Raw genomic sequence first — 144,179 nt, 5'->3', positions numbered from 1 at the left:
CCTTCCTTCTTCACAAATCCTTCTCCACACAACCACACACCTTCCTTCTTCACAAATCCTTCAATTGAAATTGCATCACAAGAAAGCGTAAAGTGCTTAACCGAGCTTAGTGTAGGGCATTTCCCCGACAACGGCGCCAAAAATGTGCGCTCCTTGCCGCACTGTCGAAGCAAGGGACTTGCCGATACACCGTGTGCGAGCCACAAATGGCTCCAAGCACACAACAAGACTAATCTAGCAAGCTCAAGAGAGCAAAGGGTGTGTCACTCACCGCTCAACGCTCGCCTTCGTGGTGGATTCCTCGCCGCGATGAAGAAGAAGCTGCAGTCGAGCCGCGCTCAACCGCTTCGCCGCCGCCGTGCCTTCGTAGCAATGCTCGATCACACTCTCTCTCTCTCTCTCTCTCTCTCTCTCTCTCTCTCTCTCTCTCTCTCTCTCTCTCTCTCTCTCTCACATACACACGCACACAAGGAGGTGAAGAAGAAGAAGATGGAGATGGAGATGGAGCAAGAGCACTCTTCTATTGCACAAATGAGAGAATGAGTGAATTTTAGGTTTAGTTGGCTTTTATATGAGCTCACCCCATTCACACTTGGGCGCCCATGCTTAGCCAACTAATCCCTTGAATGTCCCAGTTAGAGTGCGCCTCTCATCGGCGATCACTCTTACCCTTTTCCTATTGGTCCGACAAGCCTGGTACCTGACTCTACCAAATACATAATACACGTCCGTCGTAGGTGATGGGGTGTCCGTGAGCCGTGAGGGTTAACATCACTCTTACCCTTTTCCTATTGGTCCGACAAGCCCGGTACCTGACTCTACCAAATACATAATACACGTCCGTCGTAGGTGATGGGATGTCCGTGAGCCGTGAGGATTAACAGCATTGTGTATACACCCATCATTCTAGGTATATCTATCTTTCCATTGCACACTAAGTAATACACTCTCTGTTGTGTGCCTTGAGCTTCCTTCGTCTTCTCCAAGTTGTGTGTGTTTTTTTGCAACCCTAATTCCAAAAACTCACAACTCTCCTTGCTCCTAAAGAGTAGAACTAGCCATCCCTGACCCCAGTCTCTACTACCAAGCACTAAACCCTTGTCTAGCTGCTTTGATGCCTAAGTGTTAATGGAATGGGTGTCAAAATATATGGAAAGGAGGCTTTTTCGTACGACTAGGTCACTCACCACCTAAGGATCAACAAAGCCCCGACAACGGTCCCAATGTTAGTGGATCGCCGCACGATGGACGTCTATAGCATAGTTGTCTGGCACTAACATATGTCAATACTCAAGGAAGTGACTCAGGATGGGACACGGGGACTCTTTGAGGTTGTCAATCTCAAGAACCGAACCTACAAAACTACGCAATCGACTACTATAGAGAATCTATCACTCTCTAGTTCGGAAATCTACCCATGTCCAGTCTCACCGCTCTAGGTCATCAAGCCTTTTCGACATCCAAACAGATTTGGAATGCAATGAAACTTAAGGAGGAGTATTATGACACCTAAGGACACAATCCTACCAAATTTTGTGGTCATCAAAGGGAGGTATCAAAATCACGATCCATCCCACAAAATGTATAGAAACTGTAATAGAACTATTCAAAAAGGTAGCTCTATGGCTTAGAAACACTCTTCTAAGGTCAAAACATTAAAAAAATAACCATTTTAGCACTCAAATCCATGCATTTAACTCACAAATAGGTTGTCACAAACCACAGCAAAACTGAGAATGATTACACTTAGTTTCAAGGGTAAGAGACAAGAAACACAATGCACTAATCGAAATCGTTTTCTGATTACCAGACAAAGAGAAAGATTGATTACAAGTTGTAGCGGAGTTGCAACTCACAGTCGACATCCAAAAGCTCCTTACAGATAATGATCATGTTACTTTAGAAACTAAGGGTTTTGACCCAAAGACTTGGGACCCTTTTCCACTACCATTGGCCACTTTACAAGGCTTGTAGGTTTTGAGCGGAAAATAGAGAATAATAGGCTAGATGAATACACTTCAAGAATCATTTCTTTCTAATTACAAAGCTTCTTTGAAAAAATGATAGAGTACTGTAACATTTAATGGCCTAAAATCTTATGTGTAGCGGAAATTAGCATGAACATAGTGGGCATTTCATTAGAATAGATTCCTAATGAGAATTACAAGAGTGCTTGCGTGGAGAGAGCAACAAAAAGCATAACACCTAGTTAGATAGCATCGACAATACTTTCAAAAGAGAGAGAAATTAAGCTATTGACAACAGTTGAGGACCGGATTTGCATGGAGCCGGTCCCCCCTCCAAAAGGCTTTGTATTATGGTTTCTCCCATCAAGAGAGACATTGTACAATACAATTCTTTGTGTTCCTTCAAGACTAGCTAGTACAATGAAGATGGAAGCTTCATACACCAAGCAAAACACTTAATCAAACACAACTTGAATTATCCCCGTTCTCAGACCCAAGACCTCACACACCTTCGAAGATGGTGAGAGCTAGCAGGGTATGAGAGTAGATTGAGAGGAAAAAGAAGTATCTTACAAGAAAGAAGTACATCTCCTCACATAATCACTCATATTAGCATAGCTTAGCTTAGTAATTAGCTTGGTAGAGAAGATGAGCATGCATTGAAGCTTGGCTCTTGGTTGGATTTGCATCCACATGCCAAGAGAGTGTTGATGTAGGCTTCTATCTCACAAGCTTGGAGTAGGTGATGAGCTCTCCATTAAAGCTTGGGAGGAGATAGAGTATTCTTCCTTCACACATGGTCAAGTGTGAGTGTGTGTGTGTCAATGCCAAGCAAAAATCAGCCCCCCCTCTCTCTTGGGCGAGCCCTAGCTGCTAAATAGGTCTGGCTTTTGCCTCATTGGACCTCCCCAGGTCAAGCCAATAGGAATTAAGCAGCATAAGTGATAGCCTTCTGACATGTGTCCCCCTTTCCCCTTTTGTGAGAGCTTTAGGTAATTAAATAATTAAACTAAACTCTCATTGGACCCCTTTGCCTCCTGGCCAATAGGAATCAGGCAAGCCATGGGGCTCCTGAATGCTCATTGGACCCCTTGGGAGACTGCCCAATAGTCTTCTAGGACACTTAATTCTTATTGGTTTCTTTTATTAAATGTTTTTAAATTAATTAAACTAGATTTACTCTAGCCTAATTCTCATTGGTCCACTTCAAGGGTCTTCCAATAGGAATTGGGCATACCTTGTGGGCATCTGGCCTAGGGAGCTGACATGTGTCCCTCATTCCCTTTGTGTAAAGGGAGCCTGTGTGTGTGTGTGTGGCTTTCTCTCTCATCCCCTAGCTTTGGGGCTCGTCCCCTCCCATGTAGGGATGTAGAAAGACTTTTTGGGCACACACTAAGCATCCAATTTTCACTAAGGTTGACCTTTGGACACAACCTTTGAATTTTGGAACCTTAGCATTTTGGAAGTCTTAATGGGCTGAACCTTAGGGTCTTTTTAGCCCGTTGTTTCACATGGCTCTTTTGCAGATGGCCCCCCCTTTGGATCCCTATTTTCCCTCCTTTGGATCCCTACTGTGGCCGGTCTGCTTAACTTTACCAATATTCTAGCTTTTTCTCCCTTGGCACTTCCCCACATTAAATGATCAGTTTAATATGAGAAAATCATTTAGGAGAATTAGATATTGATTATTATGACATTACCTCTCTCTTGAAATCATAGTCGTCCTCGACTATGGTGTAGAGAAGATAAAGCATATGCATGAGTCCTTTTCTTAGCGGGTAGAGGATCCCTATGTTACCCTACGACATCATTCCATAATGGATGACTAGTCCATTTGGCGCTTGAGAGCCTGAGGCTGCCGCAAGCATGTCTGCACATTAGTCCTATCAGTCTTCCATAGTAGAGTGACAAGCTCTACTTGGTGTTCGGGAGACGTCGTCTCCGCAAACTTGATCTAAGCATGCATACTACTTCATTTTTGTGCACAAATAAAGAAAAAGAGAGTCTTATAAGACAAAAATTTTTGTTCATTTTTAACATTTTGTACATTTGCTTACTCTTGGGAAGCATTGTAAGCATTGACAAGGTTTAGGTTATCCTTTAATTGTATGCCTTGCATCCATCTAGCATCTTCAAAAGGATAATTCTTAAACTTAATAAGATATCATCGGATAGTCTTACCGCCTCTTAATACCTTGTCTTCATGTCGGAGAATGGACTCGGGCTGCAGCACCTCCTCGTAGTCCTCGATCTCCGGTGGGTCTTCAATAGTTGGTTCTTGAGGTGGCTCTCCTTTGTAAGGCTTTAAGAGGCTCACATGAAAAGCATTGTGTATGAGCCAATGATTGGGCAACTTAAGTTGATAGGTCATCTCATTGATTGGCCTAAGAATCTGGAAGGGACCATAGTACCTTTTTGCTAGTTTAGCATAGTACTTTTGGTGGCCCGTAGGATTCTTGCCCGTTGTGTGCCTTAATCGAGCCTTGGGAAACTTTAACAAGACCCAATCGTTTTCTTTAAAGGCTTGGGCTCTTCTGTGCTTGTCAGCAGCAGCCTTTTGCCTTTGCTGTGAGATAGAGATAGCATCCTTAATCTTTTGGAAAGATTCTTGTAGGTCTCGGCTATACTCATCTGCAGCGAAGATCTTCCCATGTACCTTAAGTAGCAAGGGACTTTTTGATCTTCCCTCAATTACCTCGAAAGGTGCTTTTCCTGTAGAAGTATGTACAGTGTTATTGTAAGCATACTCTACTAAGGGTAAGTACTTCTCCCATTGGGATCTTTGATCTACTTCCGCTACATAGGCTTTTAGTAGATCAAGAATAGTTAGGTTAGCTATTTCACTTTGGCCATCAGTTTGTGGATGATAGGCCGAAGAGAAGTTTAGCCTTGTTCCTAAATTCTCAAAGAGACCCTTCCAGAAATTACTGGTCATTCTAGGATCTCTATCCGACACTATGGACATTGGCAAGCCATGGTACTTGAAAATTTGTGAAATGAAGAGGGTTGCCATTTGATGGGCTTTGATAGTCTTTTTGACAGGTATAAAATGAGCTTGTTTACTGAACCTGTCTACTATCGTCCATATTCCCGTATTCCCATGGATAGACTTAGGCAATCCAAAGATAAAATCCATGGATATGCTCTCCCATGGTGAATTAGGGATTGGCAAGGGTTGAAGCAATCCAAGTTGCTTCCCTCTATCAAATTTTGTCTTTTGACATACCACACATTTGGAAACATACTCATGTATGTTCACTTTCATGGTAGGCCAATAGAAATATGTTTCAATTCCCTTTAGGGTAGACTGAATCCCTCTATGCCCCGCATATGGGGGAGCATGAGATTCATACATTACTTTCTCACGTAGTGAGTTAGTAACGCATAGTCTATTGCCATAGAGAAGATAGCCATCTTGTAAAGTAAATGGTTCTTCTTTCTTCCCTAAGGCAAGGGCTGAAATCACATCTCTAAAATCGGGATCAATAGCATACTCATCTATCATTAAAGATAGATCATTGTGAGTTGCTATGGAAACCGCATTCACTCTCGGTCGTCTTGAGAGTGCATCGGCTACTTGATTATGCTTGCCAGCAATGTGAGCAATATGAAAATGAAATTGCGAAAGGAAATTTGCCCACCTCATTTGTTTGTCGGAGAGCTTGGTCTGCGTCATGAAGTACTTAAGACTTTGGTGATCCGTTCGCAGAATGAAAGGAGTCCCCAATAAATAGTGCTTCCATGAGTCTAAGGCATGTAGAACTGCAAGGAGTTCTTTTTCGTATATGCCTAGAGCTTGCTCAACAGGGTCGAGCCTTCGACTCTCATAGCCTATGGCGTGCCCTTCTTGGAGCAAAACAGCCCCAAGGCAATCACCACAAGCATCACATTGGACCTCAAATGGTTTTGAGAGATCCGGTAGTGTAAGCACAGGTTGAGAGATAAGCTTTTCTTTAAGCTTTTCGAAAGCATTGTTCTCCTTAGAAGACCACGTATACCTAACATTTTTCTTTGTTAGGTCATGTAATGGTCCCACAATTTGTGAGAACTTTTCTATGAAGCGTCTATAGTATGCACACATACCTATAAAGCTTCTTAGTTCATGAAGATTCCTTGGTTTAGGCCATCCTTTTATTACCTCTAACTTGGATGGATCCATTTGGATTCCATCTTGAGAGATAATGTGACCTAAATATTGAATCTCTTGCAAGAAAAATTCACTTTTCTTTCGATTAACATAAAGTTTATTCTTTCTTAAAACTTGAAATATTACCTGGAGGTGTTGCTTATGTTCCTCTAATGAATTAGAGTAGATAATAATATCATCAAAGAACACTCCAGTGAAGGTTCGATGAGGTCTGAACAGCTTCTCCATCAAGCGGTTAAATGTGGCTGGTGCATTAGTCAAGCCAAAAGGCATGACAATGTATTCGTAAAGACCAAATGTAGTACGAAATGCGGTCTTTACAATGTCTTGATCAACTATCCTTATTTGATGATAGCCACTTTTTAGGTCAATCCTACTGAAGTAGGTCAATCCTTGTAGCTTATCAAATAGGTCTTCTACCCGTGGAACGGGAAACCTATTCTTGATAGTGATCCTATTTAGTGCTCTATAGTCGACACACATACGATATGTGCCGTCTTTCTTTTGCACTAATAGCACAGGTGAGCAAAATGGAGATGAGCTAGGCCTAACCATGCCCTTCTCAACTAACTCATGCACTTGCCGCATAATCTCCTCTTGTTGAGCTTGAGAAACTCTATAAGGAGGTTTGTTAGGCGGTGAACTTCCTGGAAGAAGTTCAATTGCATGGTCATCATTACCTCGTTTAGGAGGTAGCTCACAAGGGATGTCGTCAATAAAGACATCTTGAAACCCCTTGAGAAAATTGGATAACTCTAATTCCTTTTGGTTGCTTTTATTTTCTTTTGCTAAAGCATTAGGTTCATTTTGAGAATCTTTAACAAAAATCATGTACACTGAAATAGAGCTCTTTATTGACTTGTTGAAAGCTGGTGTATGTACAATGGGGATGGTGTTACCCATCTCCTTAGCATCTATATACATGTCCTTTTCCCTGAACTTAAAGGAGATTCTCCTTTCAGGAAATTTAACATGGGCAGCCAGGCGGTCAAACCATGGTGCCCCTAGGATTACATCCTCATGCTTGAGAGGAGAGATAAAGAAGTCCTCTTTGTCCACATAGCCTTGGACATGAAGCCTCAATTTCCCGATTAAGGGAGTGACTGAAGCTTCTTGCCCCTTGAAGGCACTGTCTGCGGGTAGGATATCTCCCATCTCATAGGATTGTATGCCTAGCTTGGTGGCTAACTCCATAGATATGAAATTGTGAGTAGAACCAGGGTCAAAGAGAATAAAAGCATCATGTTCTCTTACCTTTCCCCAAGCATGGCATAGAGGAGATCCTTTGTGGTGAATTTGATGAACCTCCTCCTCTTGGATTTCAACCAAAGAAGCTCTAGGAGGATCTTGGCGGTTGTTCTTTTGGGGACAAGCGCGGTACGCATGCCCTTGTTCGTCGCACTTGAAACACCGGTTATCTTTACGATAACGCTCAAGCTCTTCAGGAGAGAGTTTATTCTTTCCTTTGTAAACTCCCTTCTCTTTAGCTTTGTTGGAATTGCCCTTAGGAGACTTTTGGACATTGTCCTTCCCCTTAGGCTCATTGGAACCTTTGTTTTCCGGGGGCTTATTATTTCTTTTACCCCCCGTTTGGAAATTGATTCGCGAGGCCACCATAGTATGGTGTATTACCGCCGATATGGTACGTGGCCTTTGGGAGTTGACATACTCCGCCATTTCTTCGGTTAAGCCCGCACAAAATTGCTGCTTTTGCTCTCCAAAATCCAACTTTTTGAAGACAGTGGCTTTGAGTTGTAGGTCCCAAAACTTGTCTACATATTTGTGGATGGATTCATTGGGAGAGAGCTTTAAGCTTCGCCATTCGGTGAGTACTTTGTCTTTGGCATCGGTGGCCAAAAACTGCTTCATAATGGAAGCTCTTAAAGCCTTCCATGTTCGTGGAGCTTCACCGTTGGCTCGTAGGCTAGACCACCATTGTCTGGCGGACTTTTGAAAGTGCATAGCTACATGGCGTAGCTTAGAGGACTCCGTGAAGCCCTCATCTCCAAACGCCGCATCGAATTGCTGGATAAAGGCCAAAACTTTGTCTGTAGCACCGAAGGTGCCATCATAGGTAAGGAAAGAGATGTTCTTCCCTCCCTCTTTGAATTTCTTCAGCTTGGACGACCTCTTCCATGCGGCATAGGATTTCCTATGGCCTCTTCTTTTTGATGGTTCAAAAGTTGCACCATCACTTTCTTCAGAAGATGAAGAATTTGAAGAAGGTGGAGAAGAGGGTGACCTCTTTCTCGCCTTTTTCTTGTCTTGATCTTTGTCGTCTTCACGATAGCTTTCATAAGAGGAAGAGGATGAAGAAGATGGAGAAGAGGGTGTCCTCTTTCTCGCCTTTTTCTTCTCTTGCTTTTTATCATCCCTCTTTGAATTATGGCGTGGAGAAGAGTGTGATGGTCTTCTCCGCTTTGGTGGTGATGGAGAGCGTTTAGCCCGCCGTCTTCGTGGAGCCATCTCCGTCGAGGTGGCGGGAGACTCGCTTCTTTCTCGTTCCTTCGGTGGAGGCTCTTGAGTTCTCCTTTGGGAAGGAGATGCATCATCAAGAAGTAAATTCTTGAGCCCTTCATATGGATTCTCTTCTTCTTCCCGAATCGGAGAGAGACCTCTTTTGGTAGTCTCACAAGGAGGCTTCTTAGGTGTTCTCTCGTCATGGTGATGAGCTTGGAGAATCCCGTGAGCACGGAGCTGCCGTTGCACTTCACTTTGGAGAGATGGATTGCCCATGGCTTGTTGAAGCCTAGAAACAAGATAGTTAACAAGCATCGAAGCATCATTAGTAGCTTGCTCATGAGCAAAATCAAAGTTATCAACATTAATTTCACTCTCTTTACTATTGTCAGCCATTCTAACAACTTTTAGGTGTAAACTTTTTAGGTGTACTTTGGCACTTCAAGCCCTAGTTGCTACTCCTCTTTACCCCTTTAGAAAAAGCACTCAAGCTACTGTACCCGCGGCTCGAATACCATTAATTGCAAGGAATAGAAGAGAGGGTCTTTCGACACCAAGACAGCACCGGCTCCTGTCAAGCTTCTAATAGCTCAATAGTGGTTAAGCCATAGGCAAGCCCCGTAGGACTCCACTATTAAGACCATAGCTCTCGACGGTGATGCCCCGTTTACTGCACAAAGGCAGGCGCACTGCAAGGCTGAAAAATCCCTATTCTACTTACTCACAGGCAATTAATAATACCAACCATTTGTAGCTAGCTTGAGGACCTCCCTTCTTGAGCAAGAAAAGAGAAACCTTGAGCTCTGATACCAATGTAACATTTAATGGCCTAAAATCTTATGTGTAGCGGAAATTAGCATGAACATAGTGGGCATTTCATTAGAATAGATTCCTAATGAGAATTACAAGAGTGCTTGGGTGGAGAGAGCAACAAAAAGCATAACACCTAGTTAGATAGCATCGACAATACTTTCAAAAGAGAGAGAAATTAAGCTATTGACAACAGTTGAGGACCGGATTTGCATGGAGCCGGTCCCCCCTCCAAAAGGCTTTGTATTATGGTTTCTCCCATCAAGAGAGACATTGTACAATACAATTCTTTGTGTTCCTTCAAGACTAGCTAGTGCAATGAAGATGGAAGCTTCATACACCAAGCAAAACACTTAATCAAACACAACTTGAATTATCCCCGTTCTCAGACCCAAGACCTCACACACCTTCGAAGATGGTGAGAGCTAGCAGGGTATGAGAGTAGATTGAGAGGAAAAAGAAGTATCTTACAAGAAAGAAGTACATCTCCTCACATAATCACTCATATTAGCATAGCTTAGCTTAGTAATTAGCTTGGTAGAGAAGATGAGCATGCATTGAAGCTTGGCTCTTGGTTGGATTTGCATCCACATGCCAAGAGAGTGTTGATGTAGGCTTCTATCTCACAAGCTTGGAGTAGGTGATGAGCTCTCCATTAAAGCTTGGGAGGAGATAGAGTATTCTTCCTTCACACATGGTCAAGTGTGAGTGTGTGTGTGTCAATGCCAAGCAAAAATCAGCCCCCCCTCTCTCTTGGGCGAGCCCTAGCTGCTAAATAGGTCTGGCTTTTGCCTCATTGGACCTCCCCAGGTCAAGCCAATAGGAATTAAGCAGCATAAGTGATAGCCTTCTGACATGTGTCCCCCTTTCCCCTTTTGTGAGAGCTTTAGGTAATTAAATAATTAAACTAAACTCTCATTGGACCCCTTTGCCTCCTGGCCAATAGGAATCAGGCAAGCCATGGGGCTCCTGAATGCTCATTGGACCCCTTGGGAGACTGCCCAATAGTCTTCTAGGACACTTAATTCTTATTGGTTTCTTTTATTAAATGTTTTTAAATTAATTAAACTAGATTTACTCTAGCCTAATTCTCATTGGTCCACTTCAAGGGTCTTCCAATAGGAATTGGGCATACCTTGTGGGCATCTGGCCTAGGGAGCTGACATGTGTCCCTCATTCCCTTTGTGTAAAGGGAGCCTGTGTGTGTGTGTGTGGCTTTCTCTCTCATCCCCTAGCTTTGGGGCTCGTCCCCTCCCATGTAGGGATGTAGAAAGACTTTTTGGGCACACACTAAGCATCCAATTTTCACTAAGGTTGACCTTTGGACACAACCTTTGAATTTTGGAACCTTAGCATTTTGGAAGTCTTAATGGGCTGAACCTTAGGGTCTTTTTAGCCCGTTGTTTCACATGGCTCTTTTGCAGATGGCCCCCCCTTTGGATCCCTATTTTCCCTCCTTTGGATCCCTACTGTGGCCGGTCTGCTTAACTTTACCAATATTCTAGCTTTTTCTCCCTTGGCACTTCCCCACATTAAATGATCAGTTTAATATGAGAAAATCATTTAGGAGAATTAGATATTGATTATTATGACAGTACAATGAAGTATGGCTTGTAGCCGGTCTTTAGGTGCCCGTCCGCTGCATCCTCCAAACATTTCTTTCCATGCTCTTTCATTCAAGTGTAAGCATCATTGGTTTTGTTGTGGTTCACCACTATGCGTCTGTGAGCCTTAATTGCAAATTTGAGTGCTTAAATCACTATTTTTTAAACGTTTTGACCATAAGAGAGTGTTCCTAGATCATAGGGCGACCTTTCTTGACTGATCTGTTGCAGTTTTTAGGACCTTTTTCATGATGGATTGTGATTTTAGTACCTTGTCAAATTGCGACCATACTTGGTAGGATAGTGCCCCTAGGTGTCTTAGACCTCCTCCTATAGTTTCATTGCATCTTGAGTTTGTTTGAGTGCCAAAATCGTGTGATGACCTAGAGTAGTGAGAAAGGACATAGGCAAATTTCCCTGATCATTGTGTGGTGGTTCGCTTGTTGAGTTGTTGCGTTAGCTTGTTAGGTTCAATTCTTGAGATTGTCAACCTCAAAGAGTCTTTGTGCCCCATCGAATCACTTTCCTGAGTATTGACATTATGTTAGTACTAGATAGCTATGCTACAGAGGTCCGTCGTGGTGACCCGCTAACATTGGCACCGCTGCTGGAGATTTGATCCTTAGGTGGTGAGTGACCTAGTCATACGAAAAAGCTTCATTTCCAAAGATTTTGACACCCATTCTATTTACACTAAGGCAGCAAAGCACCTAGACGAGGGTTTAGTGCTTGGTAGAGACTGGAGTCGGGGACTGGCCAATTATACTCTTTAGGAGCAAGGAAAGTTGTGAGTGAGATATAAAAGGAATTTCATTCTTTGGTTTATTCTATGCTTGGAAAGGACTGTTTCTCCGTCCATTACATTGTTATTTTTTCATTATTTAACTTGTTTTTGTTTGTAGATTCATTTAAGTTCATAGAGTAGGTTAAATAACAACTTCAACCATCAAATGGGGCTAAAGAAATTAGCGTAAAAACTATTCGAAACCATATTTTGGTAAAAAAGACCATAACTCTGAAAACTTGAAAATTTGATGGTCAGAGCATCAAACTTGATTCAAACTCAAAAATACCTTCAAAAAGGGTTAAACAAGCTTGTAGGAAACAATCTAAACAATTTTTTTCTAGTTTGGTTAGGAACATGGATTGTGATCCATGTACCTCTGTGACCAATTGACTAGAAATTATCACCCGTTGTTTAAGCTTGCTCCCAAATACCAGAATCCTGAGTGTGATCATAAATAGACTGCTAAAGTACATCCAAAATCAGAAAATTGGACAAATATGCAAAAAAACCTTGGAAATCTAGTAAAATTTAAGGGAATTGAACTTTTAGTGTTCCAAATTCAAAAAGGGGTGAGATTTGGCTTCTAGAGGGAATAGGGAACCAACAAGACAAAAATTCATAACAAAGGGCTTCCAAACATGGATAGTTATCCATGTACTTGGTTGACATTTGGGACTGATATTTGATCCGTACATCCCTGATAACTAGTGGAACTACTTTTCCAAAAGAGACCACAACAAAAAAGTGCAAAAAGTTGATCAAAATACCAAAATTTTTCCAGATAGCCAAAGACCGCAAAGCAGACACAAAATTTTGCTTTTGGTTGGGCAAGAGTGATTCAAATTCAAAAAGATTTGGAGAAGAGTGTCATCATAACATGGAGTATAAGTTGACCAAGTTTCATGTCAAAATGAGGTCAAACATGGATCGCGATCCATGTACCTCATCATGATCTTTGGCTAGAAATCGACAAGTAGATAGCTCATACCATTCGGAACAACTTTCCCAAAAGAACCATTGGTAAAAGAAAAAAGTGGTCAAAAGAGCCAAAAATAGAACATTCTTAAACCGCCACATCAGACTGTAGAATTCACTTTTGGTTGCAAAAAATTGATCCAAATTCAAAAATTTATGGATAATCAGGCTACAAAGATCATAATTTATCAGCATACCAAAGATCAAGTCCAAAAGTGGTGGAACATAGATTGCGATCCATGACCCCCTAAGAAATTTTCGGAAAGAAACTTTACCAACCTATAGCAGAGACATTGACCAAACGAACTCGAATTGCGATAAAACTTTAAGAAGAGCTAAAATAGCCCTAGAGGCACTACCCTACAAAGTCTAACGATCATACGACAAGGTACCAAAATACCAATCCATTCATCATGGTCCAGGTCCTAAAAATTGCAACAAAACTCTAGAAAGGTCTCCATATGGTGTAGGATCACTCTCTTATGGTCAAAATATCAAAAAATGACCATTTTTGCACTCCAAACTGCAGATTTAGCTCACAGATAGGTAGTCGCAAACCACAAAAAAACTGAGAATGATTATACTTGAGTGGAAGAATAAGAGACAAGAGACACAATGCACTTTCCTAAATGAATTCTCATTACCAGAGAAGAAGAAAATCTGGTTACAAGGTGCTGTTGATGAGTTGTCGCTCTCAGTCGTACGTACAAAGCTCTTCAAAAACTTTAAATAATGTTACAATGGTGTGTTCAAACTAGGGATTTCAAATATTATACCTAGGGTTTCTCATTTGTCCAATGGCCAACTTACAAGGATTTTGGGTTCAAAACAAAAGAATTACAACTCAGGGTGTACAAAATGCGGCTCAATAATCACGACTTCTCTTTTATACAAAGATTTTGATTATTTTTTTTAAATGATTACATCAAAATCATGGGCTCTGTGGTGGTGTAGCCAGTTAGGAAGATGCCCGTTCAGTGTTTCCACCAAACAACCACTCCATATATCAGCCACATATGTTGTGAGCAAACACCCGCTCTTTGCCAGGGAGTTTTTTTTCTTTCCTGATTGCGTATCACTTGTGCCGACATTTTGCTCCATTGATTGCATTAATAGCTAAAGTCATACGAACTACATATTCAGTTATAAATATAATTCTCTACTGTTCAATATATATTAAAACTAGAAACTTCATTAAGAAAGCAATCAAATTTACATATTGTGCGATTTGCAAACAATAAAACAGCTTTGTAAAACTTACATTTTTTAATTTGGTGGTGGTAATTTTTACTATTCACTCCATTTTTTTGCATGTAACAAAGAAAAATCAACTCTTGAGTCTTCAGACGTGGTAATGATGGTAATTAATTGCAAAAAACAAACAATAATATCAATACCAATGATTTCAATCTCATGCACCAACAATCTTTCGTACTATGCAATGCACTCTCTATTTGACAGTATGTATAAAACAAAACTATGAATTCTTCAATGCATGCACTCGTCTTTTCAAACCCGCTTCAGCCTCTTTACAAACCAATGGCTTCGTCGCAATGAGCATGAACCTTAAGAGATTCAATTTGTTTAGCATCATACCTTTGTCTTAGGTCAAGGCTTTCAACTTTTAAAGATGTGGTTATCATATTAAGAATCACGTTCATCCTAAAAATAGGACCCATGACTTTGTAACCTTAGGTCAGCTCACAAGGAGAAATAATTGTACTCAGTGCTAGGATACACTCCCTAGGGATCTGCCTAGTCAAAAAGCTAAAAGTGTCAGAGTTTTTACTTATACAGATTGGCCCGTTGGACTTTTTTATTTTCCAGCGGGCCCATTGGGAAATTAAAAAAGTCCTCGCGAGCTTATCGACTCATGTGGTTTTTATAGGTTACCAAGAGGGTTACATTAAGATTTAACGTAATTACGTGTTTTTGAAGTGTACTCATATAAATGAAACCCTTGCTTTCTGTAATAATTGCAGAGACCAATGAAAGAACGTAGCTCATGCAAGTTTTTGGGTCTAGTTCATGACTGGATAGCTTCAATTTTTGTAGGGTCTACATGAATTCCCTTTTTCGATATAAATTGTCCCAAATACTCAATTTCATATTGAAAAAATAAACTATTTTTGGGATTCAGATATAAGTGGTTTGTGAAAGAAGATCAAATACACATGTTAAATGTACTTTATGTTCTTGTTCAGATTCACTGGACACCAAAATATCAACAAAGAAGACAATGATAAAACTTGACGGTCAATAAAAATTATGTTCATTATATGTGTGAAAGTGGTTGGTGCATTTTTCATACCAAATGGCATGACAAGTATTTCATAGTGCCCCGTTTGTGTTCTAAATGTCGTTTTGTAAACATCTTCTTCAAACATTTTGATTAGGTGCTAGCCCAATTTAGGGTCAATTTTATTGAAGATATTTGCCCCTTTCATTTTGTCTAACAAAGCATCAACTCTAGAAGTAGGAGACCTATTCTTCATGGTGATTGTATTTAAAGCCCTGTAGTAAATACACATACAAAAGGTTCGATTTTTCTTCTTAACAAGAAGTAATGGAGCTCTGTATGGTGAACTACTAGGCCATATAAGTCCTCGATCAAGTAAATTGGTGACTTGGTTTTGTATCTCCCTGTACGTAGTTGGGTTTACATGATAGGGTGCTCTACAAGGAGGTTCACTAACTATGATAATATCAATTTTATGGTCTTCATGGTGTGAAGGTGGAATTCCACGAGGCAAATCATGCATGAAACAATCTTTTAACCGCAAAAGAAATCCATTGTGTGAAGAGTGGTGCGGAGTTTCAATTTTAGCAGAGAGTTGGTTTACAAGTACTAGGTATGTTTTCCCTTGCTTTCTAATGGCCCGTTTGGCCTGAGTACATGAAAAAAGAGGAAATTTTCTATATTCAAGGATTGCTTGGAAGGTTTTGTTTTCATGGGTGAGCGTCAAAGTTCATGTTTCGTAGTTGTTTGTAGAGAAGGTTTTGTTTTCATGGGTGAGAGTCAAAATTCATGTTTTGTAGTTGATTGATGGGTTAAACTCATGTCAAAAAGGCATCCCCAAAATCATAAATACCATACAATGGTGCGACTAAAAATATATATGTATGTTAAAATTCACCGATACAAACTTCAAAAGTGAAGTGAGTTTTACAGTTGAAACATTGATTATTAAAAATAGTCTTTACTTGTGGGGTGAAGAGAATTCAGAGAGAGAGAGAGAGAGAGAGAGAGAGAGAGAGAGAGAGAGAGAGAGAGCTATTGTGCCAATTGTGCAAAAATAAAATCGTGGCTACTATCGCCATCTAAGAGAATTGTGATATCTTCACCCTTAACTGTGTCTTTCACTTTAAGTAAAGTGAAAGGCAGAGTTTTGCCTTTAAATAATGTAATGGAAATGGCCTATGAACTTTGAGAGTAGAGAAATTAGGAAATTAGATCAAGCACTTTTGTGAGATTACTTTGTGAGCATAGCGGGTGAACTTAATTGATGGTAGCAACATAAACATGGTACTTAGTTAACTTGGCATGAACAATACTTTTGCAAGAGAGAGAGTTTAGAGAACATGACAACAGTTGAGAACCGGATTCATATGGAGCCGGTCCCCCCTCCATTTGGCATTTGTATTATAGTTTCTCCCATCAAGAGAGACTTGGTATAATACAATCTTTGTGTCCTTGTGACCTAGGTGATGCAATGAAGATGGAAATCTTCATGCATCACAAGCATAACATAAACTTTGTAGAAAGCATTAACTATCCCAAGCCTCAGTCCTAACGCCTCAAACACCTTCGAAGGTGGAGAGAGCTAGAGGAGTATGAGGATAGGGAAGAGGAAGAAGAAACATTCCATAGGAGAAAGAAATAGATCCTCACTTATCATCACTCTTCTTGCTAGCATACATAATAGCATAGTAATGAAGATGGAGAAGATGGCAAGCTTAAGCATTGAAGCATGGCTCTTGGTTGGATTTGCATTCCATAGCCAAGAATGTCGGTGTAGGCTCTCACTTCTCACAAGCTTGGAGAAGGAGGTGGAGTCCCTCGACTTTCACCAAGTGAGAATGGTCCACAAAATGAGTGTGTGTGTGTGGTGTATACCCCCCCATCACCCCCCTTGCTTGCTTGGGGCGAGTTCTAGCCCTTTCCACATGCTTCAAGCTCATTGGATCCCTCTCCCCCTAGCGAATCACATGCAGCATGCATTCAAGTACATGGGTAGTCTTTGAACAAGTGTCCTCCTTACCCCTTAGAGAGAGAGAGCTTGAAAATATCTAGATATTCGTTGGATGGAACTAGAAGCTCATTGGACCCCTCTTTAGCCCAACCAATAGCATTCAAACACACCATTTGGCTAAGCATAGGGAGAGTCTGACATGTGTCCCATGTGCCCCTTGAGAAAAGGGGTGCCCTTTGGGTGAGTGGGAGGTTAAGTCAAAGATTCCTCTAACTTTGGGAAATTCTCCCTCCTTTGTAGGGTCTCTTTTTGACTCAAGCACCTTACCTCCCATGCATGGGAAGGTTCTCAAGCACCTTCCTCATTAAGTTTGTAGGGTCTCTTTTTTGACTCAAGCACCTTACCCCCCATGCATGGAAGCTTCTCAAGCACCTTCCTCATTAAGTATGACAAGCACCTCAAGTACCTTAGTCATCAAGCACGACAAGCACCTCAAGCACCTTAGTCATAAAGCACGACAAGCACCTCAAGCATATGTCGGGTTCCCACCTCAAGCTCAGTCCTAGCTTGCCTAAGGTCAGAGGACTTTTAACACTAACCATTGGAGGTCTTTAATGAAGCTAACCCTAAGGTCTTTTAAGCTCCATTAGTTGCACGTTGCTCTTTGATAGACTACCTCCTTTTAGATCCGTATTGAGATGTACCCATCTCTCCTCTTGGTCCCCTGCTGAGATAAGTTTAGAAACACTTATTGCACATTGCTCTTTGGTAGACCATCTCCTTTTGGAGCCGTATTGAGATGCAACCATCTCTCCTTTTGGTCCCCTGTTGAGATAGGGCTAGAAGCACATGTCTCAATTCTAGCTCTTGTTCCCGTTTACTCTTCCACATTAAATGATCAGTTTAATATGAGAAAAACATTTGAGTAAGCTAGATATTAGATTTTATGGCAAACAAAGTGTGTGGAGATATAGGAATATATATGTGTGTCTCTGTGTGTGTGTGTGTGTGTGTGTGTGTGTGTAATGGAATTGGCCTATTTAACTTGAGAGTAGCGGAAATTAATGAGAGTAATTTTAAGAAATGACTTTGTGAGCATAGCGGGTGAACATGATTGAAGATAGCAACATAATCATAGCAATTAGTTAACTTGGCATGAACAATACTTTTGCAAGAGAGAGAATTTAGAGAACATGACAACAATTGAGGACCGGATTTATGTGGAGCCGGTCCCCCCTCCAATAGGCACTTGTATTATGATTTCTCCCATTAAGAGAGACTTGTTACAATACAATATTTGTGTTCCTTGTGACCTAAGTGACAACAATTGAGGACCGGATTTATGTGGAGCCGGTCCCCACTCCAATAGGCATTTGTATTATGATTTCTCCCATTAAGAGAGACTTGTTACACTACAATATTTGTGTTCCTTGTGACCTAGGTGATGCAATGAAGATGGAAAGCTTCATGCATCACAAACATAACATAAACTTGAATAAAGCTTTAACTATCCCAAGACCTCAAACACCTTCGAAGGTGGAGAGAGCTAGCAGGGAATGAGGGTAGGGAAGAGGAAGAAGAAACATTCATAGGAGAAAGAATTAGTTCCTCACTTATCATAACTCTTGTTGCTAGTATACATAATAGCATAGTAAGGAAGAAGAAGGAGATGGAAAGCTTAAGCTTTGAATCATGGCTCTTGGTTGGATTTGCACTCCATAGCCAAGAGTGTTGGTGTAGGCTCTCAACCTCTACTTGCTTGGAGAAGGAGACGGAGATCTTGCACTTTGCATAGCACACAATGAGAGTGTTTGTGAGTGTGTGTGGGTGTGTATACCCCCTAAGCAACCCGCTAGCTTTCTTGGGTCGACCCCCCCTTGTAGCTCATGCTTGAAGCTCATTGGACCCCTCCAAGCCTAGCCTATCACTAGCAAGAGGCATTACAAGCAACAAGGGTAGCCTTGCGACAAGTGTCCCCCTTTCCCCTTTGAGAGAGAGGACTTGATAAATACAAAATCAATTAATTAAATCTCCTAAATTATCATTCGACCCCTTGGGTGGCCAACCAATAGGCTTCAGGCACACCATAAGGGCAACATGAGGAGGAACTTGACAAGTGTCCCTTTTGCTTTCTTTGTACCATGCAAGCCTTTTGTGAGTGTGTGGGTGTTCTCTCTCATCCCCCCTCATGTAGGGCTCGCCCCCTCCTTGTAGCGATTGAATATTTGACTTTTTGACACCTCAAGCCCCTCATGCATAGGCCTAGTTCCCACCACAAGCTTGGCCCTTAAGCACTTTAAGCTTGGGCTAGGTTCTCCCCTCAAGTGCAACCCTAGCATCTCAAGCATGTCAAGCACCTCAAGCATCTCAATCATCGAGCACCTCAAGCACCTTAGTCATCAAGCATGACAAGCAAGACAAGCACCTCGAGCTGGGTCGGGTTCCCGAGCGCCTCAAGGTCAACCCTAGCTTACCTAATGTCAAAGGACTTTTACACACATTATTGGAGGTCTTCAATGAAGCTAACCCTAAGGTCTTATGCTCCATTGGTTAGCCTTGCTCTTTGATGGACCATCTCTCATTTGGGCCCCTTTACCATCGGCCCCGTGTTGAGATAGGTCTAAAAGCACATGTCTATATCTTAACCCTTGTTCTCGTTTATTCTCCCACATTAAGTGATCAGTTTAATATGGGAAAATCATTTGGGTTGGTTAGATATTAGATATTAGATTTTATGACATTACCTCTCTCTTGAAATCATAATCGTCCTCGACTATGAGGTAGAAGAGATAAAGCCTTAGTCATTAGTCAATTTTACTTAGCGGGTAGAGGATCCCTTTTTACCCTATGACATCTTTCCAAGATGGATGACTAATCCATTTGGTGCTTGGGAGACATAGCTGCCGCAAGCATGTCTGCTCTTTAGTCCATTCCATTCTCCCAAAGTAGAGTGACAAATTCTACTTGGTGTTTGAGAGACGTCATCATCAAAAACATGATTCTAAGCATGGATACTAGTTAAACTTGTGTGCAATTAAAAAGAGGACTAGTCTTATAAGACAAAAACATGAGTCATTTAAAAGAAATTTGTACATTTGCTTACTCTAATGTAGCATTGTAAGCATTGACAAGGTTCATACTATCCTTAAGCTATAGTCCTTGCATCCATCTAGCATCTTCAAAACGATAATTTTTGAACTTAATAAGACACCGTTAGATAATCTTACCATGTCGTAGTACCTTGTCTTCATGCCAAAGGACAGCTTCGGGTTGTAGCACCTCTTCTTGGTCTTCAACTTCGGGAAGGTCTTCAATAATTGGTTCTGTTGGTGGCTCTCCTTTGTAGGGCTTAAGTAGGCTTACATGAAAGGCATTGTGTATGAGCCAATGGTTGGGCAACTTGAGTTGATAAGCCGTCTCATTGATGGGATTCAAGATTTGGAAAGGACCATAGTATCTTTTTGCTAGTTTAGCATAATACTTTTGATGGCCCATAGGATTTTTGCCCATTGTTTGCCTTAATCGAGCCTTAGGAAACTTGAGTAAGACCCAATCATTTTCTTTGAACATTAAGGCTCTTCTGCGCTTATCAGCAACGGGGCTTTTTGCCTTTGTTGAGAGATGGATATAGCCTCCTTAATCTTTTGAAAAGATTCTTGTAGGTCACGGCTATACTCATCGGTGACGAAGATCTTCCCATGTACTTTGAGTAGCAAGGGACTTTTAGGTCTTCCCTCAATGATCTAAGAAGGTGCTTTTCCCGTAGAAGTATGTACAGTATTATTGTAGGCATACTCTACAAGTGGTAAGTACTTTTCCCATTGTGAGCGTTGATCTACTTCGGTAACATAAGTCTTTAGTAGATCGAGTATCGTAAGATTGGCTATCTCACTTTGGCCATCCGTTTGTGGGTGATAGGCCGAAGAGAAATTCAATCTTGTTCCTAGATTTTCAAAGAGACCTTTCCAGAAATTACTGGTCATTCTAGGATCTCTATCTGACACGATGGTGCTTGAAAATCTGAGATATGAAGAGAGTTTCCATTTGATGTGCCTTAATAGTCTTTTTGACAGGAATAAAATGTACTTGCTTGCTAAACCTGTCGACTATTTTGGGATAGGCAATGACTGGAGTAATCCAGGTTGCTTCCCTCTATCATACTTGGTCTTTTGGCATACTATACATTTTGAAACATACTCTTGTATGTCCATTTTCATGGTAGGCCAATACAAGTACGTATCTACTCCTCGGAGAGTAGGTTGAATACCTCTATGCCACGCATATGGAGGAGCATGGGATTCATACATAACTTTCTCACAAAGGGAATGGATAACACATAGCCTATTGCTGTGGAGAAGATAACCATCCTGTAAGGTGAATGGTTCCTCTTTCTTCCCCAAAGCAAGGGCTGACATTATGTCTCTAAAGTCAAGGTCAGTAGAATACTCATCTATCATAGAGGATATATCATTGTGAGTAGCTATAGACAACGCATTAACTTTTGGTCGTCGTGAAATTGCATCGGCCACTTGATTGTGCTTACCAGTAATGTGAGCAATAAGGAAATTAAATTGCGAAAGAAAATTTGCCCACCTCATTTGTTTGTCGAAAAGCTTGGTTTGCGTCATGAAATGCTTGAGACTTTGGTGGTCGGTTCGTAGGATAAATGGAGTCCCCAATAGGTAGTGCTTCCATGTGTATAGGGCATGTAGAACAGCCAAAAGCTCTTTCTCATAAATTCCCAAGACTCGTTCATTAGTATTGAGCCTTCGGCTCTCATATGCTATGCCATGCCCTTCTTGAAGCAAAACTGCTCCAAGGCAATCACCACAAGCATTACATTGGACCTCAAATGGCTTTGAGAGATCCGGAAGCACGAGGACTGGTTGGGAAATAAGCTTCTCTTTGAGCTTATCAAAAGCATTTTGCTCCTTAGTAGTCCATACATACTTAACGTTCATACATACTTAACGTTCTTCTTAGTTAAGTCGTGTAGTGGTCCTGCTACTTGAGAGAATTTTGCTATGAAGAGTCTATAGTATACGCACATACCAATAAAGCTTCTTAGCTCATATAGATTTCTTGGGTTAGGCCATGATTTTATTACCTCTAACTTTGATGGATCCATATGGATACCATTGTGAGAGATAATATGACCTAGGTATTGAATCTCTTGAAGGAAGAATTCGCTTTTCTTTTGGTTGAGAAAAAGCTTGTTCTCCCTCAATGCTTGAAAATCACTTGGAGATGTTGCCTATGTTACTCCAAAGACTTGGAGTAGATGATAATATCATCAAAGAACACTCTAGTGAATTTGCGATAAGGTCTAAAAAATTTCTCCATCAAACGATTGAACGTAGTTGGTGCATTAGTCAAGCCAAAACGCATGACTAGATATTCATAAAGACCAAATGTTGTGCAAAATGCGCTCTTTACGATTTCTTCATCCACTATCCTTATTTGATGATAGCCACTTTTAAGGTCCATCCTATTGAAGTAGGTAGAGCCTTGTAGCTTATCAAACAAATCTTCTACCCGAGGCACGAGAAATCTGTTTTTGATAGTGATATGGTTTAGTGCTCGATAGTCCACACACATACGGTATGTACCATCTTTCTTTTGCACTAAAAGGAATGGAGAACAAAAGTGAGAGGAACTAAGCCTCACCATCCCTTTGTCTACCAATTCCTGTACTTTGCCTCATGATCTCCTCTTGTTGAGCTTGTGAGATTCGATAAGGAGGTTTGCTAGGCGGTGAGCTACTTGGAAGGAGCTCAATGCGATGCTCGTCATCCCCTTGTGTTGGAGGTAAGTCCATAGGGATATCATCGATGGACACATCTTGGGATCCTTTTAGAAAATTAGACAAGTCTAACTCTTCTTGATTCCTACCATTTACATTTGATGAAACATTAGTATCTTTTAGAGACTCTTTGACAAAAATCATGTACGTAGAAACTGAGCTCTTCATTGACTTATCAAAAGCAAGAGGATTTACAAGTGGAATAGTGCGACCACGCTCACTAGCATCTATATACATGTTCTTTCCCTTATAGGTGAAGTGGATTCTCCTTTCAGGGAACTTCATGTTGGCAGCCATGCGATCAAACCATGGCGCCCCTAGGATAGCATCCTCATGTTGGAGAGGAGAGATGAAGAAGTCTTCTTTGTCGACATAGCTTTGGACATGAAGCCTCAACTTCCCAATCAAGGGAGTAATGGAGGCTTGCTGTCCATTGAAAGTTGTGTCAGCCATTACCATATCTCCCATCTCAAAAGCTTGAATGCCCTACTTGGTGGCCAACTCTATTGATATGAAGTTGTGAGTAGAGCCAGGGTCAAACAAGATGAAGGCATCATGCTCTCTTACCTTTCCCCAAGCATAGGAAAGTAATGATCCTTTGCAATGAGCATCCTCTTTTGGAGCTTCGATGGTGGAAGCCCTAGGAGTCTCATTGCGAGTATTCTTCTTGGGGCAAGAACGATAGCCATGTCCTTGCTCCCCACACTTAAAACACTTATGGTCCTTGCGAAAGCTTCAAGCTCTTAAGGAGAGAGTTTTTTTTTACCTTTGTAAACTCCCTTCTCCTTGGACCGATTGTTATTGTTGTTGGAAGTGACTTGGGAAGAATTTCGAACATTGGTTTTCCCCTTTGCATCATTTTTGTCTTTGTTTTCCATGGGCTTGACATTATGTCTAACCCCTTGATGGAAATTGATGCATGAAGCAACCATGGTGTGATAGATTACTTCGCTAATAGTACCAAGCCGTTGAGAGTTGATGTATTCGGCCATCTCTTCAGGTAATCCCACACAGAATTGCTACCTTTGCTTGGCAAAGTCTATCTTTTGAAAGACAGTAGCCTTGAGATGTAAATCCCAAAACTTGTCTACGTACTTGTGGATAGACTCATGAGAGAGAAGCTTCAAGCTGCACCAGTCGGTAAGCACTTTGTCCTTTGCATCGCTTGCAAGGAATTGCTTCATGATGGAAACTCGTAGAGTTTTCCATGTCTATGGGGCTTCACCATTGCCACGAAGTCTAGCCCACCATTGACGAACTGATTTTTGGAAGTGCATAGCTACATGGCGTAGCTTGGAGGACTCTATGAAGCCCTCATCTCCAAAGGCCGCATCAAATTGTTAGATGAAGGCCAACACTTTGTTGCTAGCACCAAAGGTGCCATCATAGGTGAGAAAAGAGATACTCTTTCCCCCCTCCTTGAACTTCTTTAGCTTTTGTGACCTTCCCCATGCAGGAAATGATTTGCAATGTCCTCCCCTCTTGTATTCTCTAGGAGAATAGCCATAGCTTTCGTCGGAAGAGGAGGAAGGTGAAGAAGAAGGAGAAGAGGGTGACCTCTTCCTAACCCTTTTCTTCCTTTGTTTCCTCTCTTCCCTTTCAGTGTGATGAGGAGAAGGACTATGTGTTGATCTTTTCCTCTTGGGAGGAGTGGGCGATTGTCTAAACCGCCGTCTTCGTGGAGCCACATCTTCAGAGGAACTTAAACTTTCATTGCTTTCTTGCGCTTTGGATTCCTCCTCTCGAATGGGAGAGAGTCTTCTTTTGGGGTTCTCTTCAAGAGGCCTCCTAAGCTCTCTCTCCTCTTGGAGAGGAAGGTAAATTCCATAAGCACGAAGTTGTTGAGTAACTTCGGCTTGCAAAGCAGGGTTGCCCATAGCTTGCTGCAACCTAGTGACGAGATAATTCACAAACATGGGAGCATCATCATTAACACCTTCATGTGCAAAATCAAAGTTATCAATGTTCATTCTACTCTCTTGATTATTGTCAACCATGTTAACAAAATTTATGTATGTACTTAGTGTATGCTTTGGCAATTCAAAACCTTAGTTGCCACTCCTCTTAGCCTTTAAAAATCGGCTCTTAAGTATCTAGACCCATGGCTTTAAGTGGTTCATTATAGAGAGTAGTGGAGTAGGTCTAACATAGCAGAGTTGCCAAGGGCTAGCTCCTTTCGGACTTCTTATGGCTCAATAATGGTAAAGCCGTAGGCAAGTCTAAAAAGACTCCATTATTAAGCCCAAAGCTCCCGAGGTGTGCACCATATCTCACATAGTGGGATCAACAAAACCAATAATAGATCCCAGCTCCACTTACCCTAATATAATTAACAACATCAACCATTTATAGGCTACTTAAGGACCTCTCTTCTTAAGCAAGAAAAGAGAAACCAAATGCTCTAATACCAATGTAATGGAATTGGCCTATTTAACTTGAGAGTAGCGGAAATTAATGAGAGTACTTTTAAGAAATGACTTTGTGAGCATAGCGGGTGAACATAATTGAAGATAGCAACTTAATCATAGCAATTAGTTAACTTGGCATGAACAATACTTCTTTGCAAGAGAGAGAATTTATAGAACATGACAACAATTGAGGACCGGATTTATGTGGAGCCGGTCATGCTACAACCGGAAGCATGGCTGCCCTGCAACATACTGGAAAATAGCACATAACAAGACATAAACGACTAAATCTACGTACCTGCCGACTCGCATAGCACATAACCACGACGTATGCAAGCAGAGAGAGAAAGAGAGCGTGATAGAACGAGAGAGCACGTGCATGCGCACCTCCTAGAGCGGAGTGCTATGCCGACACGACGAGAGAGAAGAGGGGAGAGGAGAGAAGAAGTACACAAACACTGGGTGCAATCTCCCCCCGTGCAAGAGTGACCATTTTCCTCTTGCACTTTTTTGTTTTATAGGTTTCTTGAATGGTCAAATTGGTTACAAACTGGCCGGCCGGTCATAATTGGCCAAAGCTCATAAAAGAGCACTTGAATAATAAAATGTACATGATATACAAATACATTTGCATAGGCCAAGTTGGGTCTAGTCTTTTCCACCTGTCAGCTGCAATAAGTAATAAAATGTCAATTCTATAACATACCTCTCCGTTGGAAAGCAACTTTTCTCAGTTGCGAGGAGAGAAATCTGCGAACAATACTTGTCAAAAACAGTGATTAGTATGTTGTGTCAAAAACATCACATAATAAAAGAAAATTTTATAAAACTAAACAACATTAGCTTATGCCTACCTTCATCCACATACTACCTATTCTAGTGTCCTATACCACTAGAATAAGCAGTATATGTCATACCCTTATGAATCAGAATATCATTGGTCACACTCATCATTCAATAATCATTTCCCATCAATCTCAAATCCAATTTCATAAATACTGTCATGACAGAAAAGCATCGACATATACCAATTCCCAATCCAAATCCAAATCCAAAATATCTTTCATTTTCTATACTCGGGTAACAAAATCATACTAGTTGTAGTGGTGGCCAGCCACTACAACATGATTTTGTGATCGGTGTTGCCTCAACCGGCGAGTCTACACCAATAAGACGTGCTGCCTAAATCGGTGAATCTGCTTAGGTATTGTTTAAAAATCATAAATCTGAAGTTTATCAATGTGCTGCCTAAATCGACGAATCTGCACCAGATGAGCATTGACACACTGCCTAAATCGGCGAATCTGTGTGCATGTGACCAATGGACTAGATAAGACATAAAGGAGAAAAATATTTACTATGTGTTTGACACCATTGTGCAATATATCAAAGTCCTTACAAATTGTTGTTGATTATCCCATAGAACCTTAGCTCGCATGAGTAGCTGCATACCTTATAGAAAAATCATCTCAATAAACAATCCTTTCAATATAATTAGCATTGGTGACGTTAGCAGTACTATTTGAGTATTCAGTGTAGAACACAATGCAGAGAAATGAAATATGAAAAGAGGAATGACGTATTTGATGTACATACCACAAGGGTATATTGTATTTGAAAATATATATCATTGTTGGGATATGGGGAGAGGTACAAGTGCTGCAACTAGCAAACTTATACCAAATTATAGCTAACAGATCCAAAATGTGGTAGTGTGGGGTTAATAATTAGTCATGAACTTGCAATTACAACTACAGAAGGGATTAGTATACAATTGAAACAAATGTGAGACAATTGAGCGGAAAGAAAATGTTTGCATTTCTAATTAAATAGCATAGATCAACTAGTGTCACTAACCAAAAAAATAAAAGAGAAAAGTGTGAGTTGTTTCTTTAGAGTCCTAATTTTGTTTGGTCGCTCGTACGTGCATGTTTCAAATTCATCTACACTAAATGTATGCATCACGACAGACCAGATAGTAGTATATTTTGGGTCTAATTATCCTACTCTATTTATTTATTTATTATTAATATGTTTTATGTCCTTGACAATCTAATTCAAGGATTCCTCCACACCAAAGAACTATGACATAATATACATTGAATTTGGTTCTAAAAAAAACTTTTGTTCTGGTCTTGATTAGCCTAGAGGCATCTACTGAGATAAGAAGGGGTTTGTATGTGCATTTGCAACTATTGAAATGCTTCAACATGTATTGTTAGAAGAGCTTTATTGCCCGGTGGCGTCATCCTATTGTCCTAAATATGTGTGTACCATTCAAATTAAGCACTACAAAAATATCAAACAAAGGTGTAGAGAGAAATTTGAACATTGGATTGGTAAAAGGGACTGAGTGGCTGAGAGATTACAAATTAATTCATTGGTGGCTAAGAAGATTGCCCCCGGTGTCGATGATAGTCCTTGCATCACCCTGTTCAGGTCGATGTCAAAGATTTGCGGTGGAATGTCGAGTAGCATGTGGCCTATGTGGACGCCAATGAGATTGACGTAGTAAAATAGTGACAAAAATTAGTGTCCTCATGGTCAATGCCCGAGGACACCCGGCAAGGGCATCGTGCAAGAAAGTATTGCATTGGTTGCCTAAGAGCCTTATCGATGTCCAATGCTTCCAAGACATCGAGTAGCGACCAAGGGGGAAAGGAGGAGAGGACGGAAAAAGAGAGAAGAAATGAAATGAAATGTTATATTAACAGTTGTCAAAAGGCTGAAAGCGCATATGAGGCCAACCTAATACAATCCGTGTGAATGTGATCCAATGCCTGGGTACAAAGTAAAAATGAAGTAACGTGAAAGATTGGAAAGACTAAAACGTTGTTCGAGAAATTATGGCACGGGTCACCAAAGAGCTTCCTCAATGTTTGCCGCTGTAAGGAGTCGTAGTGAGAGAGGGAAGAGCGAGAACAAAATGAAATGAAATGTTATATCACCCGGCTTGCAAAGGGCTATGGGACCAAATTGATACATTCCTTATGAATCTAATACAATGTTTGGGTGTAAAATTAAAATGAAGTATAGTGAAAAACTTAAATGAAAAAAGAAAAAAAACCTGAAAACATCACACTAAAATCGTCATCATCATTGTCGATGACTGAGGATAAATGGCATCGGGGTGTTGTGCGAGAAAGTAGTGCATTTCTCGTTGAAGAACGTCATCAATGTAAGTCGCTGTAAGTAGCGGTACTCATAGGGGAAAGAGGGAGAGACTGGGAGGCAACGTATCTCGGATACATGAGGAGCATGCCTTTGCAGAGAGATGACATGCGGATGTATGTGGCCATGCCAAATACGTAAAGCCCCAAATGATAAGACTTAGCCGGATGAAGCAATGCCTTCAACATCCACAATGCCTCTTGTACAAGGAATTCCAAATGTGTGCCAGTTAAGCCCGTGTGGCCCCATGTCCGCTGCAAGAGTGAAGTCCATCAAATCCACCTCGATGTGGACACCTGGTCAACCAATAGCTTCCTGTTGTAGTAAATACAATATAGCATCCAGGCGAAATGTTGTTGAAGTGAGCACATGATCGTGAGAGAAAGGAGAAAGTCTGCTTGGAGTAGATCTTGCTTCATGGTCACGACCACCTCACAGCGCATCCTACACGCGCTTATGATATTGAGCTTTAATGAGATCATGTACACACTCCATTCCAACGAGGAGAAAACCATAAATATTGTATCTGTTGGGTTTACATTTCACCCTCTAGTTACATGGAATAACAGATCGATGCAAGCAGAAGGCAATTGAATGAGGGAATCTGTTTCATCAACGATGATTGTGACAGGTGTCAGCAGTTTTCCTTCAGAGAGAGCTAGTTGAACTGTATTGCCCTTGCACTCTTCCTGTGGATCCCTAGCCGGCCTAAAGAGGTTGGGGCATGGGAGGTTCAAGGTATTCCAAAAGTAGGCCCAAAGAGTTTGGTCATCCCATTTGTCATTAACACCTTCCAAGCCAAAACCTAAGTACACGGAGGGGGGGTGACCGAGCGAGAGTTGTTGTGCGGGGGGGGGGGGTGGTTGTGCATGAGAATGCGGTAGAGGGAGAGCAGAAAGAGAAATAGATAGGCGTGTGTGGCTATGCTTCTACGGCTCCAAGCTTGCATGGTGGCTTGAGGGAGAGGGCATGCTTTGTGCAACTAATGAGCGCCGTATAAAATAGTATGTGGCTGGAAAACCGCAGGAGAAAGAAGCAATGATAGAGAAAGTAAGAGAGATAGAGAGTGTAAAAGAAAAAAGTGGGCTAAGTAGCCAATACAGTAAGAGTGCAGCTCATCTGCGACATGAGGTGGCGGGGGTGGTGGTTAATGCAGTACAACTGCATGGCGGTTGTGAGACATTGGTTGGGGTTGGTGGGGAAGGGGCCATGCGAAGGGTAGGGACACTATTTGATAATGACGGCCATGCTCTCAAGCCCCACCTTTTTATGAGGCTGCATGGCGGCTGGCCAAATAGGAGCCCTGAGAATGAGAGAAAGAGCGTGCGAACTTCGATTGGCTGAGAGAGAGTGTGAGAAACACTGGTTGACTGAGAGGAGGCAGAGAAAGATAGCAGTTGGGAGATAGCGGTTGGCTGAGAGTGATACCTGCGGCTGCATGGGGACCCCTGTTTGTGTCTTGCAACCCCTGTTTGTGTCTTGGTGGCTGCAGATGTCATTGAGGCATGTAGATCCTGTGGTATGCAAGCTAGCTGGCATGGTAGTTCAAAAGCGCCGCACAATCAATGCTGTGGGAGTCAGTGGATCTGCAATGGCATCGTTGCTGTCATTCTAAGTTGCTGCCGCCAATGACTGAGTTTCCAGGCTTGGCAAAGGCTGCCCGATTCCCAATACATCATCCCCTTCTTCTACATGCTAATTTCACCAATTGTTTTAGTGAACGATGCTATGCCTTCTCCAACTCCTGGGATGGTTCCTAGAGCACGAAAATTCATTGACAACGGCTCTTCTTCTCTGTTCCCGTCTTGTACTCCTTCAAACTCAGTCAATTTTTTTACAGATCTCTAGGGATTATTCGTACAACATTGAAAATTATATGATTCTTACACATATATGCTCCTATCTAAGTACCATATCTTCTACTCTAACAATAGCCTATGCCGACTAATCAAATAGTACACATAGGCTCTATTCAACCTCTATACAAGAACTACTCGATACTTGCATGAAGGCTTTCAATAACAGAAAAAAAAAGACCTCTTCATATCCCAGAGTAGAGAAGAATCATGAAATGTGATTAGAGATAATCATAAAAGAGAAAACTTATCTTCATGTTAATTGTGCATAGAGATCCTTGTTGCCATGATTCGTGTACACCAGGAGCGATGATCTATGCTCTGATACCACTGGTACAACCTGAAGCATGGCTGCCCTGCAACATACTGGAAAATAGCACATAACAAGACATAAACGACTAAATCTACGTACCTGCTGACTCGCATAGCACATAACCACGACAAGCAGAGAGAGAAAGAGAGCATGATAGAATGAGAGAGCACGTGCAGGCGCACTTCCTAGAGCGGAGTGCTACACCGACACGGCAAGAGAGAAGAGGGGAGAGGAGAGACGAAGTACACAGACACTGGGTGCAATCTCCCCCCATGCAAGAGTGACCATTTCCCTCTTGCACGTATTTGTTTTATAGGTTTCTTGAATGGTCAAATTGGTTACAAACTGGCCGGCCGGTCATAATTGGCCAAAGCTCATAAAAGAGCACTTGAATAATAAAATGTACATGATATACAAATACATTTGCATAGGCCAAGTTGGGTCTAGTCTTTCAACTGCAATAAGTAATAAAATGTCAATTCTATAACAAGTCCCCCCTCCAATAGGCATTTGTATTATGATTTCTCTCATTAAGAGAGACTTGTTACAATACAATATTTGTGTTCCTTGTGACCTAGGTGATGCAATGAAGATGGAAATCTTCATGCATCACAAACATAACATAAACTTTAAGAAAGATTTAACTATTCCAAGCCTCAATCCCAAGATCTCAAACACCTTCGAAGGTGGAGAGAGCTAGCAGGGAATGAGGGTAGGGAAGAGGAAGAAGAAACATTTCATAGGAGAAAGAACTAGTTCCTCACTTATCATAACTCTTGTTGCTAGCATACATAATAGCATAGTAATGAAGAAATAGGAGATGGCAAGCTTAAGCATTGAAGCATGGCTCTTGGTTGGATTTGCACTCCATAGCCAAGAGTGTCGGTGTAGGCTCTCAACCTCTACTTGCTTGGAGAAGGAGAGGGAGCTCTTGCACTTTGCATAGCACACAATGAGAGTGTTTGTGAGTGTGTGTGGGTGATTATACCCCCTAAGCAACCCCCTAGCTTGCTTGGGTCGACCCCCCCTTGTAGCTCATGCTTGAAGCTCATTGGACCCCTCCAGGCCTAGCCAATCACAAGCAAGAGGCATTACAAGCAACAAGGGTAGCCTTGGGACAAGTGTCCCTGCCATAAAATCTAATATCTAACCAACCCAAATGATTTTCTCATATTAAATTGATCACTTAATGTGGGAGAAAGAACGGGAACAAGTGTTAAGATATAGATATGTGCTTATAGATCTATCTCAACACGGGGCCAATGTTAAAGGGGCCCAAATGAGAGATGGTATATCAAAGAGCAAGGCTAACCAATGGAGCATAAGACCTTAGGGTTAGCTTCATTGAAGACCTCCAATAATGTGTGTAAAAGTCCTTTGATCTTAGGTAAGCTAGGTCTGAGCTTGAGGTGGGAACCCGGCCCAAGCTCGAGGTGCTTGTCGTGCTTGAGGTGCTTGATTAAGGTGCTTGAGGTACTTGACCTATTGCATGATTAAGGTGCTTGAGGTGCTTGACCTGTTGCATGATTAAGGTGCTTGAGGTGCTTTGACATGCTTGCCTGAGATGCTTGTGGGAACACCCCTAGTCCAAGTGCTTAGTCATGCTTGATGACTAAGGTGCTTGAGCACCAAAGGTCAAAAAGATCTCTACAAAGAGGGGGGCGAGCCCTTTTCTTAGGGACTAGAGAGAGAACACACACACACACACTCTCTCTCTCTCTCAAGGAAATCCCAAGCTTAAAGAGGGAACAGGGACACATGTCAAGCCCCTACCCATGTTACCTCCATGAGGTGCTTGAACTCTATTGGCTAGGATTAAAAGGGGTCCAATGATAATTTACAACAATTATCTAATTGTTTTTGCATTTATCAAGTCCTCTCTCTCAAAGGGGAAAGGGGGATACTTATCCCAAGACTACATCTATTGCTAGAAATGGCCCAAGCTTGTGATTGGCTAGGCTTGGCATGAGCCAATGAGCTTCAATGATGAGCTAGAAGAGGGGGTCGACCTAGCAAGGAGGGGGGTTGCTTGCAAGATATACTCACCCACACACACTCATAAACACTCTCATTGTGTGCTATGCAAAGTGCAAGAGCTCCCTCTCCTTCTCCAAGCAAGTAGAGGTTGAGAGCCTACACCAACACTCTTGGCTATGTAGTGCAAATCCAACCAAGAGCCATGCTTCAATGCTTAAGCTTGCCATCTCCTTCTTCTTCATTACTATGCTATTATGTATGCTAGCAACAAGAGTTATGATAAGTGAGGAACTAGTTCTTTCTCCTATGAAATGTTTCTTCTTCCTCTTCCCTACCCTCATTCCCTGCTAGCTCTCTCCACCTTCAAAGGTGTTTGAGGTCTTGGGACTGAGGCTTGGGATAGTTAAAGCTTTCTTCAAGTTTATGTTATGTTTGTGATGCACGAAGCTTTCCATCTTCATTGCATCACCTAGGTCACAAGGAACACAAAGACTGTATTGTAACAAGTCTCTCTTAATGGGAGAAATCATAATACAAATGCCTATTGGAGGGGGGACCGGCTCCACATAAATCCGGTCCTCAACTGTTGTCATGTTCTCTAAATTCTCTCTCTTACAAAAGTATTGTTCATGCCAAGTTAACTAATTGCTATGATTAAGCTGCTATCTTCAATTATGTTCACCCGCTATGCTCACAAAGTCATTTCTCAAAAGTAATCTCATTAATTTCCGCTACTCTAAAATTAAATAGGCCAATTCCATTACATTGGTATCAGAGCATTTGGTTTCTCTTTTCTTGCTTAAGAAGAGAGGTCCTTAAGTAGCCTATAAATGGTTGATGTTGTTAATTATATTAGGGTAAGTGGAACTGGGATCTATTATCGGTTTTGTTGAGCCCACTATGTGGGGGATGGTGCACACCTCGGGAGCTTTGGACTTAATAATGGAGTCTTTTTAGACTTGCCTACGGCTTTACCATGATTGAGCCATAAGAAGTCCGAAAGGTGCTAGCCCTCGGCAACTCTGCTATGTTAGACCTACTACTCTACTCTCTATATTTAACCACTTCGAGCCGTGGGTGTAGATACTTAAGAGCCGATTTTCAAAGGCTAAGAGGAGTGGCAACTAAGGTTTTGCATTGCCAAAGCACGTACATAAATTTTGTTAACATGGTTGACAATAATCAAGAGAGTAGAATGAACATTGATAACTTTGATTTTGCACATGAAGGTGCTAATGATGATGCTCCCATGTTTGTGAATTATCTCGTTACTAGGTTGCAGCAAGCTATGGGCAACCCTGCTTTGCAAGCCGAAGTTACTCAACAACTTCGTGCTTATGGAATTTACCTTCCTCTCCAAGAGGAGAGAGAGCTTAGGAGGCCTCTTGAAGAGACCCCCAAAAGAAGACTCTCTCCCATTCGAGAGGAGGAATCCAAAGCGCAAGAAAGCAATGAAAGTTTAAGTTCCTCTGAAGATGTGGCTCCACGAAGACGGCGGTCTAGACGATCGCCCACTCCCCCCAAGAGGAAAAGATCAACACATAGTCCTTCTCCTCATCACTCTGAAAGGCAAGAGAGGAAACAAAGGAAGAAAAGGGCTAGGAAGAGGTCACCCTCTTCTCCTTCTTCTTCACCTTCCTCCTCTTCCGATGAAAGTTATGGCTATTCTCCTAGAGAATACAAGAGGGGAGGACATCGCAAATCATTTCCTGCATGGCGAAGGTCACAAAGCTAAAGAAGTTCAAAGAGGGAGGAAAGAGTATCTCTTTTCTCACCTATGATGGCACCTTCGGTGCTACCGACAAAGTGTTGGCCTTCATCCAGCAATTTGATGCGGCCTTTGGAGATGAGGGCTTCACAGAGTCCTCCAAGCTACGCCATGTAGCTATGCACTTCCAAAAATCAGCTCGTCAATGGTGGGCTAGCCTTCGTGGCAATGGTGAAGCCCCAAAGACATGGAAAACTCTACGAGTTTCCATCATGAAGCAATTCCTTGCAAGCGATGCAAAGGACAAAGTGCTTACCGAATGGCGCAGCTTGAAGCTCCTCTCCCATGAGTCTATCCACAAATATGTAGACAAGTTTTGGGATTTACATCTCAAGGCTACTGTCTTTCAAAAGATAGACTTTGCTGAGCAAAGGCAACAATTCTGTGCGGGATTACCTGAAGAGATGGCCGAATACATCAACTCTCAATGGCCTGGTACTATTAGCGAAGTAATCCATCACACCATGGTTGCTTCACGCATCAATTTCCATCAAGGGACTAGACGTAATGTCAAGCCCATGGAAAACAAAGACAAAAATGATGCAAAGGGGAAAACCAATGTTCAAAAATACTTCCCAAGTCAATTCCAACAACAATAACAATCGGTCCAAGGAGAAGGGAGTTTACAAAGGTAAAAAAAAACTCTCTCCTGAAGAGCTTGAAGCTTTTTGCAAGGACCATAAGTGTTTCAAGTGTGGGGAGCAAGGACATGGCTATCGTTCTTACCCCAAGAAGAATACTCGCAATTAGACTCCTAAGGCTTCCACCTTCGAAGCTCCAAAAGAGGATGCTCATTGCAAAGGATCATCACTTTCCTATGCTTGGGGAAAGGTAAGAGAGCATGATGCCTTCATCTTGTTTGACCCTGGCTCTACTCTCAACTTCATATCAACAGAGTTGGCCACCAAGTTGGGCATTCAAGCATTTGAGATGGGAGATATAGTAGTGGCTGATGCAGCTTTCAAGGGACAACAAGCCTCCGTTACTCCCTTGATTGGGAAGTTGAGGCTTCATGTCCAAAGCTATGTCGACAAAAGAAGACTTCTTCATCTCTCCTCTCCAACATGAGGATGTTTTCCTAGGGGCACCATGGTTTGATCGCGTGGCTGCCAACATGAAGTTCCCTGAAAGGAGAATCTACTTCACCTACAGGGGAAAGAACATGTATATAGATGCTAGTGAGCGTGGTCGCACTATTCCACTTGTAAATCCTCTTGCTTTTGATAAGTCAATGAAGAGCTCAATTTCTGCGTACATGATTTTTGTCAAAGAGTCTCTAAAAGATACTAATGTTTCATCAAATGTAAATGGTAGGAATCAAGAAGAGTTAGACTTGTCTAATTTTCTAAAAGGATTCCAAGATGTGTTCATCGATGATATACCTATGGACTTACCTCCAAAACGAGGGGATGATGACCATCGCATTGAGCTCCTTCCTGGAAGCTCACCACCTAACAATCCTCCTTATCGAGTCTCACAAGCTCAACAAGAGGAGATCATGAGGCAAGTACAAGAGTTGGTAGACAAAGGGATGGTGAGGCTTAGTTCCTCTCCCTTTTGTTCTCCAGTCCTTTTAGTGCAAAAGAAAGATGGTACATACCGTATGTGTGTGGACTATCGAGCACTAAACCATATCACTATCAAAAATAGATTTCCCGTACCTCGGGTAGAAGATCTGTTTCATAAGCTACAAGGCTCTACCTACTTCAGTAGGATTGACCTTAAGAGTGGCTATCATCAAATAAGGATAGTGGATGAAGATATCTTAAAGACCGCGTTTCGCACAACGTTTGGTCTTTATGAATATCTAGTCATGCCTTTTGGCTTGACTAATGCACCAGCTACGTTCAATCGTTTGATGGAGAAAATTTTTAGACCATACCGCAAATTCACTGGAGTGTTCTTTGATGATATTATCATCTACTCCAAGTCTTTGGAGGAACATAAGCAACATCTCCAAGTGATTTTTCAAGCATTGAGGGAGAACAAGCTTTTTCTCAACCAAAAGAAAAGCGAATTCTTCCTTCAAGAGATTCAATACCTAGGTCATATTATCTCTCACGATGGTATCCGTATGGATCCATCAAAGTTAGAGGTAATAAAATCATGGCCTAACCCAAGAAATCTACATGAGCTAAGAAGCTTTATTGGTATGTGTGCATACTATAGACGCTTCATAGCAAAATTCTCTCAAGTAGCAGGACCACTACATGACTGAACTAAGAAGAACGTTAAGTATGTATGGACTGCTAAGGAGCAAAATGCTTTTGAAAAACTAAAAGAGAAGCTTACTTCCCAACCAGTCCTCGTGCTTTCGGATCTCTCAAAGCCATTTGAGGTCCAATGTGATGCTTGTGGAGATTGCCTTAGAGCAGTTTTGCTTCAAGAAGGGCATGCCATAGCATATGAGAGCCGAAGGCTCAATACTGATGAGCGAGTCTTGGGCATTTATGAGAAAGAGCTTTTAGCTGTTCTACATGCTTTAGACACATGGAAGCACTATCTATTGGGGACTCCATTTATCCTACGAACTGACCACCAAAGTCTCAAGTATTTCATGTCGCAAACCAAGCTTTCCGACAAACAAATGAGGTGGGCAAATTTTCTTTCACAATTTAATTTCCATATTGCCCACATAGCTGGTAAGCACAATCAAGTGGCCGATGCACTTTCTCGACGACCAAAAGTTAATGCTGTGTCTATAGCTACTCACAATGATCTATCCTCTATGATAGATGAGTATGCTACTGACCCTGACTTTAGAGACATAATGTCAGCCCTTGCTTTGGGGAAGAAAGAGGAACCATTCACCTTGCAAGATGGTTATCTTCTCCACGGCAATAGGCTATGTGTTACCCATTCCCTTCGTGAGAAATTTATGTATGAATCCCATGCTCCTCCATATGCGGGGCATAGAGGTATTCAACTTACTCTCCGAGGAGTAGAGACGTACTTCTATTGGCCTACCATGAAAGTGGACATACAAGAGTATGTTTCAAAATGTGTAGTATGCCAAAAGACCAAGTATGATAGAGGGAAGCAACCTGGATTACTCTAGACATTGCCTATTCCAAATTCACCATGGGAGAGTATATCCATGGATTTCATCTTTGGATTACCCAGGTCTATCCATGGGAATACAGGAATATGGACAATAGTTGACAGGTTTAGCAAGCAAGCACATTTTATTCCTGTCAAAAAGACTATTAAGGCACATCAAATGGCAACTCTCTTCATATCTCAGATTTTCAAGCACCATGGATTACCCACATCCATCGTGTCAGATAGAGATCCTAGAATGACTAGTAATTTCTGGAAAGGTCTCTTTGAAAATCTAGTAACAAGATTGAATTTCTCTTCGGCCTATCACGCACAAACGGATGGCCAAAGTGAGATAGCCAATCTTATGATACTCGATCTACTCAAGACTTATGTTACCGAAGTAGATCAACGCTCATTGAGGGAAGACCAAAAAGTCCCTTGCTACTCAAAGTACATGGGAAGATCTTCGCCGCCGATGAGTATAGCCGTGACCTACAAGAATCTTTTCAAAAGATTAAGGAGGCTATATCCATCTCTCAACAAAGGCAAAAAACTGCTGCTGATAAGCACAGAAGAGCCTTAATGTTCAAAGAAAACGATTGGGTCTTACTCAAGTTTCCTAAGGCTCGATTAAGGCAAACAACGGGCAAAAATCCTACGGGCCATCAAAAGTATTATGCTAAACTAGCAAAAAGATACTATGGTCCTTTCCAAATCTTGAAGCCCATCAATGAGACGGCTTATCAACTCAAGTTGCCCAACCATTGGCTCATACACAATGCCTTTCATGTAGCCTACTTAAGCCCTACAAAGGAGAGCCACCAACTGAACCAATTATTGAAGACCCTCCCGAAGTTGAAGACCAAGAAGAGATGCTACAACCCGAAGCTGTCCTTCGGCATGAAGACAAGGTACTACGACATGGTAAGATTATCCGACGGTATCTTATTAAGTTCAAAAATTATCCTTTTGAAGATGCTAGATGGATGCAAGGAATACACCTTAAGGATAGTATGAACCTTGACAATGCTTACAATGCTACATTAGAGTAAGCAAATGTACAAATTTCTTTTAAATGACTCATGTTTTTGTCTTATAAGACTACTCCTCATTTTAATTGTGCACAAATTTAACTAGTATGCATGCTTAGAATCATGTTTGTGATGACGACGTCTCTCAAACACCAAGTAGAATTTGTCACTCTACTTTGGGAGAATGAAATGGACTAAAGAGCAGACATGCTTGCGGCAGCTACGTCTCCCAAGCACCAAATGGATTAGTCATCCATCTTGAAAAGATGTCGTAGGGTAAAAAGGGATCCTCTACCCGCTAAGTAAAATTGACTAATGACTAAGGCTTTATCTCTTCTACCTCATAGTCGAGGACGACTATCATTTCAAGACAGAGGTAATGTCATAAAATCTAATATCTAACCAACCCAAATGATTTTCTCATATTAAATTGATCACTTAATGTGGGAGAATGAACGGGAACAAGTGTTAAGATATAGATATGTGCTTATAGATCTATCTCAACACGGGGCCAATGGTAAAGGAGCCCAAATGAGAGATGGTCTATCAAAGAGCAAGGCTAACCAATGGAGCATAAGACCTTAGGGTTAGCTTCATTGAAGACCTCCAATAATGTGTGTAAAAGCTAGGTCTGAGCTAGGTGGGAACCCGGCCCAAGCTCGAGGTGCTTGTCGTGCTTGAGGTGCTTGATTAAGGTGCTTGAGGTACTTGACCTATTGCATGATTAAGGTGCTTGAGGTGCTTGACCTGCTGCATGATTAAGGTGCTTGAGGTGCTTTGACATGCTTGCCTGAGATGCTTGTGGGAACACCCCTAGTCCAAGTGCTTAGTCATCCTTTGATCTTAGGTAAGCTAGGTCTGAGCTTGAGGTGGGAACCCGGCCCAAGCTCGAGGTGCTTGTCGTGCTTGAGGTGCTTGAGGTACTTGACCTATTGCATGATTAAGGTACTTGAGGTGCTTGACCTGCTCACAAAGTCATTTCTCAAAAGTAATCTCATTAATTTCCGCTACTCTCAAATTAAATAGGCCAATTCCATTACAGTCCCCCTTTCCCCTTTGAGAGAGAGGGCTTGATAAATGCAAAATCAATTAATTAAATCTCGTAAATTATCATTGGACCCTTGGGTGGCTAATCAATAGGCTTCAGGCACACCATGAGGGCAACATGAGGAGGAACTGGACAAGTGTCCCTTTTGCTTTCTTTGTACCATGCATGCCTTTTGTGAGTGTGTTGGTGTTCTCTCTCATCCCCCCTCATGTAGGGCTCGCCCCCTCCTTGTAGGGATTGAATATTTGACTTTTTGACACCTCAAGCCCCTCATGCATAGGCCCATTTCCCACCACAAGCTTGGCCCTTAAGCACTTTAAGCTTGGGCTAGGTTCTCACCTCAAGTGCAACCCTAGCATCTCAAGCATGTCAAACACCTCAAGCATCTCAATCATCAAGCACCTCAAGAATCTCAAGCACCTCAAGCACCTTAGTCATCAAGCATGATAAGCAGGACAAGCACCTCGAGCTGGGTCGGGTTCCCGAGCGCCTCAAGGTCAACCCTAGCTTACCTAATGTCAAAGGACTTTTACACACATTATTGGAGGTCTTCAATGAAGCTAACCCTAAGGTCTTAGGCTCCATTGGTTAGCCTTGCTCTTTGATGGACCATCTCTCATTTGGGCCCCTTTACCATTGGCCCCGTGTTGAGATAGATCTATAACCACATGTCTATATCTTAACCCTTGTTCTCGTTTATTCTCCCACATAAAGTGATCAGTTTAATATGGGAAAATCATTTGGGTTGGTTAGATATTAGATGTTAAATTTTATGACTATATATATATATATATATATATATATATATATATATATATATATATATATATAGAGAGAGAGAGAGAGAGAGAGAGAGAGAGTTGTTATGCCAATCATGCGAAAATAAAATCATGACTACTACAAGAGAATTGTGATATCTTCACTCTTAATTTTGCCTTTAAGTAAAGTATGTGGAGATATAGGGATACTTGGAGAAGAGTTGTCATTGGCAACATAATTGAGATCATAGCCCTCATTGTAATTGGATTTAACTTCATTATAGTCGAGGATAGCATCTTGGATGAGGTTAAATGTTGCGCTGTTTAGGCGGTTGTTTGCCGAATGGTCTTTGGTTGGGATTAATAGTGACTCCATTGGGTTGGCTATTAGAATAACCATTGCTCTTAGTAGTGTTGTTTGGGCACTCATCTGCATAGTGGCCAAACTAAAAACATTTAAAGCATTTCACCTTTTTGTTACCGTTGACAATTGAGCAAGACATTGATTGTTTAAAGGACTTTGGTTGCCTCTCAGCTGCATGTGGTGGTTGTTGTTGCCATGGGGTTGAGAAAGTGTGGCCAAATTATCAAATCGACATCTTTTGAAGAAGGTGCGGCTTTGAGTTTGTTCCTCTCAAAGTTAGGTGAGAAAGGAACTCTCTTCTTACAATTAGTGTTACTAGGTTGAGCATTGTGTGGTTGATGTCTATCTTTCTTCTTGTCCACATTAAGAGCCAAGTTAATAGCTTTTGACAATGAATCTGGCTCAAACACATTTGCATGTAAAGCTCATAACCAAAGCCACGAAGTGCAATGCTAGACACTACATCAAGTCAAAAAGAAAGCTAACATGATTTCATGAAAGGGAAGCCCAAGCTCCTTACCTTCCTCTCTCTCTCTCTCTCTCTCTCTCTCTCTCTCTCTCTCTCTCTCTCTCTCTCTCTCTCTCTCTCTCTCTCTCTCTCTCGCTTTCTCCCCTTGTCTCTACGCTTTCGCATTGTCGACTTGGACAAGAGAAACTTCTCTACTTACTCTATTTTCTTTTCTACATAAAGATACAATGATTTTATTTTATACATAAAATGCTCAAATCTCATTCAATGCAAATCCAACTAGAAAAGCACACTAGTTTTTGGCCTGCCCCAAAGGGGTGAGGCCTTAGTGATGCCTCCCCTTTTTGGTAATGAAAAAGGGAAAGTTATTTTGTTTAAAATGAAAAATTTTGATTGGTTGGAAAATAATCACTACAAAGACATAAAAACATATTCACATTGCCATTGAATAATGAAAAGTGTAATGTGCCTGCCAACATCCAATTGATCTCTGAGGATTGATTTGCAAGCAACTCGCTAGATTAGACTGCTTGCACTCAGTGTGCGCTACATGCACCCCTACCTCGGACATCTTGTGTAGGCAATTGAAGAGTCAGACCTCTACACTTTGGAAAGTGAATCTTCGCAAGAGCCATGGCAACCAAGAGAGTTTTTTTGCGGGTCCTTTCGACGACGACGAGCAGTCCTGCCTCCAGCTCCTTGGCATACCTAGCCACAGAGAGAGAGAGAGAGAGAGAGAGAGAGAGAGAGAGAGAGAGAGAGAGAGAGAGAGAGAGAGAGAGAGAGAGAGAGAGAGAGAGAGAGAGAGAGAGAGAGAGAGAGAGACTCCTCTACCTAGTGCGCATTCTACTGTACTACGAGAGATTCATGTTTTAGATTTGTGTTTGCAAGAGTTTGACAATATTTGTTGAGACTCTTGCAAAGCATGTCCACGATCTGGTCCATATCGGCAAGAACAAAGGAGTGCAGTAGTTCGCGTGCGCTTCCTACTAAATCACGACTTCCTGGTGCTAGAGCTAGAGGACTCCTACTATGATTAGGGTGAGAAGCTCTACATCATGGAGGAAAAGTTGAGAATGATCTTTTGGCACATTTGCAACTAGGGACTCGTGTGCTTTTTGTGGTAAACTGTGGCAAAGGCAAGTGCTTTTGTCTCACAGACCTTGAAAATCTTGCTCAACTTCAAGGTGGAGTATTGGTTGGTTGATTCCTATTGCCAAGACTACAGTCTCTGCATATGCAAAGCTCTTGTTTGAGCCTGCAAAAACATGCCTGGGGTTGACGAGTCGAAAAGGAACGGCTTGAGGAGGAGGCCTAACGTGCACAATTGTCGTGGACATGGTGATGGATATTTGTGTGGAAGGAAATTAGCTTGAGCTTGAAACTGTACATTCTGAAGATGACCGTTTCGCTACTATCAATATTCGAATAAGGAATCCATCATCTTAATTTTGTTGGAAAGATTCTTAGCTTGGATATTCTTGCTCAGGTTGGGTTTTATAGCTTGGTTATTGGGACTTTAAGAGCCTAGGGTATATAGAGCTTTGAGAGTTTAGGCCATTAATGGGTTTCTAGACTTTCATTCATGTTATCACACACTTTTTGAGCTGGAGCGATCGTAAGAATGAAGTTTCAATGAGGAATCCGGATTGCCTTTTACTTTTCTTGAATGTTCTCTCTCTCTCTCTCTCTCTCTCTCATAAACATAGTGATCAATTGGACTCTAACAAGAAATAAATTTTCATCAACATCCATTCAAAGTATATGAACGAAGTTTGCTTTGCCCACTCTTATTTCCCTCCTCCTCTTTTTGCTTGTCTGTTTGTTTATAGATTTGAATTTTCTATCTTTTACAATGTGCATTGTTGGTCCCTATATTTTGGTGTTTCTTACTCTTGGTAGGCTAAAGTTGCTATCTATTAAGGTGCATGTCCCTTCACAATGGAAGACCTTGTGATTTTATCACTTGTTTGGACTACATAAGGAATCCTTAGTAAAGCGTTGGATTTTTGGTGCAATTGTGGACCGTTGGATGAAACTTGCGGATTAGTGCAAGCAAGAAAACATAGTACAACTTCCCTCGTCCAAGAGTGAATGTGTTGGGTTTGAACGCGCTTCACGACATCATTATTGTTTTTAATTGTTAATGTATATTATAACACCTTTCAAGGTCTTAGTTGCTTCATTGAGAGAGTGCTTTGAAGACATTTTGAAATTTGAAAACACTAGCAAAAGTTCAAGTGTAGCTTTCCCAAGTCCCGTTCTAACGTCAATTAATCAGGGAATAGAGACGAGAGAGGGACCCTTTCACTTTCTCTGTTTCAAAAGGTCTCCATTTCTTGCTTTCTAATCTCTGTGGGTTGCCCCTCTCGCGAGCTTCACAGTATTCAACTTCGCCGTACACACCCATTTTGCGTCTTTCCCTCGGCGCAGAGAAACTCGCTCTCTCCCTCATCAAGGAATGCTGCACCTGCATTCTCTCAATCCTTAGGGTTTCCGAAAAACTTCACCCCGGGATGCATTCCCCCAACTCCACATACCTACGAAGACGCCCTTTACATTTGGATTTTCACAGATTGTCGAAGCAGTTGGCACACAGACCTTCCTCCTCCTTGTTCGATGGTGACACGATGATGTGAGGAGTATGGAGTCTGTGGGGCTTTCTCTCTGTGCAGAAAGAGGTTCCACACGGTTGTAGTGAGTTCCTCTTTATATCGTGGCTCTTGGACGCAGTGGCAAGACTGAAGGGTGTCACATTGTCTTTAGAAATCTGTGGATGCACAGGCTCTTCCTGGTCTTCTCGGAGATCTTGTCTGTGAAGAGCTGATTGGGTGGCTTCTCTTGGTACCTCTTTGTGTGACCCTTACCGATGCTTGCATGCGATCTTTTACATCCTCAAGACGATGGTTGGAGCCATAGCTGGACTGCAGGAGCATCTGAAGTTGGCTCGAGATTATGCATTGGAAGGGCTGTATGATACTTCCATCATTTTTTTTGATGGGGCAATTGCACAGATCAACAAGTAAGTGTCAGGCTTACATATCCAAGCATACCGGATGTAATGTGCTTTTGTACGTGTTTAGGATTTTGCCAAGCACCTTGAAGTTAGTGAATTTCTGTATGACCAAATCTTTGGTTCTATTATTGCTGATTAATATCTCACCAATCTTTTGGGCGCTGCATTAGCCTACGAGTGAATAATCGTGTTTTTGCTGTTTAATTTTTTTACATGCCGAACAGATTTGGATCTGCATTGTGGTTATGCTTTTGATAAGCCTCGGGCCTAGGAACCAGCTGGGAGATCTTTAATATATGGGATCACCTCTAAGCTAAGATTTTTAAAACAGCAAGACAATAGTAGAGTCTAATGCACAGAATTGAAGGAGTTTCAATTGCGATGGGTCTCATCATTTGGCTCATAATGTTCTGGCTGGAGTTGAGGGAAGTGTGTACAGAAGTTGTTAAGTGACTTTCATTAGGGTTGACTGGTCAATGAGTTTCAAGTGCAAGTAAATTTTCACAGCCTACTTTAGGCAAAGAATATCATACATGGGAGCCGGGCACATGGTTTCCTCTCAAAAGTTTTTGTATAACTTTGTTGAATTGTTTCAAGCTTTTTATTCTTTTTAGTTTGACATGCATTTGAAACTATACCTTAATATTATGCATGGATCGTCCTTACAGGATTGTCTTCCATAAAGTGGGGAATTCCTTTACTGTTTTTAACTTTTTGGCATGAGATCTTTTTCCATAAAAATGCCAAATGCCAGGTCATGGACAGAAATCCTAAGGTAAAGTACAAGGTGAGGGAGAACAATGTGGAGGCTTGTAACCAGAAAACCAATTCTAAGGGTGTAGTAGGATTTCTAAAGGTTCACTAAATGCCAAAAACATGTCTTAGCTCTATCCCTACTAGATTTTCAAACCCATTTTATAGATTCAAACATTTTTACAGATAAGTGGAACTAACTATAACCACCTTATTGATTACAGCTAACTGAGAGGAACTATGAAAGTAGGAGCATTAACCTAAGAGGATGAAACATCTGTGGTGGGAGCTCCTCGGTTAGATATGCACGCGACTCTTGTCGCCTCTTGTCACAAATGGGAGCGCGTAGAAGCAATTTATTAGCGAAAAATAAATAGAATTTGACCAAAAGAGAGAAGTGAGAAGATCGACATAGTATTGGGGACCAGAAGAAGGGCTTGTCCCCCCCCCCCCCCCCCCCCCTGCCCCCTCCCTCCCTCTCTCCCTCTCCGTTTAATTATTGGGGAGAATCTCTTTACAAGCACAAGAACTGGAGTACACCCCTCTGTTCTAGATCTCAGACTGATGTTCGTTTCCTTGCTGTAGAGGAACCTGAGAGACTAGCTCTCAATTTGGATTTCTTATGGTTTCTCCTCAGACCGTCGAAGCTCTGCAAACCATCTTGGACTCCAATTTTGGAATCCCCAAGCGTAGGCTGAAGCTTCCTTGCTCCTTCTCCATGGTGGAGTACCTGCCAAAAGCACAATCACAATGGCAAAAAAGCATAGATCTTAAACCCCTCCGTTCTAGATCTGAGACTCAATGGTTGTCTCCTTGCTATACAGGAACCTGAGAGACTAGCTCTCAATCTTGATTTCTTATGGTTTGTCCTTAGACTGTCGAAGCTCTACAAACCCTCCTTCTGGAATCCCGGAGCGTAGGCCGAAGCCTCCTTGCTCCTTCTCCGTGGTGGAGTACTTGTAGTGACAATGGCAAAAAAACGTAGATCTTATGCTCAACCAATACTGAGTACGGAAAACAACCTTCGTTGTCACGTGACACATCCCAACCCTATGTGTCCGTGGACAAGCTACACCAAGGTTGTTTCCGTACGTACGTACGGTATGGTTCCGTACCGTACGGTATCCGTACGCACCGTACGATTCCGTACGTACCCCCCCCCCCCCCCCAAAAAAAAAAAAAAAAAAAACTCTGAAAAAAAAAACCTCTGGAAAAAAAAAATCGCCAACAGTGTCTATTTCCCGTGGTCGGATTAGGTGGGCGAGGCCTTTAATAAGTCCACCTATCCTATACTGGTTATTATCACAACAGAGAATCGGAGAGTAGAACAGAGTCTCTGCACAGAGACCAAGGAAGGATTTGCCGCCACCGATAAGGTTCTTTCTCCCTCCCTCCCTCCCTCCCTCTCTTTGTGTTTGGAGTCTGCAAGGAGGCACTCTAGAGTCCTGACCTCGCGAAAGATTGTAAGTTTTGTATTCAACTTGGAAGTGTGCGTTAATTGTGTTGCAGAGTTATCTAGCGGTTACTTAACTTGTGGGGTGATTTTAAGTGTTTTTTGAAAGTTGTGGCTATGTTTAAGTATTGTGCAGTGTTTTTAAACTAGATAGGTTGTATATAAATTTGAAATTCTTTGTATTTTTAGCTTTTAAAAAATATACTACGAATTTTACGTACCTTATGGCCCAATCCATACGGTACAACGTACAATACGTACCGAACACGTACCGAATACTATGTACCTTACAACCTTGAGCTACACCATAGCAAGGTTCCCAGTAGTCAAGTCAGTTTAGATTAGCAGTGATCTGGCACTTTTGTGAGTCTATTCGTAGACCGTGCATGCTCAGTCACTTAGCATAGATGCATATCCTCCGGTTGCAAACAACATTTTTAAGTTAATAATGTTTTGTTTTATATAGTTTTGTTTCGTAGCAAACAAAGTGATTTAGTTTGTTTGTTTGTTTGTTTGTTTTTGTTTTTCTTTTCTTTTCTTGTGTCCCTTGCTTTTTTAGTTTTATGAGTGCTTTATTCCCTCTTATAATTCGTGAGTTCAGACTATTCTGAACTTATGAAGGTATATATATAGATGCATATCCTCCGGTTGCACACAACATGATCATCGGAATTCCCATCAGAATCCATTAGCATCAGTTAGGGGAATTTTCCAGTGCATTTAGCCTATTTTCCTATTTATTGGTTATTTTCACTTATTATTTTTAAGTGACTTTCCAACAAAAGTATGTAGGGCAATTTTGCTAAGTTAATATATAAGCAAACCCAAGTTAGCACAAATTGGCAGATGAGCCAAGGAGCACAGCAGGCTACCAAGCAACAAGTGTTCCCACCCTCTCTCAGCAAGACCCTCTCCAAGCCAACTTGGTGAGGCCCCTTCACACCCGCAGCCACCAGTGTTTTGGGATCGCCTAAGCTTCTTGCATACCTGGCGTTTCCATCCCCAGCAGACATCGCCAACAGCATATGAGCCTAGCGTTTTCTCTTGACCAACATCAGCGGTTTTCAGCCAAGGTTGTCAACCTAAAAACGCAGCCTAAAGGAGCAGATACATTAGCGTTTTTCATCATCACATCAGCCCCGACAAGAACCATTCATTTTCAGCCTTAAGAAATAGTCCAAGAATTCAACATATAGAAGATTACAGTTTTCAGCCTAAGTCGCCGTCGTCATCACCGTCGTCGTCATCGGCTTAGTCCCGACTCCCATTGCATCAGTCCATTGCATTCGCATTGTACACCTTTGTGCAATCAAAGTAGACCACTCTCGTCGACGAGGGTGGGGCCTTCGGAGGAGGGTTTTACAACCTCTCGGGTGTCGTATCTCTTCTCTCTCCTTCTCTCAGTCTCATTCACTTGCACGCACAATATCCACTCACTTTGTTCGTGATCATAGCATTCTCCATAAAGACGAAAGGCTCTCTCCTTTCCTAAGAACTAAAAGGAACCTTGAGCAATAAAGATCACTAATCTTGAGAAAATACAACATTCATTCCGTTGCACCTAACATTGGTATCAGAGCTTTGGAAGTGTTCTGCATTACTCAAGGAAAGAACCACAAGAAATTTTTTGCTTGTTGCGGTCGCACGAACCTAAGTTTACTTGGGCGTGGCGATTCCTAATCGTGTTTTGTTGAAGAGAGAGGAATCCCAAGAAAGAAGGGATTGTCCAACCTCCCCTTGTGCCTCTTTTTACTCATTGAGAGCGGACCGTGCACTTAGCGGCCGGCCGATCGACGTGAGGTGGGAAAAAGCAACCTTGGTGTGAGCGCAAGGCCGCCAAGGGGTGCGTCCGCAGAAAAGAGTAGAACTCGGGTGAAGAGAAGATCCTTCTCAAATGCGGTTTGTAAGCGAAAGAAACCTCAAGAACCTCAAGAACCCAAGAACCCAAGACCCGCAAGAACCCAAGTTCGTCATGAACTTAAGAACCCAAGACCCCCAAGAACCCAAGTTCCTTGTGAACTTAAGAACCCACAAGAACCCACAAGAAACCACGATTGCAAAATGGTCATCACTGGAAGCGGAATGGATACTTCGCTTACAGGTGATGAGTATGAGAGAGGCGAAGAAGAATTTTCCCCACCAGGAGGTTTTTCCGACCCTTCCCCATCTACGGCAAGGATTGCACTAACTCCTATGGAGGCTTTCGACAAGAGGATTATGGAAAGGAAGTTAGAACGCGAAGAAAGAGAAGTAGAAAGAAAAGCCTACGAAGAACAAAGGGCAGCCATAGATCGCGACTACAGAGAAGGAATGGCAGCCATACAGCGTAAGTACGACTTGGAAGCCAAAGAAAGAGAAGCAAGATTTGTTCGCGAGAACAACGCAAGCATGCAAGAGTTCTTGCGACTCTTTTCTCAAGTGCAGGCACTGATGCAAGAGATTCGAGAAAAGGAGACTCCCTCAGTCTCTTCTTCTCCATCGCATGATACACAGCATTTGCATGATGATGAGAAGCATGATGAATTGAATGATAATGATTTGCATGATGATTTGAATGACAATGGTAAGCATGATGATTTGGATGCCAATGATTTGCATAATGATTTGGATGACAATGACAAGCATGATGATTTGCATGATCAAGATGTGATTTCTCACAAGCATGATGAATTGCATGAAGATGATGTGATTGTTCACAAGGATGATGTGTTAGTTGATGCTTTTTCTAGCGAAGCTAACCTCGTTGTAGATTCGATCAATCACCAAGAATTGATCTTGGCTTTCGAGTCGAGGTCCACAGATCCCCCACAAGAAGATTCGATAGATCCCGAAGAAGCAATCTTGGCTCTGGAGCCTTGGTCCAGAGAACCATCACAGGAAGTATTATATGTTCGCATGATTGATACGCACGCATTGTTCGAGTGTTTCATTCGTGAAGGTTTCCTGTATTTTAGTCAGCATCGTTATGTGATCCCTTTTTCTAGGCATGTCATACTGTATGTTGAGCACGTTTCTCTCATGGATGAGCACGAATGTATGCGGATTGTTCATGAAAAGCTGAAAAGTTTGTATGTAAGGAAGTCGCATTCCATGTCTCTTCCTTGGCATGACACAGTTTCTGAAAGAGCACATGACACTATGAGCACCAAGCATGGGCATTTCCATTGTGATTTGCCACAGTTGATTGATTTCGATCAAACAGAAAAGATTCGACCTCATTGTTTGCATGTGTTTGATGAATTGGTTGTCACTCCGTCTATTTGTTCATCTACATTGCATGCACAGTCTTTAGAGAAGACAATATTTTTTTCCTTCACTTTACATGGAATAGGTATGTTCATGGTTTTGTGTTGGAGATGGTTTCAGGAATTTTCAGCCATGGAGATTCTTGAAGACAGAAGAAGCATGACTCTAGATGAAGTTGAAGCATCAAAGGAGCCATAGAAGACTTTGAGTCGCTTTCGGCGCGGCCCAAAGAAGCAAGCTGTGCAGACCTTTATGAAGTTCAAGTACCGCATGACCCACACATCAGAGTGGGTCGGAGAAGAGTCCCTTCCAGGATTCCGGATGCTGTTGGCGATCTCCCTCGATGCCGTACAGTTCGGTACCAGTACCTCACTTTGAAAAGGAGGGGATGTCACGTGACACATCCCAACCCTATGTGTCCGTGGACAAGCTACACCATAGCAGGGTTCCCGACAGTCAAGTCAGTTTAGATTAGCAGTGATCTGACACTTTTGTGAGTCTATTCGTAGACCGTGCATGCCCAGTCACTTAGCATAGATGCATATCCTCCGGTTGCACACAGCATGATCATCGGAATTCCCATCAGAATCCATTAGCATCAGTTAGGGGAATTTTCCAGTGCATTTAGCCTATTTTCCTATTTATTGGTTATTTTCACTTATTATTTTTAAGTGACTTTCCAACAAAAGTAGGTAGGGCGATTTTGCTAAGTTAATATATAAGCAAACCCAAGTTAGCACAAATTGGCAGATGAGCCAAGGAGCACAACAGGCTACCAAGCAACAGGTGTTCCCACCCTCTCTCAGCAAGACCCTCTCCAAGCCAACTTGGTGAGGCCCCTTCACCCGCAGCCACCAACATTTTGGGATCCCCTAAGCTTCTTGCATACCTGGCGTTTCCATCCCCAGCAGACATCGCCAGCAGCATATGAGCCTAGCGTTTTCTCTTGACCAACATCAACGGTTTTCAGCCAAGGTTGTCAACCTAAAAACGCAGCCTAAAGGAGCAGATACACCAACGTTTTTCATCATCACATCAGCCCCGACAAGAACCATTCATTTTCAGCCTTAAGACAGCAATAAAGCAATCAAATTCAGCCTCGAAACAGTCCAAGAAATTCAGCATATAGAAGATCACAGTTTTCAGCCTAAGTCGTCGTCGTCATCGGCATAGTCCCATTGCATCAGTCCATTGCATTCGCATTTGTACACCTTTGTGCAATCAAAGTAGACCACTCTCGCCGACGAGAGTGGGGCCTTCGAAGGAGGGTTTTCAACCTCTCGGGTGCCGTATCTCTTCTCTCTCCTGCTCTTAGTCTCATTCACTTGCACGCACAATATCCACTCACTTTGTTCGTGATCATAGCACTCTCCATAAAGACGGAAGGCTCTCTCCTTCCCTAAGAACTAAAAGGAACCTTGAGCAATAAAGATCACTAATCTTGAGAAAATACAACATTCATTCCGCTGCACCTAACATTCGTACAATAGCTTGTTACGATCACTTTCAACTCTGTCTTGACAGAACCTCCTTGTAGTAGCGCTGGCTTGGCTGGTGGAAGTGGGGGCACCGTTGTTGCTTTGGTAGGCTCTAGAGGCCCGCAAAGATAGCGGGAGAGTTGATGCTTTTCTCCCAGTATTAGCAGGTGCAGGAGGGCGGCTGCCCACGTTTGAAATAAGTGTGAACTTGTTCAAAAACTAAGAAAAAAACTTGTGAGCTGAAAACTAATGCTTACACAGCACTCTCGAGGCGTCCCTAGATGCAACTGCATGCATAGATGCAATGCAGACACAGATTTCCTTGGGAGAAAACATTTGCTCTCTCGGAAAGCACTCAAAAACATCTTGCTTTTATCCAAAGCTTCTCAGAACCCATCTTTATTCATGTCTTGCATGATGGCTTTTATCAATTCTTGTAGATCTACAATTGTCACAATTTGTTGATGTATCAAGTCACTGAAGAACTGAGCCAACCTGCAGATCTCAACCAAGGGACTAAATCCTAGAAGTAGTAGAAGAAGCAGAAGTTTCCACCAACTTACAGTTTCTTGCCGAGTAAGCCCAACATTTAAAGAGTTCCCCGTATAAAGTGTACCAACTTATGGGACAGAAGTTTCCACCAACTTACAGTTTCTTGCCGAGTAAGCCCAACATTTAAAGAGTTCCCCGTATAAAGTGTACCAACTTATGGGATCCTCGGTCCTCCAATGGGCCCAAGTGACCCAAAGACAATAAAATAAAGTAGGACCTCCCTCCCCCCCCCCCCCCCCCCCCCCCCCCTCCCCCCTCCTACACACACAAATAACTTTTGCGTGGCGAATTGCTGACGTGGGCCGGCTTGCATGGACTGCCCTAAAATTACGTTAACAGGCTGTACGGATGTTGCGAATCGCGTTGACAGGGTGACGTTGCAGTAGTTGACAGGGTCGCGTTTTGCGTTGTAGAGTGATGATGTGGCACATTGTACGGATTTCCAAGCTGGCTGTTTTTGACATGATGCTTTTGGGATCAAATACTTTCAGTAGTTGTATCTTTTCATGTAATTCCTGTTGAGAGGCCTTGGGCCTTTAAATAGAAAGGTGGGCTCTCTTCTCTGGCTACCTTGAAGGAGTAGGAGCAGGAGCAGAGTAGAGCCGCGCCGTCTGTGTTGTACTAACTCCAAGCATTATAAAGGGGCGCTAGGATTATACGAGCGTCGTGAATCGCATTGACACGGTGACGCTGTAGTAGTATGGACCTCCGCGTTTTGTGTTGCAGAGTGATGAGTCATGACGTGGCACATTGTATGGATTTCCGGGTTGGTTGTTTTTGGACTTATGTTTTTGGGATTAAATGCTTTTATTAGTTGTATCTTTTCATGTAACTGCTTTTGAGAGGCCATGGGCCTTTAAATAGAAAGGTGGGCTCTCTTCTCTGGCTATCTTGTAGGAGTGGAAGCAGAATAGAGTAGAGCCGCCTGTCCTTGTTGTACCAAGTTTAATCAATATAAAGAAATACCGAAAGGGGCGCCAGGGTTTGGGGCCAAAGCTCTCTCGGGGTGGAATTCCGCCACTCCACGTCTCGTGTGTCGTGCATCTCTTCCAGTTCAGTTATTTGAAGTGCTTAAAGTTGTTCAATTTGTTCTTTTCCGTTGACATGTGGTCACTGGTGCCCTTTCATTACAGTGATATCAGAGCTTTAGGCGTGTGCTTTTCTCAAAGCATATCGGTCCTACCAAAGAGCAGACAAAGCAAGATGGTGCTTCTATATTTCACAAGAAATTTTTCTCGCTTTTCGTGGGAGGAAGATCCAAGGAAAGCTCTACAGTTTCTGCAACAATATGACACCATCTATGCCTCAGGATAGTCAGAGAATGTTCTTGTTTCCTCTTAGTTTTTTTTATCAAAGAATCTTCTCGTCCCTACTCTGGACTTACTAGCCACTTCCACTCTTAGTCCATCACGCATCAGGCATGCCCCCGTTTTCATCGCTCTACCTGACGGATCATAAGCCATACAGAACCCAAGATCACTTGCAAGAGAAGAATGAGTTCCTCTTGACAAAGCATATGCATTGATGCGAGCAAATATTTTGAGCCACCACTATTACCAGAAGCAGTGCCATGCAGTGGTGGATGTCTATAGCTACCAAGCCGTACACTCCAAGGACTTGGCAAGCTTTCAAGAAAATTTTTGCCTGAAGTTACATGCCTCATGACATCTTCCTTCGGAGTGCAGCTTTTAGCAGAGTGGGGTATCTTGAAATTCTTGCTACACGGAAACTCTAGCAGATTACAACTTGAAATTTTTTTACATCTCTCAACACATCTCTTCAAGAGCTAATAGCCTTGGAGGCCGAGTGTGATTGCTATATCTTGTGGCTAGCATCACCATGGGAACACTGTCTGTCCAAGCCAATTTTGACCATTCAAGAGCTTATGGACTATGCTATGGTTGGCTACAACCTTATAGAAGAAATCTAACCATAATTCTGGTGCAAATTTGAGGACGAAAGGCCAGTCGACTTTCGAGCTCGACTGACATTGAGAATGCTTTTTAAGATTGATTAAGACACTTTTCGAATTTTGTTTGAGAATTTGTTTGAGAAATTGTTTGCTGATTTTGTTTGGAATTTGTTTGAAATGGATCGTATGTGTCTTGGGCCGATTTGAATTGTTTCACTTTGGTTTTAATACTAGTTTCAATGCATGGTGATTTACTCCCGGGTGGAGTAGTGAGAAATGTTATTATGGTATTGCTTGAATCTCGGAACGACACAAACGGGATGTCTGGAGAGCGTTTCGTTGTATGCTTGAAATCTCCAAGCGAGGCAAGTTGTGGTCTGAGGAGCGTTTGGTTGTATCAATCCTTTGAGCTCATGGCACGAAGCTTTTTAGGTTATTTGTGGGAGGAGTAACAAGGTAGTCATTGAGTAGCTTCATACCGGAGTGCTTAGTAGCATTATTCGTCGTGTCTTGTAACATGTATATGTGAGCATTTGTGTTGCATTGTGATGTGTCAACCACCGAATATTTCTAACTGGGTGAGATCGCCTGGGTATGTAATTTTAGTGCATCGAGACACCCGTTCAAGAGCCGTGTGGTTTGGGTGTGATGGCTAATTTTGCTACGTTGGAATATCAAGAGCTCCAATGTGGAATGAGAAAAATATTGTCCCTTGGAATGACTCTCAGTGAGCTAACTTGAGTTGTTTTGCAGCTATATTGTAATCGTGGACGATTACTCTTCTTCCTAGAAGAGGGGATGTCACAATGTGATGATGTGTCAAGTCACTGAAGAACTGAGCCAACCTGCAGATCTCGGTGGAGGGCCTAAATCCTAGAAGCAGTAGAAGAAGCAGAAGTTCCCACAATGTATAGTTCCTTGCCGAGTGGGCCAAGCATTTAAAGAGTTCCTAGTATAAAGTCTACCAACTTATGGGATCCTTGTTGGATGGGGCCCAAGCGACCCAAAGACAATAAAATAAAGCAAGACCTCCACAAAATAATAATAATTTTTGTGTGGCAAATTGTTGATGTGACTGGCTTGTACGAACTGTCCTAAAATTACGCAGACGGGCTGTACGGACACCGCGAATCGCGTTGACAAGGTGTCGTGGCAGTAGTATAGACTTTTGCATTTTGCGTTGTAGAGTGATGATGTGGCAGATTGTACGGATTTCTGAGTTGGCTGTTTTTGGATCAGGTGCTTTTAGTAGTTGTATCTTTTCATGTAATCGCTTTTGAGAGGCCTTGGGCCTTTAAATAGAAAGGTAGGCTCTCTTCTTTGGCTACCTTGCAGGAGCAGAAGCAGGAGTAGGAGTAGAGCAGAGCGAAGCCGCACCGTCTCTGTTGTACCAAGTTCAAGCAATATAAAGCAATACTGAAAGGGGCACCAGGGTTGGGGCCAAAGCTCTCTCTAGGTGGAACTCCGCCACTCCATGTCTTGTGTGTCGTGCATCTCTTTCAATTCAGTTATTTGGCACGTGGTATCCTTCCGTTACAACAATTACTAACTTTTCCGTTACAACAATTACTAACTTAATAGTTCAAGTGCTCACATTTAAAATATCCTAATTTGATTAATTAGAAATTACTCAAAAAATAAGAAAATAGTCAATTTAGCAACATCCATGTGGCTTCTAAATAATCATCGCTCCAGAATCTCGGGAATAAGGTGCAGCGGAATGAATGATGAATTTGCTCAAGACGAGTGCTCCGAACTGTGCTCAAGGTTCCTTTTCTTAGGGAAGGGAGAGCCTTCCGTTCTTTAATGAGAGTGCAAGTGATCACAAACAAAGTGAATGGACACTGTGCGAGAAGATGCTGAGACTGAGAGATAGAGAGAGAAGAATACGACACTAGACAAGTTGTCAAACCCTCCTTCGAAGGCCCCACTCTCTATGGCGAGAGCGATATGCTATTGATTGCACAAATCTCTACTGTACTTGGACTTACCGACGATGTCGACGACAATAAGGACGACGACGAGACGAGCTGAAATCTGAAAACGCTAATGGTTAAAATCTGCAAATCTTTATTTGCTGAATTCTGACTCTATGTCGGTGATGATGTCGATGACGATGGTACGACGACGACGTGTTGAAAACGCAGATGCTGAAATCTGTGTTTTCTGGGTAGAATCTGCAAACTTCGAGGGATTTGACCGTGCGGCGAGGATCAGCTGCGGGAAGGTGAGATCTGCGAGGTTTTGGGGTTCTACTGCGGGTATTTACTATTGACTGCTGAAAACTGAAAACGTTGGTCTATGGGTTGGTTCTGTCGCGATGGAACTGATTGAAAAATGTCAAAAATAGGAAAATAGGTCTATGCACTGTAAAAATGCTCCTGATGGGTTCTGATTGTAATTTGATGGTCATGTTGTGTGCAACCAGAGGATATGCATCTACTCTAAGTGTCTGGTCATGCACGGTCTGTGAACAGACTCACAAAGGTGCTAGATCACTTTCTATTCTAGACTGACTTGAGTGAATTGAAGCCTGGTCATGCTGTAGCTTGTCCACAGACACATAGGGTTGGATGTGTCACGTGACATCCCCTCCTTTTCAAAGTGAGGTACTGGTACTGAATTGTATGGTGTCGAGGGAGATCGCCAATAGCATCCGGAATCCTGGAAAGGACTCTTCGCCAGCCCACTCGAATGTGTGGGTCGTGCGATACTTGAACTTCATAAAGGTCTACAACGCTTGCTTCTTTGGGCCGTGCCGAAAACGACGCAAAGGCTTCTGTAGCTCCTTCAATGCTTCAACTTCGTCTATGGACGTAGGTCCACCTTCTTCAAGAATCTCCAAGGCTGAAAATTCTTGAAACCACTTCCGACACAAAAACATGAACATACCTATTTCATGTAAAGTGACTGGAAAAACTTGTCTTTTGTAAAGGCTGTGCATGCAATGTAGATGAACAAATAGACAGAGTGCCAAACCGTTCACCACACACAACAAACAATGAGATCGAATCTCGTGTTTCTGATCTAAATCAATCAACTGTGGCAATTCACAACAGAAATGCTGTCACGGGGACGTGGCAACTGTTAACTATGTCACGAGGACGTGGCAACTACTAACTTTAGTTGTTGGTTTCTTTCCAAGGGGTTTTGTTTTGTTTTTGAGACCCTGTTCTTGAAGTAGCAAACGGTCGGACATTGCATGGCCAATGTGAACGGTAGTTTCACCCGCAGATGGGTAGTGGTCGGCATTTGTATGGTAAGAGGATGTCTAGGCTCAGAGCAAGATCATATAGGTCCTCCCGTCGCACTTAGCAAGTTGGTGGATGCTAGGAAGTGAACTCAATTAAGGCGTAAAGTCAAGGTGGGACTACCAACAAAAAGTATCCGACAGTTGGGCCACATTGCACTTTTGGATGCGGTCCCAATGAGGATAGATGGTCAGAAGACCAGTGGGAGCCCAACGGAAGCATCTCCTAAAATTTAGGGAACTGCTATTTTGGGCCGTGAAATGTGTTCGCGTCATTACCTCCGGTATGACTAGGGGAACATTTTACAACTCTGCCGCGAAGTCAACTGAGCAACCGGTCAAGATATTTTTAAGCGGCGAACCAGAAACGGGCAAATGCTTGTAAATGCGCCAAGTGTCGATTTTTCATGAACTTTTCCCTTGCAGAAAAATGGGCGCTGATTTTTAAGCTGAGAGAGGCCTCATTTCAGCTTTTGTCACAGGTTAAGAGCTATGGAGTGCTTCCTTTCCCTCTCATGTACAGTGTGGTGCTAGGAGTGATGCCCTGCACACTACACATTGCTCTCTCCCCCCTACGTGCAGTTATGTGATGCCCCACAAGAGGGCTCCTCATTTGATTGATGTACAACTGTGTGGGTTCATGCTTTTGTGCCGAGGCAAGAGCCTCCTTGAGCAGGAACAGGGGTAGCTAGCTGCTACTCCAAAGCAGGCACTGGTGAGGGTCATAACCTCACCATACAGGTGCAAAATCAGCTCTGTGTATGCGCTGTAATTTTACCGTTTTTCAGCCATACGGACGCCAAAACCTTTGGGAATCGTGCCCCGTTGGTAGAGGACAGTTAGGGGACTATTTGGGGCTCAAAACAGGGCAAAAACCAGTAAATACAGCGTGCTGAATTTACTGTTTTTGGGTAGGAATCAGAGGGTATACGCCAGTAGAAGCGAGTTCTAGCAGGGGAATTGGTTTCGCGCAAGTTCGAAATTTGGCCAAAACAGGCGGTATCTAGTGGGATACAGTCAAAGGATTCCCAGGACTCTTCTTTGTACTTTACCCTCCTAAAGAATAAAGAAATACCGAAAGGGGCGCCAATTTTGGGGCCTACAGGTTGTTGGCATCTGCTCGGAGCATTCTAGCTTCCGAGCCGTGTGTGTGATTAAGTGTTAATTCCCGTTACAGGTTACCTTTGCAAAGTGCTCTGTGTGTGTGTGTCTAAAGTAAGAATTTCGGGTGAAAGCCAACGCCTACCGCCCTACGGGCCGGTTTCAAATGCCCATGCTTGGTGCTCAATTCTTCTTGTGCTCTTTCTACGAATGTGTCATGCCAAGGAAGAGACATGGAATGTGATGTCCTAGAATGCAAACATTTAATCTTTTCATGAGAAATCCGCATACATCCGTGCTCATCCATGAGTGAATCGTGCTCAACGTACAATATGGCATGCCTAGGAAAAGGGATCACATAAAGACGCTGACTAAAATACAAGAAACGATCAGGAATGAAACACTCGACAAATGCATGCTGACTAATCATTTGAACACATAGTACTTCCTGTGGGGGTTCTGCGGACCTAGGCTCGAGAGCCAAGATCAGTTCTTCGTGTTCGATCGAATCTTCCTGTGGGGGTTCTGTGGACCTCCACTCGAGAGCCAAGATCGGTTCTTTGTGTTTTCAGCTCATATGGCAACTTTGTGGATATATAGCACTTAGAAATTTATTTTCATACTCTTCAAATAATTCAAGCAAAATGGTCACTTAACAGGACACAAAAGTGTCCACGGACATAAAAGTGTCATGTTACCGTTCTAGTGTTAGGGAAGGGAGAGCCTTCCGTTCTTTAATGAGAAGAGTGCAAGTGATCACAAACAAAGTGAATAGACACTGTGCGAGAAGGTGCTGAGATTGAGAGATAGAGAGAGAAGAATACGACACCAGACAAGTTGTCAAACCCTCTTCGAAGGCCCCACTCTCTATGGCGAGAGCGGTCTGCTATTGATTGCACAAATCTCTACAATGCTTGGACTTGCCGACGATGTCGACGACGATGAGGACGTCGACGAGACGGGCTGAAATCTGAAAACGCTAATGGCTGAAATTTGCAAATCTTTATCTGCTGAATTTTGACTATGTCGGTGACGATGTTGATGACGATGGTACGACGACGCGTTGAAAATGCAGATGCTGAAATCTGCGTTTTCCGGGCTGAATTTGCAAACTTCGCGGGATCTGATCGTGCGGCGAGGATCCGCTGCGGGAAGGTGAGATCTGTGAGGTTTGGGGGTTCTACTGCGGGTACTGAAAACTGAAAACTGAAAACGCTGGTTAGTGGGTTGGTTCTGTCGCGATGGAACTGCAAAGCGCTGGATGTCCTGCTGCTCCAAAAACGCTAGGGCTGAATTCTGTTGTTGGGAAAAATCTACTAACGCTAGGGCTGATCTATTGTCGTGAAGTGGTTCTGCTGTGTCTACTAATGCCGAAGCTGTTCTGCAATGCAACAACACTAAGGCCTATCTGTCTTGCAAAAAACGCTAGCTTTGATGCTGTGTTGCAAAAAAGCTAGGCCATGTTGGGGGGTCCTGCTGAGAAGGTGCCTATTGAGCAAGGTGCTCGTGCTGCTCGTGTTGCCTCTTCTGCCAGAAAGTGCTAGTGCTAGGTTTCTATTTATACAACTTAACAAAATTGCCCTACCTAGTTTCCAATAAAAGTCACTTCAAAATAATAAGTGAAAAATGTCAAAAATAGGAAAAATTGGTCTATGCACTGTAAAAATGCTCCTGATGGGTTTTGATTGTAATCTGATGGTCATGCTGTGTGCAACCAGAGGATATGCATTTACTCTAAGTGTCTGGTCATGCACGGTCTGCGAACAGACTCACAAAAGTGCTAGATCACTTCCTATTCTAGACTGACTTGAGTGAATTGAACCTTGGTCATGTTGTAGCTTGTCCATGGACACATAGGGTTGGATGTGTCACGTGACATCGGGATAAGGTGCTAATTTCTACTCAATCATCTATTGAGCATCCAAAGTGGAATAATTCTTGAACTTCACTTCCGTGTAATCTTTTTGGACTTTAATGGCTGCTCTTGACGATGAATAATCTGCTCCGGTTGGAGTATCTCTTCTGTTTCCTCAACCTCAAGGGGTTTCTCAACAATAGGTTGACTTGGAGGTGGTTGCATATATGGCTGGAGTAAACTAACATGGAAAGCATTATGGATCCTCCAACGAGGCGGTAGCTGTGATGGGAATGACACATTGTTCACTTGGTCAATTATGTGAAACTGTCCATAGTAACGATTTGAAAGTTTTACCACTTTCTCCTTATGAGTTGCCTTATGAAACTTGAGCAAGACCAATTGACCGACTCTCCAATCTAAATTCCTTTTGTGCTTGTCTGCAGCTTTCTTATGTTACTTGCCCATAGGCAGTGTCTATATCTCAAAAAAACTCATCTCTTGCAAATATCTTATTCTTAGTTCATAGGATCGGGGAAGCAAAGGCTTACCATAAAGAATCTCAAAAGGAGTTTCCCCTGTAGAAGAGTGCACAATATATATACGTGTACTCAACAAGAGGCAAATACTTTTCCGAGTCAAACCGACTGTCCAACACATAGGATTTCGATATATCCAACATTGTGGGATTAGCAATCTCACTCCGCTCATCCGGTTGAAAATGATATGGAGAAGAAAAATTCAACTTCGTACCAAGGTTATCAAACAAGGCACACTAAAAATTTCCATTCATGCAAGTATCTCGATCACTCACAATAGACTTGGGCATCCCATGATACTTGAAAATCTGTGTTAGAAAAATCCTAGTCATATGATATGCTTTGATTGTTTTCTTGACTGGAATTAAGTGAGCTTGCTTGCTAAATTTGTCCACAATGGTCCAGATTGCTTCATTTTCAGTCTGAGTCTTAGTGTAACAAACTTGGATACCCCAAGTCTAGGTTCTATCGTGACACAAGGGAGATTCACTTAAACACTTCAACAAAATATTGAGTCGACACGGCACGACGTAGTTCCGTGCTAAGAGAGATTGGTCCTAAAGACTAGCGTCCCTTTCGGTATTTCTTTTTATATTAATCTTTGAGCAAAGTACAATTCCCGCGGGTCCTCAGCTCTCAGACTCTGCGTCCAAATTCCCTGAGAAGTAAGGCCCTTGGGCTCTTATAAATTGTCAAAAGCAAAGCTTTAAAAGCAAGTAAACTCAAAAGCATTAACCCCAAAAGCACTTGCCCTCAAAAGCTAGCGCTAGAAATTGCCAAAAGCAACCAACGCAAATTGCGGAGATTCGTACGACAGCCACGTCAGCATGTCAGCGCGTTTTACGGCCGTCCGTATAGCTGTCAGCGCGATTCGCGGCCGTCCATACGGCCTGCCACATTAATTTTTGTGTCCTCTGGGGTCCCCTCGGCTGGTACAACTTGGAAGCTTTAAAATCTTTAAAAATAGGCCTTTCAGATAGGCTCTTTAAAAAATTGGTAAATCTTTATCTACCCTTTTGTTCAAGAGTTGGCTCTCCTTCTGTCTGGTGGTCATGCCATTTCATCACTTTGTGACACTAGGGAGATCCAAATGAAAATCCATGGCAATACTCTTCGAAGGTTGATAGGGCACGGGCAAAGGTTGGAGTAACCCAGGTATCGTACTTGACTTTTTGGCAAACTAAGCATTCCTTGACATACTGGTCGATGTTTGGTTCTAGACTTGGCCAAAAGAAATATTGTTTCAATGCTAAGGTCGTAGGGAGAATACCTCGGTTACCTGCATATGGCGAAGCATGCGCTTCATCCATGATTCTCTTCCTCAATGTCGCTGCCACGCAAATTGCTTGGTGGTAGTAGAGGTAACCATCCCAAATTGAGTATGGATACTCGTTCTCTCTGTACTGTAACTTGCTTTATGGAGGAGAAGTTTAAATTGTTCGGATATAGGTCAAGAAGTGATTTGAGTTCTTGGCAAAGTGATTGCATTCACCTGCAACTGTCTAGACAAAAAGCCTGCAACCATGCTCTTACTTCGTGTTGTACAAAGGATCTGAAATTGAAACATCGACAAAAAGTTTGCCCATCTCATCTGTTTCTTAGACTTTGATGATCGGTTTTGATCGCAAAATCTGCTCCTAGAAGGTAATACTTCCAGGTAGACAAGGTGTGAATCATAGCCCCAAGTTCCTTCTCGTAGATCGAGGCATTCAATTTTGCATCCTTAAGTTGTCTACTTTCATAAGCCACATGGGATTTTTGGTTAAGCACTGCACCCATGCAATCACCTGAAGCATCGTAGTGAACCTCAAATGATTTCCTTAAGTTTGACACTATCAGAATAGGCTCGCGACTCAATAGGTACTTTATGTACTTTGCCCTATTAAAGACAGCTTGTTGTTGTGTGCCCTATGAAGTGTGGAAGAGGAAGCGTAGGTGGATTGCGCTGCAGAATCTTGAGCGACAAAGAGAGTGAGTGAGTATTTACGCAGAGATATTGCGTGTACCAAAAATGATGGTACACTAAGAATATAGAATGTATTTTATATGTTAGGGTACAATAAGGGTGTGTTCACAGTTGTATGAGTTTATACAAAGAAGGAAGGGCCTTTACACCCAACAACCTACACTTAAAGGCTCGAAGTGGTACCTTTAAGCTAACCAACTTCCACTAATCGTATGCAATGCTCATGCTGAGTCTTTGCAAGACTTTTAGTGATAACATCTGCAGGGTTATCTTGGGTTTCGATCTTAGTTAGTGTGACAAGACCATCATTGAAGACATGTCGTATGAAATGGTACCGAATATCTATGTGTTCGGTACATGCATGCAATATGGAATTCTTAGCTTGGCATACTGCACTTTGGCTGTCACAACCAAGCAATGGAGCATGTCCTGACGAGACGGCCAAGCCAAACCAACTTCTTTGGAAGCATCTGTGGTTGAAATATATTCAATCTTTGTAGTACTCAGTGCCACAATTTTTTGTAACCTTGAGCACTAAGAGATAGCCCCACGAGCTAAAGTACAAGACATACCCACTGATGGATTTCCTAGTATCAAGGTCTCCTGAGAATCCCCACAATTCTAGTGTACCCTTTTCATAGCATATACACTTCTCTTGTGTACCTTTCACTGCTTCCTAATGGGGCTTGCCAGGATTGGACAATATTGACAACTCCCACTTCATGAGAAATGTTAGGCCGTGTGGCAACCATGACATACATAAAAAATCCACAAACTGATGCATAAGGTAAATTAAAGCTTTATACTTGCACTTCCCATCAATACATTTCACTTCGTAAACCCATTAATTAGGGATAGCTTTCTACCCTTTGGCAAAGGTACAAGCTCCCATGTGTTATTTGCATACCAAGAATTTATCTCGTTTTGCATAGCAAGCTGCCACTTTCTCTTGTTTTCACATGATTGTGCCTCTTTAAATGTTAGAGGCTCAGCTTTAGCGGTCAACAAAATGCAATCCAAAGATGGTTGAAACCTCTGACACGTGTAGACCTTCGTACCTAATGATCTGTATTTTGAGGCAATGGGCGTACATCCTCAGAAATGTGAACTCCATCATTAGGTAGCTGATTTTCAAGCATTTCCTTGATGTTGTAATTCAGTATGTTCTTCGTCTTGGCCTATCCTATCCTGTGCATCTGCTTGCTGTAGCACACTGGGTTGTTGTTCATTGTCTCTATCAATAGGAACAAAATCTTCAACTAATGGCTGCTTAATGGCTGGCTGTTCATGCTGAAATTTGACCCTCTTTTTGTCAAGATAATCTTGTGTAGCATTTTTCAGCAACTTTGCCTCATTAAATACTATGTCTCGGTTGAGTACTATTTTCTTGTTTTGAGGTAACCAAATTCATAACCCAACTTTCCGTCATCTCCACATCCCATGAAGATGCTCTTGATGGATTTTCAAGTTTAGTCCTCAGCTCTACATGTATATGCACAAAGGCATCACAACCAAAGACACTCAAATGGTCATATGAAGCAGGTTTACCAGACCAAATCCCATTTTCAATGCACGATTCGGAGAGCGACTGCATACATGAACTGCAGTTTTAAGTGTCACGACGAGGCTGTGGCAACCACTAATCTCAGTTGTTGGTTTCTTTCCCTTGATTTTTAATTAATTTTTGGGACCCTGTTTTTAAAGTCACAAATGGTCGGACATTGTATAGCCAGCGTGAACCGGCCGATGGCTGAGAATTTCACCCACAGCAGTAAATTCGAGGTTGCCACAAGTTGGTCGGGCCATTTGGCACTGAAATCTGAGCAGTAAAAGTATGTCTAGGCTCAATTCAAAGTCATTTAGGCCCCACACGATGCTTTATAAGTTGGTGGGTACTAGGAATTTCACTCAAATGGGCATAGGGGACACGGGACGGCTCGAGATGAAATTGCCAGACTCAACATCAGCAAGGGACGCCCAAAATCGATCAAGGAGAGAGAAGAGGCTGATTTTGGTTATAAGTGAACTCCAGTGTGTGTGAGTAGTGGGTGCAGGTGATCACAACTTTAATGGAAAGCAAGCTTGCCTTCTCCCCTGTTCTATGTAGCACAATGATTCCGCTCTCATGCACCTCACCCCCTTTGAATACAGAAATGTAATGCCCAGCTCAAGAGCTTTTCATCCGTATGTTTAGTTGTGTGGGTTCATGCGCGTTTGCCGAGGCAAGAGCCTCTTGCACAGGTAGTGGATTACCTAATTGCTAATCCCCGGCAGGTACAGGTGAACTGGGAGAGATCTCATGCGAGAAATCTTGTCCGATTCAAAGGGCAAGTAGCCTTACAGGTGCGGGCGCTCAAGGGCTTGCTACGGATGCGACCGCCACGCGAAATGGAGCTTGAAATAGGAAATTACAAGCTTGCTGTGTATTTTTGAGAATTCAGTGTGCTGTAATTTCTCGCGAGGTTTGGGAAAGTGCTCAAATGCGCCAGGAAAATCACTTTTGCTTGGGGATTTTGTTTGTGAAGCCTCTTACTGCGGTTATGTTACCGAAATCGGGCTAGAGTAGGTCATTTTCAGCCTTTAAGTGGGAGGTTGTTGGGGTAAATGCCCAGATGTCACCTTCAGACCGTTTCCACCGTGTAGCTTTGATCGAGAGCTTCACACATATATATTTTTTGTATATTTTTATTCCACCGTTTTGGGCGTGTACAAGCAATTATACTTCATTTATTGGCCTTTAGGCCACTCAGACTATTTTTAAAGGTTTCACATTGTCCAAGTGGTCAAATGGCCCATTTTAATAAAAGAACCCAAAAACCTCATCACTTGAGTTTTTGGACTCCTATAAACTTACGAGCTCTCTCTTTGCTTTAGCGTTTTTCCTTGCGCTACCTCTCTTTGCACCTACCTACGACCTGCACGCGCACACACACTTGCTCGTTCTCACCCAACCTGGGTTCGCGGACCTCCTCTTTCAAAGAGGTTGACGAATTGTTGAAACTCTCTAAAGAAGAAGAAAAATTTGGGTCATCCTTGTGATGAACAAACACGCTTCTTGGATCTGCTCACCACCTTGAAAGTCGACTTCTGGCCTAAATAACCGGAGAAATCCATTGATTTCTTCTTTTGCAAGAGGTTTTAAGCTTTTCATCATTTGGTTTGTCTTCTTTTCAAAGATTTGTCAAACTCTTTCTGCGAGTGCAGTTCCTGCTTTTTTGCAGTCGGCTTTTCTTTCCGCTTCCTTGCCATCTTGAGAGGAGAATTGACGTCCTCTCGCCATTTCGAGTGAATCTCATCAATTCGGTAATTCTTTAAGTGATTCAAATATTTTGGGTCTTTGGAGTACTTGATTAATCTTTTCACACGTGTCAACCTACAATTGACGTTTGTACTCTACTATGACAAGATTCTCGGCAGGAAATTCGCCAAAATCTTCGTTGGTTTCATCCGTTACCATGTTCGGACTCAATTTTTCTTCATCTCCCCGCGAACCAAAGGTGAGAGGGGTGTTGTCTTTGTTAGATTTTCCGCGAGAACCCATGTCTGTTGCAAACATGATCGGATTTTCGTAGAAGAAAGATCTTTCTGAGCTTTGATACAACTCTTATAGGCTTGGACACTCCAAGCAAGAAACCAATACCAACGCGAACAGAAACTGCAAGATCATTGGAGAGAGAGAGAGAGAGAGAGAGAGAGAGAGAGAGAGAGAGAGAGGAGTAGAGTCGACACGAAATGGCGAACTTCTGGCCCCAAAGGCTGGCCCTCCTTTCGGTATTTTTGTATTATTGCTTCGCAAAGGGTACAATTTCCGAGGGTCCAACTTGCATCCAGTAGCCTTCTGAAAAGTGGCCCTTTGGGCACTTATAAACGTACAAGGCATGCCCAAAAGCAGAGCCCCAAAGGCATCAACTTTACAAGCATTTACACCCAGGTGCAATGGAATAGAAATGGCGACGAGATCTAGACTTTCCACTTCCACAAAAGCATCAGCTTTAAACGATCTCATTGTATATTCTTTAGGGTTTTTCCCATATCTCTTGTATATGGACCTATAGTTGGTTTTATCCAATGCAAAGGTTAAATGTTATAGACTTGGGCACCCCAAGTCGGGAATCCGACACGACAGACGAGAGAATCAATTAAAATACTTCACAACTTTAAAATTTGAGTCGACACGGCCCGACGTAGTTTCGTGCCCAGAGGTATTGGCCCCAAAATTTGGCAATCCTTTCGGTATTTATTTTTATATTAATGCTTGAGCAAAGTAGAGCACCCAAGGAACCTTTGCTCTCAGACTCTGCATTCAGATGCTCTGCAGAGTGAGGCCTCTAGGGCCTATTTTTTCTTACAAGGTATGCCCCTAAAGCAGAGCCCCAAAAGCAGTTAAAATTTAAAGCAACTAGCCCAAGAGCTGTCCCAAAAAGAAGCTAGCACAACAGGCGGAAATCCGTACAGCAGCCACGTCCGCATGTCAACGCTTTTTGCGGAACTTCCATACGGCAACCACTTCAACATTCGTCAACACAATTTGCGGGACCTATCCTTACAACATGCTGCCACGTCATCTGTCCTCTATCCGGGAAGTATTGTCACGTCATCATTTTGTGACATACTCCCCCGCCTCTTGAAAGAATTGTAATTGCCCTCGATTATGTCTGCAAAATCAGACATAAGCCATAAACCAATTCAGTAGACGTTGACTCTAAGGACCGACACACTAGACGACACAAATCCAGCACTTGTACAAAGACGACAGTCACATCACATCACATTCAAGTCATATCACATAGAATCCATTCAGATCTAGGACCATGATTCCTCGCAACGTATTTAGTAATCGCATCTAGATCCGCACCGGACCTCACTGATTTCGGATTATCCAATCCTATAGTGCGATCACGTCCATAGATTTTTCGAGACCGAAATTTTGCAGTCATTTCGTCAATCATTTCATCTGCAATCAAACACAACCATGTGCGAGAAATCATTTTCGGGAATTCCAATCCATCATTCAGACACTGAGTTATATTGACCAGAATGTTTCAATCATTCAGTTCTAGCTGTGTGGCCATCTCATCTCTTGGGAACTCTTGATGCGCTCACGACAGTTCCATTTAATCATTCATCATGATTCAAAATTCATGATACTTATCGTTATCAGGTTCATTCTGGACCTGCCTGTAAGGTACAGCGGAATGATTGTTTGCGCTTTGCTCAAGATGAGTGCTCCGAGCTGTGCTCAAGGTTCCTTTTAGTTCTATGGAAGGGAGAGCCTTCCGTTCTTAATGGAAAGTGCTATGATCACAAACAAAGTGAATGGACACTGTACGTGCAAGTGTATGAGACTGAGAGATAGAGAGAGAAGAGAGATACGACACCAGAGACGTAAAACCCTCCTCCGAAGGCCCCACTCTCGTCGGTGAGAGTGATCTACTTATTGATTGCACAAAGTGGTACAATGACGATGCAATGGACTGATGCAACCTGGGACTATGTCGGTGGCGACGACGGGGATGACGACGACGACTTTAGGGCTGAAATCTGTGGTCTTCTAATTGCTGTCCAAAAACGCTAGGGCCTGAAATCTGGGACTGTTTACGGTGGCTGAAAATGACTGTTTTGGCTGTGTTTTTGAGGGCTGAAATTAGGGATCTTCTGCATGAGGCTAGGGCTGAATCTGCTGTTGTCTATGAAGGCTGAAAATGCTGACCATCTCCTGCGGAATGGGTTGAAAACAAAAAATGCTGGCAGGTCTGGAAACGCTAGCAAAACGCTAGGCAAATTTGGGAACTGCTCTTGTAGCGTTATTAAAACGTTGGGGGATCTGGGTATGCTGGCGATGATCAAGGCTGGAAACGCCAGGGCTAGGGGGGATGGTGACGATGTAGACCAAAATGCTAGTGTTGATGGTGGGAAACGCCAAGTCTGATGGGTCCTTTATGGTTCTTGCTGAAAAGGTGCCTGTTGAGCGGGGAGCTCTTGCTGCCTCTTCTGCCATTTAGTGCTAACTTGGGTTTGCTTATATACAAACTTAGCAAAATTGCCCTACCTACTTTTGTTGGAAAGTCACTTAAAAATAATAAGTGAAAAATGTCAAAAATAGGGAAAAGAGGCTAAATGCACTGGAAAATTCTCCTAATGGAATCTGATGGGAATACTGATGATCATGCTGTGTGCAACCAGAGGATATGCATCTATGCTAAGTGACTGGACATGCACGGTCTACGAATAGACTCACAAAAAGTGCCAGATCACTTCTAGTCTAGACTGACTGGACTGACTGAACCTTGATCATGCTGTAGCTTGTCCACGGACACATAGGGTGGGATGTGTCACGTGACATTCGTGCTCATCCATGAGAGAAACGTGCTCAACATACAATGTCATGTCTAAAGGGATCACATAAAGATGCTGACTAAAATACAGGAAACGATCACGAATGAAACACTTGAACAATGCGTGCGTATCAATCATGCGAACACAAAATACTTCCTGTGAGGGTTCTTTGGACCTAGGCTCAAGAACCAAGATCGCTTCTTTCGGAATGATCGAATCGTCCTGTGGGGGTTCTTTGGACCTCGACTCGAAAGCCAAGATTGGTTCTTCGTGATTGACCGAATCTACAACAAGGTTAGCTTCGCTAGAAAAAGCATCCATTAACACATTATCCTTGTGAACAATCACATCATCTTCATGCAACTCTCATCATGCTTGTGAGAAATCACATCTTGATCATGCAAATCATCATGCTTATCTTTGTCATCCAAACCATCATGTAAATCATTATCATTCAAATCATCATGCTTCTCATAATTATGCAAATTCTGTGTGTCATGCTATGGAGAAAAAGAGACTGAGAGAGTCTCCTTCTCTTGAATCCTTTCAATCTTGTTCTGCATATTAGCAATGAGAGATGGAGAATGAACAATGTTCTCTCCATGAATGAGAATAGGAGAATCACCTATGGCATTGAGAGTTAAAGTGTTAGCCTCAAAATCAATGAGAGCGTTATTATCACGAAACCATCAAATGCCCAAAATCATATCACATCCTGAGAGAGGAGAAACAACAATTCTTCTAGTGAAGGCAGCTTGTTGAATTGCAAACAACACATCAAGGCACTCCTCCGTGATGAGAGCGTCCATACCGGGGAACAAAGCTAAAGACTTCGAAAGGAGATCTCGGACTAACTTCGAGGCGAGCTCTCTCAACAAGAGAGGGATTGATCACATCATGCATACTACCTGGGTCAAACAATATGACAAAACGCTGCCCCGACGTACGACCATAACATTTAATGAGAGAATCATCAATGGGAGGGTCATGAGAAACTTGGGGCACACTCGTGTTATCATTAATTGCATTGACAGAGGAGCTGGGTGTGTGGATTCTTTAGATTCATTCGATTCAAGCTTAGGACATGTTCTTTTTATGTGACCCTTAATGTGACAAGGAAAACAACGACCTTCCTTAGAATAAGTGCTTTGCTCTTCCGACGTGATGTATCCTTCTACAATTCCTTGTGCTACCTTTTCATTTGGAGTAAGCTTAGGTTTAGCAATTGTGTTAGCCTTACCCTTAGATTCATTGGAAGAATTCTTTTCTGAGAGATTGGTGGAAGATTGGTTAGAAGAGTTACCATTCTTACCGTTCTTACCGTTCTGAGAAGTCTGCGAGGTACTTGTGGAAGTCTTGTTCTCTTTAGGCTTCCCCTTGTTGTGCTTCATCTCCTGGGCGAGAGCAATCGCTACCGCCTTGTTGAGATCGATTGGATCGAGTACCTCGACATCGTACTTGATATACTCGTCCAATCCAAAAAGGAATGCCTCTTTGCGTTCATCATCCGATTTGTGTAATTGGGTACCTAGCTGCAAAACACGATTAGAAAAAGACATAACCAGCACACCATTTTGCTTGAGAGCGCGCCAATCGTCCTTCAATCGTGCGAGGTACTGAGGTGGTATAAACCGCACCTTGAGCTTGTCTTGGAAATCAGCCCAATTGAAGGAAAGGGGCGTGAATTCGTCGGCTTCCTCTAGGTGCGCGGCTAGCTGTGCCTCTTGCCATGCGTGGTACCAATTGATGGCATCATTGGCAAGTTACATAGCTGTCGTCAAAACCTTGCTATTTCCTGTCTTCTTAGTTGTCGCAAAATAAGCATTAAATTGATGCAACCAAGAATGAATAACCGTCGCATCCATCTTACCGTCGTACTTACTGAAAGTCAACTTCTCTGTTACTGAATTGTTGGAATCCGCGTCGTGGCTTGCACCACTTGATGAACTGAAACCGGCCCGTGGGGCGGCAGGCGTTGGCTTTCACTCGAAATTCTTTACTTTAGACACACACAGAGCACTTTGCAAAGGTAACATGTAACGGGAATTAACACTTGAATACACACACGGCTCGGAAGCTAGAATGCCCCGAGCATACGCCGACAACCTGTAGGCCCCAAAATTGGCGCCCCTTTCGGTATTTCTTTATTCTTTAACAGAGGCAATAAAACCTGTGATCTCCTACAAGCTGCCCCGCACAATCTAGGCTAAGAAACACCTGTTCTGGCCCGATTTCAGCAGCATAACTGTACTAGGACGCTTCACAGTCAGTATTCCCCCGCAATAGGTGACTTTCCCGATGCATACGGACACTTTGCAAAACCTGGCGAGAATTTGCAGCATGCTGAATTCTCTGTTTTCTGCCCCGAAAATGCGCCAGTTCACTTGTACAACGGTCCCCTCGCGTCGCCGAACCTCCTGGGAGTATTAGGGTCCGTTTAGGGCCGAAACCCTAAACATGCAAAAATACACAACAGGCTGTAATTCCCTGTTTTGGGCTCCATCTCGCGTGCCGGTCGCATCAATAGCAAGACCTCGAGCTCCCGCACTTGTAGGGCTATTTGCCGTTTGAATCGGACGAGATTTCTGGCGTGAAACCTCTCGGAATTCACCTGTACCTGCGGGGGATTAGCCGCTAGCTAATCTAGTACCTATGCAAGAGGCTCTTGCCTCGGCTATCGTGCATGAACCCACATAACTGTACATTGGTCAAATGAAAAGCCCACTAGTGTGGCATAACATATTGCTCGTAGGGGAGAGAGAGAGCAGTGCGTAGCGTGCAGGGAATCTCCCGGCACCGCACTGTACATAAGAGGGAAAGGAAGCACTCCATAGCTCTTAACCTGTGACAGTTTGCAAAAAGAGCCTCCTCCCAGCTTAAATTTGACCGCCAACTTTTCCTTTGTGAGGCAAGTGCACAGAAATGTGCCACTTGGCGTATTTACAAGCATTTTCCCGTTTCGGGTTCGCCGCTTAAAAATATCCCAACTGATCGCCCAGTTGACTTCACGGCAGAGTTGTAAAATGTTCCCCTAGTCATACCGGAGGTAATGACACGAACACATTTCACGGCCCAAAATAGCAGCTCCCTAAATTTTAGGAGATGCTTCCGTTGGGCACCCACTGGTCTTCTGACCATCTATCCTCATTGGGACCGCATCCAAAAGTGCAATGTGGCCCAACTGTCAGATACTTTGTGTTGGTAGTTACACCTTGACTTTAGGCCTTTATTGAGTTCACTTCCTAGTATCCACCAACTTGCGAAGTGCGAGGGGGGGGCGTATATGATCTTGCTCTGAGTCTAGACATCCTGTTACCATACGAATTCCAGTACCGACCACTACCCATCTGCGGGTGAAACTACCGTTCACATTGGCCATACAATGTCCGACCGTTTGCTACTTTAAGAAGAGGGTCTCAAAAATAAAACAAAACCCCTTGGAAAGCAACTAAAGTTAGCAGTTGCCACGTCCTCGTGACATAGTTAAGAGTTGCCACGTCCCCGTGACATTGAAATCGCAAACGTCCTCGATTGCATACCATAAATACACGCCACTGATGATCTTGTGCTATTAACACTCTTTTATCATCGCATGTATCTGCAAGAAAGGTCATAACATATAGATACAAATGACTTAATGAGGCCTTCATACTTTTGTCATTTCCATCTATTACACTGAATTCATATGTACATTTGATGTACTAGCTCTATCATTACCCCTCCTTTTGTACACGTTGGGTTGGGGCATAAGTAGGATGTAACCCAAAGGCTTCAAGGTAAAGCTGCAATACATTTGGTGACTCTGACAGTTCATGCTCTTCCATCCACTTTGCATCCATAGGCGGATAGTTCTTGAACTTCACCAAATAGCGTCTTGCAACTTGTCCTTTAACTTTTCTCTCCTTATGTGCCAAAACTTGCTCAAGTACCAGGATCTCATTAAGTTTCTCAACTTCTGGCTGATCCTCATCTGGCATATCTTCTGGCATATCACCCACGAAGGGTCTTAGAAGACTCACGTGAAATGCATTATGAATCTTCCATGCATCAGGCAATTTCAGCCTGTAAGCCACATCGCTGATCTTGTCAAGCACTTGAAAAGGCCCATAGTAACGCATGCTGAGCTTAGGAAACAACCGTTCCTTGCCCTTCATCTTCTTTAACCTTGCCTTTTCGAACCTTAACAGAACTCAATCACCAGGTGATAGTAGCAATTCACGACGGTGACGATTAGGAGTCTTTTTTTGCTTTGCCCGAGTCTTCTCCAAGGCACCTTTAATCTTCTTATACATCTCATCCATGTTCTCAACATATCGATCTGCCTCAAAGATCTTGTCCTTTGTATGCAAAATGGGAGGAACCTTTTTGCCGCCTTCAACAATCTCAAAAGGTGCTTTGCCAGTAGACGAATGCACCGTATTATTGTACGCATACTCAAGTATAGGTAAATACTGTTCCCACTTGCCCTTATCATCTAACACATAGCATTTCAGCAGATCTAAGACAGTAGAATTAGCCTCTTCTGACTGTCCATCAGTTTGTGGATGAAACGAAGACGAGAATTTGAGCGTAGTGTTCTCAAACAATCCTCTCCAGAACAAACTGGTCATGCGAGGATCACGATCACTGATAATCGATTGTGGCATACCATGGTACTTAAACACATTGTACATGAACAAGCGTGCCATCTGATCAGATTTTATCTTCTTCCCGACAGAGATAAAATGGGCCTGCTTGCTGAACCTGCAGATAATGGTCCATATATCATCATTCCCTGCTGGCGTCCTTGGAAGATCAAAGATAAAGTCCATAGCAATGCTTTTCCATGGCTTATTCGGAATCGGTAGTGGTTGTAACAACCCTGGTGCCTTTTGCCTGTCAAACTTGACCTTTTGGCAAACTATGCATGCTCGCACAAAGGCATCCACATCTCTCCTCAAGGTAGGCCAATAGAAGAATGTCTCTACCGCTTTAATTGTTGCATCAATGCCACGATGCCCTGCATACGGTGGGACATGACTCTCTTCCATGACCTTATGTCGCAGTGGCCTAGTGACACAAAGTCTGCCATGCATCATCATAAAACCATCTCTGAGGAGGTAGTGCTCGTGATGTTGCCCCTCTTGTAACTGTTCAAAGACCCTTGCAAAATCTTCATCAGCATTATAGTGTTCCTTCATGTCATCTAACTCATGATGATAAGGAATTGACACAGCTGAAATTTATGGCTTTCTTGATAATGCATTAGCCACAACATTCTTCTTGCCTTCCACATGCATAATCTGGAAGTGGAACATGGAAAGAATGTTTGCCCATCGTATATGCTTTTCGGATAACTTTGACTATGTCAAGAAGTATCGCAAGGTCTGATGATCTGTTTGGACAACAAAATCAGCACCTAAGAGGTAGTGCTTCCAGCTAGAAAGCGCATGAATCACGACCGAGAGCTCTTTCTCATAGACTTGCATAGTCCTCTCTGGCCCTTGCAAAATTCGGCTTTCATAGGCTACTACCCGTCCATCTTCTATTAGCACTGCTCCGATGCTATTGCCACACGCGTCACACTGGACCACAAATGACTTCCTGAGATCTGGCAAAACAATAACTGGATCTGAAGTGAACTTTTCGTTTACGAGACTAAAAGCTCAAATCTCTTTTTGGGTCCATCTGAAAGTGACCTCTTTCTTTTGCAAAACGTGAAGAGGCGATGCTATCTCTGCAAAATTTCTGATAAACCTTCTATAGTAGGAACACAATCCCAAGAAGCTTTTGACATCGTGCACAGTCTTCAAGTCTGGCCATGTCTTGATAGCTTCGACCTTTGCGGGATCCATTCTAACACAATTCTTTGAGAGTATGTGGCCCAGAAAGTAGATCTCTTCGAGGAAGAATTGACTTTTCTTAGGATTGACAAGTAACCTGTGACTACGCAGCTCTTCGAACACAATGGTCAATTGACGCCTATGCTCCTCTTCATTCTTCGAATACACTATCATGTCATCGAAGAACGTCCCAACATACTGTTGATGCGAGCGGAAAATCCGGTCCATTATTCTGCTGAACGTGGGAGGAGCATTTGTTAGCCCAAACGGGATCACTAGAAACTCATAAAGACCAAATTTCGTTCTAAACGCAGTCTTGTGCACGTCCTCTGGCCTTATACGAATCTGATGGTAGCCACTCTTAAGGTCTATCCTGCTGAAAATTGCAGCATCCTCTAAACGATTGAGAATATCATCCATTCTAGGAATAGGAAACCTATTCTTGATGGTATTCTTATTCAACGCACGGTAATCAATACACATGCGCCATGAGCCATCCTTCTTCTGCAATAGGAGCACTGGGGAGCAAAAGGGTGAAGAACTAGGCTGAGTCAGCCCCTTCTCTAATAACTCCTCAACCTGGCCCATAATCTCTTTCTGCTGCGCCGCACTAACCCTATAGGGAGGTCTATTTGGTGGGCTACACCTTGGCACCAAATCTATCCGACGGTCCTCAGGTCTCTGCGGCGGCAATTGCGACGGTAATGAATCAGAAAAACAGTCACTAAACTTTTGCAAAAATGCTGACCTTTCTTTATCTAACACAGATAAATTTGACTGATCACTATCTGAGACATCACGTGCAAAAATCAAGTACACAGAAAGATGATTCTTTATTACAAAAGTGATAGCAGAAGCAGATACAATAGGGACTGACTCTCCTTTAAGCTTTACATCCAAGATGTGAGTTTTGTCCCTATGCTGTACAGTGATCTTTTTGTTGTAGGCATCCAAGACTCCATGCACTCGGAACATCCACGGGATCCTCAACAAGGCGTCACAACCTGCCAGCGGCATGATGTAGAACTCTTCTGTGTCCACATACGACTGAATATGGAGATGCAGCTTTCCAATGATGGGAGTAACACACTCTGAGTGGCCAAGACATGCCAACCCTGCCTCTGCTGTGTACCCCATCTCTTCAGCTGTGATGCCCAGTTTCATAGCTAACTCTCGTGAGATAAAGTTGGCTTTGGCACCTGGATCAAAGAAGATGAGTGCCGTCTGATCCCTAACTTTATCCCATGCTCTGCATAACTCACTGGCATCTGTGCTGGGCCTGTCACCCACCATGTCTGGCACTAAACCTACCGTGGGTTTAGGCTTCTTGCCTTTCTGGTCTTCTTTATCCTCTGAGTCAGCTAGTCTTTTCCTTTGTGGACAATTGATAGAAAAGTGACCAGGCTGCTCGCATATAAAGCATTTGTTCTCAGCCATTAGGACCTTTTCCTCGAGCGACTTGTGCACAAAAGGCTTCCTTTTCGTTCTTTGCCTGCGCTCCAGAAGTCCCGGCTGAATCCTTGTCTTTGGTGGCCTTTTTTGACCCCTGTGACGCATCAGGAGCCTTTTTCACAAAGGGCTTCTTCACTAAATTTTTCTTTTGCTGCCCTCCTTTGTCACTGCTCGGAAATCCACTGTCCTCTCCTTTCAACAAGGCAAGACCAATGTTCGCAACTTCCATAAGCTGAGTGAGGGTAGCCACTCTGTTCTTTGTACAGTAATCGCGAAGCCCTTTAGGCAACCCACAACAGTACTTCTCTATCTGCTCTGTCAATGGCACAAATCTGTAGGAGGTCACTGAGAGTAACGCTTTACAAAACCTCCTATTGTACTCCAGCAACCTCTTGCACGAAGCTGAAGTAAGCTGGTGCCAATCTGTCATGACGTCGGCTTCAAATTCATTTGACAGCCAAGCAGATGCAAACATTTGCTTGAAGTAAACCCAAGTGGCGGGTGCTTATCCTTGCATTAAGAATGTCGTCCACCATGTAAGCGCATTGTCCTTTAAGAAAGTGGCAGCTTTCCTGACCTTCGAGGCCTCTGTAAAATTCCCTCCCGCATAAGCTGTACCAAACTGCTCGAGGAAAGTAAGAGCCTTCGTCTTATCCTCGAAACCACTGAAGGTACTGAACTTTACAGTTGCACCACCTTCTTTGTAAGCCTTCGGCTTCTCTAGTGTCCCCAAGTTGTCATACGGAATTGTCTGCGACATGGGCACTGTAGTAGGCTTGATCGACACATCTTGGCTGAAATCGGCCTGTTCAATCCAAAAAGGGCGGTAGACTTTACTTTAAACCTTGATTTAGCTTTCACCCATTATTAGTCGTTTATCTTACCTGTACTTTCAAGACACAACAAAGGGGAGAGGGATACAGGCTGCTAGATTGCACCTGTATGAGTAGACCGACACCAGATTGGCCCCTAACTTAGGCGCCCCTTTCAGTATTTCTTTATTGTTCAAAAGAGGGAATAAACGCTATGGTTCCCTACAAGCTGCCCCGCACAAACTCGGCTGAATTTCCACTGTTCCGGCCTGATTTCGGCAACATAACTGTACTAGGACACTTCACAGTCAGTATTCCCACGCATTGACTGACTTTCCCAACGCATACGGGCACTTTGCAAAACCTGGCGAGAATCTGCAGCACACTGAATTCTCTGTTTTCAGCCCTGAAAATGCGCCAGATCGCCTGTACAACGGTCCCCTTGCGTCCCCGAACCTCCTGGGGGTATTAGGGTCCGTTTAGGGCCAAAACCCTAAACCTGCAAAAATACACAGCAGGCTGTAATTCACTGTTTCGGGCTCCATTTCGCGTGCCGGTCGCATCCGTAGCAAGTCCTCGAGCTCCCGCACCTGTAGGGCTACTTGCCCTATGAAACTGACGAGATTTCTGGCGTGAAACCTCTCCGAATTCACCTGTACCTCCGGGGGGATTAGCCGCTAGCTAATCCAGTACCTGTACAAGAGGCTCTTGCCTCGGAAATCGCACATGAACCCACACAACTGTACATTGGTCAAATGAAGAGCCCACTAGAGGGGCATAACATACTGCCAAAGGGGAGAGAGAGGGCAGTGCGTAGCGTGCAGGGCATCACTCTTGGCACCGCACTGTGCATAAGAGGGAAAGCAAGCACTCCATAGCTCTTAACCTGTGACAAATTCTGAAAATCAGCCTCCTCTCTCATTTTAGGCGCCCCCTCTCTGGCCAGGAGTAGTAGAATGCTCACAGAGTGCCACATGGCACATTTTCCGACTTTGGGCATTCCCGGCTAAAAATATCTCAAATGGTGCGTCAGTTGACTTTGCAGCAGAGCAAGAAAATGTTCCCTTTGTCATTCCGGAGGTAATGACGTCAACACATTTTCAGGTCCCAAAATAGCAGTTCCCTAAATTTTAGGAGATGCTGCCATTGTATCTTTCTAGGTCATCCGACCCTCTTTGTACACTGCGGCCACATCCAGAACTGAAATGTAGCCTCTGTAGCAAAGGATTCCATTTTGGCTAGTCAATGACTCCACTTGGCTAACCATAGTCCTTCTCCAACCTTAGTGCTCTTTTGCCCTCAGGCCTGGACTCCCTCTAGACAATTCCACACTAGCTATGCAATGCAGGGCAATTAGATTTCCCGAGGGGTGTTTCCAAAAAGTGAAAGTAAATAGATAAGAAGAAAGAAATCAACAAAAAGGATAGATAGTAGTCACCCGCTGGTGACATACCCCCCTCTTGAAATCTCAAACGTCCTTGTTTACATCTATGTCGTACATGCTTACTGTCAACACTGATGTATTCAACACCTGTCGACACATATACGACACATACATGCTCATTGTCAGCTCTGGTGTATTCAACACCTCGTCGACTCATGTATTGCCTGCGTGTGAACCTTGTCCCAATGACATAGTGGTAGCTTCGCACTCTGCCATTGCTTTGAGTCACTAACTTTCCAATGACAAAATGGTAGCTGCACATTTTGCCACTGTCTTATAGTACACGTTGGATCCCGTAACACTTTCGAGCATACCCAAACCAACAGTTTAAGAATGCAGTTACACATGTACTGTTTAATAGAAGCCATTACTGTATCCTTGACAAACTGACAAGAAATACTCACTTCTATAGCACTAACCAAACTTTTGGACATTCCATAAGAGCAATTGCCAAACTGACAATCTGTACAGCTCTAACATTCATGTAACAGGTATTTCATTTGAGCTCGCTTTAAATACCATGTACATCATTTGTTTTAGAAGCCATTGTCACACTGACAATCCATGTAGCTTTGAAACTCAAGGGGTCAAGGTAGGTTGCAGACCGAAGGCTTCAAGGTAAAGTGATAACACAGTTGGTGACTCTGCAAGTTCACCTTCTTCCATCCACTTAGCATCCATTGGTGGATTGTTTCTGAACTTTACCAAGTAACGCCTAGCAACCTTGCCTTTCACTTTCCTTTCTTTGTGTGCCAAAATCTGTTCAGGGACCAAGATCTCGTCAAGTTCCTCGACTTCCGGCTGATCTTCAGCTGGCATATCTTCTGGCACATCACCCACATAGGGTCTGAGAAGACTCACATGAAACGCATTGTGAATCTTCCAACTGTCAGGCAATTTCAGCCTATATGCAACATCACTGATTATGTCGCATACTTGAAAAGGCCCATAGTAACGCATGCTGAGCTTTGGAAACAGTCTTTCCTTGCCCTTCATCTTCTTTAACCTTGCCTTTTCAAAGCGTAACAGCACCCAATCACCAAGTGAATATACCACTTCACGACGATGACGATTAGCTGCTTTCTTTTGCTTTGCCTGAGTCCTTTCTAAGGCCACTTTTACCTTCTTGTACATTTCATCCATGTCTTGAACATACTTATCTGCTTCAAATATCTTGTCCTTTGTATGGAGTATGGGAGGAACTTTCTTGCCACCTTCAACTATCTCAAAAGGTGCCTTGCTAGTTGATGAATGCACTGTATTATTGTATGCATACTCCACCAATGGCAAATAGTGCTCCCACTTTCCTTTATGCTCTGACACATAGCACTTCAGCAGATCTAGGACAATAGAATTTGCCTCTTCTGACTGCCCATCTGTTTGAGGATGAAATGACGAAGAGAATTTGAGCGTGGTGCCCATATTCTCAAACAAGCCTCTCCAGAACAAACTTGTCATGCGTGCATCACGGTCGCTAACAATCGACTGTGGCATCCCATGATACTTGAAAATATTGCTCATAAACAAGCGTGCCATCTGATCTGGCTTTATCTTCTTCCTGAGAGGAATAAAATGAGCCTGCTTGCTGAATCTGCAAATAATGGTCCAAATACCATCGTTTCCTGTCTGCGTTCTCGGAGGATCAAAGATAAAATCCATAGCAATACTTTCCCATGGTGTATCTGGAATAGGTAGTGGTTGCAATAACCCTGGTGCCTTTTGCCTGTCAAACTTGACCTTTTGGCATATTAGGCATTCTCGCACAAAGGCATCCACATCTCTTCTCAATGTAGGCCAGTAGAAGAATGTCTCAACCGCTTTAACTGTAGCATCGATACCACGATGCCCTGCATACGGTGGGACATGACTCTCTTCCATAACTTTGCGTCACAATGGCTTTGTGACACACAATCTGCCATGCATCATCATGAACCCATCTTTGAGAAGATAGTGTTCATGACGTTGTCCTTGCATTAGCTGCTCGAAGACCCTTGCAAAATCTTCATCATTTTCATACTATTCTCTCATATCATCAAGTTCATGATGATAAGGAATTGACACAGCTGAAATTTGTGGCTTCCTAGACAAGGCATCAGCCACAACGTTCTTCTTGCCTTCCACATGCACGATCTGAAAATGGAACATGGACAAGATATTTGCCCATCGCATATGCTTCTCAGATAACTTTGTCTGTGTCAAGAAGTATCGCAAGGTCTGATGGTCCGTTTGGACAAGGAAATCTGCTCCTAGTAGGTAGTGTTTCCAACTTAAGAGCGCATGAATCACAGCCAGTAACTCTTTCTCATAGACCTGCATGGTCATCTCTGGCCCTTGCAAAATTCTGCTCTCATAGGCTACTACCTTGCCATCTTGCATTAGCACTGCACCAATGCTACTACCGCAGGCATCACACTGGACCACAAATGACTTCCTAAGATCTGGCAACACAATGACTGGATCTGAAGTCATCTTTTCCTTTAAGAGATTAAAAGCTGAAATCTCTTTCTGTGTCCATCTAAAGGTGACTGCCTTCTTTTGAAGAGCATGTAAAGGTGAAGCAATCTCAACGAAATTTCGGATAAACCTTCTGTAATAGGAGCATAGTCCCAAGAAGCTTCGAACATCATGCACCGTCTTCAAATTTGGCCATGACTTGATTGCTTCAACTTTTGCAGGATCCATTCTGACACCATCCTTTGAGACAATGTGTCCCAGAAAGTGAATCTCTTCCAGAAAAAACTCACTTTTCTTTGCATTGATGAGCAACCTATGACTGTGTAGCTCTTCGAATACAATGGCCAAGTGATGCCTATGCTCCTCTTCATTCTTTGAGTAGACTATCATGTCATCAAAGAATTTACCAACAAACTGCTGGTGTGGACGGAAAATTCTGTCCATCATCCAATTGAACATAGCAGGAGCATTTGTGAGACCAAAGGGCATCACTAAAAATTCGTAAAGGCCAAACGTCGTTCTAAAAGCAGTCTTGTGCACATCCTCTGATCTAATGCGGATCTGATGGTACCCACTCTTTAGATCTATCCTGCTAAACATAGCTGCTCCTTCTAATTTGTCCATAATATCATCAATTCTAGGTATAGGGAACCTATTCTTGATGGTATTCTTGTTCAGTGCACGGTAGTCGATACACATATGCCATGAGCCATCCTTTTTCTGCACCAACAACACCGGAGAACAGAATGGAGATAAACTGGGCTGAATCAGCCCCTTTTCTAACAGCTCCTGTACTTGGCCCATTATCTCTTTCTGTTGAGCCGCACTAACCCGGTACGGAGGCTTATTTGGTGGGCTATTGCCTGGCACCAAATCTATCGCATGGTCCTCGGGTCTCTCTGGCGGTAATTGAGACGGTAATGAATCGGAAAAACAGTCACTATACTGTTGTAAAAACATTGACCTTTCTTTATCTAGCACAGATAAATTTGATTCATCACAATCTGACACTTCACGTGCAAAAACCAAGTACGCAGAAAGATGCTTTTTCATTACAGAAGTAATAGCAGAAGCTGATACAGTGGGAATAGACTCCCCTTTAAGCTTTACATCCAGAATGTGAGTCTTTCCCTTGCTCTGTATAGTGATCTTTTTGTTGTAGGCATCCATGATTCCCTGTACACGAAACAACCAAGGAATACCTAGCAACACATCACATCCGTCTAGTGGCATGATGTAAAATTCTTCAGCATCTACATAGGACTGGATATGTAGGCGCAATTTTCCAATGATGGGTGTCACAGCCTCTGTATGGCCAGGACATGCCAAACCTGCCTCTGCTGTATACCCTATCTCTTCAGGTGTGATTCCCAACTTTGAAGCCAATTCTGGGGAAATAAAGTTGGCTTTGGCACCTGGATCAAAGAAGATAAGCACTGTTTGATCCCTGACCTTTCCCCATGCTCTGCAAAGCTCACTTGCATCTGAATTTGGCTTGTCGCCCACCATATCTGGCACTAGTCCAGCCATGGGCTTCTTTCCTTGTCTTCCTTGTCATCAGAATCAGCTGGCCTTTTCTTTGTAGGACAATTGTAAGCAATGTGGCCAGGCTGCTCACATATAAAGCATTTGTTCTCTGTCCTCAAGACCTTCTTTTGCTCTTTTGACTTGCGAGGAAAACGTCTTTTCCATTTCTTTGTTGGTCCTTTTTTTGATTCAGCCGTAGCTTTATCTTTCCCTGCGTTGGTTGACTGCTGAGTCCCTGTAGGAGCCTCATTGGGAACGTGCTTCTTGGCTGAATTTTTCTTGCCTGATCCTGCCTTGACGCCAGTGTTAAATTCACAATCTTCTCCCTTGAGCAAACCATTGCCAGTGTTTGCTACCTTGATGAGTTGCGTCAAAGTAGTGACTTTTGTCTTCGTACAATACTTTCTCAATCCTTTAGGTAGGCCACAACAGTATTTTTCAATCTGTTCTATCAATGGCACAAACCTATAGGAAGTTACTGGAAGTAGAGCTTTCCAAAACTTCCGATTGTAATCATCCAGATTTCTACAAGTGGCAGCATTAAGCTGGTGCCATTCTGTCATGACATCTGCTTCAAAGTCATCAGATAACCATGCTGCTGCAAAAATCTGCTTGAAGTAAATCCATGTGGACGGAGCTTGCCCTTGAAGCAATAAAGTTGTCCACCATTGTCCCGCATTCCCTGTCAAGAAAGTGGCTGCCTTGCGGACCTTTGAAGCCTCTGTAAAGTTTCCCCCTGCATAGGCCTTGTCAAACTGCTGGAGGAATGAGAGAGCCTTCTTCCTATCATCAAACCCTGTAAAGGTCGTGAATGTCACACCTTTGCCACCTTCTTTGTACAGAGTTGGCCTCTCCAACGGCGTCAAATTGTCAAATGGAAGTGAGTGAAACATGGGAACACTGTTAGGGTTCATTTGTGTTCCCTGACCGCAATTAAGTTGACCTGGAAATGCCATATTTGCCTGCTGATTTGTAATTCCAGCCATACTAAAATTTGCTTGTGGCATCCCAAATTGGCCCTGAGTGCTCTGAAACCCTGGTAGCATGCCCGTGACACCATACATGGGGTTAGGCATCATCGTTTGAGCACCCCTGAACACTGTTCTGGCGTGTAAAACTGATTTCCAGGTGTATGACCAGCCATGCTCTGGAATACCGATCCATCCCCAAAGATAGCCAAGGTGTACTGAAGGTGGTGGGAAGACTTGTTGCATAGCCTGTAAGTTGCTTCCGTGCCCATTAGAACCAGTTATAGGCTGCTGAAAGGTGGTGGGCTGAACTGGTATAGCCTGAAAGACTGGCATTTCAGCCACCTGTTCTTGCACCTTAGGCACAGGTTGTGGAGACTGCATGTTCTCCGTCAAGTGTACAGGTGTTTCCATTGACTGTGCGGTATGAATCACTTGTGCTCGAGCCTTAACAGGCTTTTGAATATGATTCAGTGACCCAACTTGCTGAGACGAAACAGGAGGTTGCAGAAAGGCTAAAAACCTCGGGTTCTGCATTACTTGTGTGAACATAGCCACAGCAGTAGCCAACTGGGTCCTGAATATATCATCATCCGTCTGTGGTGGTCTTGAGGACTCACCCACTTCATGTGTCTGTTGACCCTGTGAAGAGGAAACCTCTTCAGTCACATCATTTGGTCTGTCAGTCATAATTGCAATTCCCTGTGTCTGGTCTATGATCCCCTGTGTCTTTAAGCCAATCTGACCAAGGCTCACTTCTATGGGAAAAAGTGATTTAATCCCGTCTATGGAACCATGAAACCGGCTTGTTCAATCCAAAAAGGGCGGTAGACTTTACTTTAAACCTTGATTTAGCTTTCACCCATTATTAGTCGTCTATCTTACCTGTACTTTCAAGACACAACAAAGGGGAGAGGGATACAGGCTGCTAGATTGCACCTGTATGAGTAGACCGACGCCAGATTGGCCCCTAACTTAGGCGCCCCTTTCGGTATTTCTTTATTGTTCAAAAGAGGGAATAAACGCTGTGGTTCCCTACAAGTTGCCCTGCACAAACTCGGCTGAATTTCCACTGTTCCGGCCTGATTTTGGCAGCATAACTGTACTAGGACACTTCACAGTCAGTATTCCCACGCATTGATTGACTTTCCCGACGCATACGGGCACTTTGCAAAACCTGGCGAGAATCTGCAGCACGCTGAATTCTCTGTTTTCAGCCCTGAAAATGCGCGAGATTGCCTGTACAGCGGTCCCCTTGTGTCCCCGAACCTCTTGGGGGTATTAGGGTCCGTTTAGGGCCAAAACCCTAAACCTGCAAAAATACACAGCAGGCTGTAATTCACTGTTTCGGGCTCCGTTTCGCGTGCCGGTCGCATCCGTAGCAAGTCCTCGAGCTCCCGCACCTGTAGGGCTACTTGCCATTTGAAACTGACGAGATTTCTGGCGTGAAACCTCTCCGAATTCACCTGTACCTCCGGGGGGATTAGCCGCTAGCTAATCCAGTACCTGTACAAGAGGCTCTTGCCTCGGCAATCGCGCATGAACCCACACAACTGTACATTGGTCAAATGAAGAGCCCACTAGAGGTGCATAACATACTGCCAAAGGGGAGAGAGAGGGCAGTGCATAGCGTGCAGGGCATCACTCCTGGCACCGCACTGTGCATAAGAGGGAAAGCAAGCACTCCATAGCTCTTAACCTGTGACAAATTCTGAAAATCAGCCTCCTCTCTCATTTTAGGCGCCCCCTCTCTGGCCAGGAGTAGCAGAATGCTCACAGAGTGCCACATGGCACATTTTCCGACTTTGGGCATTCCCGGCTAAAAATATCTCAACTGGTGCGTCAGTTGACATTGCAGCAGAGCAAGAAAATGTTCCCTTTGTCATTTCGGAGGTAATGACGTCAACACATTTTCAGGTCCCAAAGTAGCAGTTCCCTAAATTTTAGGAGATGCTGCCATTGTATCTTTCTAGGTCATCCGACCCTCTTTGTACTCTGCGGCCACATCCAGAACTGAAATGTAGCCTCTGTAGCAAAGGATTCCATTTTGGCTAGTCAATGACCCCACTTGGCTAACCATAGTCCTTGTCCAACCTTAGTGCTCTCTTGCCCTCAGGCCTGGACTCCCTCTGGACAATTCCACACTAGCTATGCAATGCAGGGCAGTTAGATTTCCCGAGGGGTGTTTCCAAAAAGTGAAAGTAAATAGATAATAAGAAAGAAATCAACAAAAAGGATAGATAGTATTCACACGCTGGTGACATTGGCCATTCACATTTTGCGTCAGAGGTGCGATACCAGGCATGCCAAAATGACCCTGTGGCACCCCATACTGGCCTTGGTTGCAGTGAAAACCTTGCTGCATGCCGATACTACCATACATGGGGTTTGGCATAATGCCTTGCATACCCCCGAACACTGTTCCTGGCATGTACGGCTGACTTCCAGGCGCATAACCAGCCATACTTTGGAACACTAATCCACGCTTGAAATACCCAGGATGTACCGTGGGTGGTGGAAAAACTGAGTGCATTGCCTGGTATCAGCTCCGTGTCCATTCAAGACAGCATGCTGGCTCTGAAAGGTGACGGGCTGAACTGGCATAACCTGTGGAATAGATGTTCTAACCACCTGTTCGAGAACTGGAGGAACTTGCTTTGGAGCCCCTGACTCCGCAACATGCGAGTGTTCCCTATCCTCCTGAGCCGCATGAAGTACCTGGGCTTGAGCATCAACAAGCTCTGTACGCGGCGTAGGTTGCCTATTTTGTTGTTGCACTGGTGGCGCTTGCAAGAACTCCATAAACCTTGGATTCTGCACCAGCTGCGAAAAGACATTCACCGTGGCAACTAATTGAGTCTTGAACGCATCATCCTCAAGTTGCCCAGTCATAAAGCCCTGTACTACTGGAGAGACATTCACGTTTACAGGAGGTACAGACTGATGTGGCCGTGAGCTCTCGCCAATCTCGAAAACCATAGGGATCTCCTGCCTGTCCTTTGAAGAGGAACCCTCTTCCATAATGCCCTTCCCCTTGTCGGCCATAGTGTAATCTCCGCGTTCCTTCACTCTGTGTCTTTACCAAAAACAATCCAGGCTCACTCTTTAAGGAAAAGGTGATTGATGTCCCGGCAACGGAACCATGAAACCGGCCCGTGGGACGGTAGGCGTTGGCTTTCACCCGAAATTCTTTACTTTAGACACACACAGAGCACTTTGCAAAGGTAACCTGTAACGGGAATTAACACTTGAATACACACACGGCTCGGAAGCTAGAATGTCCCAAGCAGACGCCGACAACCAGTAGGCCCCAAAATTGGCGCCCCTTTCGGTATTTCTTTATTCTTTAATAGACGGAATAAAACTTGTGATCTCCTACAAGCTGCCCCGCACAATCTAGGCTAAGAAACACCTGTTCTGGCCTGATTTCGGCAGCATAACTGTACTAGGACGCTTCACAGTCAGTATTCCCATGCAATAGGTGACTCTCCCGACGCATACGCACACTTTGCAAAACCTGGCGAGAATCTGCAGCACGCTGAATTCTCTGTTTTCTGCCCCGAAAATGCCCAAGTTCACCTGTACAACGGTCCCCTCGCGTCCCCGAACCTCCTAGGGGTATTAGGGTCCGTTTAGGGCCGAAACCCTAAACCTGCAAAAATACACAGCAGGCTGTAATTCCCTGTTTTGGGCTCCGTTTCGCATGCCGGTCGCATCAATAGCAACACCTCGAGCTCCCGCACCTGTAGGGCTACTTGCCCTTTGAATCGGACGAGATTTCTTGTGTGAAACCTCTCCGAATTCACCTGTACCTGCGGAGGATTAGCTGCTAGCTAATCCAGTACCTGTGCAAGAGGCTCTTGCCTCGGCAATCGTGCATGAACCCACACTACATTGGTCAAATGAAAAGCCCACTAGTGGGGCATACGTAGGGGAGAGAGAGAGAGCAGTGCGTAACGTGCAGGGCATCACTCCTGGCATCGCATTGTACATAAGAGGGAAAGGAAGCACTCCATAGCTCTTAACCTGTGACAGTTTGCAAAAAGAGCCTCCTCCCAGCTTAAATTTCACCGCCAACTTTTCCTTTGTGAGGCAAGTGCACAGAAATGTGCCACTTGGCGCATTTACAAGCATTTTCCCGTTTCGGGTTCGCCGCTTAAAAATATCCCAACTGATCGCCCAGTTGACTTCGCGGCAGAGTTGTAAAATGTTCCCCTAGTCATACCGGAGGTAATGACATGAACACATTTCACGGCCCAAAATAGCAGTTCTCTAAATTTTAGGGAGATGCTTCCGTTGGGCTCCCATTGGTCTTCTGACCATCTATCCTCATTGGGACCGCATCCAAAAGTGCAATGTGGCCGAACTGTCGGATACTTTCTGTTGGTAGTTACACCTTGACTTTAGGCCTTTATTGAGTTCACTTCCTAGTATCCGCCAACTTGCTAACTGCGATAGGGGGACCTATATGATCTTGCTCTGAGTCTAGACATCCTCTTACCATACGAATTCGAGTGCCGACCACTACACATCTGCGGGTGAAACTACCGTTCACATTGGCCATACAATGTCCGACCGTTTGCTACTTCAAGAAGAGGGTCGCAAAAATAAAACAAAACCCCTTGGAAAGAAGCCAACAACTAAAGTTAGCAGTTGCCAGGTCCTGGTGACATAGTTAACAGTTGCCACGTCCCCGTGACATGAACTCCCACGATCTTTGGGTGGTTCGGGCTTCGAGGCAAGTACCTGTCGAACTAATTCTTGAGTTCGTAGTTCTCTTTGAGCCTCTCGCTCGATCTCCAAGGCCGTGCTTCGTGTTGCCTCTTTTGCCTTTCTTTGTTGTTTTCTTTCTTTGCGTGCGTCGCGCTCGCGTTCTAAAGCAAGGCGATTGTCTTCTTGTCCTGCGGCAAGTCTTGCGTTTCTTTCGTCGCGCTCACGATCCTTAGCTGCTTGCTCACGGTCCTTAGCTTCTTGTTGTTCTGCTTTGCTTGCGAGCTTTGCCAAGGCAACTCGATTTGTTTCTTGTTGTTGTGCCACCATGTCCAACATCGACTCGACCATCATCTCCATAGGAGTTAGTACAACTCGTGGCGCAGATGGCGAAGGGGGAGGGTCGAAAAATTCTCCTGGTGGGGAAAAATCTTCGCCGCCTCTCTCATGCTCATCACCTGTATGCGAATTATCCATTCCGCTTCGGGTGACGACCATGCGCTATGATCTTTGGTTCTTAAGTGCACGAGGAACTTGGGTTCTTGAGGGTCTTGGGTTCTTGGGTTCTTGAGGATCTTGAGGTTTTTTTTCGCTTGCAAATCGTGTTTGAGAAGGATGTTCTCTTCACTCGAGTTCTACTCTTTTCCGCGGGCGCACCCCTTGGCGGCCTTGCGCTCACACCAATGTTGCTTTTTCCCACCTCACGTCGATTGGCTGACCAACTAAGTGCACGGTCCGCTCTCAATGAGTGAAAAGAGACACAAGGGGAGGCTGGACAAGCCCTTCTTTCTTGGGATTCTTGTCACTCTTCAAAAAAAACTATTAAGAATCGACACGCCCAAGCGAACTTGGGTTCGTGCGACCGCAACAAGCAAAAAAAAATAATTCTTGTGATTCTTGTGGTTCTTTTCTTGAGTGATACAGAACACTGCCAAAGCTTTGATACCAATGTTAGGTGCGGCGGAATGATTGTTTAAGCTTTGCTCAAGATGAGTGCTCCGAACTTTGCTCAAGGTTCCTTTTAGTTCTTATGGAAGGGAGAGCCTTCCGTTCTTAATGGAAAGTGCTATGATCACAAACAAAGTGAATGGACACTGTGCGTGCAAGTATATGAGACTGAGAGATAGAGAGAGAAGAGAGATACGACACCAGAGACGTTGTAAAACCTTCCTCCGAAGGCCCCACTCTCAACGGTGAGAGTGGTCTACTTATTGATTGCACAAAGTGGTACAATGACGATGCAATGGACTGATGCAACGTGGGACTATGTCGGTGATGACGACGACGACTTTAGGGCTGAAATCTGTGGTCTTCTAATTGCTATCCAAAAACGCTAGGGGCTGAAATCTGGGACTGTTTTCGGTGGCTGAAAATGATTGTTTTGGCTGCGTTTTTGAGGGCTGAAATTAGGGATCTTCTGCATGAGGCTAGGGCTGCATCTGCTGTTGTCTATGAAGGCTGAAAATGCTGACCATCTGCTGCGGAATGGGCTGAAAACCAAAAACGTTGGCAGATCTGGAAATGCTAGCAAAACGATAGGCAAATTTGGGAACTGCTCTTGTAGCGTTAGTAAAACGCTAGGGGATCTGGGTATGCTGGCGATGATCAAGGCTGGAAACGCCAGGGCTAGGGGGGATGGTGACGATGTAGACCAAAACGCTAGTGTTGATGGTGGGAAACGCCAAGTCTGATGGGTCCTTGATGGTTCTTGCTGAGAAGGTGCCTGTTGAGCGGGGAGCTTCTGCTGCCTCTTCTGCATTTAGTGCTAACTTGGGTTTGCTTATATACAAACTTAGCAAAATTGCCCTACCTACTTTTATTGGAAAGTCACTTAAAAATAATAAGTGAAATGTCAAAAATAGGGAAAATAGGCTAAATGCACTGGAAAATTCCCCTGATCATGCTGTGTGCAACTAGAGGATATGTATCTATGCTAAGTGACTGGACATGCACGGTCTACGAATGGACTCACAAAAAGTGCCAGATCACTTCTAATCTAGACTGACTGGACTGATTGAACCCTGATCATGCTGTAGCTTGTCCACGGACACATAGGGTTGGATGTGTCACGTGACACTGCCATTGCTCCGAATCATCGTCATCTGATTCTCAATCCTGTTATCTGTTCACAAATAGCAGGATCTTCCATAAAACATTAGTTTTATACGTAAATCAAAGTCATCTTCAAAAAATCCTACTTCAAAATTATTCATTCATAAATTCACAAAGCAAAATAATGCTAGTTCATCTGAACTTTTCTATCTAATATCTATTTTGGAACGAGTATCTCCTCGTCCAGTTCTATTTTCAATCTGTCAACCATTCTCATTCTTGTGCCTTTTTGGGGCATCATGCAGATATATGTCATTCGTCTTTCTGTTCTTATGTTAGTTGAAGTCGTGTATCTTTCTGTCGTTTGCTTCTGTTATGACTTGTTGAAGGTTTGTCTCATGGATAAGTCAAGTTACCCGTATGCATAGCAAGGCCTTGCTTAGCATGTCCCATCAACTGCTGTGTAGACTCAAACTTTTGTAACAAGCAGTAGTCTCGTATCTCTTTGGGCAGTCCACAACAGAATTGCTCGATTTACTGCTTGAAAGTGATCTTCTTAAAGGATGAAGGAGGTGGAAAAACATCCCAAAATCTCTCACAGTAAGTATCTAAAGTTTCTGCCTTGACCATCCGAAGATGATTCCAGTCAGTAATCACGTCTCATTTGTGTTCTTGAGTGAGCCATGAAGAAATAAAGAGTCTTGAACTTCAGCCACTTCGTCGGTGCTTCTTTTCTTAACAGAAGAGTGGACCACCATGTCCGTGCATTGCCTTTCAAAAATGATGCTACTTGTCTAATCTTGGAGTGCTTTCTACATCGGCCTCCAAAAAATGCTACGCCAAACTGTTGAAAGGTTAAAGCCTTAGGAGCATCTTGAGGCCCTAAAAAGGTTTCAAACTTTATTGCTTGTCCACCCTCTTTGAATTCCTTGGTCTTTATGCCTTTGTCTTCGAGAAAATCATATTGGTTAGCTCTGTAAAAGTGCTAACTCTCAAAAGAAGTTGAATCCGAACTCTGTAAAAGTCCGAACTCTCAAAAGAAGTTGAATCCTTATCAGAACTGTCAGAAAAGTGTCGAGATCCACTTTTCTTGGCTTGCTTCTTGTTCTTTCCCAATCTTTGGTTCTTTCGTCGTTTCTTGCCCTTTTCGGTGCATTCCCATTGACAGAAAGACATAGATTCCCCAATAAAGTCAGCCCTCAAGAAACCTCATGTCCCATGAATATTTACTGAAGATGAACTTCAGGACGTTGTCGAAAGACGAGTCAACCAACTTTTGGGGGCAAAGAAGAGGCAGCTGAAGAAACGCACAAGGGAACTGAATACCCTGGTTATCTTGGCTGAAAATCCTCTTTTGCGGATGCAGTTAAACAGAAGAAGCATGTACGCTTTGAAGAATTGGGCAGTTCGTCCTCTAACAGCTCCGGGTCAAAAATTTAGCATATTGGGGATCTTTTGCAAATTGAAGCATCTGCTTTGCACAATTATCAACATGTTGTCGACGCTGCATCTCCATCAATTGATACTACATAGGCTGTGGAGGTCCGTACTCTTGATCTAGTGATCCGTTCGAATCTTCTGTACTTTCACCCGATCCGAAGTTGTTGGGTGGGTTCGTTTGATTCTTGCAGGATTTGTCTTTTGAATCCATGTGTGTCGCGGTAAGAGGATCAAATTTCTCGATAGAAGAGAAATTGGCTGTGCTCTGATACCAGTAGTTCCGTGCCCAGAGGTATTCGCCTCAAAATCTGACGCCCCTTTCGGTATTTATTTTTATATTAATGCTTGAGCAAAGTACAACACCCGGGGAACCTTTGCATCTCAGACTCTGCGTCTAGATGCTCTGTATAGTGACGCCCCTAGGGTCTATTTATTCCTACAAGGGATGCCTCAAAAGTAGAGCCCCAAAAGCAGTCAAACTCAAAAGCAACTGTCCTAAAAGTTGTCGTAAAAAGCAGCGAACGCAAAAGACGGAAATCCGTACAACAGCCACGTCAACATGTCAACGCTTTTTGCGGAACAAAAAGAGGGTTGTCCTTGAGTGCTGCATCTTGACACACTATTTAGCAATCACATCTAGACCTTGCTTATCTTTTCATGGATGTCTTGATCCACTAAATCTTGTCACTATTAGATTTATATAGTTGCACACATTTCAAGCAAACCATGTCCATGACCATTCCCACAAGACATCACATTCATAGAGCATGTAGTTCACAAATCAAACAATTAGTTCACACTGAACACCGAGGTGCAAACTTTCAACCTATTTAGTCGAGAACTCTTAATGCACCTAGATCTATGTGTAGCCATCTCATCCTTATGGAACTCTTGATGCACTCACAACAGGATCCAGTCATCTCATCCAGATAGAAATCTCGATGCTCTAGAATCACATTTACTTAGCCATCATATCTAGGTTTTCTTGATCTGTAATAGAAGTCTAGATGGACTAAGTTCATCAAATCATTCATAAGATAAAATGTTGCAGACTTTTCATCTTTCTTTACATTATTCTAACAATACACACATGAAAGAGCACATGTAATCAATTCAATCAAGGAAATTTCCAGTTCAATGTTCATCTTTCATTAAGTCATTCCGCAGAATACTGTCAGACCATCGGTATCTATAAAATCTCAAGGAGAAATTAGTGACTTTATTCAATCTAGGCAACCTGTCACAAGGGAGTGGAATGGATGCCCTCGTGCAGCTATCCAAAAGCCTAAAGGTACATCTCAAAATTGAAGAGAATATGTGAAGTTCTTCTTCCCTGTCCACGTTGCATCGACACCCATAAAATCTTGCCCTTGACCAAATGATCGGTGGACCTAGCTTACCTTTCCTATTCCGTTTCTTGTGCCGTGGACCTGTTGGTTGCTTTCGTGGCCTTGCTGTCCATTGGCATTTCATGCAGATTCTTTGAAACTCTCTGATGAACTATCGGCTGGTTCCCTTGGTTCGTTCCTTGGACACCTCGATGTGCCCGTGCTCACCGCAGCCATAACACTTACCCTCTTTGTGGGCCAAATCGACCCACATATAAGACTGCAAGTAGCATGATACTCTGGTTTTGTGGAAGATAGAGCAATAGTAGGCTGTTTCTTATTGCTCCATGAAATTGTAAGCAGCACGATACTCTGGTTCTTACGAAGATAGAGCAAGAATAGGTTGCTTCTTATTTCTCCATAAAATTGCGCCTGATGCAATGAAATGGTGTAACTTGTGGTCAAATGTCGTGAACGTGGATCTCCACCCCAATCTGAATTACTTCATCCTCTAATCTTGGAGTCTGTACATCTACCTTGCATACAGCTGGGCACAACCACAAAATAGCCCTCACTCCAATCTTCTCTTGGGAGATATCGGAGCCACCAGGAGACAGGAGGTGAAACATCTTTACCTTGGACTCCAATTATTGCACAATGCAAGTATACAAGCGCCGAAAGCTTTGTCAACTTTTGTTGGAAAATTACTCTATGGAATGCATTATACATTTCGTAGTCCCACTTTATTGTAAAAGCCAAAAAACACTAGTTCAGCCTCAAAAAGAGGCACCCAAAAAAGCAGCCACTATGCACTTCTAGTCTTCTTCAACGATCTCTAAAACAAAAGCACCTAGAGAGAGGTCAGCAAGAGCTGATGTAGATAGAGAAAAAATAGGATGAGCAAGAAAGAGAGAAAATCAGCAGGCAAGAAGAAAGTACTAGAGTTTGGAGGCCAAGGACTAGAGAGTGATCGGGCTTGTTAAGCTCTCTCCTCTAATTTGAGATGCTTTTATCGGGTAGATAATTCACCCTCCTCGGGATTAGTCCGATCAAGCTTCTCTCTCTTTTTCTCTCTAGCTTATCTAAATGGGCATACATGAAGTTTGTAATGACACTACACATCATGAGCTCTCTTTATTCTACACATTTTTAAAGATGGTTGTCACCACACATCACCTTCTTTATGAAGTTTCTTTGTGTGCGATATACGTAGTACAGATGAATTTACAGTTTGTATGCCGATTATATCCAGAACTTAGAAGAAACCAAGACATAGACCTTTAGATTGCTCATGCTAGTTATGTCTATTAGCTTAATTTGGCGGCCAGTTGGTGGGACATTTCAGTCGAGTATACTGCAATTTCCTGGAAAGTACCAAACTGGACCATGTTTAACGATTTAAGTATTTGCTATTTCTTGGGAGCGTGAAAAGGGCTTGCTGGCTCCGTGGCATCTGAGCCATTTCTGGCGGGATTTCTGGTTCCTGAATTGATTGGACCTCATCGAGGCTAAGTATGAGTGTGGACCTCTTTGACTATTAAGATTTCATACGGCTATGATCATTGACTCATTAGTTATAGGATACTCTTCATACACATCAAAATTTATGCTTTTCACAGTCTTATAATCGTTCTTTTAAACAAAACTCAATATCAAATGGTTTTCTAATGTATCAGCTTCTGTAAAAATATTGCTGATTAGGCTGTTTCTGATTTTGTCAGCTCTATAAATCTAAGGTTAACCCACTTATTATCCTTCTTGCATTTATGGCAGGCATTTAAACACAGTAGAAGATCCTTTAATACGCACTAAGTGGCTGAAGTGCAAAAAAGATTTGGCAGAGGAGGTGGAAGCCGTGAAGCAGTTGGATGCAGAAAGGCAAGCCTTTAAGGATGGTTCTGGTGCATTTCGACCCGTGTCCCCTCACATCTCTTCTAAGCCCTTTATGTTTACACCAGTGGATGAATTCCCTAATTCACCTGGGATTCCTGATGATCCTGATGTGTGGCGAGCTCCTGGTAGGGATCCTCAGCAGCAGTATGGCAGTCGAAGGCCTACAAAAGCAGGCCAGATGAATACTGGACGGCGTGGTATCCAAGATGGAGATAATAGAGGATCTTCATGGTCGCGTAGAGGTGGTACAGCTGCTTCTGGACGAGGATCCAAAACCACATCTGGCCCTTCTAGTAGGCCAGGTTCGCGTGTGGGAAACAGCACTGCTCAGGGAGCAAAAAAATCATCGGGCAAGACTCCAGGAAAGAGAGATTCAATGGTAATATTACCACACAGTTTTTTTCTTCCCCTCCTCTATAATTCATGTTTTCGAAGAAACAATTTTTTAGATTGGAACACATAACATGTTCGAACCTGAAAGATCACTCACATACTGATTACAGCATTTTTCTAGCAGTGCTGCAGCCAGATCTCTACAATTACACGTGCCGACTGCTTTTTCTTGTAAACAAAATGTATTGTTTTGGGTTCAGTCATTTTCATTTTTCTTTTTCAGCAGACACTGAAAATGTATAGTTGGTATAAGGATTGTTCAGTGTCTACTTAGACCTCGGCAGGATGAGCTTTTATATGGTTCTGGTTAAGCAAGCTGCCGTGTTCATGTTGTTCCAATTGGAGATAGTGACTAGTCTGTTATTTCTTACTGTCGTTTTCTTGTATTTGTGGGTGAGAAGGGTGGAGCAGACGACGAAGATGGAAAATCAAGAAAAGGTCGATATGAAGGCCCTGATCAAGAGCTAGCTGAAATGCTCGAGAGGGATGTTTTGGAAACAAGTCCTGGCGTAAGGTGGGATGACATTGCTGGACTGTCTGAGGCAAAGAGACTATTGGAAGAAGCTGTGGTGCTACCACTGTGGATACCAGAATACTTTCAGGTATGGATCTTTCGCCATAGTCAGTGTTGCAGTTCAACACATAGATATTGGGTTTTGTGAATTTAGTAGCAATACTGCAGTTAAGCTCGTGGATGGTACGTTTTGTGAACTTAGTGGTTTCATTTCCAATAAATGCCTCTATTTGTATCCAAATCTGATGCCGCAAGGTCTCCTCAAGTATGGAATATTCTCAATCATAGTCACGTGCTCTCTTAGATATCGTGGCAGCGGTAAATATAGGGTCTTAATAGACTTAAGACATCTCATGCGACTCGACCAAAAATGCGCGGGGCAACCAGGTTTGTCAAATGATCGGCCTTCATTGTATTCTTGACTGTTACAACATGACCTTGTTTGCTAAATCACTGATGTACCAAACAAGTACGCTCAAACTCATCCACATCCTTCTTTAGCTGTGGCTTCTGCTTCAAACCACGTGTCACACATTGTGGTCTTTCGAGTCAAATACCCGTCCTTTAGAGAATACCCTAAAACTGTCTCCCCACTCTGAACCCTATCGAATATCTCACCAAAATCCGGGTTTGTAGCATACTCCTCTTGCATGGCATGAAAATCTTGGTGATGCATTGATTTAACTCCGGATATTTGTGGTTTGCGAGACAACGCATAAGGTACCATATTCATCTTTCCTTCAAGTACACTATCTGAAAATGAAATTGAGACTTGATGTCGCCCATCTCATGTGTTTTGTGACTCCTTGTTTTGGGACAAGAAATATCTGAAATCATGATGATCCGTGTACATTGTAAAGTCTACCTTGAGCAAATAATGCTTCCTTTGAGTCGAAGCATGAATAAGTGCTAAGAGCTCTTCATAAATAAGTGCAACCTTCTCTGGTTTTGACAACATGTGGCTCTCATAAGCTATGACATGGCTTTCTTACATCAAGATTGCACCCAAACTGCTTCCACAGTAATCATAGACAACCTGAGAACATTTCTTCAAATCTGGTAATATCAATAGTGGCTATTAGTCAACTTTTGCTTGAGTCTCTCAAATCTGCAATCTGTGAAGGTCCCAGGTGAATGGTACCACTTAGGGTATAAAATGGCGAAGCAGTCTTCGCAAACTGTTTGATGAACCGCCTATAGTAAGAACACTAAGTCCAAAAAGCTTCTCACATCATGTACACTCCTTAGTGCAGGCCAATCACAATCCACGAATAGCTGCCACTGTAGCTTGATCCATGGCACATGCTAACTCCCTTGGACGAAACAATGTGTCTCGGAAAGTGTATTTTGGTAGAAAGAACTTGCTCTTCTTCTAAGTTTTCACCAATTTGATTTCCCTGAGCGCCTTGAACACTTGCAACAAATGCTCTCAATCTTCTACTTCGGGTTTGTAGAAAACAATGATGTCATCAAAGTAGGTGCCCACAAACTGTCTATTCTTGAACAACGTAACTGCGAAACGTTTTAGTCGTGAAACATTTCAGCCCGAAACGCCATGTTCAAGGGCAAAATGTTTCATGCTTTGACAAGGGGAAAACAAAATGTAGACCCACTCGAAACGCCTATTTGAAACGTCATACATACATAAAGCTTAGATGTGATCATATATGACATGAGATGTGCCAAGTACAAGTCATGTAAACCTACGTTCTAACATTAGAACATCAAATACATCATGTAAAAATTGTAAACAATTCACGAATCACCATCAAGTAGATATAACCTTGAAATGACCACAAATTGAGAGTAGATATACACAAACCTGACTTTAGGGATTTGCAGAGTGTCGAGAGTCAATGTAAAACATCATCTGACACTATGGCCAAGTGAAATCGGCCCGTGGGTGGTAGGCTTTGGCTTTCACCCGAAATACTTTACTTTTGACACACATAGAGAGAACGTGCAAAGGAAACCTGCGACGGGAATTAACACTTAAGTACACACACGGCTCGGAAGCTAGAATGCCTCGAGCAGACGTCGACAACCTGAGGCCCCAAAATTGGCGCCCTTTCGGTATTTCTTTATACTTTGAGAGGGTAAATTACAAAGTAGAGTCCTGAGAATCCTTTACTTGTATCCAGTTAAATACCAATTGTTTTGGCTAAATTTCAGCAGTATAACAGCCCCAAAACTTGCGCGAAACCAATTCCCCTGCTGGAACTCACTTCCATTGGCATAAACCCTCTGATTCCTGCCCAAAAACAGTAAATTCAGGACATTGTATTTATTGGTTTTGGCCCTGTTTTCAGCCCTAAAAAGTCCCCGAAGTGTCCTCTCCCAGTGGGGCACTGTTCCCAATGGTTCTGACGTCCGTATGGCTGAAAAACGGTCAATCTACAGTGCATAGACAACGCTGAAAACGCACCTGTTTGGTGAGGTTATGTAACTAAGTCAGACTTTGTAAATAATTAATTTATTTACGAAAAAAGAATTATCTAATTAGTTGTGTGCACACCAGAATAGACCTAGCAGTTCTAAGGCCTCATGTGAGCCTAAATGCGGGCCACAACACCTCAGAGGGACCTTAGCAGAAATTACCCTGAAGCCCTAGTGATTGGGAAATCGGGTCTTCAGAAAGGGGTAAGCAGTAGCCTCAGATTTTAGGCTCAGGAAAAATACGCGCGTCAGTACAAGCACATGAATGAGATGGGGTCCTTAGAACAGTGACCCTAAGGCTAATAAAGCTAATAAAGCCTTAGGGTAAGTTTCGTGAAATTAAATTTAACGGTCCGTGTCCGAGCGGGCGGCCGAACAAGTGTGAACAGGTAAAGGCGGTGCAGTGCCCGTGCGGCATTGCGCCGGCAGACCTTTGGTGTTCTCATAAAAGAATCATTGGTAGCATTTGTTAGTTAGTTGCACATTTTTAATTAATGAGCTAGAAGTTTTTAAAGTCAAAAGTTGAATGGTTTTTAAGTTTTTAAAGTAAGTGTGCCAAGTGGCACACTTACCAATGCAAACTAACTCTCTCTCACTCTCACTCTCACCCTCTCTCTCTTCGTAGCGCCCCCTCTCCCTGATGGCTATTTAGGAGCCCCCCTCTCCCATTTTCAGGGCTGGCAGTGCACCTACCCCCCCTAATGTGAGCGTGCTCTACGCGGTGGAGCCCTCCATTGAAGCTTGAGAGCAGCCCCTTGCGACATATGTGGTAGCCTTGTGCTCCCATTGTCAAGAACAAGGAATCTCACAGTCATAGACACCTTCTGGTGAAGTTTCATCGCGAGAAGTGGCCGTAGACGCTCTCTTAGCAGAGTGCGGTTGCTGTAATTCTCTGTTTTCAGCCCCTAATCACCTCGATTAGGGCTGTTTTCAGCAGATCAGCCATAGAAATTCTCTTCTCTCTCCTTATCCTAAGTCTACATCAAGTTTGGCGCGATTCCATCGCGAAGAAGACCTCTGTTTCGGCGTAGGGGTGTGCACAGGTAAGAATTTCAGGTTATGTGCAGAAAATTACAGCAAGCATGTGCGTGTGCATTTTGCTTGTTTCTCTTTTGTGTTCGATGCATGAATGAATGAGCATGAAGGCAAGACATAACGGAAGATGGACTCTCCTCTGTGAGAGCTTCCGATGAGCTGTTTGGGAAGATAGACTCTCTTTTCGAGAGCTTCCAACGAGTCTCGCAGAAGAGGGGAAATCCCTTAAGCAGTAAGAAAGTGGAAACACTTTCTCAGTCAGTAGTCAGAACAGAACAGAAGAAATAATAGAGGACGGGCGTATGTCCCGTTCCTGTGCTTGTAAAGATTCTCCCTTAGTAATAAAGATATTCTCTTTATGGGGGGGGGCCAGCCCATCTTCTGGTCCCCAATGAAGTGTCAAGTTTTCTCGCTCCCTCTAATTCTCTTGAGTATTTGAAGTGCAATTAAACGTCAATTTACGCTTCCGTATTTTTGTGACAGCGGTATCAGAGCAAGGTCCTCTCTCTCTTCCTGAAGGGATTGACAACTCTTGGCAGACTGCAGAAATGGGAGGACGCGAGATAGAGTTCTCTCTCCTTCAACAGCAGGTGGAAGAGTTGCAGAAAGCTCTCTCCCATCCAGAAGTCCAAAAGATTCTCCATACTCTTGAAAAAGGGAAGGAGAAAATGCCGATGGGGTCGGGAGAAATCCCGCAGAACCCAAAGGCGCCACAACCAAGAAAAGATCCTTTGATTGAAACTTCCCGCATGCACGAGAGGCAGAAGAAATCTCGAGAACGTCATGGGCGGTTTAATCCAAAAGTTCAAGAGCAGGATGTCCCTGATTCCCCTCAGTTCTCTTTCATGAAGGATCTGGAAGACATAGTTTCTCCGGAAGACATGTTTCTCGACGATCCGTCGCAGCAAGTACATTCAAGGGAAAGGACTCCCGTCCCCAAGGAGTCTAAGCATCGAAAGAAGGAGCACCATAAGAAGAAACACCACAAGTAGAAAACATTGAAGTCGGGAGATAAAGATGTGAAATTCGACACCTACAATGGACAGCGTGATAATGACAAAGCTTTGGCTTTCATCCGCCAATTTGAAGTTGCATTGCAGAAGGGAATTTCAAGGAAAGATCCAAGCTTCGCCATGTCAGTTTGTACCTGAAAGGCACCGCCAGCAATTGGTGGTTAACCCTTATCCTGGAAGATCGCAAACCCCAAGATTGGACCGCTTTCAAGAAGGAGTTCTACGCACAGTTTCTTCCTCCAGATTATGAGGAAGAGGTAAAGAAAGAATGGGATTGACTTTCACAGTGAGAGAACGAAACTGTTCCACGCTATGTGGATAGGTTTTGGGACGTTCTCTTGAAAGTCACTCCATTCAAGAAGATTGACGATTCGGAGAAGATGCGCAAGTTTGAAGCAGGTTTGCATGAAGCCTTGCAAAAGGCTATGAAGCTTTACCCTCGAGGTAACTTGCAGATACTTATGGAATCAGCCCGCATAGCTGATGGAATACATGACAAGGGTACTCCCAGGAAGATGGAGCAAAGCACTTACCATGCTAAGCAGAAGGCTCTCCATGAGCAGCCTACCTCTTCTACTTCTTCTCAAAAGAAGAAAAGAACCGCCTCCGAAGCAGAAGCAAAGCCAAATCAGCCCAAGAAAGGGAGATATCTCTCTCCTGCTGAGTTGCGAACATACATTAGTGAAGGAAGATGCTTCAAGTGCGGACAAGTTGGTCATATGAAGGGTGACTGTCCTACCAAACCTCCACAACCACCCTCTTCCAATGCAGTCCTAGATGTACAGGGAAATACAACCAAGGATGGAAAAGAAAGAGCTCTTCTCAAAGCATGGGGTAGTATCAACAACCAGCGGGCTCTTATTTTATTTGACCCTGGTAGTACAGACAACTTCATCTCTACTAAGCTAGCTGACGACCTGAACTTGCAGCCCAATCGTTTTGGAGTCTCTATTCAAGCCCAATCTGCTTTCAAAGGGCAGAACTCAAACTCTACTCCAATCATAGGGAAGTTGAATCTAAAGGTCGACGACTACAAGGATCAAGAGTCTTTCTTACTAGCTTCACTTGAAGGATGCGATGTTATCTTGGGAATGCCTTGGCACTACAAGATGCATCCCATTCCTGACTATGTTCAGAAAACCTTATCTTTTGCTTATAAAGGAAAGGAGTATCTTGTACTTGCAGATGCAGGTGATTGACGTATTCCTATCGCCAATCACATTGCCATCAAGAAAGAAATGAAAAAGTGTGTTTCAGCGTACTTGATTTTTGCAAGAGAGAGAGATGTGTCTGTTTCACAACTTTCTTCCTCTTTAGAGCAAAAAAGACTTAAGTTAATAGAAAGATATAAAGATTGTTTTGCAGATGAACTTCCAAATGAACTCCCACCTTCGCGACCTGAGGATCATACAATTGATTTGATCCCAGGAAGTTCTCCTCCAAATCAGCCCCCTTATCGAGTTAGTCTAATGCAGCAAGAGGAAATTCTCAAGCATGTTAACGAACTTTTGGAGAAGGGCTTAATAAGGCCTAGTACTTCTCCATATTGTTCACCTGTCTTGCTAGTACAGAAAAAGGATGGCACATTCCGCATGTGCATAGACTATAGATCTCTAAACAAGATCACAATCAAGAATCGATTTCCAATCCCTCGGATTGCCGACATTCTTGATAAGTTACAAGGAGCCAGTGTCTATAGTCGTATAGACTTGAAGAGCGGTTATCATCAAATCCGCATAGCTCCTCAGGATGTGCATAAGACTTTATTTAGAACAACCTTCGGGTTGTATGAATTTCTAGTGATGCCTTTTGGGCTCACTAATGCACCAGCTACATTCAACAGAATGATGGATAGAATCTTCCACTCATGCAGAAGCTTTACAGGCGTTTTCTTTGATGACGTCTTAATCTTCTCAGAGACGGAAGACGAACACTATAAGCATCTCGCCTTAGTGTTTGAAGAATTACGCAAACACAAATTATTTGTGAATGCTAAGAAGAGTGAGTTCTTTCTAAAAGAAATCCACTATTTGGGCCATATAGTATCTCACAACCAGGTGAGAATGGACCCTGATAAGATTCAAGCAGTTGTAGAATGGCCTACGCCAACTACAGTACATGATGTATGAAGTTTTCTTGGCCTCTGTTCTTATTATCGGCGTTTCATTCGAGCTTTTGCCGCGATAGCAGGTCCCCTCCATGACCTGACAAAGAAGCGGATTCCATTCCATTGGGGGTCTGGACAAAAATAAGCTTTCAAAAAACTTAAGTATCTACTCAGTCACGGACCTGTTCTCACCGTCCCTGATCTTCGCAAACCTTTCGAGGTATACTGCGATGCATCTGGAGATTGTGTAGGAGCAGTTTTGAACCAAGAGGGTCACGCGATAGCCTATGAAAGTCGGCGCCTTAAAGATGCAGAGTTGCATGTCTCCATATACGAGAAAGAGCTAATGGCAGTAATTCATGCTCTTTCCATTTGGAAACACTATCTATTAGGAGCTGATTTTATTATCAAGACAGATCATCAAAGTCTTCGCTACTTCCTCACACAAAGAAAGTTATCAGAAAAGCAGATAAGATGGGCCAACTTTCTTTCAATGTTTCATTTTCAGATTTTACACACTTGTGGAACGAAGAATGCAGTTGCAGATGCTCTCTCCAGGCGTCCAAAGATCAATGCACTAACAACAATTTATCATGAGGAACTAGAATCTCTCAGCGAGATGTATCCTCAAGATCCAGACTTCGCCACAATTTGGGCAGATCTTCAAGCTGGTCATTCAAAGCCACCTTATTGTATCAGGGATAATACACTCTATCGTCAACAAGCAATATGCATAGCTCAGCCCTTACGACAAAAGGTGATGGATGAAGCACATAATTCTCCTTATGCCGAGCATCGGGGAATTGCTTCCACCACTAGTGCCCTCGAAAGGTATTTCTTTTGGCCAACACTCCGTGCGGACATTGAAAAACATGTACGTGAGTGTTTAGTATGCCAAAAAGTGAAATATGACAGACATAAAGTTTATGGCAAGCTTCAGCGGCTCCTTGTGCCTAACACGCCATGGGAAAGTATTGCCATGGATTTTATTACGGATCTTCCTAGATCCAAGAATGGAAATGATGCAATCTGGACTATAGTAGACAGGTTCAGTAAGCAAGCACATTTTCTTCCAGTAAAAAAGACGATCAAAGCTGATCACATGGCTAGAATATTTCTAGCTCAGATTTTTTAACACCATGGATTGCCAAAGACTATTGTCAGTGATAGAGATCCCCGCATGACTAGTCTATTTTGGCAGGCATTGTTTGAAAACTTGGGAACTAAGCTTGATTTTTCCTCAGCTTATCATCCTCAAACAGATGGTCAAAGCGAAATCGCTAATGCCACTGTTTTAGATCTCCTCAAGTGCTATGTTTCGGAACGACAATCCGAATGGGAACAGTACTATCAATAGTTGAGTTTGCGTATAATAATACCATACATTCCTCAACTGGTAAAGCCCCCTTCGAAATTATTTACGGGAAGCCACTCTTACTTCCTATTATGGTGACCAAAGAAAACATCTTCGCCGCAGATGAATTTGTGCGCAATATTGATATTGTCCATCAACAAGTACAGCAAGGGATTCTTCGTACTCAAGAGCAACAGAAGAGAAAAGCAGACAAGCACAGAAGGAATCTCAATCTTGAAAAAGGACAGTATGTCCTGCTTCATTTTGAGAAAGCTAGATTGAAAAAGCGGGTCGGCAAAGGGAAAGTTGTCAAACTTTCCCACAGATTCTACGGCCCTTTCAAAATTACAGATAAAGTCAATGATGTGACTTTCAGATTGGATTTACCTTATAATTGGCGAATCCATAATGCTTTTCATGTCAGTCTCCTCCGATCCTATGTTGGACCTCCTCCAGTGGTGCCCGTACAAGAAGATCCTCCTGAAGTCGAAGAGACTGAGGAAATCCTTCAACCTGAACAGATAATCCACCACTCGGAGAGACAACTCAAGTCGGGGAGTCTACATCGAAAGTATTTAGTCAAGTTCAAGAATTACACTCCTTTAGATGCAACGTGGATGACTGAGTCCGATCTCAAGGACTACCCTGACATCTTGCACAGTTATGTTGACGCTCTACAGTTGAGGTCAACTGTTTAGAACCAAGAGGGATGTAACTAAGTCAGACTTTGTAAATAATTAATTTATTTACGAAAAAAGAATTATCTAATTAGTTGTGTGCACACCAGAATAGATCTAGCAGTTCTAAGGCCTCATGTGAGCCTAAATGTCGGCCACAATACCTCAGAGGGACCTTAGGAGAAATTACCCTGAAGCCGTAGTGATTGGGAAATCGGGTCTTCAGAAAGGGGTAAGCAGTAGCCTTAGATTTTAGGCTCAGGAAAAATACGTGTGTCATAGACTCTCTTTTCGAGAGCTTCCAACGAGTCTCGCAGAAGAGGGGAAATCCCTTAAGCAGTAAGAAAGTGGAAACACTTTCTCAGTCAGTAGTCAGAACAGAACAGAAGAAATAATAGAGGACGGGCGTATGCCCTGTTCCTGTGCTTGTAAAGATTCTCCCTTAGTAATAAAGATATTCTCTTTATGGGGGGGACCAGCCCATCTTCTGGTCCCCAATGAAGTGTCAAGTTTTCTCGCTCCCTCTAATTCTCTTGAGTATTTGAAGTGCAATTAAACGTCAATTTACGCTTCAAGCAATGTAGAATTGTCCGACCATGGCAAATATTGGTATTTTTGGAATCTTAAGCACAGTAAACCCCGGGCTAGAAATTTTCAGAATTGAATTCCGATAAAAACTGGCATAGTTATGACCCCTGGAAGTTTACAATGTGAATTGAGTAAAATAGGTAAAATTGAAGGGTTGCAGTAATCATTTAAGCAATGACTTTATTAAAGGCCTCCTAGATATTTACAAGATATTTACCAATTAAGTAAAAAATAGGTCAAAATATAGCATAATTGATATTTTAAAAGCTGGCAGGTAATGGAGGGTCATCACTGACCTGTCAGGGACTCATTTAGCAGCAAGGGTTGTTTTTTGACTTGCTGGGGGCTGCTTGAACTTCAAGCAACTGCCTTTTTCAGCCGGTGAGAGCTTATGAGTGCCAGAAAACTATAAATAGGATCCTTAGCTTCACATTTTACAGAGACTCGGAGCCTTGCTACTCTATCTCTCATCTAGAGAGAAGACTCCGCAGAAAATCATTAGAGTTTAATCTCTAATTGATTAACCCTAACGGTAATTAACCTAATCCTTCTTAATTAGCAATGTTAGATTAAGATAAATTGCTAATAAATCAAAGATTAGATCTATGCCTGCTTCTTAAACCTCTTTAAATTAATTAATCTCTGTTGATTATTATTATTAAGCATAGTAATACTAAGCTGATTATTTATCCTATCATATTAAGGCGGAAATTATCCAAATTAACCATGAATTAATGGGAAAAATAATTATTAGGATTAGATTAAGTTGAATTATATATCAGGGATGCATTAGACAAATATTAATCTAGAAAAATTATCCTATAATTTTCTGAGAAGTTTTCCTAATTAATTAAGCATAATTACTCTGTTTTTTTTTAACAATTTTAATAGGGAAAATTAGTAAATGAATTTCAAATGAGGTGATATAATTATCAGTGGTTAATTAGGTGTTTAAGAACCCGTGATAATTAGGAAAAGCTTAGAAAGTTAATCTAGATAATTATTTTAGCGAAAATATCCTATTTTTTGAGCAATTTAAATAGGGGAAATTAGTAAAATGATTTCAAATGTTGTGATGTATTTATCAGTGGTTAATTAGGTGTTCAAGAACTCGTGATAATTAGGAGAAGCTCAGAAAATTAACCTAGCTAATTAAGTTAGTAGAAATATCCTGTTTTTTGAACAATTTAAATAGGAGAAATTAGTAAATGAAATTCAAATGCTATGATATAATTATCAGTAGTTAATTAGGTGTTTAAAAACCCGTGAGAATTAGGAGAAGCTCAGAAAATTAATCTAGCTAATTACTTTGATAGAAATACCCTGTTTTTTGAACAATTTAAATAGGGGAAATTAGTAAATAGATTTCAAATGCTATGATATAATTATCAAGGATTAATTAGGTGTAAAGGAATCCGTGATACTTAGGAGAAGCTCAGAAAATTAATCTAGCTAATTTCTTTAGCAGAAATACTCTGTTTTTTGAGAAATTTAAATAGGGGAAATTAGTTAATTAAATTCAATTACTTTGATATATTTATCAGTGGTTAATTAGGTGTTAAGGAACTCGTGGTAATTAGGAGATGCTCAGATAATTAATCTAGCTAATTACTTAGGCAGAATTACTCTGTTTTTTGAGAACTTTAAATGGGGAAAATTAGTAAATTGATTTCAATTGCTGTGATATATTTATCAGTGGTTAATTAGGTATTAAAGAATCCATGATAATTAAGAGAAGCTCAAATAATGAATCTAGCTAATTAATTAGACAGAATTACTCTATGTTTTGAGAAATTTAAATAGGAGAAATTAGTAAATTGAATTCAATTGCTGTGATATATTTATCAGTAGTTAATTAGGTGTTAAAGAATCCGTGATAATTAGGAGAAGCTCAGATAATTAATGTAGCTAATTAATTAGGCAGAATTACTCTATTTTTTGAGCAATTTAAATAAGGGAAATTAGTAAATAGATTCAAATTGAATTGAGTTAAATTTTTAGAGGTTTATTAGATGTTAGATAACCTGTGATAATTTTGCTAATCTCAGATAATTAGTTTAACTAATTATCTTAGTGGAATTACGCTATTTTTAGGGGTAAACTAAAGAGGAAATATAGTAAATCATGTTATATGATTATATCCTATTTATGAGAGCTATATTATAGGGTAAAGAGACCGTGATAATTATGTCAAGGTTAGAAAAGTAGTATAGATATTTATCTAAGTCAAATTACTCTATGTTTAGCTAAAAACTAAAGAGGGAAATTAGTAAATCATGCTATATGATTACATCCTATTTATCAGAGCTATATTATAGGATAGAGAGGCCGTGATAATTATGTCAAGGTTAGAAAAGTAGTATAGATATTTATCTAAGTCAAATTAGTCTATTTTTAGCTAAAAACTAAAGAGGGAAATTAGTAAATCATGCTATATGATTACATCTTATTTATCAGAGCTATATTATAGGGTAAAGAGATTGTGATAATTATGACAAGGTTAAAAAAGTAGTATAGATATTTATCTAAGTCAAATTACACTATTTTTAGCTAAAAACTAAAGATGGAAATTAGTAAATCATGCTATATGATTACATGCTATTTATCAGAGCTATATTATAGGGTAAAGAGGCCGTGATAATTATGACAAGGTTAGAAAAGTAGTATAGATATTTATCTAAGTCAAATTACACTATTTTTAGCTAAAAATTGAAGATGGAAATTAGTAAATCATGCTATATGATTACATGCTATTTAACAGAGCTATCTTATAGGGTAAAGAGGCCGCGATAATTATTTCAAGGTTAGAAAAGTAGTATAGATATTTATCTAAGTCAAATTACACTATTTTTAGTTGAAAATTGAAGATGGAAATTATATAACTAAGTTGGAAAATAATAAGATAATTATCAGAGGTCAAAAATATCCTTATCTACTTGTGGTAATTATACCATAGTTAATTAGTGAGGTTAGTAAATCATAATTGACCAAGAGTCTTATTTTGAGCAAATGATTAATTAAAATAAATAGACTTTGTGGTTAAAAGTTTTTAGAAAAATTATGGTAAGTGCAAACCTATGATATCAAGTTAAGGAAATGAAATCTTTAAGAGAAATTAAATACAATAAATATTAAGCCCAAAATAAGTAAATTATTAGCTTAAAAGTTGATAGGAAAATTAGGAAAAAGATATAGAAAATTATAAGAAAGTTAGAAGAGCTTAGAAAACCCTTAGGGAAGCGGTGGAAGAAGTTATCATGCTTATATAGACAAATAAGAAATTATTAGGTCAAGAATTTACCAATTAAGACTATAAATTTAACCTTGGATGGGTTACGGTTAAATACAAATGTTAAGTTTAGATTTTGAACTATTTACCTAATAATTAGACGTCCTTTTTATAAGGATAAGAAGTTATGATACCAAAAAGGACCCGAGCAAATCCTACATCTGATGATGAGAACGTAGCTCCAAAACGAACTAGGGCATCGCATGACGACGAAGCTGGGCCTAGTAGTAGGCCTACGGAGGAGAGTCTTCAGCGCCAACGCAACAACAGATGACCAATCAATCCCAGGTGGGTTTCCCATTATTCAATTAAGTCTGTAATTAGTTAGCATTGCATACGTAAGAAGGATAAACTGGTTGAAAACAGAAGGTAACTTTCAGCGTGCATTTGTTTATAATGTAGGAAAGAATTGTTTGGGTTAAAACTAGTTGAATTAGGAAAGATATGTTTGATCATCCTTAAGACAGCTTGTCTCAAGACACCTCCGACTCCTTGATATAAATTGATGATAATGATTGGCTTTCTAGCCACTGATAAGTCGGTTACCCCCATGAACGATGAGTTTCTACTCCGTGTCATGTCTTGATGTTTCTATATAAGTTAGGATACCGTTTTTTATCCTAGGGGAGCCGCCCGGTTGTATGGGCAACTGGTTTGGTGTATGGGCACTTGGAACCTTGGGTGGGGGGTTTATCCACTCCGGATTTGAATAAGGAATGGGTGCCGTTTTTCACCCTTAGGTGGTCTTGAGACAAGAAGAGTACTGGTCATGGTTATTATGGATAATGTTTTGATTGACAGTACCCTGTCTTAAGTTTAAAGATGTCTCTTTTCTAAAAGAATGCTTTCAATGCTGTCTTTAATAATTGATTCAAGGAATTACTGTGACGAAAAGTTAAAAGAAACCATTATTTTAAATGTTTAAAACAATGTGATAGTAAGATAAATGAATCATATGTGAGTGCGGGGTGGTAAGTGGGGATTGACTAAGGTTGTCAATCATGGACGGGTGGACCTGATTAGTCAGGTAACTATCCATCCCTGCGCACTAAAATGTTTAGGAGTCCACCAACGGCTGTGCCCTCACATCTGTTAGAGGGAAAAAAGTGTTGGTTGAGGATACCTTAGCCCAATATGTGGAAGTTATAGGGCCGAAAGACTTTTGGGATTGTTAGTATGTTATCCCGTTTCCGCTGTGAGACAGGACTAGGTCTTCTTCTAAGGCTATAGACCCAAGCCATTGTCAATGGCAAAGGTTTATTCCTTGGATTTTTCTTGTCTAGAGACTCCGAGTTTTATAAGGCCTAGAGACCTGTCAAGGATCCCATCCCGATCACGGTATAGGCGGGTTGGAGACCTTACACTATCCTTGCCTCGGCGTTTGGAACGTCGTCAACAGCAGCAACTCGCCAGTCTTGGGTGAGTTGCCAGTCCTGGGTTCAACGAGTTGTAGACCCCCGTCTGTCTCGGCCAGCCACAGACCCGCTACCCATCTTGAGCTTCCTTATTCAAATGTAAGGTGGCTTTTGTTCCCATAGCCGTTGCGAGTACAAGTCAATTTGCCCTAGCCTTGTGCAGACCTGTCCACATAACAGAGTCGAGAAGCCTCAATGTCCTCCTTCAACACACCAATGTCCAACACTCGCAAGAGTTTTCTTGTGGTGGCAGCTGCGCCTAAGGACCCCGCTACTAGCCAAGATGCAAGGATCACGATCATAGAGGCTCAGATCTAAGAGCTTATTTCGGAAAATGCGGAACTCAAACAACATTTGAGTAAGCTTGAGAAGATGCAAGCAAAGGAGAAAGAAACTCTGTTAACAAAAGCACACGAAGTTGATGCTTTTCTCAATGAGACTATCATGGCAGCTTAGAAAGAAGCCCATGAAGTAGCACATGAGAAGATTGATAATGAAATACAAGCAGCCTTACGAGAATGCCGGCTCCAAAAATCCCTTGCTCTCAAGATTAGGATTGGAGGGTTCTCCCCACCATGGTGCACCGAAGAGGACACACCATCACCAAGCTCAACAACATTCTTCAACCAATTAACACTGAGCTTGATACTGTCTCTTGGATCAACGACACACATAGGTGTGTACCACTTGGTCAATGCGTCCTCACTTTCAAGAACAAAGAAGAACGGACGAGCTTGCTACAACAATCCCACCGTCTCAAGGGGACAAAGCTTTGGGTTGCCGAGAAATTGACCACAAATCAACTCAAGCTTAGAGCAAGCGAGCGCAAGAAGATGCATGAAGCTCGTAAACAAGGTAAATGGGCAGTCTACTGTGGCGGTAAAGCCATCGTCCAAGAGTTTCAAACTCCCAAGCCAACTCCCCCTCCACTTGACCCCCTTTAGATTTTGTTTCTTATCCTTTCTCTTTTTCCCTTTACCCCCTAAAGGACCCTCAGTCCCTATTTGATGTGTATCTAACGCCTTCACCTCAGAAGAACGAATGTAATGTTTTGTTTTGGTCCCATGGTCATATCTGACCTTTGTGGACGATAATTAAATCTATCTATCTATCTATCTCTCTACGATTTCTTGCTCTTGTATTCGTGAAGGCTATGCAGAGGCAGTGAACACCGCGGTGGAAATAGAGTGCAGCCATAAGAGCTTGTCTGCGTCCCTGCGGGGGAATAGTCTATCATGTGACACATCCAGTCCTATGTGTCCGTGGACAAGCTACATCATGATCAGGGTTCAGTCAGTCCAGTCAAGTCTAGATTAGAAGTGATCTGGCACTTTTGTGAGTCTATTCGTAGACCGTGCATGGCCAGTCACTTAGTGTAGATGCATATCCTCTGGTTGCACACAGCATGATCATCAGTATTCCCTTCAGAATCCATCAGATTCAGTCAGGGGAATTTTCGAGTGCATTTAGCCTATTTTCCCTATTTTTTGCATTTTTCACTTATTATTTTCAAGTGACTTTCCAACAAAAGTAGGTAGGGCAATTTTGCTAAGTTAATATATAAGCAAACCCAAGTTAGCACTTTCTGACAGAAGAGGCAGCAGGAGCATATGCTCAACAGGCACCTTCTCAGTAGAACGCCAAGCAGTAACCCCTTGGAGTTTGGTTCCTCCATCCTCGCCATAGACACATCAGCCCCAACGTTTTCTAAGTTGTATCATCGCCATCACCACCAGCTTGTGTAGCGTTTTTGCACACCATCGTCAGCAGCAGATCCCTGGCGTTTTTCCCATGGTCACCATCTCCCCCAGATAGCCAGCGTTTTCTACTAACGCTAGAGAAGAACAGCAGCGTTTTTGGTATTCAGCCCTTGGCAGTAGAAGACAACCAGTGTTTTTGGTTTGTAGCCAATCTGTAGCAAAGCAGTTCAGTGTTTCCATTTTCAGCCTGTTTTGAAGCAAATGCAGCAGCGTTTTCAGCCTTCAGATCGGTAGTAGATTCAGCCCTAGAAGCATTGCAGAAGAACTCCATTTTCAGCCCTCGAAAACGCAGCCAAAACAGTCATTTTCAGCCACCGAAACAGTTTTGAAATTCAGCAGATAAAAAAACACAGATTTCAGCCCTAAAGTCATCGTCGTCATCCCCGTCGTCGTCAACGACATAGTCCCAGATTGCATCAGTCCATGGCATCGTCATTGTACCACTTTGTGCAATCAATAAGTAGACTACTCTCGTTGACGAGAGTGGGGCCTTCGGAGGAGGGTTTTACATCGTCTCTGGTGTCGTATCTCTCTTCTCTCTCTATCTCTCAGTCTCATACACTCACACGCACAGTGTCCATTCACTTTGTTTGTGATCATAGCACTTTCCATTAAGAACGGAAGGCTCTCCCTTCCATAAGAACTAAAAGGAACCTTGAGCATAGTTTGGAGCACTCATCTTGAGCAAAGCGCAAACAATCATTTCGCTGCACCTAACATAGTCGCACTCAGACAAGCAGAGTGCCGGCGGCCCATGAAAATTTCAGCACTCTGACACGTTCGAGAAGTAGAATTCAACCAAGGAGAGCTGCTGTGGGCATTTCCTAAGCGAGTAGATATTTATAGAAGCCTCTCCCGTGTTGAAAAATCCTAGTACAAAGCAAACACAACTGTTTTCTGCTACCGGTATGATAAATTTCAGCCAATAGGCTCATAAAACCATGCATCTTTATGCATGAGAAAAATATTCGGGACATGAACAGTAAATTCTATTTGGGGTTTAAGTGCTTGTAACAGTTTAGAAATTATTGAAAATCTCCTTCTGGGGGGAACCATTCCATCTACTGGTCCCTTGTGCTATGGGTAGATTTTTTGCATTGTTTTTCCAATTTTTATGTCGTGCAGGATTCCACGTGAAAAAGAAAATTAGTTTTAAAGTTACAAGTCCACGCTTGTGTTTCTGTGACAATGGTATCTGTTGGATTGGGTGGATCGACTGTGGGTGCAATGAGCTCAAGGTGCGATCAGCTCAAGGTGGTTTGAAAGTGAGAGCAGCCATAACTCCACAGTGCACACAGTAGAGAGAGAGAGAGAGAGAGAGAGAGAGAGAGAGAGAGAGAGAGAGAGAGAGAGAGAGAGAGAGAGAGAGGGAAATAGAAAGAGCAAAAAATGTACAAAGCAATACCTTTACAACATAACATAGAATATATACATTAAAGAGCCTTTACTTATAAGGCCCAAAGGGCTATCTGGCTGAGAGTCTGACTTTCATAAAGGCAAAGGTAATATCTAAGATATTCCAAAGGCTTGCCTTCCACATAGGTATTGAAAACTAAGATTGGTTTCTCACACCAATTGTCGGTGTGTAGGCCAAAGGCCACAACCCAACAATCCTTCCCTTAAACTTTGGACTAGGACAATACACTGAAGATTCTTATATCCACTAAGGATGACACAATATCCACACAGGATGTCGATACATATCCACAAAGGATGACAAAAAAAAAATCCTCCCTTGAACTATAGAGGCTACAATCTTCAGAGTATGTCGTCGCACTAGACCAGGTTCTTCTTGCCTTGGTCTTCGTCTTCTTCTTCGTCCTCCACTACATGAGCTTATTCTCTTAGAGGTTTCTTACCTTTGTAGTTTTTGTTGTTACTGCTGCCTCTGTTGCGTTCTGGAGTTCGTCTATGCTTTTGGATCTCTTCTTAAAAAAGAGATTTGGCATACATGACATCACACCAATAGCTCCAGGTGGTTTGAAAGTGAGCAGCTATAGCTACACACAATAGAGAGAGAGAGAGAGAGAGAGAGAGAGAGAGAGAGAGAGAGAGAGAGAGAGAGAGAGAGTTTCACAATTTGCAATACTCAATGTACAAAAATGTACAAAGCAATACCTTTATAACATAGCATAGAATATATACATAAAAGAGCCTTTACTTATACGGCCCAAAGGGCTATCCGGCTGAGAGTCCTTGACTTTCATGAAGGCAAAGATAATATCTAAGATATTCCAAAGGCTTATCTTCCACATAGGTATTGAATGACTAAGAGTGGTTTCTCACACCAATTGTCGGTGTGTAGGCCAAAGGCCACAAACCCAACAGTATCAAGGCGCGAGATAGGCTTGTATTGATATCTGCTTGCGTAGGGAATGCCCACACGAGCTCTCTCCCCTTGACTATGGAATGCGCCAGAGTGCTGAAATCTTTGTGGGCAGCCGGTACTGCGCTTGTCTGAGTGCGACTATTCCCCGTAGGGACGCTTACAAGCTATCACACACTGTTGACGTGTCAAGCCACCAAAGAACATAGCCAAGCTACAGATCCCGGCCGAGGGGACTAAACCCTAAGATGAAGCAGCAGAAGCAGAAGAAGTTTTACCAATTTGCAAAGTCTTGCTAAGTGGCTTGTTTTTAAAGACGAGTTTCCACCACCATCCCGTCCGATGGGGCAATTGGGACCTAAAGCCATTACAATAAAGTGGGACCAACACACACTCAATCACGTTTTATGTTGATGATGTGGCACCCGTACGGATTTCCGCGTTTTACGTTGATTATATGGAAACTGTACGGATTTCCGCAAAACGCATTGGGAGCTTTGGACGACAGCTTTTGAGGCTAGATACTTTTGAGTTTGAAGTTCTTCATGTAATCGCTTTTTATAGGTCAAGGGCCTTTAAACATGTGTCATGGTGTTAGACTTACACCACTCTGCTGCTTCACAGGTCTAGGGCATACTTGTACGGCTAGTATGTCTGCGGGCTTGGCCACTCATAGTCTAGGTTGCCGGCCACCCTAGTTTGGGGCCGGCCGCCCCTTTGTCCAGGCGTCCACATATATTTCCATATATCATTTTGCTGTTGGGTCGTGGGGATTTTTATCATGCCTTGCCCTACCTCCCCTTGGATACCTATTTATGGGGCCAGGGGGGTATCCACTTCCACATCTCACAGAGATCACACATCTGATTGTATAGACGGGGTCTTCTGCTCATGGTAGTCATGGGGGGATTGATCGCCCCCTCTTCACCATCTTTGGTGTTTGTCTCTCTGTCTCTCTCTCTCTCTCTCTCTCTCTCTCTCTCTCTCTCTTCTCTCTCAGGCTTCCGCACACGTGCACTCTCACACATGGCTCATTCTCTGGCACGCTTTCGGGTGAAGGTGCATAGCATGGAGTATTGGCTTGTGCTGAGTTGAAGCAATATAAAGGAACACCGAAAGGGGCGCAAGGGTTTGGGGCTAGTACTCTCTAGGGGTGGAACTCTGCCACTCACCGTCTCATGTGTCGTGCATCTCTTTTAGTTCAATGTTATTTGAAGTGCTTAAAGTTGTTCAGTTTGTTCTTTTGCGTTGGCACGTGGTGCCCCTCTTCGTGATAGTGGTATCAGAGCTTTTTTTGGCATACGCCTTGAAAGTACAAATGAATTGTGTCGAGCATATGACAAAGTCAACGGCTTGAAAGCTCTAATTTTTTTTGACCTAGGAGGTACCGAAAACTTTATCCATTTAGAATTCTTGAAGCAGATGGACTTTGATTATGATCCAGAGGGTGGCGAAATTGAAGCTGAGCTAGCCATTGGACAGACCCTTGTGGTTATTTACAGGGGGACTATTAAGAAGTTGGGCAACCGTGACGTTCTCTTGGGCATGCCTTGACATGATAAGAATGATGCGACACTTTAGATTCGGAATCTTACAATTACTGTAATGCAGAAGGACAAGCCAATCGACCTCAAAGTTCAGTTGTCCGAACAAAAACTTGAATGAATGGTCTAGTTGTTTTAAATACTTTTGAACTTTGTTTGAGGAAGTAGTGTCTGAAATTTATTTGAAAGGATAGTATCTGTTTTCAACCTGTCTTGGTGCCGATTTGAATTGTGGTTTTAATATTGGTTTCAGGGTGATATACTCCCGGGTGGAGTAGTGAGAAATGATGTTTGAGAATGTTTGCACATACTCATGGCCCGTATCCTTGTGGATATTTATGGGGGGATATTGTTGTTGTTACTCATGGCCTTGACCCTTGTGGTTATGTGCGGGAGGAGTATTGAATGTTTGAAAAGTGATGTTTTTACTCATGGCCCGGACCCTTGCGGTTATTTACAGGGGGAGTATTGTTGTTGTTACTCATAGGGACCTAGATGGTTATTTACGGTGGGAGTATTAAGAAGTCCGAGCAGTGGTTACTCTCACCACCTCCAAACTATGGAGGTTGCGGTTTGGGGAGCGTTTGGTTGTAAAGGCCTCTATATCTCATGGCCCGGATCTTTTCACTGAATATTTCTAATTGGGTGAGATTGCCTAGGTATGTAATTTTAGTGCATCAAGACACCCATTGGAGATTAGCGTGGTCTGGTGTGATGACTAATTTTACTACGCTAGAATATCAAGAGCTTCGATCTTGTATGAGACTCCTTATTGGATAAGAGTTTTTTGGGAAGCCAACGACCTAGGATATCAAGAGCTCCAATCTGGAATGAGAAAACTGATTGTCCCTAATGTCCGTCGGAACGATCCTTAGAATTTTTTTTGAGTTAACTTGAGTTGTTTGCAGAGATTCTGTAATCGTGGACGATCACTTTCTTTCAAGTAGGGGGGATGTCACAAATTGTTGACGTGTCAAGCCACTACAGAATGGAGCCAACCTGCATATCCCGGCCGAGGGGACTAAACCCTAAGAAGAAGCAGCACAAGCAACCAAGCTATACCAGTTTAGCGAGCCACCTTTGAGCCTCCAAATGTTGGTCTAAATGGACAGGGGACTACCTTCCAGGCTATGTATCAGGTATTCACATCCTGGGTATTTTGGAGGTGGACCTGTGTTTCAAAAAGTATGGCAGGTTATGCGCCTGGAAATCAACAGTATATGCTTGGAACAATGGGGGCATGCAAGGCATGATGCCAACCCCCATGTATGGTAATGTTGGCTTAGAGCCAGGGTTTTAGGTTACTCAAAGCCAATTGGGGTGCCACATGGCAATTTGAATGTGGCTGGTTTTCCAATCAGCAAACAAATATGGTATCAGGAGGCCAAAATGTTAGTGGCCAAGGAGTATAGATGATTCTTACCAATGTACCCATGTTGCAGGTGCAGTTGTAAAGTTCGACACTTTAGTTGGTTTTGATGACAAGATGAAGGCTCTTTCTTTTCTCCAACAGTTTAATGGTGCATATGCAAGGGGGAATTTAATGGAGGCTTTGAAGGTCTGAAAAGCTACTACTTTCAACTTTATTAATGCAAGGAAAGCACTGGCCACATGGGTTTATTTCAAACAGATGGTTATTTGCGGGGGGAGTGTTATCTTTTGTAACATGCAAAATGTGAGCATTTTTGTTGCATTGTGATGTGCCAACCAATGAATATTCCTAATTGGGTGAGATTGCCTAGGTATGTAATTTTAGTGCATCAAGACACCCATTGGAGATTAGCGTGGTTTGGGTGTGATGACTAATTTTACTACGCTAGAATATCAAGAGCTTCGATCTTGTATGAGACTCCTTATTGGATGATATTTTTTTGGGAAGCCAACGACCTAGGATATCAAGAGCTCCAATCTGGAATGAGAAAACTGATTGTCCCTAATGTCCGTCGGCACGATCCTCATATTTTTGTTTTAATTAACTTGAGTTGTTTTTCAGAGATTCTGTAATCGTGGACGATTACTTTCTTTCAAGTAGGGGGGATGTCACAAATTGTTGACGTGTCAAGCCACTACAGAACGAAGCGCTGAGTCCTTATAGGTTGAGGCAATTGCGACTGCTGTCTACACCTTAAACCGATCACCGTCTTTAGTTTTAAAGATGACACCATTTGAAGCTTGCTTTGGTAAGAAGCCGGACGTCTCCCATTTCTGGATTTTTGGGAGCGATGCCTATGTCCATGTACCGAAGGAGCATAGGGCGAAGTTTGACCCCAAGACCCGAAGAATGTTTTTGTCGGCTACAACTCTCTTTTAGTGGGATAGCAACTCTATGATCCAGAGAAGAAGGAGATTGTTTTCAGCCGTAATGTTTTCTTTAACGAGACCTTACCTTTAGAGGGGGCTTCTGCCTCCAAGCCTTCCACGATGACTCCCGACTTGCGGATTCTTGGAGACCCAAATTTTGATTTCCCTATGATGAGCCCTCTTCTCCTACCCATGTCGTTGCTGCCTTGCTGCCTTCTTCGGGTGGCCGATTTTTCAGATGGATCTGGTTTTGGCATTCCTCAATGTTAATTTAGAGGAGGTTTATGTGGAACCACCTGCAGGGTTCAAGTATCCGGACTTTGCAAACATGGTTTGTAGGTTGCTCATGGATCCCATGGCCTCAAGCGCTCTGGAATGTGGTACCAAAAGATTGATTCCTTTTTCCTACGACACTCCTTTAAAAGATCTTTTGCTCATCTAGACTTGTACATTTACCGTGAGGGAGGGTTAGTGAAACTTATTATCCTCTATGTCGACGATCTTGTGATAACAGGTAGCCATATTGAGCACATCCGCAATATTATGGCAACCTTGGCAGAGGAGTTTGAGATGACAGATCTTGGCTTGCTTTATTATTTTCTTGGATTGGAGGTTTGGCAGACAGAGGGGGGCATCTTCGTCTCTCAGGAGCGGTATATCCATGAATGTTGGAAGATTTGGCATGACCGAGTGCAAATTTATCTCTACTTTTATGGATCCGAATCAGAAGTTGTCACAGTTAGATCTTCCTCTTTTAGTAGATGCAACAGAGTATCGAAAACTGGTTGGTTCTCTCATTTGGGTACTCAACACCTGTGTCGATGTCTGTTTCCTGGTGGGTTCTTAGTTCCTGTATGCAGAAACCGCAAAGTTACATATGCAGCAGGCGCTTAGGACCCTGTGGTATTTGAAGGCGACCAAGTCATTAGGCATTTAGTATGCGGCTAGAGGTACGGATTCCCAGGTCATTCTATGAGGATGGAGTGATTCAGATTGGGGAGGTGATCTAGACGAACGATGGTCGACCATAGGTTTTACCTTTTCTTTTGGATCAGGAGCAGTTTCATGGAGCAGCAAGAAACAACCAACAATTGCCTTGACCATGCTGTTTGTAGTGCTACATGTGAGTCAATGTGGATATAGAGGCTACTTTTGGAGATGGGCTTTTCACAACAGACGACCATTATGTACGCAGATAATCAGAGTTGTATCGTCATTGCGAGGAACCCGATGTTTCATACCCGGACCAAGCATATAGAGATTCAATACCATTTTGTTCGTGAGAAGACCGACCAGGTATGGCTCTTTCCGACTAGAGTACATCTCGACTTGGGATAACCTTGCTGACATCATCACCAAACCTCTTCCGCAGGCAACAATATCCTCTCATGCCAGCTCCGGTATCTCCCAGGAGTAGATTAGGGAATGGGGGTTGTTTTGTAGCTGTGCCCGGCCGTACTTGAGGTAGATGGTGCACTTTACTGTGATGCTCACCCTATAGGTTGGCATGAGGCGGGACCCCCATTCTTAGGGTTTCTCGAGGTCAGAGTTTCGAGTCTTTTGCAATTCTCCTACTAAATATATGTCCAGGTCACTTTTAGCGAGTTTACATATTTATTAGCCATTATTGGGATTGTGGGGTTTCCTGGTTGAGTAGGGAAAACTAGTAGTTACCCTATAAACCCCCCCCCCCCCCCCCCCCCCCCCCCGGTAAAACAGACTTGGACACTCCAAGTCAAGAATCAATCGCGACAACACCAAATAACCACTTCAAAACAATTCACAGATCACAATAGACTTGCACTGGCCCGGCGGAGTTCCGTGCCTAGAGATATTGGCCCCAAAGACTAGCGCCCCTTTTGGTATTTCTTTATGTATTAAATCAATGTCAAAGTACAAAGAGCGGTTAGGGTTTCACTCTCATCAGACTCTGTGTCCAGATGCTCTGAGAAGTGAGGCCCTTACCGCATATTTAAATGTTACAAGGGATGCCCAAAAGCAGAGCCCCAAAAGCTTGAAAGCAAAAGCAAATTCTCTCTCTCTCTCTCTCTCTCTCTCTCTCTCTCTCTCTCTCTCTCTCTCTCTCTCTCTCTCTCTCTCTCTCTCTCTCTCTCTCTCTCTCAATGAGAGTAAAAATAAAGCAATTCAACTCTCTCTCTCTCTCTCTCTCTCTCTCTCTCTCTCTCTCTCTCTCTCTCTCTCCTCCAATTCTTTTCGTAGCAAAAAGCCAAAAGCTGGGATTTTGCGTCGCTCAAAAATAAATAAATTTTTTTTCCACCTCCGCGATTTCCGGAAATTAGGGTTTTTGACAGAAATTAGGGTTTGCAGGAATTTTAGGGTTTCTGTTGTCGGTAGCCACGTCATCACTTTGTGACCCCCCCCCCCCCCCCCCCCCCCCCCCCCCCCCGCCCCCCCTTCTTGTACTATTTGGCATGTTATTCAGTGCAAATCTCCAACGTTTGGGCACTCTCTATCCCTCTAGCGTTTTCTGTGTTGCTAGCATTTTGCAGATCGTGCTCATCCCCTCTTTAGCGTTTTCTGCAGGCACCATCCATCTCTCCTCCATCGTTTTTGCACAACGATGTCTCTCTCTACCCCTAGCGCTCCCTCTTCCTAGTGGTTCTAACGCCCTTGCGGTGTTGCTTTGCACTCGATGAGATCCAGTGCGCATTCGGTGGGCGGTACGCGCTAGGGGCTTGACGGCGAGGAGATCCATCACGATAGATACAAGATCTATTGGCTGCCGGTCACAAAGAGGTGTCTTGATCGCGGTTGCAGACGAGTTTCTCATCCGATTCACCGTTTTTCCGCTGCACGTTGGACAGGGGGGGATGTTGGAGCTTGTACTTCTCATGTACACACGCATTCAGTTTAATAGAAGTGTACATCGCTTGACCAATGTTAAAGGTACAATGCTCACTTCTATGATAGACAGAAATGAAAAAAGTGTGAAGATTCCAAGTCATTTGTACACATGTTTGATAGTCTTTCTTGCTAATACATGCGATGATAAAAGGGTGCTAATTATACTATATCATTTTTGGCATGTATAGCATTCTCTTCTTAGCTCGCTCCTCTGGCACTCTAGAGGTTTTTGGTTTGTCTTGAGGCTTTTACTCTTTCATAGGGCACTTTGCTAAGGCATGCCCGATCTTATCACTCCCATAGCACTTTCCTTGCTTGTAGTATTCCGCCATTTGCTTGGCAGACAATTGAGGGGTTGTGTGTTTCTTTTTCCGCTGCCTTTCTTCCCTTTGAATTATTTTTTCTCTGAAGCTTTGGACATGGAATTGTCCAATATTAAGGAACCATCCTAAACATTGTCCATAAGTTACTGATTGCTAGAGACTTCTGGTTTAGATATTATTGATGGTCTTTCTGTAGATCGCAACAATATCTTTGCACCTTTCTGTAACAAGCTACAGGTAGGGAAGTATCTCAAGATCTTTTCAGTGAAGGTCACAAGAGTATCAATGCTGGAGCAGTAAATGTGGCATACGTTGTGGATTCTGTGTGTAACAAAAGCAATTACCAGTAGCGACCCACCCAAAGGGGAATATAAAACAACACTGCCATCAATGATTGAATCTTTGTCCTTCATACCCAGGGAGGGAGTGATACGCCACATTTTTGCTTACCACTATACATGCAGGCTCGTGCTGCTTTCGGTCCAGAAATGTCTCTTATATATGTGGTCTTCCTGTCTTTAAACAGGGGCCCATCTTATTACTGGCTCCTTTACCCTAGTACAACTCTGTTTTTGCCAGGAAAAAAAGAGAGGGAGCACATTTTTTGCTCTGGTGCTGCCTTCTTGGGTAGAATTGTTGTCCTTGTTTAACTCTTTTGTTTTCACCAGGGTATTCGTAGACCTTGGAAAGGTGTTCTCATGTTTGGCCCACCTGGCACTGGTAAAACTCTCTTGGCGAAGGCTGTTGCAACGGAGTGTGGAACAACGTTTTTCAATGTATCTTCAGCAACATTGGCTTCGAAGTGGCGAGGGGAGAGCGAACGGATGGTTCGCTGTCTCTTTGATTTAGCAAGAGCTTATGCTCCTAGTACCATATTCATCGATGAGATCGACTCCCTATGCAATGCCCGTGGGTACGTGCTCATGATGACATTAACTTTCCAGCATTTTCTTCGTTATCTGCATAGCTGAGAAATTAAAAACTTATTTACCAGTGCTTCTGGAGAGCATGAATCATCACGCCGTGTGAAGTCTGAACTTCTGGTGCAAGTAGATGGTGTCAATAACAGCGGTGGTGATGATGGAGAGAAGAAAACAGTTATGGTGCTGGCAGCAACAAATTTTCCATGGGATATTGATGAAGCACTCCGGCAAGAGTTTATATTTTTTCTTTTGGTGCATATTTACGACGATTAATGAATATTAGCGTATTTGATTGCTTGATGTGGAATGATGAGACATCTTTTGGATGTGCAGACGAAGGCTTGAGAAAAGAATATATATCCCTCTTCCAAATGAGGAGAGTAGGCGTGAATTGATTCGAATCAACCTTAGGGGTGTCGAGGTACCATCTGTACTTTCTTCTGTTAGGGATTCATTGTTTGTATTTATGTCTTTAACTTGCAGGCATTGACTGTGAAGGGTTCTTGTTGTATTACCTGTGAGGCAGCATTGTTATGTATTTGAGCGTAATGTTGTGTTTTTCCCAAATTCAAAAAGTCCTTGAGAGCCATTTAGTGCTCTGTTCTAAAAGACTTCATCTCTATTTTGTTTACTGTGGTATGTCGGTCTTATAACAAAAAATTGAAACATTTTCCCTAGGGGACAAGGTGCCTAAGAGTGTTGTAAAATATGGGCAGGTTGCAGCTGATGTGGATATCGATGAAGTGGCTCGCCGAACAGAAGGATATAGTGGTGATGATCTTACGAATATTTGCAGAGATGCTTCCATGAATGGGATGAGAAGGAAGATTGCTGGGAAGACTAGAGATGAGATAAAAAACATGACGAAAGATGCTGTGCAGGAACCTGTTGCCATGTGCGACTTCGAAGAAGCTCTTTCTAAAATTTCACGTAGTGTCTCAAGCACTGACATTGAACGCCATGAGAAATGGCTTGCAGAGTTCGGGTCTGCTTAGCCTAGGAGGTGTCTGAAGATGCAGTGTGAGGGTGTTGACTTCATACATTTTCTTCTCTGAGTAGAGGCAGTTGCAAATGTCTATGAGGTGTGGCAGGGGCCTCTTGGGTTGTGACATGATCACCTGGTCTTGGACTTTTTCAAGCGTAGGCTTTGTAAGAAGTGTCCAAGGGCATTGTTTAATTGTGCTGCTACCAGGGCTTTTTGATGAGGGCATGTTTGATAGCTTGTTAACCGCGTCACTCTTGCCATTTGTAAAGCTAAGAGTCTCAACACCATGTACCTTATCACATAGATGAATGAGAAAGGCATTATTTTTGCACGACCAGTGTTCATCGGCTCTTTGCGAAAGTGATTTTGGCTGTGGTTTAGTTTGTTTTGAGTGGCTTGGTGTCTTTTTCTGTTCTTTCCAGCCAGGCCGAGGCTGAGACATTCTTGGTAATTTGACTCATTGCAGTAGTCGGTTTTTATTCTGTGGAATCTGGACGATAGAGCTCTCCCTGTGCATTGTATCATGCAAAAAGAGCTCTGGTAGAGTTCCGCCCGTATCGCTTCTCTTTGGAGGTCAGCATGGTTCCCTTCTGACATTGGGTTTTTCACCCTGTTGTAATTATTTACTGCTGTAGGGTTTTTTCCCAGAAATGTCAACTAAAGCCTGAGAGAGAGAGAGAGATTGTGCTAACAAAAAAGAGGACAAATTGAAATATCCATTCTTGTATATTCCACTTTGAGGCATATTTTGGCACCATCGTCATACAGGAGTGAGTGACTACTATTTTTCACAGAAAGGCATGTAGACGTGTTCCTTGGCATCTGTGCTGATAAGTCTGATATTTGCTTGCGCTCTAAATTGCCCACTTCTATTATTGGATTCTGAGTTTCATCAGGTCCGTTGAGGTCTGTTGATGTGTGTGTGCACGCGTGCATGTGAGTGTAGATTTTAAAGAATAGTTTGCTTGTAATCCTTTTTTTTTTTTGGCATTGACGTGATTATGTTTTCTTGGCCCAATAAACTCCTGTCCAAGTAGTGGCTAGCCAACATATGCAGAACCCTTCAGTTTCATGAAAGTTTTGCAACAAATAGTGGAATAGTTTCTATACCTTGAATAATTGTATGGGGCCTTTGTTGAATCTCTCTTGAAATTGTTATAAAAATTATGTGAATAACACTTCTCTACCTGGAATAGATGTAGAAGCTTCAACATTTGTAAACTTGTTACTGTAAAGGTAGGAATAATTATTCTTTAGTTGGACTAAAGTTTGGAACCTAGGATATTATTTATGTCTAGCAAGAATTGGGCAAATTTTGTGAGTCCCCAAGCCTGTACCAAGGTGTAGGGTCCTTTGATAGGTCTCCAATCTTGTGGGGACTCCGGAAAGCCAATGGACATTGCCTTATTGACTACATTGTGACATCGTGTTTGAGCCGTTGATTAAGGCATGTCCTATTTCGCATGTGAAGCAGGACTACTATACACCTAGCTTAAGTAAAGTTTTATCTACAGAGTATAGCCTTAGTTTAGCAAAAATCAATGTTTGTTTTTGCCGTGTTTAAGAGGCACAACCGGTATGTTCTACCTTGCTGTAGGCCATGAACTATCTAGCTAACTAGAATAATGATGAAAAGTATCTAATCACATCTACGCGTCCATAGAATGACATTCGAGGCATCATTTTCCCACCTTCCACACCAAACTCACTTGATTGCTTTTATTATAACATCGTTGCAAACTAAAAACAGATATGTTTCCTAATTAGTTTAGAACACATATATGATGTGTTCTAAATTTGACTCAATAAACAAGAGACTATCCCTTTGACTAATTTCACATATGAATGTTGTGAAAAAATCCCTAACGTGCTCAAATTTTAGTGACTAATTTTTTTAATGGCCAAAACTTGAATGTATGGCAATTAATTACAAAAACGTTATGATACATCATTATTGTAAAGAAGCAAGAGGTTTTACTAAATTAATCATGTCATGCTCAATCTTTTCTAATCTATGGTAAGTGAAATACTCATTATGCAACTTATAATTAATCCCTAATTAAATCATCTTATAAATGATAAGAGAGCATAAGGTGACTACGATGATACCAGTTTTATGCCCAATTCACTAAGTGTGTGCTTAACTTATTTATTATAATTAAGCTTATTACTCTTGATTATAAGATGATTAGACTAGAATAAGAAGTGATCAGGGTAAAAAGAGGAGAGTTGAGTTAAACTGATCATAAGGCATATGAATTAAACACTTAATTAGAAAAATCAAGAGAGATTCTTACCTTGATATTTTTACTTGAGTGACTAATCTTAGGAGGTTTGGTGTAGCCCTCTTTTTTGGGAGAAGTTTTAATAGGTGGTTCGGTGTGTGTGTGTGTGTGTGTGTGTGTGTATAACGGTTCTTGGGGAAAGCAACTTACCCTCCTTTCTACTTAGGGTTCTTTATAGTTGTTACATGAATTTGCAACCTCCACATGACACTAAGTAGCTACAGTGGCAAGGCTAGGGCTTTCTTTTCATATTTATCAGCCCCATGTGAGAGCATGTGAGGCCCATATAAAACTTGTCCAAATAGGTTAAGCGTTCATATCTCTCTAATAAATGATTCTAAGCTATAAGAATATTGTGAGGGTCTATGTGCGTCCAATTCTCGATCAATTTTTTTTACTCCTAGTAAACATTGGAAAGAACCCCATTGAAGTTTGATTATTGAATTTCATTTTCCAACATCTTGTAATGTTTCAAAAAAATTACAATAAAGTATGATGCTAAAACATGATTCTCTCTCTCGAGGGTGTAGAAGGAAAATAATCCATGATGCCTAAATCGGAGCTATAGTTGTGATGGGAATGGTCATGCTAGACTCTAGTGAAGTTGGACACTTTTGTAACATTCAACAGCCATTAAAAATTTGATCATAAAATGTCCTAATCTTGCTAATAATGGTACATAAAATTGCTTTAACTTACCTAATTTGAAAATTGTTATGGCACATAGTGAAGCAAAAAGAGACAATCTTCATCTAAAAAGGGCATGGATGTTACAATCATCCCAACTTGGGATTTGAGATATACTCATCTAAGACATCATATGATAATCTTTGAGGAGGCTGATTTCATCTTTCCAAGTTGCAGCTTCTACAGGATAATCTCTTCATGAAGCATTGGGTTCTTAGTTCTATTCATAGGATTTCTTTCTTGGGATTCAAAGATAGAACGAGATTGTGGTTAAAGAACACCTTCAGTAGGCAACATGATTTTCTCAGCATTAAGGGCATGATGTGGGTTGGATACATATACTTGTAAAATACTCTCATGGGATACATCATGAACCTTACAACAAACATGAATATTTAGCTTTTAGTTTTTATCACTTGGGATTTTGAGAATTCCGCAAGGTACTATTGATAGCTTAGCTTCTTGTACTTTCCCAAGGACACATTGCTATTTTTGGATTTTATCATGAGACAAACTTTGCCACCTTCCTTGAAAATCCTTCTTGTCTTATCTCGTTTGCATACTTCTTTCATCCATCTTTGGAAACTTAAATATCTTTTTGAATAGCCTAAGTTTGAGCTTCTATCTCTTCAAGCATGTGCTTTAAAGGTTCTACCCTTATTTTAGGGTTAAAAGATTTCAATGTAACTAGACTCACAACTATGTAAAGCATTGACAGGTAGCATTCCAATACTTATATGGGTAGAGGAATTGTAAGAATATTTCACAAAAGGACCACAATGAATCTATTTACGAGGTTGCATATTAAAATAAGCCCAAAATTGGTTTACCCTTTTGTTTAACCATCTTTCTAAGGATGATAAGAAATACTTAAACTTTTTCGGGTTTCAATGGCTTGGAGCTCAATGTTCAAAATCTAGAAGTAAATTTGACATAGGGATTTTTGATAAGACTTTTGAGTGATCCATAAATTCTAAAAATCTCCTTAATGAAAGACGAGAAATGGTTGAAGCGGTAAAAAGTCATATGGACTTGAATTAGATATGTGTCTTTAGTGTGCATGTGTGCCACTACCATGACTTGAATTATATTTTCGACTTTAGTGTGCATGTCGACCACTACCATGACAAATTTCTATTCATTTTAAATAGAAGAAAATTCAATGCTAAAAACTAAACTGATGAATTTTCACTTCATCTAAGGAATATCCAATGGATGTAGTGTACATAGTTTTTTTAGTCTTTCAGCCTTAATTCTTTGGCATGGTAAACACTAGTTAACATAGTTAAGAATATGACCCCTCATTCTTGGCCAAAAGTATCTTTCTTAAATGCTACTAATGATTTTGGCATAGCCTATATGTTTGGACATAGGACTATTATGTCTTTTGTAGAGAGTAGAACAGCTTAGGGTAGAATCCTGAGGTAGGTTTTGTAGTAAAGATCCATCCTCAAGAGAATAATGTGGAGGCTAAGATTTGTTCATTGAATGGATTTTATCTCCATCTAGGATTCTAACAAGCGTCCTTCTTTAAGGCGGTCTCCTTAACCTTGTCCAAAATGGGGTTGTTGTGACGATTGAAATTTCCCTTAGAAAAGCTTTGCGTCTACGGAAATCTGCCACTACATTATCCTTATTTGGTCCAAAATTGTATTCTTGCAGTAGTTCTATCTACCTTTTTTGGTCTCATATTGAGGTTTGGTTGAGTAAGATCCACTTTAGTCTTATGCGGTTAGCTACCACACAAAAATTGTGTCCAAGGAGATAATAGCTCCATAGCGTGAGAGCATGGATGACTGCTAATGGTTTGATGTCATGTGCAACACAGTAGACCTCATGAACTCAGAGCTTGCAAGAGATGTAGGCTATGGGTCTTTTTTCCTCGGGTAAAACTCCTTCTAAGACAAGTTTACTAGCATCTACCATTACTTCAAACTCTTGGGTTAGTCCAAAAGGTATATTATAGAGGTTTTAAGAGACTCCAAAAGGTGATTGTTTTAAGAGACTCTTTGCGTTTCTTAAAAGAATCTTCACATTGTTCTTGTCATAGTGTCTTAGCGTAAGGACATGGGTCCTGCGGGCAAGGCTACCAGCACGGCCAGACAGTGTGTACGCTAGGGGGAGGCTATTAGATAGCACGGTTGAGTGGTGGGTGGAGACTAGCACACGCATTACCACCGCCCTTTCACTGGTATCCGAGCTATTTTGGAAAAGAGGAAAAGCGGGTTGCATGTACATGCGACGCGCTGCTTCTCTCCCACGATATGCAGACATCGACGTCTCCATTGTGTAGCAAAAAGAAAGCAGGCACATTTTTCTATGCGCAACGCGTGGAGATAGACAACGACAGTCGACCGCGGTCACCCCACCTACACCGACCAAGGCAAACTCGACTGGCAACTCTATGGCACCAAGGCTGCGCGCGTAGGAAGGGCCGCTTAACCCTTGCATGAAGGAGGGTTGAACCCACCTCATGAGGGTAAGAGGCCAATACTTTACCATCAAGCTATTGAGCCTTGTTGTGTATGAAGATCTATCTTTGTATAGTATCTTGCCCCATGGAGTTGATCAAACAACTCATCCACTCGAGGCAAAGGATACTTGTTCTTGATGGTTATAGCATTTAATCTGCAATAATCTACGCACATGCGCATAGCACCATCTTTCTTTTTTACCAATAGAATTGGTGATGCCCAAGGCGAAGTACTAGGTCTAATGAAACCATGGGGGAGGTAGTTAGCCAAATGACTCTCAACCTCCTTGGCTTCTTTAGCACTCATACGATAAGGTGGTTTAGTCACCGGTTTAGTGCCTGGCAATTGACTCTCAACTTCCTTGGCTTCTTTAGCACTCATACAATAAGGTGGTTTACTCACCGGTTTAGTGCCTGGCAAGACCTTTATGCCATGTTGCACATCACATGTAGGGGGTAAATCCGGCGGTAAATCACTTGAGAATACATCACTATACTCCGTGAGTAAGTGAGTCAGCTTTTGCCGTGCAAAAGGAGAAAGTAAACTAGAGTTATGTTGGGATGGAGAATCTTGTAATTCCTGTAATGTTTGTTTTACAACAGTTGCACGTTGCTCTATAGAATTAAAATTGAGAGCACTTTTCTCGTTAGATTTGTTAACACTTTACTTATCATTAGAATTCATTGCACTTTGCTTACCATTACTAGAATTCTTCGCACTTTGCTCTTGAGAATTCACAAGACTTTGAGACAAGCAGTAACACAAAAAGACTTCATCTATTAAATCTGCTTTTTGCAAATTAGAAAGCTCGGCTGTACATATAGAGGTGCATATGGTATATCTTTCTCACCAAGCAAAAGCACCTGTTTCCATTGGCCATAAAGGATAAGGAGTTGTGTTCATAACAAGTCTGCAATGTGTTTCCTAAACCATGCAGCCACTCCCTTCCTAAAACTACTTCAGTACGATCCATGTTCATAACTTGAAAGTCAAGGGTAATCGTATGATCTTGAACAATAAGCTCAACCCCTTGAACTACCGTGTCCCATACTTCTTTATCATTGCCAAACATCTGCTCAACCACATACTTGTGAGAGCAGGAAGTCTGTATAAGCTTCAATTTCTTGACTAGCTTATAGTTCAGGAAGTTATGAGTTGCACTATCATCCACTAAAATACAAACACATTGTCCGTTAATAGTGCCATGCATGCAAATCAAATCATGGGGCGAAAGGTGGGCTGCCACATTGAAACAGGCACACAACACTTGTGCTTTTCTTCTATATAAAGAACCTCTACAACACAATATTTAGGAGATGAATCTAATGTGAGGCATTGCCTCGTGTGCATGGCCTTTTCTTTGCCTTGCAAAAGAGGAAAATCTTTCAAGTTATGTTGGTCCGAAAGACATCTAAAACACAAATTGTGTTTTTTTGCACACTAAAAAATCAGCAGTGCTGAGAGACCCATGTGGAGTATCTCGTGATTGCTTAGGATTCTTAGCCTCTTGTGGGTGTGGAGAGGTAGATTGTCTCTTATTCCTCTTGGAAGGTGTGGGAGATCTACCTCGCCATTGGCTCTTAGCTACATTGCTCATAGCAGAATTATTCTTAGAGTAGGAAACATTTTCTTTCCTCTCTTGGTCATCATCATATCTTTGGGTATGATTGATGGCTTCTTCCAACGTTTTTGGATGTTGGGTCTTGACATGAAGACGATAGTTTTTGTCAAGACCCCTATTGAAACACCGTATCTTTTGGAATTCATCTAGACCTTCTAGTTTTAGTATGATTTTCCAATACTTCAAAAGGTACTGTGTGAGAGAGAGGCAAGACATGCGGCATGCATCCTATGATAACGAATTCTTATCTTCTTTATTGGAGTCAAAAAAATCTTTGGAGAAAGAAGCTTGAAACGCAGCCCAAGACGGAGGACAAGCATCTATTGGAAATATCATCCTGCACTTATAGGCCTTGCCTTTAAGAGATAGACTTGTTTCCACAACCATCTTTATATCCGAGGTGTGTCTCAACCTATGAATATCACTCCATTTGTGTAAGAACGTATTGACCGTATCCTTGTTGTAATCACGGTCTTCCCCGTGAAACTCAGGAATTGTGATATTCCTAAGTAATGCATTGCTACCTTCTACATCTTTTGAAGCACTTGTCTCTCGGACTCCTTGAGTTTTGTGAGCTTGGTTTCCTTGAACCGTGCCACTTGTGGCTCATTGAGCCGTCTGTGAATTCATAAATTTCATAAGTAGCTCCGTAAGATTTGTAACATTTGCATTGAGTGCAGAGGTTGCATTCAAGTACGCTTTGGCAATTTTCCAAAGTCTTGAAAGTGACCATATCTACAAGGCCATGATCTCTTATATCATCATCGTCATGCATAAAGTGTCAGCAACACATGTGGTGCCCTGATTTTGATCTACGTGCTCAAAATCAAAAGTGTCTGTGGGTGGGACATCCTCACTGGCCATGGTAAACACACACTAAGATAAAGAGAAAAAAAAAAACGTCAACTTGTACCTTGTGAAGCTTGAAGTCTTTGTGTTTTTTATGCTCCGCGATTTGCATTGCATGCGAACCTTACCTTGCGGAAATCGTAGCGCTTCACGTGTTGTTCTTCGTAAGAATACCTTTGTTGACTCTTCACAAAAACTCTTTGTTTTTGTGAAGGCTTTTGTTCACTTTGAAGTTACCTCCTTGAGGAAAAAAGAATTTTTAAAGGAAAACTTTCTTTCCTCTAGAAAAGTGAAAAGGAAGGGTTAAACTACTTCCTTGAAGTTTGAAACTTTCCCTTTCCTTCTAGCTTTCTTTTCAACACAAGTATGCTATCTTTCCTTTAGGATACCACCAGGTGCGTATCCTTTTGCAATATATCTCCAAAACTGCCTTTAGAACACGGTTCGGGTATTTTTTGAATTTTTGGTTATGCCTTTTGGTTTAACCAATGCTCCAGCTACATTTATGACACTCATGGATAGTGTCTTACGTCCCTATCTTGAAAAATTTGTTGTGGTTTTCCTTGATGACATTATCATTTACAGTAAGACTGAAGATGAACACATAGAACACTTACGCTTAGTGTTTGAATAGCTACGAGCTCACGTGCTATATGCTAAGCAAATACAAGTGCAATTTCTTTAAAATAGAGATACAGTACCTCGGTCATGTGATCTCTTATTCTGGCATCAAAATGGACACTGACAAGGTCGCTGCCATTCTTCGATGGCCACATTCCAACACGGTTGAGGAGCTTAAAATATTTTTAGGCATGGCTAGATTTTATCGACAGTATATCCGTGATTATGTCAAAATCGTTGTTCTCATGACGGATCAACTTAAAGCAAAAGGTAAGACCTTTTCTTGGGAAGAAGCCTAAAAACGCAGTTTTGAACAGCTCAAGGTAGCTATAGCCGCTGCTCCCATCCTAGCAATCGTTGGCCCACTTAAGCCATTTGTGGTGGAGACTGATGCTAGTGATAAAGCAATTGGTGCGGTACTTCTCCAGGAGGGAAGACCTATAGTCTTTGAAAGTAAAAAGTTAGATAGAGCTCAATATAATTATTCTGTCTATAATTCACGCTATTTATAGACAATTTATATGGTGCCGAGTTTGAAGTAGTTTTTGGCCATGAGAGTATCAAATGGTTTACTACTCAAACGGACTTGAAGGGCCGTAAAGCTAGATGCGCGGAAATCCTTCAAGATTATGATTGTAAGCTACGATATTGCAAGGGGCGATATATTGTAGTGTCGGATGCCTCAGATTAATTCACTTGCTTTCACGGAAATAAAGAGTGGATTTTTGGAGTCATTACGTGGCAAGTGTGCACAAGATCAATCATATGCTAAAGTGTGGAGTGCAGTTTAAAAAAGGGATCCCTCACACTCACAGGTCTCTGTACAACCAGATCAACATCTCTCTGCACGCGCAGATAAAAACTCCAACACACAGAGCTCCACCCGTACTTAGGAAGAGCTTAAGTGGTGGAAGATTTTTTCCATTGATGATGCCTACTTACTCCACAAGGGTAGAGTATGTATGCCAAAGGACTCAGACACTAGGCACCAAATCTTACTTGAGTGTCATGATAGTCCAAGTATTGGTCATCCAGGTATTCGTAAGACGTATGCCTTAGTTCGACGGTAATTTTATTGGCCGGGCTTACATCATGATGTTCAAGAGTACATATTAAATTGCCAATAATGCCAAGTTAATAAGGTAAAGCACATCCTTTAGAGATTCCACAAGGTAAGTGGGAGAGTATCTCTATGGATTTTGTTTATGACTACCTACTACAAATCGTGGCCATGATGCCATATGGGTAATTGTAGACCGTCTCACAAAGATGGATCAATTCATTCCCACTAAGACTACGGTTAAGACACCAAAATTAGCACTACTATTTGTAGAGCATATATAAAAACTCTACGGTCTTCCAACTAGTATCATTAGTGATAGAGATCGAAAGTTCGATAATCACTTCTAGAGAGTTGTGTTTCAAAAGTTGGAAACTAAACTTAATCTAAATACAGCTGATCATAGAAACAGATGGTCAAACCGAAAGAGTTAATCAAGTGCTAGAGGATATGCTACGAGCGTACGTTAGAAAGAAGCAAACCAATTGGGAAGACTACTTACCTATATTGGAATTTGCTTATAATAGTTTAAAGCATGTGACTCCAAGGTTTAGTCCATTTATGCTTCTATATGGATTTTAACCTAGATCAGCCGTTACGATGGGGTTGGCTAAGGAGAAGCTATAACAAGCGAAAGATTTCTCCAAGACCATTTTGACATGCTTTGAGTTGCTAGACAAAATGTTAAGCAAGATCAAGATTGATATAAGAAGTACGCATATGAGCATCGTCCTCTTGCTACTTAAAAGAAGGAGACAAGGTTTTCCTCAAGGTTCCGGAGCATTTAGAAAGTCTGAAGACGGGAAAATTTGCTAAGCTTTCACCATGCTATTGTGGACCGTTTACCATTCTCAAACGTATAGGTCAAGTGGCCTAAAAGTTAGCTCTTCCAGAGCACTCACAAGTTCATCCTGTTTTTCATGTTAGCCGTTTACAAAAATAGCTAGGACAGAATGATAATGTCATTGACACAGGTGTGTTAGTTGACCTTATCGAACTGCCAAGCATCCTTCATGAGCCCGAAAAGATTTTGGATTCTCATGAGCTTCGCACCAGACATCATGTCAGACGACAAGTGTTGGTAAAATGGCTAGATAGACATGAGGAAGGCTCTACATGGGAGAATGTCTCCGCACTTAAGAAACGTTTTCCTACATTTGTTTTCGAGGACAAAAGCGATTCTCCAAGGGGGGGGGGGTAATGTAAGGACATGGGTCCTACGGGCAAGGCCACCGGCACGACCGGACAGTGTGTACGCTAGGGGGAGGCTATAAGATAGCACGGTTGGGTGGAGACTAGCACACGCATTACCACCACCCTTTCACTTAGTCCGTTTCTTAAAGAACTGTGCAAGGTGCAAGTTGGCAAGCAAAATCTCTTATGACAATCCTTTACCATATTGTAATACCCAAGAACCTTTGACTTCACTTTGCAAAGTAGGTTGAGGTCTTTCCAGTAAGTCTATTACCTTCGCTAGATCAATTGACAATCCTTCACGAGAAATGATGAATCCTACTTACCTAACTTTAGAGTTGAAGAAGCTGCCCTTACTTCTCTTTGCATAGAGCTTATGTTGACCTTAAAGTTCTTGCACCTTTCGAACAAGACCTTTGTGCTCTTCTTTCGACTTTCAATAAATCAAGATATCATTCAAAAGTACTAAGGTAAAGTTATCCAAGAATTCATTCAAATATCCTACATCAAATGGTTGAAAGTTGTAGGAGTATTTGTGAGTCCAAAAGTCATCGCCATGAACTCATGGTGGCCATAGCATGTGTTGAAGGCATTTTTGGGATTATCATCTCTTGAATTTGGATTTGGTGATTACCAGATAAAGATGCATCTTTGTAAACATATTCCCCATCTTTGTAAACATATTCCCCAGTAGAATGTCTAGCATCTCATGTGTACGAGAAATTCTATGCTTCTTTTTACTTTCACTTGATTAAGACCTTAATATATAATCGATGCATAGTTAAAAATATCAATCTTTCCTCCTTTAGAAGAGAACATGTGCACCTTAGGGAGAAGATCTATTTTGTATTTTAGGAGAAATATGGACTTTGCAAGGGCCTTGTAAGGAATCCTAATTTGTTGTGTAGGATTAAGGGAACAAGAAGATTCAAGGAGCTAGTTTTGTGTGGGCTTTTCTAGCCTTTTTTTAGACACATGTAGAATGTGGACATAGGTCACTTTCTCTCTCTAGATTTTTGAAAGTGAAGGGAGTAAAGGGGCGTGACCACATCAACAAAAACGTGGGTCACTAAGAGCCAAAATTTGATTTTTTTTCCAAAAAAATCGTTTTTACTTATTTTTGACTTAGCCCTCCCACCCCAGCATATATACATATTGAAAAAATCATTTTTTGACCTTTTTTAAAACCTACAAGCACTGAAAGTACACTTTTTCAAAAACTTCTCCCAAAAAAAGAAAAACCTTTGTTCTCCTCCTCTTCTCTCTCTCTCTCTCTCTCTCTCTCTCTCTCTCTCCCCTCCCCCCCTGCCTCCTTCTCTCCTCCTCCTCCCCTCTCTCTCCCTCTCCCTCCATGTCCCCTTCTCTCCTCCCATCTCCCTCCCTCTCACTTTGTCTTTCATCCTTTGCTTCCTCACACAATAATTGCAATGGTGCTTACGAACATCACAAATCGTGTGCATCCACCACCACATACTCTAGAGGCACACCAAAAGCGTACATATTCGCTTGCCCATGGTGTTTGCACCGAAGGCCGCACGTGAGGGTGAGCAATGGTCATCACAGGAACGTCATGTCGTTGGTGAGACGAATGTTGACATTTGGGTGGATGGCTTGTACTCTTACGATCCTATAAGCCGCTTCCATGCATTCTTTAATAGCCTTTTGTCGTTTCTTCAATATGTTGGGAGGGGAGAAGCAGGCTTGTTAGGCTATTGCAAGCGGTTGTGTATGGATGCAAGTGCTTCTTTGCATTTGTGGGATGCACGAATGTCAAGATCTTCAACTCAAGATAATGGAATTATAATAAAGTATTGCCTCTTCGGAGAGGGAGGTTAAAAATGTCCAACAACAAATGCAGAAAAAGGATGCCCACATTATGAAGCTTGCCAATACCATCACATATTTGAAAGAAACACCCCTTGGTGCAAGGGAGCGCAAGTGCACGTTTTCATCCATTGAAACCCTTACACATTCAAGTGGAGCACTCAAACAACAAGTGATAGTCACAAGGTGATCTTTTCTTCACTTGCAAGATACATTTTTACTTCACACTATTCGCTAACATTTATCTTATTGGTTGCTAGAAACTTCATCCAAGAGGCATGCGGTGGAACAAGCCAAGATGATCGAGTCAAACTTCTCACTAGTTGTCTCAATGCCCATGATGTGATTTTTATCTTACATATTAGGGATGTTGTCACCAAGGACCTTATGCACAAATTGAGGAATGTGGTTAGTGAAGATGACATTCAATAAGCTTGTGATGAGGCTGGGATTAACACCAAAACCTAGTAGGTTATTTTTCAGCTCCTAAAGGATGTCCTGAAAGAGCGTGGCATTGTGGAGAACCTATTTCCCGTTCCGCACAAGGTCAACCTTGCAAAGAAGGCCACAAACGAAGATGTGTTCTCCCGCATTGGGGCATACCTACACATTGAGGACACAGTGCCAGCTTCGCTTTATGGTTCATGCACACCAAAGGCAAGGGGAAAAGGTAGAAGGACTTCCCTTACACAATATGGAATAATATTTTTGTGGACCTTAGAAGGTTTCAATAAGCTATGCTTAGATTCTATGAGTTAACTAAAGAAGGTGACACAATATACTTCTTTCTTTTGGTTGTGCTCTTCTTATCATAGAATTTGAAGTCTAAGGTCTTGCCTCTACTTATTTTGCAGTGCTTGGCATAAAGGTCGCTTATGTGCTGAAACTCGATGAGTGTCAAATAGTGAAAGGTCGAAGGTTAGAGAGGTTAAGTGTCACTCTAATGAATGAAGCCCTATGGAAAACCAAGCGAAGGAATTCAGTCGAGGCATCTCCCATTCCGTCTTTGTGTGCAATCAGAGAAAGACATTTGGTGTTTGAGTGCTATTGAGGTGCCCAAAGAGACTAATGGAGTAGTTTCATGGATTTATGAGAGAACTCCATGGATCACAGAAGTAATACACACCCAACATGCAAGTGAGAATTTGGAGATTGAGGGTTTTGGTAGCTTTGATGTGGAGTGGCACCTAGACGGGGACTCGAAAACCATAAAGTGCTTGCTTGGTTGCAAACAAGGGGATTCTACTCTCTTTCCTTGTCCATTTTGCACTCGAGGGTACAGAACTAATAGATAAAAATCACACAAGAACTTTGCAAAGGGCGGTTCAATGCTTCCATGGCAAGAGAATGGAGACAAAGGATTGGACAATCTTGATGTCGGAGATGAAGGCAGAGAATGGGAAGCGTCTGTTTTGAGATGTCCCGTGCTCAATGCCCCAGATTGTGCCCAAAAGGACAAGGCTTGGAATACAATCTTTCCCTTTCCTCTATCAAATATATATTTTTGTACATTACACATATGTTAACCCTCACGGATCACGGACACCCCATCACCTACGACGGACGTGTATTATGTATTTGGTAGAGTCAGGTACCGGGCTTGTCGGACCAATAGGAAAAGGGTAAGAGTGATCGCCGATGAGAGGCGCACTCTAACTGGGACATTCAAGGGATTAGTTGGCTAAGCATGGGCGCGCAAGTGTGAATGGGGTGAGCTCATATAAAAGCCAACTAAACCTAAAATTCACTTATTCTCTCATTTGTGCAATAGAAGAGTGCTCTTGCTCCATCTCCATCTCCATCTTCTTCTTCTTCACCTCCTTATGTGTGTGTGTGTGTGTGTGTGTGTGTGTGTGTGTGTGTGTGTGTGTGTGTGAGAGAGAGAGAGAGAGAGAGAGAGAGAGAGAGAGAGAGAGAGAGAGAGAGAGAGAGAGTGCGATCGAGCATTGCGGCGGCACGACGGTGGTGAAGCGGTTGAGCGCGACGTAGCGGCGTCTCCTTCTTCTTCGCGGTGAGGAATCCTCCACGGCAGGAGCATAGATCGGTGAGTGACACACCATTGCCGTCTTTTGAGCTTACTAGTTAAGCTAGTTGTGTGTTTGGAGCCGTCTATGGCTTGCACACGGTGTAACGGCAAGTCCCTTGCTTCGATAGTGCGGCAAGGAGCGCACATTTTTGGCGCCGTTGCCGGGGAATCGCCCTACAGTAAGCCCAAGAGGCACTTTGCGCTTCTCCTATGAGTTGTTTGTAGTAGGAAAGAAGAGGAAGAGGAAGAGGAATGAGTTGTTTTTCTGCAAGTTGTTAATTTCTGTATTGTCTGCAAGTTCTGTGATTTCTGCATAGTGTGTGTGGCCAAGAAAGGGTCACCAAAACCGCGCGCGGTCATCGCCAAAAAAAAAAAAAAAAAAAAAATCGAAAATATTTAAGCGTGAGTGACTGGGGGGCTACACTAAAATTTTGATCGGGATCGTTTCCCCAAGCCCAAGCCCAAGCCCAAGCCCAAGCCCAGGCCTCAGTCCTCAGTCTTATGATATATACTAGACTCACTCTTATATATATACCCTACCCCCTCAAGAGGGAATGAGAGTATGTGGGGCAAGTCCTCCACTCTCCTCCCTTCTCTTCCCACTTGCACCCTTAGACTTTCTAATTTGGGCCTAGTTCCCCACTAGAAATTGACGGTTTTAGGGATTCCGAGGGCATAAAGTGACCAAATGGAGGGCTGTAAAGCACGGCATGCCCCTCTGACCGAGACGCTCGTTTTGAGCTATCATACGTTCAATTCTATAGCTGGGTCAAAAAAGAAGGACCAAAAAATCAAAAAATAAATAAATGAGAAAAGACTTGGGTTGCAAAACACCCAAAATTACTAGGTGAGCAGCCTTCACGGGCCCTCACTGACACTTCTAGGGGATCCAAGTCATATGAACCTACGCTCTGGACGAGTGTTAGAGCACGAGCATATTGGTAGTGCCTCCATTTACGCGGGCACCCATTATTCCTCCACCCTAGGTTCTGGACCCTCGATCGGGACTCAAGGTAGCGCGACCCAAGATCCTCATATCGTGTCTAGTGATTCTTCCTCTGACTACGAAGTCATGGAGGGGTATCCTACACCAAACCCTGATAGTTCAAGTCAAGATATGCATGCCATGGGCCCACGGCTCGGGTCCAGCGTGTTTAGCCGCTTAAAAGAGACCCTTAGTAGAGCTACTCGCTCCGAACATGCGGTTAATGAAATAAATGAAGGGAGTGGGGAAGTAAATTCGTCATTCCTGCCTAAAATAGACCCTATGCTTCTTGAGAGTGTGCATGTGAATGTTCCATCCACTGCACCTCCTGATCCTTTAGGAGTATCTCCCTCTGAGGTTTTACTACCCGAGGGTAGGAGTCTTGCCGAAGTGCAAGAGATCGAACGCTATATGCAAGCAACAAGGGAGAGGGAAATTGAGAACCTAGGAAAGCTAGAACAAAGTCGAGCCCTAAAAGCAAAGGCTCCTATGACAACAATCATGCCAGTCGAGCAACCGAGTGCTCCCAAGGTGGCAGTCACGGAGGGGCAAGCTATGGGGAGCAATAATGCTTCCACTTCAAGGGAAACCTCCAGCACGCCAGGCCTACATGGGATATTCCTAAACGAAAATTGGGAGTATGACCTACAAGCAGAAGCTTTAACTGATCGGTACACAGGACACACCTATCATGTGGGTTGGTTAGATGTTCTACAATCCACATCGGGTGCTACTAGCATAGATGAGCAACAACAGAAAGTCTGTGATGTCCTCCATAGGATTGTCGAGTTAGAAAGACAGAACACAGAGATCAACATGCCTTCAACAGGCCTAATGAGATTCTTGGATACGGGAAAGGCCAACCAACCAACCCTGTCACAAATGGAGACTCCCTCAGTGAGCCCCATTGATCCTCTATATGTTGTTTCGCCAGGAGCCTTAGTACAATCTGAGCCCACAAGTGGCAGCTTTACCTTTCCAGATCTAGCTCATCTTTCTCTTAATGACACTACGGCTACCATGCATATCCCAATGGTGAGCATGACAAGAAGTACACCATGGAGTTCATTTGTTAACACTGCGCCGATGCCTAGTAGCACAGTGCCCCCAACTATACCTACATGTATGTATCAATCATGTGCACCTGTCGTACCTCAGCCTCATGTAGCTCCTACACCTCCAATTATTCCAAGAGCTTATAATCCACAATGGAATTATCCAAGCTCTTATACAAGTGGAGCCATGCCATTTAATAATAACATGCCATATCAGGCACCCCCTATGCCTAGGGCCACGCCTGTAAACTTTGGACCACCGTCTGGTACACCACCATACGAAATTTGGGACCCAAGAGCCACGCGTATGCCAAGGCCAAGGCCAACTCCCATCTCACATGTGGTTCCAGGAGCACATACACCCATTATACCTGCTCAAATAGGAGATTTGGCAGCATTTGCTCAAACTATCGATCGCTCTATTGCGGAAAACATGCGTAGTGCACCTGATAGAGAGCCTAGGAGCAAGGCAGTTCAAGTAGCTAGGCTCACACAGAAATTCAGTGGAGACGGAGATGCTAGAAAGCATATGGAAGTCTTTGAACATGTGTATGATTCCTTGGAAGAGCACAATGAGCTACATAAGTATAAGGCTTTGAGTTTGACCCTAAGCGGAAAGGCTGGAGATTGGTATAGAACCTTAAGAGTAGAAGAGAAAACGATCTACTCTACTCTTAGGAGACTGTTCTTAAAAGAATACATACGAGAGGGAGTACTTTGGGGTGTAGCCTCTCAGCTCCAGAAAGCCCAACGAGAAGAAGGTGAATCCGTGAGAGACTTCATTAGTCGCCTAAAGAATTTGAATTCTCGATGCAATCCAAACGAGCGATTCAACAACAACCAATTGCTCGATAGATTCATTAGGGGACTACGACATGAAAGTATCTATAATGGCCTAGTCATTAGAGGTATCACTGCTTGGGAAGCAGTCACCATGAATGCAATCCAATTGGAGGATAATTTAATGATTGTAGGAGAAAGAGTGTGTGCCGAGCCGAAGTCAAGTAGCTCGCAAGCATCAGGGCATGAGCCAATGAAGATAAAGCCAATCGTGAAAGAGCAAACGATATCTGAGATGACTTTGGAAGATCTCACCAAGGCCATCCAAGAAAGCCTTAGGGGTAATCGTGCTCCACAAAACACTCATATGTATCCAAGAAGGGAGCAACAATGGTGCTCAATTTGCTTGGGCCCACATACTACGAGTGAATGCCCTACTTTCAGAGTAAAGTTTAACGGGACTTGTAACGCGTGTGGTAGGTATGGCCATCAAGCGAAAGATTGCCTAATGCTTAAACGCATCATGGAAAATAGACCGCCTATAGCTTGGGCAGGCTCACCTCGAGTTCCTGCATTGATGCCTACCCCACCCATGGAGCAACAGTTGCCATTAGAGCACATGGTCCCTAGAACCCAAAATGTGGTCCAAACCACACCGTTGCCACCTCCAGTGCTAGGACCGCAACCCCCTCATCCAAGAGTTACACCTATGAACCAAATAGATTGCGAGTCATCTACTTATGTAGATTGTGAAGGGGACATGGACCCTAGTATCACCTATGGAATCGACATGCTTGAGGAGTGTCCCATGTACTATATGGAAGACCATTGGGGACAAATCAAACCGGTATATCAAGCTACTGCGCTAGTAGCAAGAGGCCAAAACATTAATAGTTTTGCCAGGAGACCACCTCTTCAGTGCTACGAATGTGGTGGACCACATTGAGTAGCTGAGTGACCCATTAGAATGCAAAAGAATGCTGCACTAATGCAAACAAGTCAAGGGAGTGCATTGGCAATGCCAATACTCATTTGTAATCGTTGTGGCATAGATCATTTGATCGCACAGTGTCCTAATAATCCAAACGCACCGAAAATCACACCATTGAACTTAATAGAGATTGTTGATGGGACACCACCAACTATAAACATAGCACCAATGAATGCACTCACACGGTCGATGCTCCAAAAGCAAAATTACATCCTCGAAGAGAGAGATGCTGCATCCATTGGCCGAGCAAGAAAGAAGAAAACACGAAGAAAGAAATCCCTTAATGCTTCTAGCTCAAAACCTAGTTCAAAGACTAACATAGGGACAGGAGAGGATCCCGTGTATATGAATGACCCTGAGGATAACTCAGATTCGATAGAGACTACGGAGACCAAAACTATTACTACAAAGGAAAAAGCCAGTGAGGAGGATCACGAGAGGGAATTACGACGAACACCAAAAGAGTATTTAAAGTTAAACCACCCAGTTGCGAACCCCCAAGATAAGCCACGAGAGACGAAAAATGAGGATTGCAAGAGAAAGATTGGAACCTATCCAAACCCAACAGTGGAAATTGAACGAGTCCAACAACTGAGGGGTTTGGTGGAAGAAACTCAACGAACATTAGAACCTGAACCCAAACATATCCAGATGTCAGACACAGTGTTTCCCACACAAGTTCAACCTCACACAACTACAGGCCGTTAGCTATACCCAGTATCATTCGGGAAGAGAGTGAGGGTAGGACATATGAAAGTGGACACACACCTTTCCTACTAGAGAGAATGTTTGGTGAGGGAATGCCCGACCCCCTTGAGGAAGTGGAGATTCCATCTTCACCATTCTGTTGTCAAGGTCCTACGTCCCACAAGATGCCATTAAATGTTGCCAAATTGATGGATTTCATGTCTTCAGAAGTAAGAACCACCATCATGTCCAAACTATATAAAGACCCCGAGCTAATCTCAGCTCTTCGAGCCTTCCTCAATGGAGAATTACAGGCAGGATTACCACAGTTTGCACATATGAACAAACCTGACTCGGTAATGAATGATGAGGAACATTTAGCACCACCATCTGACCTAGCGGGACATGAATCTGTAATTGAAGTACCCGTTAACAAGTTGGGGCAATACTTTGAAGGTGATGAATCTAATGCTACTCTGCCAATCACTACTAAAGGATTAACTGTAAAGGGAGTCCTTGACGGTGGTGCGGGAGTCAGCATGGTGACAAAGAGTTGTTGGGAGTCTATGGGGCGACCTCACCTTGAAGCCACAAGCGTAGTGGTAAAAATGGCTAATGGATCTATTGTTACGCCTATTGGAATGCTTAAGGATCTCAGGATCAAGGTCTTTGGACACAAGGTAAGGCAGACTTTCATTGTTATGGATTTTTCCAAGCATCCTATGTCATTTGAGATGATCTTAGGGCGTCCATTCATGAGGGAAGCAAAAATGGTGCATGACTGGTCCAAAAACCACGTCTACTTATAGTTCCAAGACTCTATCATTTGAGTTGATCTTTTAAGTGGTCGAACGCATCCTCTAGGAAATAAATTCATCATTGATAATCGATCAGACACAACAATTCACTCAGATCCATTATAGTATTGTTACACGTGTAACGAAGACACGGATATTGGGGAGAACTCTCCTTATATGGATATCCTACCCGGAATGGCTGAGTCAGACAATGTCGATTGGGTACACCTAGCGGCAACTATAGATACATGGGGAGCTAGAGGAACAAACTGGGTAACACCAAATGGGGAAGAGATACCACACATTGCACCAGTAAACATGTTAGGTGTAGCGCATGTAACATCCGATGATAAGAAAGAGGCACACCTACCTGAGAGTGAAACCGATGATTCCTCAAAGGCTTTAGGCCAATACACATCAGAAACGGAATCTCAGGGAGAAATGGATTCAGAACCTGAGGAAACATCGAGTGAGCCAAGTATGGAAACTGAACACTCAAGGTCTAGTACGACCATCTATGGTAATGTATATGAGAGTGAAGAAGATACAAGCGAAGACCTATCAAGCGAGTCGAGTTCAAACATTTACCAAAATCAAAACCTTAACAAGAAACAAAGGTCATATAAGAGACGACGATATCGAGAAAATGTGAGAGCTAGGATAAACAAGGAAAGATCTACTGCAGAATGGCTTAGCTATCTAGGGGCATGTGATGCTCATTGAAAGCTAGTAGACAATTGGGGTGAACATCTCCAGAGTGTCATGTGGTGCAGCCCGCGACCCATTGACCTCGCTCAATTGGAGGTTACAGAGCCGAAATTGAGTCGAACTATAAGAAGACGTCAAAACCGAGAGTTAGCACAACAACAAAAGGAGGCAGAACTAAAAGAAAGGTCTCCGTCAGGACAAGAGGCTGCTGACTTACATACAGCTCCTGAACATTTTAAATCTTATACCACGGGGGAGCGAAAGGTTGTGTATGCTAAAGCCCAACGAATACCTACCAATGGAAGCAGTGGAGTCTATGATGGTCCAGCGGTAGTTAAAGAGATAGAATTAGCAGAACCAGGTGAGGAGTCTAAACCAGTCTTTATTGCTCAAGACCTTACCGAAACTGAAGAGGCTGTACTTAAGGAGCTCCTCAAGGAATACAAGGATATCTTTGCTTGGACATATCATGACATGAAGGGCGTTCCACCTTCTGTGGTGCAACATACAATTCCCATGATCAACACTGCTAAACCCGTCCAGCAACGACCCTATCCAATGAATCCTAAGTAAGCCAAAATTGTACAAGAGGAGATTGAAAAACTTATCCAATGTGGATTCATATACCCTATTGAGCACTCAGAATGGGTTTCTCCAATAGTCATTGTGCCAAAAAAGAATGGGAAACTAAGAGTGTGCGTGGACCTCAAGAAAGTTAATGCAGCCACTAGGAGAGATCATTATCCCTTGCCATATTCAGAACATGTGCTTGAAAGAGTTGCGGGCAAGGAAGCTTATAGCTTTTTAGATGGGTACTCTGGTTACAATCAAATCACAATTGCATTAGAGGACCAAGCTAAAACTGCTTTTATCATAGAGTTTGGAGTGTTTGCATTTCGTGTTATGGCTTTTGGCTTGACAAATGCCCCTGCTACATTCCAACGATTAATAAACACTGCGTTTAAAGAATTTCTAAGGGAGTTTTGTGAAGCTTTCCTAGACGACCTTTGTGTTTATTCTTCTTGGGGGAAGCATTTGTTATATCTACAAAAAATATTTGAAAGGTGCAGATTTTATCGCATCTCATTGAACCCTTTCAAATGCCAATTTTGGGTTAAGCATGGAGACATTCTAGGGCATATAGTGTCCAAGAACGGGATATCCACAGATGAGAGTAAGATTAAAGCCATTGCCGATTTGCCACCACCTACGAACTATAAAGGAGTTCAAAGATTTATGGGCCATGTTGGTTATTATCGAAGATTTATTTTAAACTTTGCCGAGATAGCGCGTCCATTGTACAAGCTTCTTATCGAGTTTCACTGGACGGAAGAATGTCATCAATCTTATGAGTTATTAAAGAAGGCCCTAACAAGT

The 144,179-nt window shown here is 42.6% G+C and overlaps 1 protein-coding gene across 1 annotated transcript; it reads left to right on the top strand.

The window, feature by feature from the left end:
- The first annotated feature begins 43,256 nt into the window (after positions 1–43,256).
- ERH3 (P-loop containing nucleoside triphosphate hydrolases superfamily protein) lies at positions 43,257–122,489 on the top strand. Its single transcript, XM_086523394.1, has 7 exons — positions 43,257–43,973; positions 94,191–94,689; positions 95,105–95,305; positions 120,919–121,163; positions 121,245–121,400; positions 121,507–121,594; positions 121,890–122,489. Exons 1-7 carry the CDS (start codon positions 43,855–43,857, stop codon positions 122,166–122,168), a joined length of 1,587 nt encoding a protein of 528 aa, XP_086379520.1. The 5' UTR covers positions 43,257–43,854; the 3' UTR covers positions 122,169–122,489.
- Positions 122,490–144,179: the final 21,690 nt, after the last annotated feature.

Source organism: Adiantum capillus-veneris, chromosome 11, assembly GCF_014529385.1.
Source record: "Adiantum capillus-veneris isolate H3 chromosome 11, ASM1452938v2, whole genome shotgun sequence".
NCBI classification, from domain to species: domain Eukaryota; kingdom Viridiplantae; phylum Streptophyta; class Polypodiopsida; order Polypodiales; family Pteridaceae; genus Adiantum; species Adiantum capillus-veneris.
This window is presented reverse-complemented; position numbering and strand designations above follow the sequence as displayed.

Coding starts and splice junctions, on each gene's coding strand:
- ERH3 (XM_086523394.1), top strand. CDS start 43,855: ATGGTTGGAGCCATAGCTGGACTGCAGGAGCATCTGAAGTTGGCTCGA. Junction 121,401..121,506: donor GATATTGATGAAGCACTCCG/GCAAGAGTTTAT, acceptor TTGGATGTGCAG/ACGAAGGCTTGAGAAAAGAA. Junction 121,595..121,889: donor TCAACCTTAGGGGTGTCGAG/GTACCATCTGTA, acceptor AAATATGGGCAG/GTTGCAGCTGATGTGGATAT.